General features: G+C 46.1%; 1 protein-coding gene and 1 long non-coding RNA gene across 3 annotated transcripts; one reads left to right on the forward strand and one right to left on the reverse strand.

Moving 5' to 3' along the window:
- Nucleotides 1–27957: 27957 nt before the first annotated feature.
- Nucleotides 27958–75787, reverse strand: DIPK2B (divergent protein kinase domain 2B). The gene is made up of 5 exons (XM_027054012.2): nt 75337–75787; nt 68096–68360; nt 36341–36514; nt 33052–33340; nt 27958–31630 (listed from the first exon to the last, which is right to left on the reverse strand). Exons 1-5 carry the CDS (start codon nt 75567–75569, stop codon nt 31290–31292), a joined length of 1302 nt encoding a protein of 433 aa, XP_026909813.1. The 5' UTR covers nt 75570–75787; the 3' UTR covers nt 27958–31289.
- A 1465-nt stretch (nt 75788–77252) lies between these two features.
- Nucleotides 77253–99328, forward strand: LOC128311590 (uncharacterized). Of its 2 annotated transcripts, XR_008290094.1 has the most exons (5): nt 77253–77633; nt 86276–86422; nt 86574–86715; nt 88060–88187; nt 96908–99328. It is a non-coding gene; the product is annotated as an uncharacterized LOC128311590 (long non-coding RNA). The 2 variants fall into 2 exon arrangements; XR_008290093.1 differs by having other exon boundaries at nt 86574–88187.
- Nucleotides 99329–144179: the final 44851 nt, after the last annotated feature.

Here is a 144179-nt window from a genome sequence, read left to right on the forward strand (position 1 = left end):
TCATTGTTGCTAGTTTTCAAAAGTTCAGCTGCTCTAGTTGGCGTGTGGTATCTGATTGCAGTTATAATTTGCATTTCTGTGATGACCAATGTTGAGTGTCTTTGCATGTGTATAGTGACCATCCGTATCTCTGTTATGAAGAGATAAGATTTTGCTCTTTTTAATTGGGGTTGTCTTTTCGTTATTGATTCGTGGAGGTTTCCTTGTGTGATCTGCTTACAAGGCATTGGTCAGATATTCGTACTACAAATATTTTTCCCAACCTGTGATTTGCCTTTTCAATTTTCTTAACGGTGTCTTGATGAGTAGACGTTCTGAATTTTGATAGAGTCCGAGTGTACCAATTTTTGTATGTTTAGTGTTTTCTGTGTGCTGTCTGGGAAATCTTTGCCCAACCTTGGTCTCAAAGACACTCCTATGTTTTCTACTAGGCATAGGGGCCTTGTAGTTTTACATTTAGGTCTGTAAATCGTCTCGACTTAGTGTTTGTGTTCTCTGAAGTCTTTCAGTCAGGGAGTGTACATTTTCCAATTTTGTTATTCTTTCTCCAAGTGGATTTGGCTATTCTAGATCTTTGGCATTTCTAGATGAATTGTAGAATTAGCTTGCCATTTGCTACCAGAAAGCCCTGTTGGAATTTTGACTGAGATTACCTTGAATCCGGAGATCAATTTGTGGAGAGTTGACATCTTGGTAGTACTGAGCTTTCTGGCCCATGAGAAAGGCCTATTTCGCCATTGATTCAGATCTGTATTTTCTCTCACTGTTTTGTAGTTTTTGGTAAACAGGCCTTCACAGCCCTAAGTATTTGATATGTTTGATGCTATTGTGCATTGTATATTTTAAAAATTTTAAGGTCTAAATTTTTTGTGTGGCTAGCATGGTTGTGTCCTGCCTAACTTGCTAGGCTCATTTATTAGTTCTAGTAGCTTTGTGTAGATTCCTTGGGATTTTCCGCGTAAATAATTTATGTGATCTGTGAATAAAGACAGTTTTACTGCTTCCTTCCCAACGGCTACCCATGCCTTGTTTTTTTTCTTTTTCTATCCTTTTTGCACTGGCTTGAACCTCCAGTACAATTGAAGTGGTCAGAACAGATGCCTGTTCCCAGTTTTAGGAGAAAGTCGGTATGATGTTAACTGAAGGTTTTTCATAGATGGATGGATGTTCCTGTCCCTTTCTGTTACTAGTTTGCTGAAATTTTCAAAATCAGGGATGTATGTTGAATCTTACACTCCTGAGATAAAGCCCACTGGTTCATGAGGTTGGATTACCTTATGTATGGTGGGATTATACGTTGTTGCCAAAAGGTTGCCGAGAATTTTTGCATCTGTGTTCATGAGGTCTTATTATCAGAGTAATATTGGCCTCAGAGAATGGGTTGGGAAGTATTCTCTGTCTTCAGTTTTCTCAAAGAGTTTGTGTCGAATTGGTATTATTTCTTCCTAAAAATGTGTGATGGAATTCATCAATAAGGCCACGTGGGCCTGGAAGTTTTGGGGTTTTTTGGGGAAAGTTTTTAGCTACACAATCAATTTCTTTAATATATATAGGCTGCTCAGATGATCTATTTTGTCTGGAGCGAGCTTTGGTAGTTTGTATCTTTCAAGTCATTTATCCTTTTAGCATTTGTGAAACCTGTAGTTCTGTGTTATTCCTGATATTAGTGAATTGGGTCTCCCCACCCTTATCGCTCTGGCTAAAGGTTTACAAATATTTTTGATCTTCTCAAATAGCCAGTTTGTGATTTCATTGATGTTCCCTATTGTATTTCTGGTTTTTGCCATTGATTTTCTCTCTCATCTTTATTATTTTTCTTCCTTCTGCTTCCTTCGGGCTTCTTTAGCTGCTTTCCTTCTCGTTTCTTTAGGTGGAAGCCGAGGTCATTGATTTGAGACATTTTCTAGTATAGGCATTTAGTCCTATAAATTTCCATCCAGTGGATGCTTTTGCTATGTGTGTAGGCCCGCCCCCCCCCCCCCCCCCCAAAGACCAGCCTCAGGCTTGCTGATTCACTATCAAGAGTCACAGGGCTTAGAAACTGTTTTATGCATGGTTACAGTTTATTATAGTGAAAGGTACAGATGAAAATCAGCAAAGAGAAAAGGCACATAGGGAGAAGTATAGGGGGAAACCAGGCTCAAGCTTCCAGGTGTCCCCTCCCAGTGGAGTTTCACGAGACATGCTGAATTCTTTGGGCAACAATACGTGACGGCGAAGTATTGCCAACCAGGTCGGCTCCAGGATTTTTATTGGGAGTTAGCACCTGCATGAGCAACCTCAGCTAGTCAAGACTCCAGACCTCTCAGAGCAAATGCAGGTGTTCACTATAAATCACATCAGCAGCATAAACTATCTGGTCAAAGTGGAACAGAATGGCCAAAGAACTCAGACATACAAAAATACTCGTAACAAGACAGAACATTCCAAGGCGCAGTTTTTAATTCCCAGGAAGTAGCCAAGAGGTTTTTCTTGGTAATGTGCGGGATTTGATCAACCCAGGCCTACTGACTTAACCTTTTCCTGTATAAGGTGCCTTCGATACACTTGGATAGAATATATTTTCATCTTCATTCATTTCAAAATACTTTCCGATTTCCCCTTTGGTTTCTTCTTTCATACAGGGTTTTGTTTTTGTTTTTTTTTGTTTTTTTTGGTTTTTTTAAGTGTATTCTTCCCACTGTTTGGAGCTTTTCAAGATATTTTTCTTGTTAGTTTCTAATTTAATTCCATTGTAACCAGAGACTATATTGTGTGTGTCTTGAATCCTTTTAACCTTACTGAGTCTGTTTTAGGGTCAGGACTGTGGCCCTTGGTAAATGAGTTACGTGTGCTTGAAGAGAATGTGTACTCTGCCATCGAATGGAATGTTCTGTGACAGGACAAGTGTTATTCGAGTCTATTTCTATACTGACTTTCTCTCTGGTGGTTCTATCCATTACCGAGAGAGTGGTGCTCATCTCTACAACCAAAATTGTGGATCTGTCTGTTTTTCCGTGTATTTCTCTCGGATTTTACTTCACGTGTTCTGATGAATTGACCCCTTTATTATAATGAGATGACTTTCTTCATTCCTGGTAATATTCTTTGTTCGGCAATCTATTTTGATATTAATGTAACCACTCCAGCTTTTTTTTTTTTTTTGAGAGAGAGAAAGCATGAATGGAGGAGGGGCAGAGAGGGAGGGGGAGAGAGAATCCCAAGCAGGCTCCCCACTCTTAGCATGGAGCCCAGTGCAGGGCTCAAACTCACCAACCATGAGATCATGACCTGAGCCGAAGTCGGCAGCTCAACCCACTGAGCCAGCTTTTGTTCGCTAGTGTTAGAATGCTGTAATTTTTTATTCTTTCACTTTTAACCTTTGTATAAGGTTTCAGTAACATACTGTTTAATCTTGCCTTTTCATCAGTTTGATAATCTCTGTCCTTTACCTGGAGTAGGTATTACTTTCCTATTGCTGCTATCACAAAGTAGGACAGATGTACTGGCTTAAAACAACACACATTTATTATCTTATGCCTCTGTAGGTCAGGAGTCTGGTATGAGTTCCCCAGATTAAATCAAAGTGTCGGCAGACTGCATTCCTTTCTGGAGGCCCTAGGGGGAAAATCCTTTTCCTGCTCGTTTGGGTAGTTGACAAAATTCAGTTCCTTGTGGTTGTAGGACCGAGGTTCCCATTTTCTTGCTGGCTGTAAACCTGAAAGCTGTTTCCAGCTTCTAGAATTTGCTGCATTCCTTGCCTCATGGCCCCCTTCCTCCGTCTTCAGAGCTGGCAATGACAGGTTGAGTCCTTATGTCACATTTCTCTTGTCACATTTCTTTTTCTTTCTCATCTCGCTGACGCAGCCAGGAAAGCTTCTCTGCTTTTAAGGACTCTGACATTGGGCTCATCTGGATAGTCCAGGATAATGTTCTGTCTCAAATCCATGCCCTTAATCACCTCTGCAAAGTCCCTTTTACCAAGTAAGATAATATATTCAAAGAGTCTAGGGTGGGGGTATCTTGGGTGGGGAGAGCCATTCTTCTGCTTACCAAGGGTTGTCTGGACCATTTTATTTAGTTATGCTCCGTGGGATGGTATGGTTCGGTTTAAATCTACCTTGCTCTTTATTTTTCATTTGTACCAGCTGTGTTCTGTTCTCTTTTTCTGTCTTTAGACTGAATGTTTTTTATGATTCTATTTTATCCTTTGTTGGTTTATTATAGCTCTTTGTTGTGTGTGTGTGTGTGTGTGTGTGCTGTTTTTTTTTTTTTTTCTAGAGAGACAGAGACAGAGGGAGGAAGAGAATCTCAAACAGGCTCCACGCTTAGCACAGAGCCCAGCGTGAGGTGCAGTCCCACAACCCCGAGATCATGACCTGAGCTGAAATCACGCGTCCAATGCTCAACTCACTGAGCCACCTAGGCGCCCCTTTGTTGTTTTTAATAGTTGCTTTAGGGTTTGTGTTCTATATCTTATCATGGTCTACCTTCACATGACATCACACTAGTTTACATATATTGTAGTTTTAATGACCTACTATTTTTGTCATATATTTTCGATCTACATACATTGTAAACATCATATACAGATACACCAGAGAAAACTTATAACAATGTATATGATGTTTAGAATATCTTGGTATAATTTTCTTTTTGTATCTTTGGCTTGGCGTTCTTTGAGGATCCGAAATCTGTGGAATTACAGTTTTCATCAAATTTGGAAAATTTTGGCCATTATTTCTTCAAGTATTGTTTTTTGAATCCTCCGATTGTGAATATGTTAGGCTGCTTGAAATTGTCCCATAGTTCACTGATCATCTGTTGAATTAAAAAAAATTTTTTTAATGTGTATTTATTTTTGAGAGAGAGAGAACGAGTGGGTGAAGGGCAGAGAGAGAGACAGAAGCAGGCCCTGCGCTGACAGCAGAGAACCCAATGTGGGGCTTGAACTCAACAAACCACGAGATCATGACCCGAACCAAAGTTGGATGGTTAGCCGACTGAGCCACCCAGGCACCGCTAAAATTTCTTTATTTCTGGGTTTCGTATTCGATTGATTTTATTGTTCTGTCTTTGATTTCAGTAAACTTCAGTTCCACAGTGTCTAATTTGCTCTTAATCGCCTCTGATATTTTTGTTTTCATCTCAGACATTGTAATTCTTATCTCTAGAAGTTTGATATGGATCTCGTTGGTATCCTCCTGCTTTCCTCTCCCTGCTTGAACATAGGAAATACAGTTTAATAACTCTTTCAATGTCTTTGTCTACTCATTCTGTTACCTGTATCACTTCTAGGTTTATTCTGATCGATTTTTCTTTTAATTGTGGGTCATGTTTTCCTGTTTCTTTGCATGCCTGATAATGGAAAATGGAGTTTTCCGTTAGTTTTCCATAGTTGAAAATGGAGTTTTCTCTTCCACTGCATTTTAGAAGCAATACTGTTTGACATGTAAAGGCTATTGATTTTTGTTGTTGTTTTTGTATTGTTACCATGCTAAACTTAATATCTGTATTACTTTTAGCATTGATTCTCTAGAGTTTTTCAGTATCTTATCAACGATATAGTTTTACCTCCTCCCTTCCTATTTTTATGCCTCTAATCATTTTATTTGATTGTACTGGTTAATACCTCCATACCCTGCTAAATATTCACACTCTTCTTTCAAACCTCATATAGACAGCTAACCTCAACTTGCACGAGCTAGGTTTATTTTTAAGGCCTCAGAATGATGTTAAATTAGGGGACTGTCTGGTGGCCAACCAAGTGTCTTCAAAGTGGGGTTAAATTGAGAGAATCCAGAATCTAAAAGTGGATTGTCCTCCGACTGTCTACCGATGCATTCTGAAAATTCAAGTGGTGCGATTCAACATGTATGGGTAAATGCGTGTTCTGACCCACTTTGTTCTAAGCCTCTTAGTTTCCCATTAAGATCTTTCTGAGGCCTATTCTGCAGTTACTGGGTGGAGTTGTCTGTAAATACCGACTAGGTTGGGTTGGTTGTTAGTATTATTCAGATCTTCCACAACTTTGGAGATTCTGTCTACTTGCTCTATTGATTACAGAGAGCGGGATGTTCATGTTTCCAAGTATAACTGAATTTTCTCCATTTTTCCTTTAAGTTCTATTGTGTTTTGTTTCAGGCCTTTTGGGGCTCTATATTTAGGTACACAAATGTTGAGGATGCTTAATTGGAGAATTGGTCTTGTATCATTATGTAATGTTCCTTTTAGTTGCTGATAATGTTCCTTGTTCTGAAATCTACTCTGCATGATATTAACATGGCTACTCCAATTTTTTTTTCATCATTGCTGTCCTTGTGTGTGTGTGTGTGTGTGTGTGTGTGTGTGTGTAGCAGGTATTCATTTCTCAGGCCAGGAAAGGCATGCACAAGAAATACAGCTTTTTTCCTGTAATTTCTATCTAGAGTCCCCATTCACTGACTGACAGAGACGATGAGAGTCAATTCAAGATTTGAACCCCTCCACAGTGTGACATCTGAGTTCTGCATGGGGCTTATGTGGCATCAAGTCTTAGGGGAAGGGGAGTCTCTCTAAGTGTAAGCATCTGCCAATATGTCTCATTTTCTCCCTTGTCTCCTGTCCTTGGACTTGTTCTTCATCCCGGACACCAGACCTCTGTTGCCAGCTCCCAGGGGCCCATCCACACAGCTCTCAGCTCCATGAAGACAACTTCTGGGACTCTCTGTGCTGTGTTGGCATGTGGGAAGACTGGAGGGCTGCCTTGGGCATGTCTTCCTTGAGTCCCCCACGCCTCTCCCCTGCCCTATCTCCTTCCCTCCTCTAGCACGGCCACAATGCAGTCAGATTTGAGGTGGGAGAAATCCTCATTTTTAGTAACTTTTTATTTCAATGTTACATAATATTATTTTGATATTATTTTCAACGTATAGAAAAGTTGGAGGATTAGAACAAAGTTCTTTATTCAGATTCACTAATTGCTTGTACTTTGCCACGGTTTCTTTCTCATTTTCTCTCTCGGCGGGTACGTGTGTGGGAGGTGTAGTATTTATTGTGTATATGTGAATCATTTGAAACTAAGCCAAAAAAAAAAAAAAACCAGAATAAACCAACGAAATAAAAAAAAAATAGGTTCTTTAAAACGTCAACAAAGTTGACGAGCCTTTAGACTGATCAAGAAAAAAGAGAGAAGACACAAATGATCAAAATCAGGGATAAAAGAGAGAGCATTCCACTGACCTTACAAAAATTAAAAGGATCGTCAGAGAATGTTATTAACAACTTTATGCCAACAAATTAAACAACTTAGGTTTCCTAGGTACAAATCACCAGAATGAACTCAAGAAGAGGTAGAATCCAATCCTAGGAATGTACTCAAAAGAAATTAAAATATAGGTCTACACAAAGACTTGTACACAAATATTTATAGCAGCATTATTCATGATAGCCAAAAAGTGCAAGCAACCAAAAGTCCACCAACTAATGAACGGATAAATCAAAGTAGTAGATCTATACAATCGAATCGTATTTGACCGTAAAAAGGTATGAGAATGTACCTTGGAAACATTATACTAAGTATAAGAAGCCAGTCACAAAAGATCTCATATTGTATGAGTCCATTTATATAAAATGCCCCAAATAGGCAACTACATAGAGACAGAAAGTAGATTAGTGATAGCCTAGATCAGGGGGAGGATTGGGAGGGAGGGTAAAGGCTACAAGGTTCAGGGTTTCTTTTGGAGGTGATGCAGACATTCTAAAATGGATCATGGTAATGGTTGCACACCTCTGTGAATATACTAAATTGTCCACTTCAGACTGGTTAATTTTATGGCTTGTGAATTATATCTCAATAAAGCTCTTACCGAAGAGAAAGAATAGAAAAGCTAAATAGACCTATAACAAGAGATTAAATAGTCATTAAAATACTGCCCACAAAGGAAAGTATTGTTCCAGATGGCTTCACTGGTGAGTTTTCTCAAATATTTAAAGAAGAAATAATGTCATTCTTTCACAAACTCTTTCATGCAATTAAAAAAAAAAAAAAAAAAAAAAGGAGTGGGACACTTGTCAACTAATTCTATGAGAACAGTATTACCCGAACACTGGGGCCCCTGGGTGGCTCAGTTGCTTAAGTGACTGACTCTTGATGTCAGCTCAGGTCATGATCTCCTCATGATCATGAGATCAAGCCCTGTGTCAGGCTCTGTGTTGGGTGTGGAACCTGCTTATGATTCTCTCTCTCCCTCTCCCTCTGTCCCTTCCTCGCTCTCACTCTTTACCTCCCTCTCTCTCACTCTGTCAAAAAAAAATTGTTTTTTACCCTAACACCAAAGCCAAACAAAGAGATCACAAAAAAGGAAGATCAGAGACCAATATCCCATGAATATAGATGCAATTTTTTTTTTACTTTTTAAAAGTTTATTTATTTATTTTGAGAGAGAGAGAGCACGCAAGTGGGGAAGGGGCAGAGAGAGAGAGAGAGTGAGAGAGAGAATCCCAAGCAGGCTCCGCTCCACCAATGCAGAGTCCAATGCAGGGCTCAAACTCAGGAACCTTGAAACTCATGACCTGAGCTCAGGTCGGATGCTTGACCAACTGAACCACCCAGGCACCCCACATGCAAAAATTTTAAAGAAAATACTAGCAAACCGAATCCAACAACGTACAAAAAGGAGTATGTATGCATTATGGCCAAGTGAGATTTATCCCAGGAATGCAAAGTTGGTTTAGCCTCCAAAAATCTAATGTAATATATCTTATTAATAGAAGTAAAAAAAAAAAAAAAACAAACAAAAACAAACCACAGGATCATCTCAATAGAGTTAGCATCTGACAAACGACCATACACGAAAAAAAGTATCTCAACAAACTTGGATAGAAGGAAAAATTCCTCAACCTGATAAAAGGCATCTATGAAAAACCCACAGCAACCATCACACTTAATGATGAAAGAGTGAATGGTTTCCCCAAATCAGGAAAAAGACAAGTACGTCCACTGTCATCGCTTTTATTCCATAATTATAGTTAAGATTTGGGTCACTTCAGTAAGGCAAGAAAATCACCCAGTAGGCATCAAAAAAATTTTTTTTTAATTAAAAAAAAGTATTTATTTTTGAAAGAGAGAGAGAGAGAGAGAGGGAGAGAGCAGGGGCGGGGGCAGAAAAAAGAGAGGGACAGAGGACCCGGAGCGGGCTCTGCACTGACAGCAGCGAGCCCAGTGTCAGGCTCGAACCCATGAACTGTGAGATCATGACCTGAGCCAAAGTTGGACACTCAACTGACTGAGCCACTTAGGCGCCCCCAGCAGGCTTTTTTTTTTTTTTTAAGTGTTGGTTTATTTTTCAGAGAGAGAGTGCGTGTGTGTGTGCATGCATGCAACCTGGGGAGGGGCAGAGAGAGAGAGGATCTGAAATAGGCTCTGCACTGTCCATGGTGGAGAGCCGGATGCAGGGCTTGAACTCACGAACCAAGAGATCATGACCTGAGCCAAGGTTGGACGCAACCCAGGCACCACCAGGCTTTTTTAAGAGTGAGAGTGTAAGGTTTTTTTGTCTGTGCCCATTGCCATTTCTGGGTTTCCAGCCTCTACGTTACGTAGTCTAGGATACCTGAGGCAAAAACAAAACCCAGGGAACTCATGGCCGTGTCATTATGTCCCTAGGCTTCTAGCTGATCAGCTAGCTACCTTTTCTCTACCTTTTCAAGTCATCTAATGTTTGTTTTTCTACACAACATTCGCAGTTTCTGTCTTTACTCAGCGGGAGGAAATAGAAAGGAGTGCATTTTTCCATCTTGGTCTGTAACCGCAAGACTGGACTGTTTATCTTTTATTAAAATCTTTATTTTGGAATAATTTTAGATTTTTCAGAAAAGTTGCAGAAGTACAGATGGTTCTTTTATACCCTTCACCCAGTTTTCCCTAATGTTAACATCTTACATAACCGTGGTACCTTTTTAAAACTGAGAAATCCAAGATACTACGTTATATTTAGTCATCATGTCTCTTTAGTCTCTTCCGACCTGCGACAATTTTCCAGTCTTTCCTTTGTTTTTGTTTTTTTTTTTTTTTTTTTTTTTTTTTTTTTTTATGACCTTAAACCTTTGGAACCTGTCGTGAGGCTCTAAACAGATAAGAAGCTGGCTACATAAAGAGCCACCAGGGAAAGCAAACTAGGTAGTTTGGGGCCAGCCTTTTGAATTCTGTATTCTCAATAACCATGAAGATGCTGTTTGTGTTACCAAAATCGTTGATAAAAATATGGAGGCTTGGCAACTCTTAAATCTGCAGGCCAGCAGGCGAGACACCCAGGAAGAGTTGTAATTTGTGCACTTGGCTGGCAGAATTCCTTCTTGCTTGGGGAGGTCAATCTTTGTTCTCCTAAGACCTTCCACTAATCAGCTGAGCTTTACTCGCATTATGGAGGTCTACTCACATTCATCTACTCACAGTCCGTCAACTTAAATGTTAATCTCATCCAAGAAACAGCCTCACAGAAAACGTCCGGGGACGCCCGGGTGGCTCAGTTGGTGAAGCATCTGATTTTGGCCCAGGTCATGATCTCATGGTTCATGAGTTTGAGCCCTGCGTTGGGTGAGCTGGAGCCCCGCTTAGGGCAAGCCCTGCTTCTCTCTCATTCTCTCTCTCTCTCTCTCTCAAGAAAGAAAGAAGAAAAGAAAAGAACTCATCGGGAACTATGTTTGACCAAATATCTGGACACCGTGGCCCAGCCAAGGTGACGCATAAAATTAACCACCACACTGCTTATTTAAAAAAATTTACATTACTTATTAAAATATACTTTTGAAGAGTACTGGTCAGGTATTTTATAGACTCTCTCAATTTGAACTTACGTGATGTTTTCTCATAATTAGATTTGAATAATAGGCCTTGGGGAAGAACAACACTACAGAGGTAAAATGTCCTTTTCACCATGTCATGGTGGGGGCCATGATATCGCATAACTTGCTCACTGGCAATTTTGACCTTAATCATTTGGTTAAGGCGGTGTCCACTTGTGTTTTCTACTGTAAAGTTACTGTTTTCTAACTTTACATTCTAACTATTACATTCTAACTACATTCTAACTATTCATTCCGGGTGAGTCACTGAGTCCAGACCATACTCAAGAGGAGGGAATTAATCCCCGCTTCCTAGAGGAGATAGTACCGATTTGGTATATCACTTGGAATTCTTCTGTAAGGAATATTTCGTCCCTTCTCCCCCATTTATTTATTTATCTAGTCATTTATAGTGCTATTAACCCATGAGTATTTATCTTACTTTTGGAGTTATAAATGAACACCATTGTTATTTAATTTTTAAAAATTTTTTTAATGTTTATTTTTGAGAGAGAGACAGAGCACGAGTGGGGGAGGGGCAGAGAGAGAAAGAGGGAGACAGAATCTAAAGCAGGCTCCAAGCCCTGAGCTGTCAGCACAGAGCCCGACGCGGGGCTCGAACCCGTGAACAGCGAGATCAGGACCTGAGCTGAAGTCCGAGGCTTAACCCACTAAGCCACCCCGGGGCGGGGAGGGGCCCATTGTTATTTAATTTTTGATCAAGTTGTTCCAGCTTTGGCTGTTGGGAGCCCATTCAAGTTGACTCTTGTGTACTTTGGACAAGCCCTCTTGCATTTTTCTCAGCACTTCTGAATTTTTCGGCCCCACAAAATGCTCCAGGTTCAACTTGTATTTCCTCTGCCCTACACTCCTAAGAGCCCTTATTCCTTTTACTGAAGAATGGTGTTAGAAACCAAGATCTGGGTGATGGGTGTGCTCACTGCTACTGGGATGTCACTATTTCTAGGCCCTCTAAAAGGTCAGAACTAGAAAATATACGTATGTGTGCGAATACTTGTATACGCATATATCCATAATTCTCTATCTGCATCATATATTAAAGCAAACATGAGCTCACTCACATAAAAAGATACGAGGAAATTGATACGAAAAATTAAAATCATGCCTTGCCATCCCAGTCTTCTAGAAGCTTTTCATCTGCAACAAAAATAAATCCGACGTAATTACATGCCTACACACACACGAGTTCATTCTGGTATCCGCGACTTGAATCCAACACCACAGAGTTCAATTTCGCTCCCTGCCCTCCCTCTCTGTTTGTTTGTAACTACTTACTCTGATATCACTGGCTCCTGTTATCTACAATTTATTTGTTTGTTCGGTGCCATAATCCATGCAAAATAGTTTCAGAATTACTATCCTATAGCCCTATGAGAAAACAAACAAACAAACTTCACAAACTAGACTACAGTATTATGTATCGTTCTTTTTGTAGCCTTTGAGTGTCTAATTAAAACACTGTTCTCCAAAGTTGCTTTGGTCAGCTCCTTTATTTTATTTTTCTGGTGTTATTGAGAAACAAGTGACACCCACCAGGGTTTGATTCACATATTGTGGAAAAGATTGCCATAATAGGTTCAGCTAACATCCGTCTTCCCACATAGATGCAATAAAAAGAAAAGAAAGAAGAAAACAAACGTTCTCCTTGTGATGAGAACTCTTGCGCCTTTTATCCCGACCCCTCGGTGACATTTTGTCACACATTTTAATACAGTTTGATGCACTGGTTACAGCCTGCCTTGCGTCCATTCCGGGCCCCCCTGACACCTTTGTTGATTAAAAAAAGAAAAAAAAAAGCGTGTATACGGTCAAGTTAACTCTGTATGGGTAGAGTCATGTATCCACCACCTTGGGACAGTTCAATCGCCCTAAAATTTTTCCTTTCTTTTCTCCCCACTCCGCCATTCCACTCGCAGGCCAGGGCCATTTTGAAGGGCTGGTTTCCAGGTCCGAGGAAACCGTAACACTCACCCCCTGAAACTGCTGCAACAACTGGGGTGCAAGAGAACAGAAAAATGTAATTTCTTCTTTCTGGCTGCCCTCTAGAGTCTGAAGAAGAAGCCTGCAACAACTCCCAGAAGAAAAGAAAAGAAGGTCTATAACCTTCAGTTGGACCTTTATCTTTTTTATATACTATATTACACTTGTTTACGTAGCAAATAGCTCGAGGGGCTCCTGGGGGGCTCAGTCAGTTGGACATCCGACTCTTGATTTCAGCTCAGGTCGTGATCTTACAGTTCGTGAGTTCGAGCCCTGCATCAGGCTCTGTGCTGAACAGATTGCTTGAGATTCTCTCTCCTTCTCTCCCTCTCTCTCTGCCCCTCCTACATGCTCTCTGTCTTTCTCTCTCAAAAAAAGTAGCAAATGGCTTGAATGACAGTTTTTCTTCTGAAAAACCATAAAGATGAGAGGTCTACTCATGCTGTCTGGTGGGGAAGAAATCTTAAAAAAATTTTTTAAAAATATTTATTTATTTTTGAGAGAGAGAGAGAGAGAGAGAGAGAGTGGGAGAGGGCAGAGAGAGAAGGAGACACAGAATCCGAAGCAGGCTCCAGGCTCTGAGCCGTCAGCACAGAGCCCGACGCGGGGCTCGAACCTATGTACCGCAAGATCATGACCTGAGCTGAACTCGGATGCTCAACCGACTGAGCCACCCAGAAGCCCCGGGGAAGAAATCTCTTAATATTAAGAACATGGCGTCATGACTTAATCTCCAAGAAGCCCTGTGAGAGACCAGAGAGGCCATCTATACTTCTGAATATAGACTTTGCAACTAGCAATCAAATAAGTATATCATTTTTCTTTCTTTTTTCTTGTCTTTCTTTTTTTCCTTTTGAGAGAGGGAGAGAGGGTGCAAGTGAGCGAGGGGCAGAGAGAGAGAGAAAAAGAGAGAGAGAGAGAAACAGGGCTCACCCTGGGGCTCGTGTTCACCAAAAGTGGAGCTCAAGCACCTGATGTGGGACTTAAACTCCCAAATTGTGAGACCATGACCTGAGCCAAAGTCAGATGCTTAACGACTGAGCCACCCAGGCGCCCCGGTATATCAGTTTCTTATAGGCCACCGAATTCGGCCAAGAACATTTCATTTGGTATTTGTGCGTTTCTAGTTATTGGTGAGATTCGTCTTTCTTTCTTTCTTTCTTTCTTTCTTTCTTTCTTTCTTTCTTTTTCCCCTTTTGCTATCTTTGAGCAGGTTTAGGTGTCGGGAGTTTGCTCCTTTTGAGACCCATATTGACATTCGAATTCTGTAAAGGTGACAAACTGGATGTGGGTAGCAACCCCAATTTGGTCTGCTCCTGGAGCTGATAGCTGGGGGTAAGTGAGGTGGTGATCTTCGCGGGAGTCGTAGCAGGGAGAAGTTGGATGGAACTTTCCCCTAGGTGGACGGGTTACGCCTCGGAACCCAGAGTGGGAGAGCCCCAGGGAAGGCATTCGAATGAGGTAGTTACTGGAAAACTTTCAGGCCACTGAGCCAGGGGACTCAAGGCTGGGGGTAGGGGGGACTGATATTGGATCCCCTCAGATGAGTTTGATGATCTGGGCTTGCAAGAGACCACCGGGAGCTAAAAGGGGGGGTGGGGGCGGGGACTGTGACTATTCCCATGCCTGAGTTTGGGGAGGTGTGGGGAGGCCTGAGAGCAGGAAGGTTTTTCTCCTGGGGCTTCAGTGGGGGAACTGGTAAACTGCCTGTTGCTATGGGGAGCTCCTGAAGGGCGAGACCACTTTGTCTTCCAACCCTTTGGGGCCTACTTCCCTTGTACTTTCATAACTGCACCCCAGCCCTAAGTTGAATGAACTCCTCTGAGGGGGGTCCAAGAAAGTAACGAAGGATCAATCACAACAAGGCTGACACACGTCCCTTAAAATTTGTTCCAGATAACCGCTCGAGTCAAAAACTATGAACACGGGAAGGGTCTCGTGTAGTGCGAAATAGCTTCCGAGTCCGTGTGTTTGCTTATTTGCTCCATTCAGTAGCTAATCGGAAGAAAAGAATGGCCATTATTGAGATACAGGCTGATGGCCCACGAACTCAAGCAGAAGAAATACTTCAAAGCATAGAGCTCGACCCAGGGATGGAAACCACCAGGAGCTTGTCACAAGTCGGAGGGAATGAATGTATGCGTGAGTTTCTTTAGTGTTTACGCAAGAGGAGAACTAGTGGATCGTCAGGTAGGTGTATCACCATCTTCATCAGAATATGCTAAGCCATCTTCCAAAGAGTTGGTATGAGTTTGCATATCCATCATCAGTCACGAGTTACCTTTAGCTGTGCATCCTCCCCGATATTTGATATTTTCAGACTTATACACGTTTGCCAATATGAGATGTGTGTAGCGGTATATCATCATGGGATTCATTTGTATTCCCTCTTTAACAATGAGGTTGACCAATTTAAAAAGTTTTTTAATGTTTTTATTTTTGAGAGAGAGAGAGAGAGACAGAGCGTGAGCAGGGAAGGGCAGAGACAGAGAGGGAGACACAGAATCCGAAGCAGGCTCCAGGTTCTGAGCCGTCAGCACAGAGCCCGACGCAGGGCTCGAACCCACGGACCGTGAGATCATGACCTGAGCCGAAGTCGGACGCCCAACCGACTGAGCCACCCAGGTGCCCCTCCCCTTTTTTGAAATGGCTATTTCAATGTCTTGCCCATGTTTATACTGGGTTGTCTTTTTTCTCTTCATTTTTTATGTAAGGATTCTGTGCATATTGTGAGTGTGAGTCCTTTGTCAGTGAATGTGTTGCACATACCTTCTCCCACTCTGTGGCTTGTGTCCTTAGGGAGTCTTCTGATGAATAAAATTTCCTAATTTTAATGTAGTCGAATGCATCAAATCTTTGCTTTATGGTTACTGCTTTTTGTGTCATGTTTAAGAAAACTTTCCTTGCGGGGGGGGGGGGGGGCGCCTGGGTGGCTCAGTGGGTTAAGCATCCAACTTTGGCTCGGGTCATGGTTCGTGAGTTCGAGCCCTGCATCGGGCTCTGTGCTGGTGGTGTAGAGCCTGCTTGGGATTCTCTCCGTCTCTCCCTCTCTCTCTCTCTCTCTCTCTGCCTTTCCCCATGTGTGTTCTCTCTCTCTCTCAAAATAAATAAACTTTTTTTTTAAAAAGAGAAAACTTTCCTTGGCCTCACGTCATGACGATATTCTCCTATATTCTATTCTTAAAGGCTTCAAACTTTTCTCCACATTCAGTTTTATAATCCACCAGAGTGTTTATCTAAGGTGTGAGGTAGGGATCCAGGTTATTAGCCTCTTTCAAGCTGCCAAGTGTCCTCTCACGGGCAGAGATCTTTTAGTATCTCCTCCGTGTTCTAATCAAAGCCCTCAGCTGAGCACTCTCTGGCCCTTCTCCGCCCCCCCCCCCCCCCCAGCCCCCGCATTCTCATTAAATCAACATAGTTCAGATGTTCCCTTCCTCTGACTTGGAGCGGAGACTTCCCTGCCTCACTCTAACACCCCTCACACATAATAACACCACTCACCTCGTGCTAAAATTCTGAATCTATTATAGGATCCCTGTTTCCAATTCTACTTACATTTCCCATGGCCGTGCTCCTTCCGAATTTCTTGCCTTATCTTCCCCTCTTGCCCTTCACAAACTCCCATCTTTCTAGCCTACCCAATGACTGACTTTGCTTCTCTCATATTCGTCTTTGAATTCCTGGTACTTAACCCTTAGTAGGTACTCAACAAATGTCTGTTAAAATACAATGAAACCCAACCCATACAAAGTACATGTTCTGGTCAGTGGCCCATCATCAGTTACTAATAAATGTTGGCATGATGAATGAATGACCATCTCTGCACTTGTCATCTCTATTATTCATTTTGGTGTCTAACATACTAAAGCAAGCTTTACCATAGTAAAGTTACTGGGAATTGCCTACCTCATGGAGTTATGGGATCCAGCCCTTGGATCCCTTGGAGATCCGAGGAGATCCAGCCCTTGGAGATCCAAGGGATCCAGCCCTTGGAGAAATAGAACAGCAAGTTAATGACAGTCCTATACGACATAGCAAAATATTTTGTAGGGAGTGTGAATAAGACGGTGAACGTGAGGCTGATTGGACAATCTGGATAATAAAGACAAGAAGTGCTTACTAAGTGTGGGACTACGGAGGGGCAAGGTCAACACGAAAAGGAGGAGGTAGGCCCCAGCTGAATTTCGAAGGCCTAAGGAATCCCAACCAGGGGGAAAAGCAAATGCAAGGGTGGGCCTGAGCTTGGAGCCCGGTGGGACATTTGGGTTGGTGGTTACGGCCCCTGCAATCTGACCTTATGGCCTGGCACACGAGATCTGCCTGGCTGGAGCCCATCCTGAGGGTTGGTCCCGGAACATGAAAACGAGCTTAACTAGGGCATGTCTACAGACAAGTTACTACTATGCCCTGATTTGTGTCCTCCCCACCACCACCCCCCCCGCCGCCGCCCCGCCACCAGATTCAAACGTCAGAGCCCTAACCTCCAATATGATGTTATTTGGAGGTGGGGCCTTCGGGAGGTAGATGGATTTAGACGAGGTCGCGAGGGTTGGACCCTCATGACGGAATCAGTTCCCTTATAAGAAGAGACGCCAGAGAGCAAAGAACACTTTCACCAGAACCCAACTGTGCTCGCCCCCCATCTCTGACTGCCCAGCCTCCAGGACTGCGACAAGGACATTTCTGTTGTCTAAGCCACCTGGTCTGTGGCACTTTGTGACACCAGCTCGAGCTGGCCATGACGCCCGTCTTCTCCACACCATGGTCTCCTCACCCATGAAAAGAATGACATCCCAGACCTTATTGAGGCGTAAATGCAAGCAAAACCAAAACCGAACGAACCAACCAAACCAAAAAACCCAAAAAACCAAAAATTCAGAATCGTTCCTGGTGCATAATAAACACTCAGCAAATCTGCCCCAGGAGGCGAGGTGGCGTTACCCCCAGGAACTGGAAATGGGGGCAGGGCAACCACCCAGGCAGGGAGCCCTCCTTAGCATCACAGATTCTCCAAGGGAGCCCACATCAGTTAGCTCCGTCTCCGTGGGGGTGAAATCAGTAGCCTTTGTTCTAGACCCATCATTCATAACCCCTCCCGAATGCCACAGGACAGCTAAGGGATAAATGAACACGACAGAGTCATTCATGACAGGGTTGGTTCAAACCACACAGATGGTGTCCGAGCCATTTACGTGAGATTTGTCAGGCCAGAGTCTGAGGAAACTCGGCCAAGCATGAAATTTTAATTAAAAATAAAAACTCGAGCCCAGTCATGGCTTCCATTGCGGTTACATTTCGTTGCCATTGGACACAGCTGCTTTTGGACTGTGCAAAGAAGCATTGGACAGCTTCTCTGATGCCAGGCCTGTGAAGATGAGGCCATCCCTCCACATTCCTGTTGCTTCTCTGGGGAAGGACCCAGAGACATGGTCTCTGGTCTCTCCCCAGAGAAATGGATTCTTCGCTAAAACAGCAGGTCGCGTGAAGACACGTCCAAGAACATTTATAACAGCTTTATTTATAGTAGCTCCAAACTAGCAGCGGCCCAAGGTCCCTGGACGGATGAGTGGATGAAAACAAGACACCTCCACACGATGAAAGTCTACTTGGTGATAAAAAGGAACCGAGTGCGGATACCCACAGCACGGACACATCTCAGAAACGTGTTGGGCCACAGAAGCTGGGGGCAAGGGAGTAAAACGCTGTGTGGTTTTGATGCGAAGTTCAAAACCAGGCAAAACAACTCTGCGGTGACAGAATCCAGAATTACGGCTCCCTTCCTTGCAGGGGGGAGGGCGCTCGGTACTGAATGGGATGTTTCTTGGGGAATGGAAATGTTCTGTATCTCGATGGCGCTCACAGGAGCGGATGTAGCGCAGAAACTCCTCCAACCGTGCCCTGGAGATGCGTGCCTTTTTGGTGTGTAAGTTACACCCCGGTTCAAACGGGAAGGAGAACAGCAAGAGGAGAGACGAGACTTCTGGAAATGAAGTCATCAGCAAAGCCAGCAAAGCACAAAATGAGACTCGCAGGAAGTGCCTTGGGGACGTGTCCTCCAACGAGGGGGAGGCCTGTGAATGGAGCCAGTGTTCTGGGCTGCTTCCCAGGGGTGCCTGCTGTGAAGCCGGCCCAAGGGGCGAGGCACGATTTGACCTCGGGGCCAGAGATCTGGCTCCACCGGGCCCGCGCTCCCCAGCCTCCAGAAACGGTTATCGCGTGCTCTTTCTGGGAAGACAGATAATTCTGTAAAACTTACAGGAGCTTTGGGCCAACTCCATTCAGCCTCCTAACCTTCTGGCAGCTGCTTCGAGGGACGTCACAGAGCCAGTTGAGACAGTTTCCAGAGTGCAACAGAGTGGGCATTAATCCCACGGTTTTGCTGCCAAACAGGAAGAGAAATGGCAACTTACAAAAAAAAAAAAAAAAGCCAAGAAATAGTGAAACAGTTGGAGGCCAAGACTGCTTTCCTGGAGGGCCAGAGTGCATCCCAAACTCCCAGCGGAGTTCTGTGCTGGGCTCAGCCTTCCCCTTGACTCAGAGGGCTGGTTCACGTGACACCCAGCCTGTCGCTTGCACGCCCCCATCCGCCAAAAGCTCTATTACAGGCACTTGGGTGGACAATTATTCTTCATACAAGCGTAGCCGAAAATTACACGTGTGCAACCTAGACAAAAATTTATGTATTAATACCCCCTTTTTCTCCGAGCCCACGAAGCTGCCCCGCACGACCCGGGCCTCTGAGGCCAGTGCACAGCTCGAATGGAAACCGAGAGAAAGAAGGCCACGGATTTAGGACGGTAGCAAAGGAAACCAAAGGAATGATAAAGGTGAAAGTGATTTTTTTCCGACGTTCACCGTCGGTCGCCAGGTTTCGGGAATGCTTCTGAAACTTTATGTTGGTTTGTTTGTAATTCCTGGGACTTAACTTGGAAATAATCAGTAAGCCTGGTTCAGATTGTTTTTTTCTTTTTTCAATAAGTTTTTATCTCAGTTAAAAAAAAAATAGCCATTTTGGTGCCTCAGATGAAGGCTGTCTCCAAGTTAAGGCCAAGGCTCGGAAGCTTGGTCAAGTCACAGTTGGCCGGCCAGACTGTGGAAGGTGAGAAAAATCCCTGTTCTTTAAAAATGTCTGTGGGGCGCCTGGGTGGCTCGGTCGGTTAAGCGTCCGACTTCGGCTCAGGTCATGATCTCAAGGTTCGTGAGTTCGAGCCCCGCGTCGGGCTTTGTGCTGACAGCTCAGAGCCTGGAGCCTGTTTTGGATTCTGTGTCTCCCTCTCTCTCTGCCCCTCCCCTGTTCATGCTCTGTCTCTCTCCATCTCAAAAATAAATAAACGTTAAAAAAAAATTAAAAATAAAATAAAAATGTCTGCATTTTTTCGTAATGAAAACAATACACCTAGATGATTTCTATTTTCTTCTTGGTCCCCGTTAATATTTTCAATGTTTCTATAATGGGCACATATGTAGTATTGTTATTAAAATTTAAAAAAAAAATTTTTTTATTTTTTTAATGTTTATTTATGTTTGAAAAAGAGAGAGAGACCGACAGTGAAGAGGAGGGGCAGAAAGGGAGGGAGAGAAAGAATCCCATGCAGGTTCCACACTGTAAGTGCAGAGCCCGATGTGGAGCTCAAACTCATGAACTGTGAGATCATGACCTGAGCCGAAATCAAGAGTTGGACGCTTAACTGGCTAAGCCACCCAGGTGCCCCTAAGATATTTTTTTTAAGTTCCCAAAGCATATTTGTTAAACACAGAAAAGTAGAAATGATTTTTAAACAGTCCAAAGCCCCATGATCTTAAAGCTAATCAACCATGGCTAATATTTTGGTATCTTTACTTCCAGTCTTATTTCTATGCAAAGCTTTATTTTAAAAAAAAGGGAAAAAAATACACACAAAACCAGAATGCGCTCAACACATACAGAGCTTTTGGTGATCTGTTAGTTTCACTGAGCATTGGTTCATAGGCATTTTCTCCTGGCATTATAAAGTCTACATAAACAGTATTTCAATTTAGTTACATATATAATTGTGTGGGTCCAACCCCAAATACTTAGCCATTTCTCGGCTCTTGGGGGGCGCCTGGGTGGCTCCGTCGATTAAGTGTCCAACTTCGGCTCAGGTCATGATCTCACTTTTCGTGGGTTCGAGCCCCGCGTCGGGCTCTGTGCTGACAGCTCAGAGCCTGGAGCCTGCTTCGGTTCCCGTGTCTCCCTCTCTCTCTGCCCCTCCCCCACTCACCCTCTGTCTCTGTCTGTCTCTCTCAAAAACAAATAATAAGCATTAAGAAAAAAATCTCTGCTCTTGGGAATTTAAATTATAGACAACTCTCTGCTATTTAAAGTAATGATGTGATTATAATTTCAGTGCATAAGTCTTCTGTTTCTTTTATTTAACATTTTTTGGTGTTGCATTAAGAAAAAAAACAACTTTGGAGAAGTTATAGATTTATGTAGTTTGGAGAGTCATATAGTGCTGCGGGGTTTGTTACAAAACCCAGCTGCTCCCACCCCCACCTTTCTATTTGTCTTGGCCCACAGGCGACAACATCTTTTAGCTAATTCTTTTGCCTACTATCGCCTCTCTAGATAAACAGGTTTGAATGGATGCTCTCGACTCTTCTGTTGTAAGCATCATTGAATCTCCACTGTGGAAGATGAGGATTTTTTTCTTGGCTTTAGTTTTCTTCTCCGTCGTCCCATGCACGCTTTTCCCCTGTAGAGATACGTCATCATTCTGGTTAAGTTGGTATTTCGTGTTGTTAAAAGAAAATTTCCCACAGACAGTTCACTGATCTGGTCGGCTTTTATTCAGCGATTCATGACTTGGGCAGCATCCAGTCTAGCTGACAGAAGGGACTCCAAAGAGCGGTACAAGGCAAGAGATTGTCATATAGACCAAAGTGAGCAGGAACAACGGGGTTGTAACTGGGCGTTTGCTACTCGGTTATATGCAAAGAGGGAAGGTCTAGAAGCTTGTGCTGAGCAGGCTAAGTGCTGATTGGTTGATCTAGGCCTTCGTTTTCTGGGAGAGCTGAGCATAAAAACTGAGTTAAGTTTTGGTTTGCTGTCATGGGGCTTAGCATGAGTGACTCCATCTTGGGTGACATTAACAGTGTTTAGATAACGATGCCTATGTAAATGCCATTCAAAGCTGCTCCACATAGTATACAATGCTCACTTTTCCTTTCCTGGATAACTTAATTTTCTCAGAAAAAAAATTTTTTTTAATGTTTATTTATTTTTGAGAGAGTGTGAGCAGGGGAGGGGCAGAGAGAGAAAAAGAGAGAGAATCTCAAGCAGGCTCTGCACTGTCAGCACAGAGCCCGATGTGGGGCTTGAACTCACAAACCACAAGATCATGACCTGAGCTTAAATCAAGGGTCAGACACCTAACCAACTGAGCCACCCAGGCACCCCTCTATGTATTTATTGTTAATTCAAATCCAAAGTCTTCACCAATGGTCTAAATCTTCTCTCAAAATATTCAGATGCACCAGGTTGGCATGAGTTGCATCTTCCTGACAGAATGATTGAAGAAGCCTTCCGACCTGCTCCCCTGTGGACTGGGTGGCCCCATGCCTCATGCACAGCTGTCTCCTGGGACCACCTTTTGCCATTTTCTGGGGACTCCTTTCCCCTTTCTCCCATGCTGGATCTCTTCTGTCCTACACCTTGGGTCTCCTTTATCTTGGTCTACCGCAGTCTTTGGTCGAACACATCCTCCAACAGCTTCCTAAAATACACTGTTTAGAAATGGAAACTTCTAGAATTCGGATGTCTACAATTGGTAGTTTGGACATAGGAGTGATCGATAGTGTTGTGGGTAGAGAATCGAAGGAGGAAATAATTTTCTTTCAGAATTTTGAAGTTGCTCTCTTCTGGCTTCTAGTGTTGGGGAGAAGTTTGAGACCATTCTAACTTCTGACTCTGTCTACGTGACCATTTGCCCCAGCCCCAGCCTCTTGAAACTTGCAGCGTCTTTCTTTTGTTCCCAGGGCTCTAAACATTCATGCATTGTAAGGGGCACTCCACGAGTCCTTACAATGTAAACACGAATGACCTTTTCCTTCTGGGAAATTTAATTTTCTTGTTGATGATTTCCTCCCCTGTGTGTGTGTGTGTGTGTGTGTGTCTATTTGTCTCTGTTTCTGTTGGTATATCTGTGTGTGATTGTGTACATATGTGTGTCTCCACATCTATGTCAGTATCTGTGTTTGGGTATATGTGTCTGTGTGTCCGTGTGTGTCTTTGTGTATGTGTTTGTGTCACTGTGTGAGGTCTATGTTTACGCACGTATCTGTGTGTGTGTGTGTGTGTGTGTGTGTGTGTGTTCTCTTTGGGACTCCTGTTATTGGATATTGGACCTCCTGGACTAATTCTGTAATTAATTTTTTTCTCATTTTTAGTCTGACTTTTTGCTCTACCCCCTGGGAATTTTCCTACTGTTCAACCCCGGGAAAATTCGGAGCACCAAAATAAATGATAATCATACATTATAACCTATTGAATAAAATAAGAATCCTCCCCTTGTTACTTGGGACATAAAAGAGATATGAAAGCAAAAAGAAAACAAGAATCCACAAGTCCATATTTATACAAAGTATTAATTTTTATTAATTTTATTTAATTAATTGTATTAATTAATACAAAGCATTAATAAGTAAGTAGGGAAGGGGGGCGCCTGGGTGGCTCCGTCGGTTAAGCACCTGACTTCCACTCAGGTCATGATCTCGCGGCTCATGAGCCAGATCCCCCAATCGGGCTCTGTGCTGACAGCTTGGAGCCTGGAACCTGCTTCAGACTCTGTCTCCCTTTCCCTCCGCCCCTCCCCCGCTCATGCTCTGTCTCTGTCTCTCTCAAAAATAAATACACATGAAAAAAATTAAAAAAAACCCGAGTCAGTAGGGAGGAAGAAAAGTTCTTTTGTTTGACAACAGAATGCCGACTCACACGTGCAAAGGGAAGAGTAGAATTTTTACAAAATCGTCATTTGGCAACCACCGTAGTAAGAGTTATTTGGGCAAAATCACCAACGGATGCTAACGCAAGTGGGTGAAAGTTTGACGAATACAGGATATTTGCATAATCTCAGAGGATGTCTTCTCCAATTCCCGTTTAAACTTACAGGGCAGAAACTTGGTAGACGTCATGTCAGCCACGTGAGTGTCACCAGTGATGAGACAAGTTGACCTCACGTGTTTTCTTTTCTTATTTTATTTTATTTTATTTTATTTTATTTTATTTTATTTTTATTTTTGGGACAGAGAGAGACAGAGCATGAACGGGGGAGGGGCAGAGAGAGAGGGAGACACAGAATCGGAAACAGGCTCCAGGCTCTGAGCCATCAGCCCAGAGCCTGACGCGGGGCTCGAACTCACGGACCTCGAGATCGTGACCTGGCTGAAGTCGGACGCTCAACCGACTGCGCCACCCAGGCGCCCCGTCACGTGTTTTCTGATCGGATGTAAAGAAGGGAGCTCAGCCTCACTTCTGAGGCCTCCCTCCCCCAAATGAAAAGGCTAAATTGAATCATTACGGATCAACAGACAAACCCAAATTGAGGGAAATTCTACAACATTCCTTTCCTCTTCAGAGATGTCAAGGTGATTTCTCTCTCTCTCTCTCTCTCTCACACACACACACACACACACACACACGGGCTGAGAAAATGTTCCAGATCAAAGGAAGGCAAGAGACATGCCAACTAAATGCAATCTGTGATCCTGAATTGTATCCTGGACCAGAAAAAAATTTCTATGAAGGACCTTACTGGAGAAATCAGAAACATTTGAATAACGGCCGTGGTTACGAAATAACGTGGCATCAGGGTTAACCTCCTGGTTTTGAGAATTGTACTCTAGTTATGTGAGCCTTTCTTTGTTTTTAGGATATAAACCCTGAAGTATTTAGAGGCACGTCTGTAACCTATCGTAAGATGGTTCAGGAAAAGATGGTTGGGGGGCGCCTGGCTGGCTCAGTTGGTTGAGCATCCGGCTTCGGCTCAGGTCATGATCTCACGGTTCGTGAGTTCAAGCCCCCGAATCGGGGGAAAGGGAGGGGAGAGAAAGAGAGAGAGAGACATGGAGGAGGAGAGACAGGGAAGGAGGGAGAGAGAGAGAAATGAAGAGGGAGAAAATGATAAAGCAAACATGGAAAAAATTAAATAGTTGAGAATACCAGTACAGGGTATACGGCAATGATTTGTACGTTCCTTTCAACTTTTCTGAAAGTCTGAAAATATTTCAAAACAATATTAGAAAAAAGGCAGAAAAAAAATGGAGTGGGGAACGAAAAGGATAACTAGGTGCCCTGGATGACCAGTGGGGTTTGCCAGCTGTGACCTTCCCTTAGAGACCTGAGTGGGATGGTTGAGGGGCTTCCGATGTCGGGAGTTTTTAACCTTTTCCCTGGAGGCTCACTGGTCAGTTCTCCTGCGTGGGGTGGGGATGGGTTTCAGCACACGGGAGGGCACAGAGCATCTACTGTGCACACATGCCCTTGATCCCCTAGTTTTCAGTGTGACTTACTGTTCTCTCCCTGCTGTCCCTGAAGACCCTTTGATTTACTCTTTCCAGGCAAGGAGTTTCCAATATTTTGTTGCGGCTTGGAGGGCCATCACCTGGCAACGAAGGGAGAGGGAGATCGGGTTCCATTTGCTTTTTATTGGTTGATTGATGGATTGATTTACTTTTTAATGTTTATTTGTTTATTTTGAGAGAGACAGAGAGAGAGAGAGAGAGAGAGGACAAGCAGTGGAGGGGCAGAGAGAGAGAGGGAGAGGGAGAATCCCAAGCTGTCATCGCAGAGCCGGATCTCACGAACTGCGGTCTCATGACCTGAGCCGAAATCAAGAGTCGGACGCTTAATGGACTGAGCCACCCAGGTGCCTCCATTTGGGTTTTAAAGTGGCCTTTTAAGACTCATCCTTATTTCAGCCTTCCCTCTTACTTCCTGAAGGATCCAGTGCTGCTGATTCCTCAACTTTTTGAGAGGTTTCGTGGTGTAAGTTGGGAGGGTTCTCAGCATTCTTTGCTGCCAGCTCAGGATTCTGTTCTCTGGGTCCTGCTAAGTTATTTGCTTTCCAGCTTTCAAAATTTTGTTTCTATTTTTCTCCTTTCGTTTCCCCCTGTGTGATAGTCTATGCCTATTAAAAATTCCACTTACTCTCATTTTTGTAGAGGTTACAAGTGTTCAATCCGTGATTTTTAACAGTCAGTCTGTGCATAAATCTCTCTGCATTCTTGATTACTTCCTTTGGATAGCATCCCAGAAGTGAAATTATTGGGTAGAGTGTGCAATCTTTTTTGAGGTTCTTGATGAACTTTGCCAAATTACTTTTCAATAGGATTATATTTTCACCAAATTTCCATGACGTGCCTCTTTTCCTGAATTGTTGCCTGCCTTGGGTAGGATCATTAAAAAAAATAAAATACAAAAATGTGTTTTGACAAGGGGAATATCAGCTCACTTTTGACACAATTCCCCCTCAAGAAGGATTTTTCAGAGAGAAGCTCCAGGTAGGGGTAAGAGGGGTGTGAAGGGAGATCTTCATTTGTGCTACATGCTCTCTGTACATGAGGCACCATGGTTTGTGGGTAGAAGGGAAGGAATCAGGAGTGAGTATGCGAGCCCTGAGTCTCTATTGCTTTCCAGTGTGGTAAGGACAATGAGCATCATTCTAGAGTAAGCCCCAAATGGGAAACTGGAGTCTTCCTTTTTTTTTTAAGTTCTATTTTCTTTATTTGAGAGAGAAAGAGACAGTGTGAGTTGCGGGGGCAGGTGGGGGGAGGGGGGGTTGGCGCAGAGAGGCTCTACACTGTCGGCAAGGAGCCCAACACAGGGCTCGATCTCAGGAACCGTGAGATCATGACCTGAGCCGAATTTAAGAGTCAGACACTTAACCAACTGAGCCACCCAGGCGCCCCGAGTCTTCTTTTTAACTCGACTCAGTCTCCATGTGTTTTTCAGAGTCAGGACCATCTTATCACACAGGTAATGCCTTCACGTTTTGGGATATGTCTTCCGTTTCATACAGTACAACTCCACTGTGCAAGCCAACTTCCTCACCTGGTGGCCAACCAATTTCTGCCTCATTCACCGAGTTGCTTTTCCCCTTTTTATTTTGGGGGGAATATTTGAGACTTTAGACTAGAAATATTTTAGACTTATTTTAGACTTACAACAAAGTTCCAAACTGGTAGACAGAATTCCCACCCAACATCCCCCAAGCAATGAACACTGATGAGATACTACACGCTAATCCAAGAGACCTTCTTGGAATTTCACCGACTGTCCCACTGAAAAGCAGCCAAGCAGCCCACAGTAGCTGGGCACTGGCCTGGCATCGTGAAGCCTTCCCCTTGGTGGTGCTCAGAGCCGGCCTGGCCCTCACAGCTGGGCTTCCGTGTTTTCTTTGAACATAAACAATTTCTCACATCGCTAACATCAAACAAGGCCACTCGGTGACCACAATGAGTCAAGACAAACAACAGGATCATTGTTCAACCAAAAAGAACCCAACATGTCCCCTACCCTGCCTACTATGAGTGACTGCTGCTTTGATAACTACAGGGTTAGCCTCCTTCATTCCTCCTACCCTATAGACGGGATTTATGGAGATGGGCAATCATGGATTTACCCCCACTTCTTGACAGCATCCAATCCAGAGCAAAGCCCCCCTTCCTTGAACCATGCCCAAACTCACCCAACAAGCTCTAATCCTCTAAGAAGTCCTTTCTGACCCCCCTCTTATTGGGACACCTTATGTTGCTCCTCGGGGTGCATTTTCTCCTTGTTCCAAGGAACAATAGACCCTACTTGTTCAACTTGTGGGTGGGTTCCTGGTAAGTCTTGGCTGGTGGCCATTGACACCACCGATGTCCTTCTTCTGGATCAGGATCCAGACGAGGATCCCACGTTGCTTGTAGTTCTCAGGTCCCATTAGTGTCCCCCTCCCCACCCCCACCCCCCAATCTGTGACAATTCTCTAGTCCTTCCTTGCCTTTCATGGCCAATCGTAGGACGTCCCTCAACTTGGTAGATGTTATCTCATGAATTCGATTGAGGTTTTGCATTTGGGGGCAAGAATACCACGGAAGTGATGCTGTGCCCTTCACGGGGCAGCCGGTGGAGTCCTTTCTCGTAGATCAGTTCCTTGGCCATGGTGGTGATGAAGTGTTCTGTATATCACCTCTGATCCCACACCTAGTCCCCTTGGTTGTGGAGGTCAAGTGAGACCCCAGTGAATCCCAGGAGCCCTCTACACCAAGGTTAACAATTAGTATTCTCAAGCACCCAGGACCAGCTTCACGGGCCATGCAAACTGTACAGTCTCACAGGGCTTGCACTTAATTTAATGCTCTGTGGTCTCGCAAATCTCAATACTGGGAGGCCCCCCCGTTTCGTTTTCTACTAGTCCCCCCCCCAAATTATGTAGCTGGTCCTGCTATAAAATGGCGGTGGCTAGCAAAACTCAGCAATACACTCTGAGGCCTCCAGTAGGATTCCCGAGGACTGAGAATGTACCACAATGATAATCTTTGTGACCCAAGTCTCCTGAGTGCTGACTCAACCCGTCTCCCGGCCGTTGAGGGGAAAGAGCCGTTCTCAAGGAAGCCCCTCTGTCCTGTCTATGGCCAGCATAATGTCGTAGTCTGTTCGGGCTGCTGTAACCAAATACCACAGACTGGGGGAGGCGGGGTGGGCTTGTGAGCAATCGAGAGTCGGTTCTCACAGTTCTCACAGTTCTGGAGGCTGTGAAGTCTGAGATCAAGGCGCCGGCAGATCTGGTGTCTGTTGAGGACCCACTGTGGTTCGTGGGCGGCCATCTTCTCACTGCGTCCTCATTTGGCACAAGAGACAAGGGGGCTCTCTGGGGTCTCCTTTACAAGGGGACTAATCCCACCCACGAGGGTCCCACCCTCAGGAGCTAACCACCTCCCAAAGGCCCAGTACCAAGCAGCATCACACGGGGGGGGGGGGGGGGGTAGGATTTCAACGTAGGAATTCTGGGGCAATGCAAACATTTCGTCTAGAGCACACGGTCTGTGACAAACACCACGCCAGAAGGGCTGGAGAATGCAGTCGTTGTCCTCAGCAAGAGCATTTTCCAAGCACCCGCTCTGTGCCCAGCCCGGTTGCCGTGGGGAACACAAAAGGACCCCATGTCACCGCCATGCTGAGGGAGCTCCCAGCTGGATGGCGGGCTGGGACACAGATCTGGAACCATCTGAACCTCAGCCCTGGGTACAGGTGCATACAGTGGGCAGGTCCGGCTTTGGAACCTGTCACTATAGACTGGCGTTGGGGAATACTGCAGGTCGGGTTCTTGAGGAGCAGACGCTAAGACAGAGTGTGGGGCGCATGTCAGTTTCCTGTGGCCGCTAGAACCAATTACTACAAAATGGGTAGCTTTCAGCTGCTAGAAATGTATTGTCTCGTAGTGCTGAAGGCCAGAAGTCTAGAATCAGTTTTGCTGGGTTGAAAGCAAGGTGTTGGGAAAGGTGGTCAATCCTTGCCCTTCCAGACCAAGCCAAAAGGCAACGGTCTCAAAGACTCTCAGGCAGCCCAACCCTGCCCTTCCAGAAGCTTGGCCCGTCATCCTCACTATTGTCATTGCCCTGGGGATGGGGGGTGGGGTAGTGCCTGGAACAGTCGAAGGGCAAACCCCAAAGACAACCAATCTGGTGGACCACAAATATGGCTTTTCTGGGCCCATCTTTAAATGTGAGTGAAGGGACCCAAAGTGGTTAGGACAGGGTGAAAATCAGCAGGTGACGGGGAAGGTAGGAGGGGCGTGGACTGGTAGCAGTTCTGGAACTATCTCAGCGAGTCGCTCTTCCTCCTTGGGCCTCAGTTTCCCCGTCTGCCGTGTGAAGCTTGTTAAGTCAGGCATTCTGACCTAAAGGTGGTGATTCAGAGGGAAGAAAGAGGAGGCCGACCGGGAGGTCCCTGAGAGGAGAGGGCTGACAGGGAGGCTGGACAAAGGTCCAAAGAGCCCCCCACTGAGGTTTGAGGTGCTGGGGCAAGACTACACACAGGGGCCCACATAGTATGTGGCTAAATATTTCAAAGGTATAAAGCAAACTAACAGACTGTCGAATAGAGTATGTTTTGTTGGCTGACCTTGAAAAACTATTTTTTAAATGTTTATTTTTGGGAGAGAGAGAGAGAGAGAGAGAGCACGCGAGCAGGGGGAGGGGCACAGAGGGAGAGGGAAACAGAGCAGGCTCTGTGCTGTCAGCACATTCCCCGACGCGGGGCTCGATCTCACGAACTGTGAGATCATGACCTGAGCCGAAGTCAAGAGTCAGACGCTTAATGGACTGAGCCACTCAGGCGCCCACTCCCCCCCCCTCCCCCCCCCCCCCCCCCCCCCCCCGCCAACCACCAAAATTTTTATCATGACCTGTAAGGTCAAGTTGGAATGCACATTCTCAGACTCCTTAGCCTCCTGCACTGGAGGCTGTTGGTGACGACAGAGCTGGCCTGGGGCCCTGGCTGTGGCTGCAGTGTCCTCACAGACCTCCCGCTCCAGGGAGAAATCCATCTTGGCGGTTAGGCCAAGGCCACGCTCGCGGCAGGCTGTTTTCCTGCCAGCGACCGAGTGCAGCCGGGATATAAGGGCCGTCTGGCCTGGGGAGACTCGGGGCTCCTCTGACGGCTGGCTTGTCCTCCAGGAAACCCCAGCAGCCCTGCCGAACCTTCCTTTAGATTGTGCAGCTGACCGTCTCTCCCTCACTTGGGCTCAGACTTGAGTAGCTCCTTCTTGCCTTCCACGCGGGCATCTTCTTGAATCTGATTCTCGCCCCTCTCACCCCTGTCCTGACACCTGCTTCTCGGAGCTCCTGGACCGACACATCGGCCCCCCCCAGCCCACCCGTCATCGCTTCTCACCCTTGGCTCACCCGGAGTGTGGCCCTGTCCATGTGTCTCCTCCCCCTGACCCATGGCAGTGTGGGGAGCACGGCAGGAGGGCCAGTGGGAGCACACGGAGAGCAAGAAGGGGGCCCCTCTCGTTGGAGTCTAACAGGGTCTTGGCCAGAGGGCCTCCCCCTCCCCCTGCCTTCCTTCCCAACGGCCCCCACCTCCACGGCTCTGTCTCATTTGCCCTGCCTGCACACACTTCTGGAACACTCTGTAACCACCGGCCGGTGTCTGTGACCCTTCACATCCCCCTGTCTTCTTTCATGAACTCATGAGTCTGATGGAGAACAGGGGACACTGAGGCTCCGAGAGGTCCAGGGAGTGTCCACACCCGAGTCTGCCACCGCCCGGCCCTGGGACAATCACATCGTGTGACACAAGCCCCCTCTGGCTGTCAGCAGGTTCCTCGGGGCCTGGGAAATGAACGTGCATTTCTCCTAATGTCTGGGGACACAGCCGCCTCTTTGCACCCTGCAGCCATGCGACTGGGTGGGGGGAGGGGGGGAGGAGCCAAGGATGTGGTCCCCCACCGGGCCACCAAAGGCCCCGGGGCCCCTCAGAACTTCTCATTATACTTGCAATCCGGGTAGCGGTAGGCGAATCTGGGGTCGCAGGTTCTCAGGGGCCTCAAGAGGTCCTTCAGGCGGCTGGCGGCCCCGAGGACTTCGGGGTCTGGGCTGGCGTCCTCCCCACATCGAGCAAGGGCGGCGTCTATCTCGTCCTGCACGGGGGAGGGGAACTTGCCCTGGAGAAGCTGAGGCAGCACCCGCCGACACACCAGCACCAGGCTTTGCTTCTCGGGGACAGCGTCGCAGGGGGGCAGCGGGGCCCGGCAGCCGGAAACCAGGCAGCTGAAGACGTCTGGACTCTCTTCTGCCCCGGCGGCTGCCTGGCTGCCTGGAAGAGAGATGGGAGATGTTAGACGCCCTGCAACCGGCGGGGGGCGCCACTGGTTAGACTTTCGGGGTGAATGGTGCGGCCAGCGCCCCAGCGTGTCCCGTCACCAGATGCAGAGCGTCGGGGACACAATGGTCCCGGCTGGGAACAACAGTGGGACGGGCTCTCTGTGCTGCGGTAGGATGAAGCCTGGGCACGGAGCGTGCGCTTGTCCCTGCCACAGGCTGGGTTCGAATCAGAGGGCTCGCATCCACACTGCGATGTTCCCATTATAAGGACTCAATAGGCGAGCCCCAGAAATCGCTAGAACGGGATCCACTGGTCCTTTCTGAGTCCAGAGTTGGGAGAAACAACAGGTGATTCAGAATATGCATTCAGTGCGACAGACAGGCGCAATAGTTTTCGTATCCCCAGTATTATGGAACCAGACTCATTTCTTCTAATTTGATTCTTTTTTTTTTTTTTAATGTTTATTTATTTATTATTCTTGAGAGAGAGAGAGAGAGCACAAGTGGGGAAGGGGCAGAGAGAGAGAGGGAGACAGAATCCGAAGCAGGCTCCAGGCTCTGAGCGGTCAACACAGAGCCCGACGCGGGGCTCGCGTTCATGAACCGTGAGATCACCACCTGAGCCGAAGTCTGACATACAACTGACTGAGCCACCCCGGCGCCCCCTGACTTGATTCTTCTTAAAGGCAAATCAGGAAGCAAGTGTGGCTTAACCAGCCTGTCTTCGTAGGCCTTCTCGTATAAGCAAAATCGGAGATCAGAGAAGAAAATCCTCTGTCCTCTGATTGGGTTCGGAAAATCCGGTCACCACTAAAAACTGGGATCTTCCAAGAGTTCTAGAACCCTGGATGAGCCGGGGCCCATGGGGAGAAACATGATTCACTCATACACCTCAATTGATGCTGTGGTTTTTAGTCTGAACATCTTTACAAAGCGAAAAGTGCCGAAATGGATGGCAACGTGTACCAGTGAATCAGCCAGATATGTAAGTTTCAGATAAGGGCTAGAAGCATCTGATGTGCAAGGCTCTGAGAAAATGGATCCGGTGGTGGTGTGTGTGCGAAGAGGGGGCAGGGCGAGTCCCAGTGTGCCCAGACCGAATTGGGTCAACAGCAGCGCCCTGAGGGTGCAGTCGGGGCCGGGCCACGATGCAAAATGCCTCCATGGCCAAGGTCCAGTTCCCCTTTAGAGATAGAGTCGGAGCACAGACTCAAACGGGGGAGAAGGACATTTTATGTGACAGCTGACACCCCCCCGCCCCCCCGCCGACCGTGGGCTGCTCTCACTGTGACACCCAGAGACTGGAAAGACCCGGGGGTGTGACCTCCCCCTCCCCACTCAGTCACCCCTCCCTGCCTCCTGTCACCCTGACTTCCCCTCTGACAGCTGCTCAGCCAGGCCCACGCTGGGTACCTTCCTGCTTGTCGATGATGCCCAAGGCGCTGGCATCCCGGATGAACAGATGCCCGTTGTTAAAGATGCCAAACGTGCCCGCATCGACGTGGGTGAAGTAGAAAAAGTAGTTCAGATCGTTGCTCCTCAGGGACTCCAGGACCCCGAGGAGCTGGTAGGCCAGGTCGGCCGCCTGGTCCGGGGCCGCGCCGTAGAATTCCCGCAGAGGGCTGGTGCTGGTGCTGACCAGGAATCTGCCGCAGGAGCCCAGGTACTTGGGCAGCGGCCAGCCCTCGGCGCCGGGGAAGATCTGGAAGCGGGAAGGAGGACGCATTAGAGGATGAGAGAGAAAAACTTGCCGGGACACCTGTTCCCCTGCCTCTCACCAGCAGCACCCAGAGGGATCAGCCTTACCCGGCACCCTCCGTCTCCAAACGCATCCGCCACGGGGCCTTCAACCCCCTTTTTTTTTTAAGAGTTGAAGAGTCGAGAAAATATGACCAGTATTTGGGATTTCACAGACACCAGTGCCTAGGAAGAGGCCATGGGCTTTAAAAAAAAAAAAGAGGCTGATTTAAAGAGAAAAATATTTTTTAAATGTTTATTTATTGAGAGAGAGAGAGAGAGAGAGAGAGTGGAGAGGGGCAGAGAGAAAAAGAGAGAGAGAGAATCCCAAGCAGGCTCCTCGCTGCCAATGCAGAGCTGACTCGGGGCTTGAACTCATGAACCGTGAGATCATGACCTGAGCTGAAAGCAAGAGTGGGATGCTTACCCAACGGAGCCGCCCAGGGGCCCCAGAGAAAAATATTTTTTAAAATGACAGAGCAGGCACCAGGTTCTGGGATAGAGCAAAAATCACGAAAGTGGCCCCTGGTGGCACAAGTTTTGGGAACCATGGCACTGACTCTGGGTGAATCTGCCTGGTTTGGGTAACTACCTAATCACAAATGCCCCCCCCACTCCCAAAACTGACTGGAACCTTCCAACAGCCTGACACTGATCTAGGGAAGCATACAGCCCCCAGCGGATGTCCTTTGTGTCCTCACAAGAGCACCACTTGTGGATTTGGGAGATGACAGAGGGAGGCGGGAATCCTGGCTGGTCTTTTCTTGACTATTTATTGAAGCAGCTGTATCTAGAATAGTTCCTTCCTTCCTTCCTTCCTTCCTTCCTTCCTTCCTTCCTTTTTATTTATTTTGAGAGAGAGAGTATGAGCCGGGAAGAGTGTGAGGGAGAGAGAGAGAGTTCCAAGCAGGCTCCGCACTGTAAGCACAGAGCCCGACGTGAAGCTCAATCCCACGAACCGTGAGATCGTGACCTGAGCCGAAATCAAGAGGCGGACGCTTAAACGAGCCACCCAGGTGCCCCTAGAATGGTATTTCTTTAAACCAGGGGGAAACGGCAGAAAGGATAAATACCACTTTTTGTTTCTTATTTTCCTTCTTTAAGAAAAAGAACTGATTCCCCTCTCTGATGATTTTCTGTGGCCTTCTGCCCCTTTTAGCCCATCCGCATGTTGTGAGGCTCTCCCACTATTGCCGTAGAGGGAGGTCTTGCCCTCCCCTCCCCCAGCCCTGCTTGGATGGAGGGTCCCAGCCCAGGCCTCTTGGGAGTTGGCTGCCACCACTGAGGTTGGGACAACGGGAAAGAAGACCCTCGGGGGTCACTAGGCAGGTTTTAGCAGAAAGAGTCTGGACCCAGCACTGGATTTGGGTCCCAGACGGCTCTGGGTTTGGGTCCCATTGCTGACCTTAGCTAAGTGACTTGTGGTCAGGTCACCTCATATCTCGGAGCCCCACCCACCTCATCTGGAAAGGGGGACAATGATAATATTTCCGTGCAGTTGTCGAGTGGTCGTGATGTAAAGCATTCAACACAATATCCAGTACCTGGCAGGTGCTCAGGAAGTGAGAGCAGCTCATTATATTTCAAAATAGTAATCATGTATGTATTAATAAATATACATTCACGACACAGTAACTTATACATTAATATATTAATGGTTATATAGCAAATCATATTATGATTATTAATATATTATTATATATGTTATCATAGAATTATAACTCATTTTATATATTTTATATTATATTCTATTATATTTTACAAATTATATTACACATGATGATTAATTTTATATTATAGTCTATTATTATATTTTATAAATTATATTATGCATAGTGATTAATTTCATATTCTATTATTATATTTTACAAATTATATTATGCATGATGATTAATTTTATATTCTATTCTATTATTATATCTTACAAATTATATTATGCATGATGATTAATATATATTAATATATGATATATAATAAATAATTATATATCAAATAATTATAGATGAGAAATATATTAATATATCAATTAGTTACTAATATATGACAGAATATGCAATCTAATTAATATAACGATAATTATTAATTATGCACAATTAACAACAGCATATGATTATATTTAAAGTTACATTAACATGATGAAATTAATAATTATAGAATTAATTGTGATCATAAATATCAAGTGTCTTTGCTGGGGCGTCTTCTTCCTCCACTTGTACCTTCTCCCTTTCCTTCTCTTTTCGTTCTTTTGTTTTTTTAATTGCTTTTTCATGTTCATTTATGTATTTTGAAAGAGAGAGAGCATGAGCGGGAAAGGGGCAGAGGGAAGGGGAGACAGAGAATCGCAAGCAGGCTCCACACTGTCAGTGCAGAGCCCGACAGCAGGGCTCGAACTCACAACCCACGAGATCATGACCTGAGCCGAAATCAAGAGTCAAGAGTCGGATGCTTAACCGACTGAGCCACCCAGGCGCCCTTCCATGTCTTTTCTGTCCCCCTCCCTCCTCTTTCTCCCTCCTCCTCTCTGTAGCCCTCCTCCTTTTCCTGCTCCTTCCCCTCACTTCCTAGTTTCCTTTGTGCCCATGGTGTGAGCATCCTGATTCTTGGCATTTGGGGGAAATGGGTGCGACTGGGCTCCCCATGTTCTGTGGATGCTTGTTGACTTGCTCGGTGGCTGCCTCCAGCACTGGATTGGAAGCTACAAGAAAACGGGGAGCCACCATGACTGCCTTACTGATCAGTGTATCCCCAAGTTCAAGTGCACCCTCATTTATTTGCCCATTCCCCTATTGGTAGACATCTAGGGTACTTCCAAGGTTGTGTCCTTTCTAAGCATCGCTGCGGGGTTCATCTCCAGGAGGTGTGGCCCCAAGGCTTGCTGTAAAGGGGAAGAGAGCTAAGCCCGGGGCTGGCCCCCTTGGAGCCCGACCTGAACCCCCTCTCCAGGGTGGGGGGGGTCCCCGCGTACCTGCAGGAGGATGGGATGCGCGTTGACAGCCAGCGTGTAGAGCAGACGTAGCTTGTCGCGATCCGTGAAGTGGTCCATGAAGATGCTGCCAGCATCGGCCACCTCGGCGTAGCGTCGGACCACACGGTCCAGGAGTCGCTGTGACGGGCAGCGCAGGAAGGGACTGGGCAGGCCCTGTGGGAGGTGGGTGGGAGAGACCCCAGCAGGGGGAAAGGCTGCTGAGGTCTTGTGGGGAGCCGTCAGGACGGGACACAGGCAGGCCCTGATGGTGGGAGGAGACACTAGATTTGGAGGATGGAGAGAGTAAGGGGCTGCACGGGCTCGGGCTGGGAGGGGGGGCTGGGGGGGAGACCCCGAGGGCCAGGGAGAAAGGATGAGCTGTCCTAGGGGCAGGGTAAGCGGGCGCTGGGCAGGTGGCACAGCCCAGCAGGCAGTGAACGTGTTAGAGATCCTGCATTTGGCCACCGTCACACCCCCACTGTGCCCCTCCACGGAGAGCCAATCTCACACCGAATTAACCAGAGCGGCCCTCACTGACCTTTCCGATTCCTTCCACCGCCTCGTGACACCTACCACGATTGTGGTGTTACACGTGAGCATCTTCTCGGGATCAAATTGGGAGGTCCGGACCTATGCTTACCTTCCGTGACCTTCCACCCCGCCGCCATTTTCTCTTCACGCTGAACCAAGAGAATGAACCCAACCGACTGATAAAAGCGAGTTAAAAATAGGGGCCTGGGGCCCAGCTGGCCACAATTCAGCCCCAGCCCCACACCTACCGGCTAGCTGTGTGACCTTGGACGAGTTACTTCGTCTCTCTGTACTTTGGGTTAAGGTCTAAAGCGAGGGTGCCAGTAATAAGAGATCGTGAGGATGAAATAAACCAATAGCTGTAAAATACTAGAAGAGTGTCTGGCCAGCAGTAAGCGCTCAGTAAACGCTATCGGCTCTTATTACATGAAAGAAGTTTAAACTCCCAGCACAGAGGATAGGGGTGATAGCCAATGATAGTAGTGGGAACAGGAGTCAGGCTTTGTGGCTGAGAACAGGATTTTCAAGCTCTAAGAGCCTGGCTTTGAAGATTGCAAACCAAAGCCTGAAAGGTCCAGGGCCAAAAGTGTCCCACAGGTGTCTGTCGACCGTGTTTCCGGGCTGCCCGCCTAGCGGAGGCTCTGGCTGAGTGAGCCGTTGGGGTAGGTGGTGAGTTGGGGGGGGGGTTCTCCAGAGCCCCCGGACATCCTAGCACGGGGCCAAGGTGGCAGCCTGGAGCCTGCCATCTCCACAACCAGAACCCAGGAGGATGGAAGGATCACTGGGAGCCTTGAGATGCCTTGAGCGTCTTGGAGGTTGAAGAGGGCACAGATAGACTCAACCATCCCTGTTTGCTTGGGACTGAGAGTTTCCTGGGACATGGAGCTTTCAGAGCTGAAACTGGGAACCCGAGACAGTTGGTCACATTCCCACATGGCTAGACCACGGCCGAGGGCACGGCATGCCTCTGCCCCCTGACGACGTCCAGAACTGACTGGTAGAAGCCAGTGTGGATGGTTGTTGAACTACCATGGACAGTACCATGGTACCATGTTGAACTACCCAGTGAGCCCTTGGACTCCCCAGGGAGGGAGGGGGCTGGTCCAAATTCTGAAGTGACTGGGCATGATGGAATGTGACTGGGGTCATCTGATGGTGTTCAGATGCCCCGGCTTACTCCCCAGGGGGGTGACAGCGCAGGAGTTGAGCTCAGAGAGAGAAGATTAAAGACCATTCCATTTTTGCACCTCTGGGTCTGTGAGGGTCCAGTTCATGTGTGTTCCATCCTTCAGGAATGTTGATAGATGGGAGGAGTGGGGACTAACCCACCACCTGCCAGGCAGTGGGCTGGGTATTCCCCGTGTAGTAGTTCATTTCATGCTCCCAGGCACCCACGAGGTAGGTGTCATTATGCATCTTGTTTTGCAACCGAGGAATTGGAAGTCTTCAGAGTGTGGGCAAGGGTTGGATTCAGGATTTGAACCGGGTAGGGACTGCATGTTTGTCCCCCTGCCCCCCCCCCATTCATATGTTGAAACCTTCATCCCCAGCGGGATGGTATCAGATGGTGGGGCCTTTGGGAAGTAACTAGGCCACGAGGGTGGAGCCTTCATAAAGGGATTAGATAAGAAGAGACACGTTGGGGCACCTGGGAGGCTCAGTCTTGATTTTCGACTCTTGATTTTGGCTCTCATGATCTCATGGTCATGAGATCGAGCCCCGATTTGGGCTCTGCATTGGGCATGGAGCCCGCTTAAGATTCTCTCTCTCTCTCTCTCTGCCTCTCTCGCTCTCTCTCAAAAAAAGAAGAGACACGGGAGCATCACACGAAGAGAGAGCTTTCCCTAGGAGCCGATGGACCGGCACCTTGACCTGGAACTTCCCAGCCTCCAGAAGTGTGAGAAATAACCTTCTGTTGTTTAACCCCCCCTAGTCTATGCTACTCTGTTACAGTAGTCCGAGCTAAGACAGGACCTGATCCATTAGATCTGCGCCATTTCCCCTGAATAGGTCCTGCCCCACTTCTGTCCCCATAAGCTACCCAGGTGGAGTCCACAGAAGATGATTTGAAGCTACAAGAACATCTCTTTGCTTCTGATCTCTGTCCCGGGCAGCCTGAAATTCCACCTTTACAGATAATCATTGGGGACAGGGGGAGATAAGTAATCTCTTCTCTTCTGTGAGCCCAACGCCTGGGAAAATACCTCTGGAAGAGGTAGGACACGATTTGGCCATAACAACCACAATAATAATAGGTGATAATTATTGAGCGCTTCCTGTACAACAGGAGCCATTCTAAGCCCCTCACAGGTAGTGACTTCTTTTATTTACGCCTTCCAAGAGCCGAGGGAGGCATGTAGTATGAATATTGAGAAACGCGAACATTTTCTTGAACCCAAAAGCTCAGTTTTTCTGCGCGATTCTAAAAGAAACGAAAACACATCTATCGGCTCATCAAATCTTGGAGGACAGAGACGTCTCGGCTGAGGCCGGAAGCAGGGGTAGAGTGACCCCACAGAGAGGGTGGGAGAGGATTCTTTGCAGACAGAACACCTTGAATAAACCTTGAGATGAGAAAGAATACACTAGTGACAGTGGGAAGAGAGGAGGCCAGATGGCAGGAACCTTGGGGTCATTTTAAGGAATGTTAATTTTATCCCGAAGGGCTGGGAACCACTGAAGGCCTTGAGCAGGGAAGTGATATACTCACATACGCACTTGAGGAAAATGATTCTGGGTGCAGTGTGGATAGATTCAGAGAACTGTGTCTTCTAGTTATGGGCTCTTGGATGCTAGTGAGGCATATGGCTGCCTAAAGATTGCATTCTCTCAGCTTCTTTTGCAGCCAGGTGTGGTGATGTGACTGGGTACTGGTCAATGAAATATACGGAGAAAGTTCTGGGAAGGACCCTTAAAGGGACAGGGTGTATCCTTCTTCATTCTTTCCCCACCCCCCACCCCCGCTGGAATGCGGAAGTGATGGCTGGTGATTAGGCAGCCATTTTGGACCAGGGCATGCTGAGTGTTGTAGAGCAGCAAAATGAAAATAGCCTGGGTCCTCGAGAATCACAGAGTCACTGTATCATCCCTGGACATTCAGGTATCAGTTTCTTTTCTTTTTTTAAAAAAAAAATTTTAATGTGTATTTATTTTTGAGAGAGAGAGACAGGGAGAGAGAGAGAAACAGAGCATGAGTGGGGGAGGGGCAGAGAGAGAGGGAGACACAGAATCCGAAACAGGCTCCAGGCTCCAAGCTGTCGGCACAGAGCCCGACTCGGGGCTCGAACTCACCGACCGCGAGATCATGACCTGGGCCGAAGTCGGTCGCTTAACTGACTGAGCCTCCCAGACACCCCTGGATCTGTTTCTTTTACGTAAAAGGGAAATATATTTTGATCTTGTGTAAGCCACTGTGATTTGAACTTCTTGTCATATGCGACTGAACTTAATCCCAAGTGTCACAGGAAGAAAGAGTGGACGCAGGGAAATCAGGAAGATGCAGTGGTCCAGGTGTGAGAGGGGAGGATGAAAAGCTTTGATTTGAAGATATTCGTCGGTAGTAGAATCCGTAAGTCTGGGCGATTGGCTGGATGGGGGAGGAGGGGCAAGAAAAAGGGACATGTTGGAGATAACACCCAACATGAGGGTGGATGCCATTTGCTGAGTTTTTTTTTTTTTAATTTTAGAAAGAGAGAGAGTTGGGGGGGGCAAATGGAGGAGAGGGGCAGAAGGAGAGAGAGAGAGACAGACGGGGGTGGGAATCTTAAGCAGGCTCCCTGCTTAGCACAGAGCCTGACACGGGGCTTGATCCCACAACCCCGGGACCCTGGACACGTGCTGAAATTGAGTCAGGCGCCTAATGGCCTGAGCCACACAGGCACGCCAGCTGTGGTCATTTTAAAACATGTTCGCAAACTCTTCGACTCTCCTCCCCTCAAGGGGTGGAGTCTAATTCCCCTCCCCTGGAACATGGACTGGCCTGGGTGACTCACTTTTAGTGACTGGCATGCTTAGGGGAGTGATGACACATGACTGCCGAGCCTTGGCCATGAAAGGTGATTCAGCTTCTCCTTGGCTGTCTCTTGCACCCAGCTACCATGCCGTAAGAAAATCCTGGCCGCAGGGAGAGGAAGCAGCCCTCAGTGGAGTGCCTCGCTGACACCAGCCCCAACGTGCCACCGCGTGACTGAGCCATTTTGGAAATGGCTCCTGGTGGCTGTATTGAGCCACCCCAGCAGATGCCATGTGGAGCTGGGTGAGCTCGCTCCTCTAAGCCCTGCCCAAGTTGCCTATTTTTGGACAAAATCGATGGTTGTCGTTGTTTGAGGCCACTAGGGTTTGTTACACAGCAATATGTAACTGATACATTTGCCGAGAAGGTTCTGAGCCCCGCCCCCCCACCTCTAGAACGATGGCCAGAAAAGGCTCTGAAGCCATCTCGTACCCCAACTCCCTTTATGGTGGAGGCAGCTGCTTCTCGGGGTCCCACCCGCAGAGTGGAGCTCCAACTAGTTCCGTCTGGGGTGTATTCTGGCCAAGTGCAAGCCCGCGATTATCTTGGCTCACGGTGAACAGAATTGGGAAACGAAACATTTTCACTAAAACCATGATTCATCCCCAGGCCAAAGGCACCCTCTTTGGGGATCGCCCACTGCTTTGGAATTTCTAAGCCACCACTCCCATCTCAACAGGGCTAACGCAGCACCTGCCAGTGAGAGGTTAAAGGAAACGCAAAGCCTGGTCCTCTGTTGCCCCGCTCCTCCCAAGCGCACCTGGATTCCTTATCTTTGCATTTCCTGCCTCATACCATCTCCTGGGGCACCCGGGCAGCCGGTCAAAGTCTTCATGCTGTGCTGCTAGTGACTGGGCTTCTGCTCTGCCACACGGCCACTTACCAGGGGCCATCTGTGCTGGGTGGTACTGACAGCGATGGTCACACGTCTCCTCCGCAATCCCTAACAGTCTGTACATCGGCCAATACAATCTAACGGGTATGTCACCGTGATGGCGTTTTACGTGTCAACTTGGCTGGGCTATGGAGCCCGGTTTTCAATCAAACGCTGATCTAGGTGTCGCGGTGAAGAGATTTTGGAGATGTGGTTACCATCTACGGCCAGCTGACTTAAAGGAGAAGGGATTATCCTCCATAGAGTGGGTGGGCCCGATCTAACCAGCTGAAAGGCCTTAAGAGCAAAACTAAGATTTCCCCGGGGAGGAAGAAATTCTGTCCTGTGGATGTGGGATTTGCCAGCCCCCCATCATTGGGTTCTGCTCCTGAAGCCAAGACTAGTCTGTCTGTTAAGTAACTTGAATTTAAATTAAGAAAGACAAAACAAAACAAAACAGAAAAAGCTATGCATGGGTTCGCCTGGGTGGCTCGGTCGGTTAAGTGTCTGACTCTTGATTTCGGCTCAGGTCATGATCTCACAGTTTGTGGGCTCGAGCCCCGTGTCGGACTCAGCCCCCCATCATTGCATAAGCCAATTCCTTGAACTACATCTCATATGTATGTATATATATGTACACACACGTGTATTTGTATATATACATGCATATAAAATGTTAGATATTCTGCAAAATATTTGTATTATAGTAATAATTTACACCATGTGAACTAATATTGATTAATAAATGATTAATATTGCACTGAATATAACCTATTAACACGATACACAAGATACGTTACACCCAGATTACACACCGGTGCTAAAGGAAAAGCGTTTGTTCATTGTGGACATGACAGTAACTGAGACCAAAATCTGGAGGTGCTTCCACTTTTGAAGCCTCTCGGGAAATCTGAGTACACGAGGCCTAACTTCCCCGATGAGTTCTTTGATGTTTGGTTGGCTTTTATCCACATTCTTGCGCGTGTTTGCTCAAAAAACATCACCAGCCGCCAACAGGGTCCTCATTGCAAGGGTTCTTAGGACAACAGAAACATCAGTGTCGAATTGTCTAGACAAATGATCCCATGACTCTGTTGGAGGTACTTAAACAGTGAAGGGTTCATGTCCAAAATCTATAAAGAACTTCCCAAACTCAGCACCCCAAATCAAATCATCCCGTGAAGAAACGGGCAGAAGACACGAATAGACGCTTCTCCAAAGAAGACATCCAGATGGCCGACAGACACATGAAAAGATGCTCCGCGTCACTCCTCATCACGGAAACGCAAATCAAAACCACAATGAGACACCACCTCACACCTGTCGGGATGGCTAACGTTACCCCTCAGGCAACAGCAGACGTTGGCGAGGATGGCAGGAGAAAGCGGAACCCTTGTGCGCTGCTGGTGGGAATGCCAACTGGTGCAGCCACTCTGGAAAACAGTATGGAGGTTCCTCAAAAAATTAAAAATAGAACCACCCTACGACCCAGCAATCGCACTACTAGGAATTTGTCCAGAGGATACAAAAATGCTGATTCAAAGGGGCACATGCCCCCCAATGTTTATAGCAGCCCTATCAACAATAGCCGAACTATGGAAAGAGCCCAAATGTCTATGGATGAATGGACAAGGATGTGGTATATATAATATATATATATATATATATATATAATACATATATATTGTATATATATGGTATATACACACACAATGGAATATTACTTGGAGATGAAAAAGAATGAAATGTTGCCATTTGCAACAACATGGATGGAACTAGAGGGTATTATGCTAAGCAAAATAAGTCAGCCAGAGAAAGACGGGTATCATATAATTTCACTCATATGTGGAATTTGAGAAACACAACAGATAAACATAGGGGAAGGGAAGGAAAAATAAAGATAAAAACAGAGATAGGCAGCCCGTAAGAGACTGTTAAACACCAAGTATAAACTGAGGGCTGCTGGAGGGGAGGTAGGTGGGGGGGATGGGCTAAATGGGTGACAGGCATTAAGGAAGGCACTTTTTGGGATGAGCACCGGGCGTTATATGTAAGTGATGAATCATTGGGTTCTGCTCCTGAAGCCAAGACTAGTCTGTCTGTTAACTAACTGGAATTTAAATTAAGAAAAAAAAAACCAAAACAAAACAGAAAAAGCTATGCATGGGTTCGCCTGGGTGGCTCGGTTGGTTAAGTGTCTGACTCTTGATTTCGGCTCAGGTCATGATCTCGCGGTCCGTGAGTTCGAGCCCCGCGTCGGGCTCTGTGCTGACAGCTCGGAGCCTGGAGCCTGCTTCAGATTCTGTGTCTCCTTCACTCTCTCTGACCCTCCCCCGTTTATGCTCTGTCCCTCTCTGTCTCAAAAATAAATGTTAAAAAAAAAAAAAGAGCTATGCATGTTGTTCCTTTCTAGAAGCTAGAGATAAGAGAGTTCATCCATAGGTGGAACAAGACGGGACTTTCCCTCGGAGCAGATCACCACTTCAAGTTATGTGGATCTTCAGTAATTGTGCGAAAATTGCCCCAGCTTCTTCTCAAGTTCCATCCCATGGGTGAGATCTGCCCAACCTGAGGGTTTCCACTGGAAGTGAAAGATGGCAGCCAAGGGACCGCATCTGGTGATTATCACGGGAGCTGCTTGTGCCGAGAGGCCTCAGCAGCGATCACTGTTTGACAAACAGGGCTGGCATGACACCATTGGGGTAAGGAAAGTAACACCTTCTACAAGTTATAAGCGTCAGGCTCTATGGCCAGCCTTGTCGCAGACATTACCTCAGCGTTTGCAGGGACTTTGAACCTTTAGTTCTCTCTTGCCCTGGTGACAACCCTGGACATTTAGTGATTGCTTCACAAAGGGATTCCAAAAGTTGTGGAAAATTCCATGACGTTAATTTTCACAGCCCATGCTGCCAAATGCAAATGGTAGGCTGTATCATCAGGGCAGCTAGTAAAATGCACCCATTTTCCAGAGAAGTGTACTAAGGTAAGAACCAGGAAACAGAAGTGACTTGTTAAAGATCATGCTGCTTACTGGTACCCAAGCCTGCTTTCATACCCAGATCTCAGTAGGGGATTTAAAATGATTGCATGGAGAGAGAGAGACAGACAGACAGACGCTGGGAGAAACTGGTGATTTCAGAGTAGGGTAGCATGTCCCAAACTTGACCGACAACTGAAGCCTTCAAAGTGCGATAAAAATACAGATCCCTGGGGCACCTGGGTGGTTCAGTCGGTTAAGCATCTGACTTCGGCTCTGGTCATGATCTCATGGTTCGTGAGTTCAAGCCCCGCATCGGGCTCGCTGCTCTCAGTGCGGAGCCTGCTTCGAAACCTCTGTCTCCCTCTCTCTCTGCCCCTCCCCTGCTCACTCTCTCAAAACTAAAATAGACACTAAAAAAAAAAAAAAAAATACAGATTCCCTCGGCCCCATCTGAATAGGTAGGTCCAGTGGGGGCCTAGGACTCTGCATTTTTTGACAGGTGTCCTGGGTCATTCTTGTTATCAGGCAGGTGGAAGATGCGGGGTGTGTGGGGGGGTGGCGAGCTTTATTTTGGATGCAAACACCGTTGTGCACTTTGGATGGCAGAGTGTGGACACCTGGTGGAGAAACACTTCCCAGACACTCCTCAGACCGTTTGAGACCTTCTTCCAGAAGAGCAACCCTCTGAAGGGGCTGCTGTGCATGCCGTAAAAGGGATGCTGGGACCACCTTCAAAACCCAACTGGATGAATCTCTCAGGAGGGAATCAGATGCCTGGAGGAGGGATAGGTGGCTGACCCCTGCCGTCCCGTCTCAGACCTGCTCTGTTTTCTCAGGAGGCTGGAACATCTTTTGCAAACAACGTCTCTTCCTCGGGGGGGGGGGGCGGTGAGCTACAGCTGGAAAGGCCTCGAGTGTCCAAGGGCCGCGTACTGACCCAGACTGCCCATTGGTCTCAAGCCACAACCCAGGGGGACAGGACCGGAAGGGGGGGCTGGACTCCTAGATGCCTCCATTTTTATGCTTCCTGTGTTGGGTCAGGGATGGGTGAAGACTCTAGGATTGCCCCTTCGGTTATTTTGGCCAGGAGATGGCTCCAGAAGTCACACAGCTGAGTTGTCCATTTTCACATGGTAGATAGGCTGGAGAAGTTGTTCATATTCGCCACCATGGCCTGTCCTGCTATCTCTCTGAGGACTGGGCACAGACCCAGTTTACAAGCCCCGCAGAACACGCGTGCAAAAAGCTTGGTGTGGCGGGAGGTGCGTGTTCTGTATTCAGTAAATGGTACAGATCATTGTCGCCCTCGTTGTCATCAGCGCCAGCGTCATCACTGCCACAGTATAGACGCGCCTTCTAACCAGCCATGGAACTCTCCATGCACTATGTCCCCGTTTAGCTGAGGCTTCCCTTCCCCGGGCTACACGCCGGGGGGAGGCCATCTTTGATGGGATCGGGGTGCCTGGTGTGAACGGGGTACAAGTGAAAGAGGGAATGGGGCCGAGCTGTGGAAAGAAGGGGTGCCATGAGCCGGGGTGATTGGGCGCCCACGAGAGACTGGCTGATGTGCTAGACGCATGGTAGCTGGATGTCAGAGTTGCCTCGGGTCCTGGAAGCTTCCAGGCCCAGTTTTAGGCCGGGATGAGCCTTATCACAAACTCCTTTTCCAGAGAGTGGGTTCACTGACTCTTTGCTCCCAAGCAGCCTGATTAACCCAGAGAAGGTGGCCTCGTTGAAGCACGAGGGAAAGTCAGTGGGTCCGGATCAGAATCTTGGCCCCACTGAGACTCAGTTTCCTTCCCTGCAAAAGGAGATGATGGTGCCTCTTCTGCTTCACAGGATGGCAGGAGGGCTCGGGAAGATAATGCGGGTGAGTGTGAGCGCATTATCGGAAGATAATGCGAATACTCTGTAAAGTATTCGACGCGAAAGGGGAACCCTCTTGCCGTGCTGGTGGGAATGCAAACTGGTGCAGCCGCTCTGGAAAACAGTGTGGAGGTTCCTGAAAAAATTAAAAATAGAACTACCCTACAACTCAGAAATTGCGCTACTAGGGATTTATCCAAAGGATACAAAAATGCTGATCCGAAGGGGCGTGTGCACCCCCATGTCTCTAGCAGCACTAGCAACAACAGCCAAAGGATGGAAAGGGCCCCAATGTCCGTCGGTGGATGAATGGATGAAGAAGATGCGGTTTATATAGACAATGGGATACTACTTGGCAGTGAGAAAGAATGAAATGTGGCCATTTGCAACAACATGCATGGAGCTAGAGTGTATTATGCTCAGCGAAAGAAGTCAGTCAGAGAAACATAAATCTATGATTTCACTCATATAGAGAATTTAAGAAACACAACAGACGAACGTAGGGGAAGGGATGGAACAATGAGATAAGAGAGAGGGAGGCAACCCATAAGAGACTCTTCATCATAGAGAACAAACTGAGGTTTGCTGGAGGGAGGGGGTAGGCGGGCTGGGCTAAATGGGTGATGGGCACAGCATCAATTGAGGTGTATGAGTGAATCATGTTTCTCCCCATGTGCCCCGGCTCATCCAGGGTTCTAGAACCCTTTGAACAAACATCCCAGTCTCTAGCGGTGACCAGATTTTCAGAACCCAATCAGAGGACAGAGGATTTTCTAAAATTAAAACACTAAAAAAACAAACAAACAAAAAAATTAAGTACTCAACACCTTGGGCCGCTTACAGCCGTACTAACCCCAAACTCGTTTCCCAGATTAATCGTCCCACTTGGTTCTGGATAACTTTTGGCTGTTTCCCAAATGCAAATATGACTCAGAAGACAAAAGATTTACCACCACCGGACATATTTGAACACTTGCTCCGATGGAAATAAATGTGTCGAAGAAAGAGCGCTAACTGCTCTCGGAAAGAAAATCTACGATGAGAAGGGTGGCTTTCCTTTTCAGGATTGGAGGTCCGCCATCTGAGGTCATAGAGATGGCTGAAGGCGCAGTTTCATTCCAAGGTCGCTTTTCAAGGACATCGTCAACGGACCAGTGGAGAGCTTCATGTTGAAATGAGAATTAGTTTTCACTTGTCAGATAGAACCTGTTCTTTTAAGGTTTTACGGAACATAAAAATAAGGCAAATAAATACGATTTTTCTTCTTATTGTTTAAATTATTTCTTTTTTGTATGCTTATTTATTTTTGAGAGAGGGAGAGAGAGCATGGGCGGGGGAAGGACAGAGAGAGAGGGAGACAGAGGATCCGCAGCTGGCTCTGCGCTGACAGCAGAGAGCCTGATGCAGGGCTCGAACTCACAAACCACGAGATCGTGACCTGAGCCAAAGTCGGATGCTTAACCAACGGAGCCACCCAGGTGCCCCCAAATAAATATTATTCTATGTGCATAAATTATGGCACACGTGCTTAAGTCACTTCCCCCCCCCCCCGGCCCCCCTTTTAACCTTCTCCACCTCCTTCGCCAACAGTTAACCAGTGCACTTTTTCTTCCCCATGCACTGGGAGGAAAGAAGTTTCCAAAGTTGGCCATCCCGTGCGCACTCATCGTGGGACATTCAAACCATTTCCAAGCAAGCATCGTTACACGTGGGGATGTAGGAATACACTCATAGTGATACCCGGAAAAAAAAAAATCGGAAGTCAGCTTTTCCAGTAAGAAGGCTGCCCTGCTCTGATTTGGCGGGATTGGGAGGGCTGAGGGAAATCTCGAACACGTTTTTGCTTTCAGTGAATTCACTGTTATCAAGCTCTCCTAGCACCCAGGGAGAAGAGGAGAGCGGTCGGGTGCTAATAAAGCCCTGAGTGGGTTTTCTGGATACACACCCGAACACCTTGTACATGATTTAGTTGTTAAATATGCTCGCGAAGCGGGGTTTAGGTTAATTATGTATCAGAGTTAATCAATGTGTCATAATTAAAACAGCGATGATTCACTGGCTGTACCCGTTGTTCTGGATAATTAAGTCGCAAGTTACTGAACGTTTCTTTGAGCTGCATTGTATTTATTCAAAACCAGGAAAACCCACTCGGCTTTTGTTATCATGAGAAACAGCTCCCAGTTCTCTCCTACTCCAGTAGACGGATCTCTGACCCCCTTTTACTGACATGCTTTCTGATCGTCTTGTGTTTTTTGCTTTTTCATCTAAACTTTTTAAACCATCCAGCACAGCGATTATTTGGGAGAAACCATTTGGATGATTTAAAAAGTTTAGATGTCTAAAAATGTCCTCAGGGGCACCTGGGGCTCAGTTGGTTAAGCGTCCGACTGTTGATTTCGGCTCAGATCACAGTTCATGAGTTCGAGCCCCATGTCATGCAGTTCCTGGCACCAGAGAAGGGAGGGGACTTTGTACGGTAGGTGGTCCCTTCTTTCGATTTGGCTTTGGAACCCATGATAGGGTAGATTTATCACAGATTTATCACTTCCCCATGAGGAAGTTTCTCTCCGCTACAGATTGCCTGGGCTTCTCAGTTCAGGGTCCATACAGGTCAATCACTGATGGAAAGTTGGGGTCAATGAGTAGAAACAGAGACAGGAAACGAGCCAGGAGCAGGTCCCGAAGTTAGAGTTTGCTGTGGATCAACTCAGAGTGGACAACACACCCAGGAAGGTTGTGTAGGTATAAAAACAACATTAATTTAGAAATTGGGGCGCCTGGGTGGCTCGGTCGGTTGGGCGTCCGACTTCGGCTCAGGTCACGATCTTGCGGTCCATGAGTTCGAGCCCTGTGTCGGGCTCTGTGCTGACTGCTCAGAGCCTGGAGCCTGTTTCAGATTCCGTGTCTCCCTCTCTCTCTGACCCTCCCCCGTTCATGCTCTGTCTCTCTCTGTCTCAAAAATAAATAAACGTTAAAAAAGATAAATAAATAAAAAATAAAAAGTAAACAGGGAGGCTGATGGGTAGAAAATGTTTCCCTTGCACAGGAAGGTCCGTCTCTGGCCGAGCTCTGGTTTCCACGGAAAACAGGGCCTCTAACTCTGGGTGACATCCTTTCCTTGCAGAGGGCTTCTGTTTGCTTGGATTCGTGGTACTCTGCAGTTTCTGAGTTGAGCCCTGGTGGAATGTTTGAGAAGTTCTGTTTGAATCGATGGACCAAGTTCAAGGAGAAGAACGATGAAGAGTCCCCCCCCCGCCCCCCCTCCAGAGGGCGCAGTGGGTGGCCTTTTCCTTTCTCATGCCTCTACCGCGGCTCCTCTGCCCGAATGGGCGGACAGCCTTCACCCCAAACTATGAAGGTGAAAAAGTGACACCACGACAAAGTGGTTCAGAGCATGTCCTTTAGAGACAGGCTGCCGGGGTTCACATCTCCGCTGTGTCACTTAACGACCCGGGGGGAGCTCTTGAATTGATCTGTGCCTCAGTTTCCTCATGAGTAACTGAGGGAAAATAATTAAGGAGACCTTATGACCCATCTTCTAAACCAGGATAGTTTTGAGAGGGAAAGGGATGATATGAGTAATTACATCGGCACAACAGGCATACGCTGGGACTGTCTCAGGCAACCCTGAAGGTATGGTTACCCTAATAATTAGGGCACCCACCTTATCCGGGTGCTGGGGGGTTTTAGATCTGTGCGAAAAGTGTCTGGTGTGGGGCAAAGGCTCTATAGGTGTTTGTTGTCGTTTACCCCAAAGACAGCACCTTTCCCGATTTTTCCCACTCCTGTAAGTGAGCCCGTGATTCTCCTTGTCCTCCAAGGTCTGGGCCTGTTTCCTCGTCTCTTTATGTGGGCACAATGATGGCTGCTCAGCTTATACGAAGGACATCACGCCGTTGCTTGGCTCTCATGGGACTCTGGACATTGTAGGCACCTGATACGGCTTTCCCGAATGCGTGATGAACAGAGACTGTGAAGGGCCTTGCAAACACAAGAGACTGTGGTCAGGTCGGGGAGTCGATGGGCTCAGTGGTCATACACCCCCTTCATCAATTTCACAAGCTATCATCAGATCTCTGGGTAGGAAACGAGGTTGCTTTTGGAGGGTCCAACAAATGACCTCCATGCTGTGACTATGACTGACCCCGGACTGTCTTTAAACATGGGAAAACCAGTTGGGAGCCCCGGGAAACCCGAGGCAGAGAGTTCTGGAAGTAATTTCAGGGAGAACAGATGGGAAATGAGTGTTATTGTCTTGTTCCCCATTTGCAAAGGCCAAGCGGACATAAAGGGATGGTCAGGTTGGGCACACGGACAGGAAAATCCGAGGATCAGAAGTCAGCCTTGGGGTCAGCCTCCAGCACTGTGTCCCACGGGCAGGTGGCTGGGCCTCTGACGATCCGTTGGCAGAGCCTTCTCGAATGGGCACCCACCCACCACCTTTCTGACCGCAAGCTGTCTTCTACGGCGCTTGTCTTCATGCACAGAGAAGTACATTCCACTCTGGGTGACGGTAACGCTGTTTTAGTGGCCATTTCACTTGGTGACCAGCGTAAACGCCAGCCTGTGAGGTTCTTTAGGAGCTGGCAGAAAGGATGGCCTTTCCGGCGACACACCCGTGCGTGGCTGTGTTTTACATCCTTTGATGACGATAGCAGCCGCAGCTAACGTCATCGGGGGGCTTGCTCTGTTTCGGGCGTGGCGCTCTGTGCCTCACATGGGTTGCTTTGGTGACAGCCCACGGTGAGGATTCTGTATGCCAGGATGTTTAGGGATACTCAGGGTTTCCTACTAAGTGCTGGAGTTAGGATTCGAACTCAGGCCCGTCTGAGTCCCAGACCAGACCATAGTGGCCTCTTGCGTGGGCCCCTGCAGCCTCCGTATTAGGCCTTCTCTCCCAGGTATTGCCAGGTGGTCATGACCTGGATCCCAGGTGTCCTTGTTCCTCCAGGAACCCTGGGCATCAGCCGGCCGGTAGCAGATGCCATGCATCATGGATGTGCCCTCCCCTCCCCTCCCCCAACTTTCTTCACCCGCAGCTGTTGCATGTGTATGGCCCTGTCTTACTTTTGCTGTCCAGCCGCCCCGACCCCACTCTAGACTCTTGTCCGTCCACCCTGCCTACTCCTTTTTTAAGCCCATTTCTGGAAAGATCCACTGTCCTTAAGCCACGTTCCTCTAGAAATGCAAATGCTGGGGCGCCTGGATGGCTCAGCGGGTTCAGCATTTGACTTCGGCTGCGGTCATGATCTCACGGTTCGTGAGTTCGAGCCCCGCATCGGGTGAGCTCGAGCCCCACTTCAGTAAAAAAAACAAAAAACCCCACGAGCCCCGCTTCTCTCTCTCTCTCTCTCTCTCTCTCCCTCTCTCTCCACCCATGCTCACTTGTGCTCTCTTTCTCTTACAAAAAAAAAAAAAAAAAAAAAAAGAAGAAGAAAAAGAAGGCGGGGTGGGGGGGGGGAAGAAATGCAAGTTCTCAGCCCCTGCCCCAGACCTGCTGAATCAGAACCCCCGGAGCTGGGTCCCAGCGATGCCTGTGTTAACAAGCTGTCTGGAAGGTTCTGCCGCAGGCTCAAGTTTGAGAACAGAATGAACTTCAACACCTCCCTGCCTCTCAGTCCTGCCTTTGCGATGTTACCCACTGCTGTTGACACAGACTGTGATCACGGGGCTTGACACTTTCTACGTCCTTAACAAGCAAATACTGGGTCACGGACTGATTGATGTGCCAGGGCGCGCTTACTTGGGGTGTCTGCTCCAACCCACAGTTCCTGAGAGGCTGAGTCAGGTGGCCGGTGTCTGCCTCCAGGTGCCTTAGAACTTTCTAGTTTCCATGAGGTCCAGAGGGATGTACTTCCAGCACAATAAGTCCCCCTTTTTTTACTTTAATTGTTCTAAGGTCTTTCTTTCTTTCTTTCTTTCTTTCTTTCTTTCTTTCTTTCTTTCTTTTATGTGTGTTTAGTTTTGAGAGAGAGAGAGAGCAAGAGAGAGCAAGTGGGGGAGGGGCAGACAGAGAGGCGGACAGTGAGCCCGGCGTGGGGCTCGAACTCACAAACCATGAGATCAGGACCTGAGCTGAAGTCAGAAGTTCAAGCGACTGAGCCGCCCAGGCGCCCCTCTCAGGAGGTTTCTGATCGCTGCTTAGGTTACAAGCAAATGTTTCCGTTTTGGAAGACGTGTATCATTGTGGTTCCGTAGGTGACTGTCTTAGCTGCACTCCCCACCGTGTGACTCCTGGCATCTGTGTAGCAGAAGCTGTGATCAGGGCTCCTCCTTTCCTTGCCTACCTGGGCTCCTTGCTGTCAAACTTCCGCCCGCCAGAGGCTCACTTGGTGGCAATCGTGGTCCCCTCTTCCGTGGGGGGAGCTAACGTCTTCGATGACCCTGCCTGTGGGGTTGGTGACTAGCTTCGTCCTATTGGAGTCTCTCTCTTTCTTCCCACCTCATGCTCCGTTTTCCCCCATTCTGGGGCCCCAGGCTTTGCCCCTGAGGGATTTGTGAGCTGCTCAAAGCTTCTCACTGTGGCAGATGACGTCATCGCGGCGGCAGGCAATTCAGCTGATAGTTGGGACAGACAGGGCAGCTGATGCAGAGTAAACCACATTATTTCATGGTCTGTCATTCTGATTCAGGTATGCCAAGGTTGGTCATAATTCTCCACGGGGCCGTTCCATTTTATGGGCTGCTGGGTTCCCTGCCACACCCCGCCCCCCACCTTTCTTTTTGAATCAGAAGACAGGACACCAAGTGCTTCTGACAACTCATTTGAGCGTGCAAGCTTGCAGAAACTTCCATAGGAGCTCACTGCCTTCTGCCGTGCAAAGGTCCTGTGGTTCAGGAAGCTCAGACAGAATCCTGATTGTCAGGGAAAGCTTCAAACTAGCCTTGTGCTCGCCTGGGGGCGGGGACGCCAGGCTTCTTCTTTCCGGCCCCTCTCTGTTGAGGTTGTACCACCTGTATCGGCCACGGTTCAGAGAGGCAGAATCACTAGGTTCTTTGTTTTTAAAAGCAGAGATTTGGCCTCCCACAATGACAGGAGCAGGTTAAGCAGTCTCTGTGGGGCTGCTGTCCCCCTATCTGATGCTGCAGCTGAAGTCCACAGGCAGGCAGCCGGGCAGGGAAGATGAAGGACAAGGCTGAACCCACCAGCACAGACTGGAGCTCACGAGGCTGGACTGAAACCTGTGTCAGATCTTAGCTTGATGCTGCGGTGACCTGTGGAAGCCGGGGTCCCGTGGGATGGAGCTAAACCCAGCCGGGGAGTCAGAGAAGCTGAGGCCACCCTGTGTGTGAGCGACAAAACGGTCACTCTTTCCCTTCTGCCGTCCGAAACTCCTAATCAAATCTTGAAACAGACATCGACGGGGAAGGGAATTCTGGGAAATGCAGCTTGGCCCGGCCCAGGAGACACCTGACAAAGCCACCGCCGCGCCTTGACCTTTCTGTGGGTCTCGCCCGGTGACTTTTCTCTTCATTAACGATATAGGAGAATAGTACGAGATGCAATATTAAGTTACAGGGGAACGTGCCACGATCCACGCATTGAATATTTAAAGATTATTCTTGCAAGTTTTCAACTTATTCCACTTACTAAGTATTTGACTTATTTTCATTTATTTAGTTTTTAAAATGTGTTTTACTTATTTTTGAGAAGGAGAGCACAAGTTGGGAAGGGGCCGAGAGAGAGAGAGAGAGAGAGAGAGCAGGGGAGGGGCAGAGAAAGGGAGACACAGAATCTGAAGCGGCTCCAGGCTCCGGGCTGTCAGCACAGAGCCCGACGCGGGGCTCGAACCCACAAGCCGCGCGATCATGACCCGAACCAAAGTCAGACGCTTAACTGACTGAGCCACCCAGGCGCCCCTGGACTCATTTTTAATGAAGTTAATATGACTAGAGGAAAGACTAGAAGAAAGAACTCCAATGGGTTAATGGTGGTTGCCTCTGGGGGGCAGGGGGTGAGTTGTGATTTTTCCCCCCTACGTCCTTATGGGTTTTTCAATCTATATACTTTAGCCGTTTTTATAATGAATATATGTTCCTTTGATGATTAGCAATAACATTTAAACATTGAACATGAAAGGAAAGATCTGGTTTTGGGGGTGACGGGTGACAGGTGGCCGGGGTGAGAATGTGTCCGGAAACGGAGCGGTGGGGAAGAAAGGGACAGGTCACAGGGCTCCCTGCAGCGGGCCGGAAGTGGTGTCCTCCAATCCCACGGCGGGCGGGGAAGGGCTGGCACGTTGTGAAGGGGAAGGGCTGGGTTGGAAGAGCTCTCTGTGCACAGCCAGGGAGTCGGAACAGAGGGGAGGCGATCTGCCCCGGGGACCTCCAGGGGGAAAGTGTGCTCAGGCAATCCGATGCCTCCAGACCCGCGAGCCCTTGAGGAATTCAGCTGAAACCGACAACCGAAAGGGGAGGCCTTACAGAGAGCGCTCGCTACTGGGCCATGGGCAAGATATCTGGGAGGACCGGGGGATCACATGGACCCAGGAACAGATAGACTTCTTTAGACCAGAGCCCTGGGGGAGGACCATAACCTTAGGATGACAAGAAGATGCCAACTTCGAAATGCTAGAAGGCCATTCTGTTTGTTGGCTAATACCCAAAAGTCATCTATGTCGTCGAAACTGCCTGCCCCACGAGAAGCACACAGGTCGTCCACTGTCTTGTCCCCAGGATTGGAAAATGCCAGTCCGAAATGCCACCTGCTGAATCTGAATAAATGATGGTGTGCAGAAGGTCTCCACCACATCCAGTGGTGCCATTTTGGGGGCCCTACATGCACGGTCACCCCGGCCCCCCGACCTTCCCAGAAGCGCTTCGTAGGGAGGCAGTGCTGACCCTAGGAGGAAGAGTGATGGAAGGGGGATTAGTCTTTGCACCTCACCTCTCCTTCTGGTATCTCACCTTCCCTTTGAAGTACAATCCTCGGAAGTGCTCAGTCCAGCTTATCAGGCAACCCCCTGGAAGAACCACCCCTTGTTGTCCCGAGTAAAAGGCATCTACCTCTTCCTCCCCTGCCCGGGGTCAAAACGCCTTCGTGGTCTCTTTTCCGAGGCCACAGTGGAGAGATCAAGCCCTGGAGAAGGTTAACGGATAACCAGATCACCATCCTTCCTCACCTAGATCTGGTATTCGTTTCTGGCAGTGAGAGTCACATTCCAAGGAGTAGGGACCATGATACTTTCGGACGTGTTAACACCTGGGGCAAGCCGGTATAGAGGTTCTTTGGGGGAAAGTCAGGATTTTCAGGCTCTGAAATCTGACGGCTTCTAGAGCTGACCAGGGAATAGGCGCTGGCTTGGACTGAGAGTCACCCTGAAGCCACGAATAGCGAGTGGTGAATGATGCCCCATTCATTCCCTCATTCTATCACTCCTTCATCTCCCAAACTTTTCTGAAGTGTCTACTCCATGTCAGACATGCGTGAGGGAAGACATTGATGAATAAGATGCATCCCTGGGGTGCCTGGATGGCTCAGTCAGTTAAACGTCCAACGGCAGCTCGGGTCATGATCTCACGGTTCGTGAGTTCGAGCCCCGCGTCGGGCTCTGTGCTGACAGCTCGGAGCCCGGAGTCTGCTTCCGGTTCTGTGCCTCCCTCTCTCTCGCCCCCTCCCCCGCCTTGTGCTCTGTCCCTCTCTCTCTCTCTCTCTCTCTCTCAAAAATAAATAAACATTAAAAAAAGCTAAACAACAACAACAAAAAGATGCCGTCCCTGCCGGCAAGCAGCACCCTGTCTGGCTGGAAAGGCAAAACCCGAGAGGCAGAAAACCAATGTCATGTACTCTATAGAAAGTGCCTTCCTGGTCTGCTGTGTGTTAGCAAGTCAGATTCTCCTCTGGCTCCCAGGCCAGGCTTCCTTCCTTTCATTTTTGCTGGGCGGAAAGCCACAGGTATCCCCTGCACTTCCTTCAGCCTTGAAACAGTATCCCAAATGCCAAAGCCTTTGAGAATAAGGTGAGATTTTCAAAAGCAAGAAAGACGGCTTTAATAGCTATATTTAGGATTTGGATAATATGAATGCAATAGCACCAGTTTTTTTTTTCCCCCTCTCCTGGAAAGTAGATCATTCTGAGATTCCTAGCTCTGATCGTGGCAGAATCACTGGTATCAGTAAATAGCTCTAAAACCTGGACGAAATATATAGAACAACAGCTTGTGGGCATTGGATCACGACCAACATAGGGCAATGGTTCTTGAGAAAAACAGTGCCCATGAGCCAAGCCCCATATTCACACTATCTTCTTTCCCTGAGGGCATTTTCCAAGCGGCAGTACAGGGTCTTGCTGGGTAAAGGAAACAGTTTGGGGCTGCCAGAGTAGCTGGGATTGGGTGGGGGGGGGGGCAGGGTCCTGTAAAAGAGAAAGCCACAGAGAAGGACCCCCTCTCCCCTCCTGCCATATATGTAAAAGTGCCGGTCAGGTCTTTGGCCACACACTGCTGGCAGGATGGAGGCTGGACCTTGGGCATCTCAGCACCCTGGGCTTTGAATCGGACCTCAGCAAGTCCTACCGTGTCCGTGGTCCAAGGAACATGTGCTAGCAGCAAAAGCAAAACTGAAAAAGATCTGCATGAACCAAGTCTAACGCCCAGCCTCAACAGGACGAAGGCAGTGGCTCTCAACCGGCGGACAATTTTGGACCCTACGAGATGTTTTGCAACATGGAGAAACGTTCTGAGTTGTCACGGTTGGGGGTTGTGAGGCTACTGGCGTCTAGTGGGCAGGGGTCAAGCACGCTGCTAAACACCTTACAAGGCACATCCTTCCAACAAAGAATAACCGTCCCCAGATGTCAACAGTTCCAAGATTGGGAAACCCCGGATTTGGGTCATCTGCAAGCAACGTCGTTGGCTCCTGGAACAAAACTCAACAATCTTTCGTGGAGGGCGATGTAATTCAGAACCTGTACAAAGCTCCCGAAAATCCGGCATCTAATAAAAAATTACCAAAAAAAAAAAAAAAAATGTGAAGAAGCAAGAAAAACTGACAATCAAGAAAAAGGAAAACAACCCACAGAAGTGGGAGTAGAACCAGAGATCATCCAGAGTTGGCGCGTATGGAATTCAAAGTAACTATGATTAAGATTTTAAGAAAACGGAGGAAAAGGCAGATAAAATTTATGAAGAGGAGAGAATTTCAACAGAGAATTGGGATTTATAAAAAGAAAAAAAACCCAAATGACATTTAGAGATACACAGTGCAATATCTGAAATTAAGAACATATTGGCTGGATTGAACACCAAACTGGGCACAGCAGAGCAGATGATTAGCGAGCTGTATATGACAGATAACTCATGGAAGCTTCTAGAAGTACATAGGGGAATACGTTTATAATCACGGGGTAATCAGGATGCTAACAGCATTAACTTTAAAATACACAGTGAATACATTGGACTACACTCAAATTTAGGATTTCAGTTCATCAAAAGATACCACTGAGAAAGTGAAACGAGGAGAAAACGAGGAGAAAACTAGGAGAAAGTGAACTAGGAGAAGATATTTGCAATACACATACCCAACAAAGGGCTCGTGTCTTAGAATGTAAATGCAACTTTTACGCATCAGCAAGAAAGGCAGGTGACCCGATAAAAAATGGGCAACTAAACCCAGCATTTTACAAGGGACGAAGTCAAAGTGGCCAATACATCTACAAAAAGGGTCTCTATATTATTAGTAGGAGAGAAATACAAATTCAAACCATGCAACAAGATACTGCCAGGTGCCCACCGAGATGACGAAAATGGAAAAGTAACAATATGAGTGTTGAGGGCGACGCAGGACAATGGAACTCACTTCGGTACAACCGCTTTGGAAAACTGGTAGCATCTATTGAATGAGTCCACACGTACATGCTATCATCCAGCACTTTTAGCTCCGTAAGTATACTGATGGTCGCCAGTTGACATACGCAAGAATGTTTGCAGCAGCTGTAATTCACAATCGCCCAAACTAAATACAACCCTAGTGTTCATCAACAGCAGAATGGATAAATAGTGACATCATCACACGGCGGAATACTATACTGCGATGAAAAAAAAACCCCCAGACTACGGATTCATGCAACAACATGGATAAATAGTACAACACCGTGCAGAATATGTACTGTGTGATTTCATTTCAACAAAGTTCAAAACCAGGCAAAACCAATTCATGGTCAGTTAGGTCAGAATAGTAGTTGCCATTGGAGGGGGTGGGGTGATCAATGGTTCTGGTTTGCTTAGGATTGAGAGGTTTCCTGGGATGTGGGTCTTTCAGTGCTAAGCCCAGGATAGCCTCGAGAAAACCGTGCCATTGGTCACCCTGGGAGGGGGGTGTCTTTTTAGGGAGGGGACATAAAAGAGCCTTCTGAGGGGCTGGAAATGTTCACAGTCTTGATGTGGATCGTGGTTACGTGAGTGGATACATGCAAAACTTTAGGTGTTCACTGAAGATTTTTGCATTCAAGTATATAGTTTCTCCTTTGATTTTAAAACTTTGAAAATAGCTATATTTTATAATATAGGATTCATTGAATGAAATCATCCTAGACCAACTTCAGTTTTTTTCTTTGACCTCATTATTTGATTTTTAATCCGAGAAATGCAATAGACTTAGAATATATTGACTTCAGTGAGGCATTCAACAGTAATGAGAATTAACGGATTAATCCTCATCGAGAAAGACTTTCTCTTTCTCCCTGATCTGTTTAACATTTTTATTTATGAGTAGGACCTAGATAAAAATTGCTTTCATCAACATAAGATGATGATACATAGTTGGGGTGATAGTGACAATGATAAGTAACAGAATCAAGTTGACAGGCTCTTAGAGTAATGGATTTAATCTAAGAAGGTCATATATAACAGGATAACTAAAAGGCTGTGTTTTTCAAAACTAAAATCTAGCTGTGGGAGGGGCTTTAGCTGACACAATGTTTAATATGCATCAATTTGAGGGGAATGACCTAGATAGGAAAGGGAATTGGGGATTATCTAGACTGGGAAGCCAGGATTTAGGGAGCAAATATATGGGAGGGGGAAGTGTCATATGTAACTCCAAGGAGTAAAAATAATTTAATAATTTAAATGAGCGAAAGCCACAAGAGGACAGATTTGAGATGAACTTTCTAATTATTTGGTCGGTTCAAAGAAGGAATCGGCTGTCTCTTTCTTTTAATTTATTTATTTTGAGGGAGAGAGAGAGTGCGTGAGAGACAGCAAGCACGACCAGGGGAGGGGCAGAGAGAGAGGAGAGAGAGAATCCCAAGCAGGCTCCAAGCTGTCAGGGCAAAGCCCGACTCGGGGCTCAACCCCATGAACCATGAGATCATGACCTGAGCCGAGATCAAGAGTCAGATGCCTAACTGATTAAACCACTGGGCGCCCCAAAGAATAGGCTGTTTCTGAAGATAGTGAGTTTCCCAATTTGTTTGGCAACATAAAAGATGCAAAGGTGTTGAGAGTTTCAATTGGTAAGATTTCAAGTTTCTTTCAACCCCAAAGGTGTGGTTCAGCGGGTAGAGATCTATCTCCATCTTTAACAGGTTGATACATTGTTCTGCGGTTTGCTCTCTTATATGTAAACCAGGGGTAAATAATCCACTTATTTCATACTTAATCTACCGAAACGGCTTACAACTCAAACCTTCCATAGAATTCTTGGTAATCCTTAAAAGAGAAGGGCTAACAAAACTGGAAAATTTTTTATTGTTAAAAGTGGCCCTAAGTCAGGACCAAATTGACATGTAATTCCTCATTTTTATGTCTTTTTGTATCATTACTCTTCTGCATTAATGGCCAAACTTGTATCGATAGCTGCCTAACACAACAATGGAGCGGTTTCCAGTTTTCCTCTGAGCAGTGATTTGGCAAAGGTTAAATCATAGATTGGGGGTATATAGAGTTTTTATCATTGTTATTTTCTCGATATAATTACAATTTCAGTTATTTGTGGCTCCAAAGATAATGTTTTGAAATTCCGGGGTTGGCAGGGTTCTTTTTTCTCCCCCTTTTTGTTATTGTCAATGTCTGCTGTCATTGGCTTTTAATCAGAGAAAATGGTCTGTGATATTTCGACGTTTTCAAATTTATTGAGAGGTTTTGTGGCCAAATAATAAACAGTTTTCAGAACACCACCAATATATCAATCAGTTTCAGCATCGGTTTTTTCAAGTGAGAACCTTTGTAGATATCTATTATATACTATATAGTTTAACCTCTGTTTACTTAATATTATGTGGACATGTGTAGAGGCACAGCCAATTATCAGGCCTCTGAGCCAAGCAAAAGCATTCATTCCAGCATATGGAAAAATAGGGATATTGAGGGGTGCCTGGGTGGCTCAGTTGGTTGAGCGTCTGACTCTTGGTTTCGGCTCAGGTTATGACCTCACGGTTGTGAGTTCAAGCCCCGAATCGGGCTCCGTGCTGAGTGTGGAGCCTGCTTGGGATTCTTTCTCTCGCTCTCTCTCTCTCTCTTTCTCTCTCTTCCCCTCCCGATCATGCTCTTTCTCTCTCTTTCTCAGAGAAAGCTGAAAGCCTGCTTTGAAAGCACGGCCTGCTTTGGCTGGTCCATCTTGATGATTGTCCAGGCTTCAGTTAGGCCTTGGCTGGGGGCTGCGTCTATTCTGCATCTGAGCCCTTCGGGAGGGAACCCCTGGTGACTCATCTCACACCTCCCTTCCCTGAGTCTTCTCTTGCCTCTTTTTAATTTCCCAACTTGTTTGTGTCAAGGTGGGGAACACCTTTCACCGTCTTCCTTTCACTCATGAGCTCCATCAGGAGTCATTTAGGAGTCATTTGAGCATGACGGGCTGAGTGGTCCGTCAGTCCTTTCTCTATGAGCCTTCCATACAACGGAGGCCTGGAAATTAATAGGTTAGTCTCTACCCCATGCCAGATAACCCGTTTGCCCCAAATGCCAAGGTGATGAGGTCTCGGTGGCTGTAACCCTCAACAAACCCCATGATTCAGTGTCTTAGTTGTTTCAGCTGCCCACAATTCCGTGACTAGAAGGAGAAAGTGGGTGGGGCGGGGTTCAAGCCCAGGCCATCATCTCTCTCCAGTTGACTCCCGACACCCCCACGGGCAACAGGCAAAGCACCAGGAAGACTTCCCAAGGGTCATGGCGAGCAGGTATGTGCTGATGTTCTGGGAATATCGACCTATGTGGGACTGGCGAGGCACTTTTAGTAGCTTAAATTTCCTTTTCTATGAATACTCATTTCATCTTTGATGGCCAGCATCAATCAAGTCATGTCATGTTTAAAAAACAACGAAGGTTGGGGACCCTGGGTGGCTCACTCGGTTACGCGTCTGACTCTTGCTTTTGACTCAGGTCCTGATATCACGGTCGGCGAGTTCAAGCCCCGCCATCGGGCTCCACGCTATCATTGGGGAACCTGCTCTTTTCCTTCTCTCTCTACCCCTCCCCTGCTCTCTCTCTCTCTCCCTTTCTGAAAATAAATAAATAAACTTAAAAAAATAAAAATAAAAACACGACGGTAACTTTTTGGAAAGGTCTTTGACCTGGTAGCCTGTGACACATGAAAATATTTACACTCTGGAAACTAGCTGTGAGCCCAGTATAAAATTTTCATCTTCCTTCAAACACTTTATCATAACCTGTCTTGTATCACAGTGGGTCAGATGGGGCCTGTCCCTCCCCAGTGTCCCTCTCCCAGAGTGCAGGGACCTTGTCTCCACACCTTTATGCCCTCTCCCCGGCCCTAGGGTAGGTCTTGCAATGACCCCTGAAGTGTTTTTGGATTAAGTTTAAGCAAAAATGAATTTTATTTTAGTGTTTATCTCTCAGACCATGTTCTGAGTAGATGGCCAACATGCGTTTTTGCTTAATGTCCTTATTTCCCTTATTCTAGCTATTAAAAAAAATAATTGAGACGGAGGAAGTAACATTGCCGGCCATCCCTGTTTAAACAAAGCTGCCTGGACGCTCTATGCTGCCATCTAGTGGGAGAAAAGGATTCAAGGCCATGGAATCCGGTCCCGCGAGAGGGCAAAACAGGGTCTGTGTTTAGAACAAGGTCAGCGACGCCAGAGTGAAGGGGATGGGAGGGACACACGATGGGGGATATGTGTTTTCCTCCGATTAGCCACACACCGCCGCCGAGGGTGGCTGCCTCTTTGCACCTGGCATAATAGAGGAGGAAGCCTTCTCTGTGGTTTCTCGAACAAGCACATCACGATAAACTGGGTGGTGTCCTTGGCTGTGATTCTATCTGTGGGCTAGTAATTTAGGCTGTGGGACATTCCCATCAGAACAATGCCGTTTTTAGAGGAGAAAAGTCATGGTTTTATTAGCATAAGTGACACACACACACACACGCACACGCACACGCACACGCACGTAGACACAATGCATTGTTTCAGCCTCTGGCTGATTTCTGGTCCTGCGCTATCTCCTTAATCCAAAGCAGCACTTGGCCCTACAGGAGGGAGCCGCGGGGTCCCTGGCTCAGCCTCTGATGATGACTACTGGGGCTTTTCATCCCAGTTGACTTTATTTATTCATAAGCAGAACGCACACTCAAGTTTCTGTGGGCCCTGTCCCGGTCACATCCCCCTTGCCTTCAATTTTCTTTTATTTCTTTGTTTCCCTTCTCTCCCTTGCCGGTCCTCTGAGCAAACCGGTGAGTTCCTCGGGGCCCCTTTTTCTTTCCCCAAACACACACCAGCACGCGTGCGCGCGCACACACACACACACACACACAGAAACACAGTCTGGAGGGCCCTGGCCTAGATCTTTGTTGGAAAGTGGCTTTTGAGAAAATCAGAGAAAACCCACTTAGGTCACGGTCAAGAGAATCCCTGGGGCCAGCAGAGCTGTTCAGCCAAATCTGGGACGAATGATCACTCAGAAAGAGGCTGCTTGGGGGGCGCCTGGGTGGTTCAGGCAGTTAAGTGTCTGACTTCGGCTCAGGTCACAATCTCGCGGTTCGTGGGTTTGAGCCCCGCATCGGGTGCTGGGTTGACAGCTCAGAGCCCGGAGCCTGCTTCGGATTCTGTGTCTCCTTCTCTCTTGGCCCCTCCCCCACTTGCACTCTGTTTCTCTCTCCAAAATAAATAAACATTAAAAAAATAAAAAATAATTAAATAAAAGAGAGAGGAACAGGCTGCTTGCTCGGAACATCATTGAGAAGGATTCTGGGGGCACATCTCGGTCTTGTGGGGGGAAGAACTCAGGGATGTATCAGGAAGGTGTGACGGGTGGACGAGAAGGAGTATTACCCTATGGGCTTAACACAAAAACGGTTTCTTGGGAGGCTAACAGTGAGATGCTGTTAGCTGTTAACATCCTGGCTCGAATCAAATTATTGGATTAGCTGCCCATCAGGGCTCCAAAGGAATACACTCACAGAATTGGTGAAGTTTCTTTGGGGCTGAGTCTCCCTTTTTTTTTTTTTTTTTTTTTTTTTGCTTTGTTTTTAGGTGAGATGCAATTCACATAACATGCAATGTACAACTTTCATTCTAACCATTTTAAGGTATAAAATTCAGCGGCTTTTAGTATCCTCACAAGGTTGTACACCTATCACCACTCTCTAACTCCGGAATTTTTCCATCACCCCCAAAAGAAAACCTGTACCCATTCAGCATTCTCGCCTAATTCTCGAATTCGTGCCCTCTGCTCCTGGCCGCCGCTAATCTGCTTCCTGTCTCCATGGATTTGCCCATCCCGGACATTTCCTATAAATGGGACCCTCCAATATTTGTCCTTTTGCATCTGGCTTCTTTCACTCAGTGTAATGTTTTTAAGGGTCATCCGTGTCATAGCAGGTGTCCGTTCTTCACTCTTTTTTACGGTCAAATAATATTCCATTGTATGGATATAACCTATTTCGTGTTATTCCCCCCTCAGTTGATGGAGGTGTGGATTGCTTCCACTTTTTGGCTACTGTGGAGAGCGCTGCTCTGAAGGTTCACGTACAAGTTTTTGTGTGAACACACATTTTCAACTCTCGGGCAGAGAGGTGAGTTTCTCCCCCCATCTTTGGTGATGACGGATCCATCAGAAACTGTCTGGTAGGTGAGTTTTGTTAAGAAGAAAAGGGCAGGAATTTTGGTGCTGCCCAGATGAGGGAGGTCTGGGAGGAAAAGGACAAAGCATTTCTGGAAAGGAGAATAGGAGAGGGAGGAGACGGTGCCAGACAGGATGCCAATAACTTTGAGCTTTGATGGGTGGAAGAAAAAGGGGGTTTGTTCTGAATTTATAAAATGGCTGCTGATATTTTTCTGTTTTTTTGTTTGGTTTTGTTTTCTTTTACAATGAAAGGAAAGATCTCTGGAGGGGATGATAAGGTGGGTTATCAGAAAAGCAAAAACGGTTATGGCTTCGGCTGTGTCGTAGGGGGAAGTCCTGGGCTTAAATGCGAGATCAACTGGTTAGTGAGCGAAGGACCCAAGTCAACAGTTTGTCCTTCGTTCTCTTCCAGGGTGTCATCAGAACATAACACGCGTTGCTTTGCGGTGGTTGTTGGTGTTTGAATCTGTCCTCGCTAGTGGGCCGTGTGCGCCTGGGGGTGGGGCTTGTGTCGCAGTCATCTCTGTGTCCCCAGGATACAGCGCAGTGTTGAGACTTGTTGACCAGAGGCACCGGAAGCGGAAGCCCTGTGCTCTTCCTGGTTCTCTGCTCCTCATTTTGCGGCAGCTTTTAGCGGCAGAGTCGGGCCTCAAGGCCAGTGTCCAGGCCCCAGAGATCTATTACCAGGCCCTCTACGATAATCCCCACCGTAGTGTTATTATGGAAATCTCTGGAAGCTGAGGGAAAGAGGAAGCTTTCTTCAGTTCAGAGCCTAAGGTCAGTCTGGCTCCATTCCGTTGGGGTCTCAAGTGTATCCTGAACACCGGGATGCCTTCTGGTATGTTGTCCAGGTCCCAAGTGGAGGTCTTCTGGAACCAGGGTCTTGGGGGAACTTTGTCCTTCAGCACGGGACCTGACAATGATGGGGACAGGAAGAGGTGATGGGGTTTTCGAGGGGCTCTGAGACAATTCCTTGTGTATCTTGTTTTGTTCTTCCTGGGGACTTCTGCTTGCTCCTGAGCACATACTCGAGGCAAAGCAGGAAAGGTCTCATTTCGGTTCTCCTGTGCTCAGTACTTGAGGGCAGCCTGCCAATGGCAGATGGCAGGTACCCAGGCCAGCGTGTGGAGGGTCTGTCGGCGAGTGCAGAAAAAGAGGTGCGGGGAGATCGTGCCTAGGGTGTGGACCCTGGCGTGGGCTTTGTTATCTGTCTTCTGTCGCCAGGTTCCACTCAGCGTTCCGCTCCCTGGCCTGGGAACAGCTTGACTTCCTCTGGCTCATCTCTCCTCACTCCGGTGCCAGTGACATTCACAGAGTCTAGAGTGTAGATTGGTAAGCTCAGCGTCAGATGACGGCCATATTGTCAGCCACTCGATTCCTCCTGATTTCGAAGCGGTTTCTGCACAACCTAAGAGCAAAGCCAGATGGCCTTCTCATGCCTCTTCCTTCCCTTCTTTGCTGAAGGGGTGGCATCAATCCTCCTCAAGCCTCTGGGGTGGCATCTTTGGCCCCAAGAGGCCCAGTGGGGGGTGTGTGGAAACACATGGGCATGATGGGGGGACGATAGTGCAGGAGGGGAACAACACGCGATACAACAGCACTGGCAATTTCTGAGGCAGCCTACTCGTGCGAGTGAGTGGGAGCTCTCAAATGGGAAGAGGGAGCTGGATTACCAGAGCCTCCTTCTGTCGTGACTCAGATTGGGTTCTTCTTTATGGTGGGAAATCGATGAGAATCTGATTTTCTTTTTCTTTCTTTTTTTTTTTAAATTTTTGCATTTGATTTAAATCAAGTTAGTTAACACACAGCGTCATCACGATTTCAGGAGTAGAATTTAGTGACCCATCGCTTCCACAAGACAGCCAGTGCTCATCCCAACAAGTGCCCTCCTTCGCGCCCGTCCCCCATCTAGCCCATTCCCCCACGCGGCAACCCTCTGTTCTCTGTACTTAAGAGTCTCTTACGGTTGGGGCCCCCCGGGTGGCTCAGTCAGTTAAGCGTCTGACTCTTGGTTTTGGCTCAGGTCATGGTCTCATGACCACATGGCATTGTGGGTTCGAGCCCTGCATCAGGCTCTGCACGTACAGCGTGGAGTTGCCTTGGGATTCTCTCTCTCTCCCTCTCTCTGCCCCTCCCCAACTCGCGCGGTCTCTGTCTCTCTTAAAATAAATACATACACTTAAGAAATTTTTTAAAGTATTTATTTATTTTTGAGAGAGAGAGACAGAGAGAGACAGAGCGCGAGCAGAGGAGGGGCAGAGGGAGTGGGGGACACAGAATCCGAAGCAGGCTCCAGGCTCTGAGCTGTCAGCACACAGCCCGACGTGGGGCTCGAACTCACGAACTGCGAGATACCCGAGCCGAAGTCGGACGTTTAACCGACTGAGCCATCCATGCACCCCAAATAAATAAACTTAAAAAAAGTCTTGTGGTTTGACTCCCTCTCCGTTTTTATCTTACTTTTCCTTCCTTCCCCCTATGTTCATCTGTTTTGTATCTTAAATCCCACATACGAGCGAAATCATCTGATATTTGTCTTTCTCTGACTGACTTATTTCGCTTAGCGTAATACACTCTGGTTCCAGCCATGCAGTTGCAAATGGCAAGATTTCATTCTTTTTGATTGCTGAGTAATACTCCATTGTATATATGTGTGTGTGTGTGTGTGTGTGTGTGTGTGTGTGTTTTGAGAGAGAGAGACAGAGTGTGAGTAGGGGAGGGGCAGAGAGAGAGGGAGACACAGGATCCAAAGCAGGTTCCAGGCTCCGAGGTGTCAGCACAGAGCCTGAGGCAGGCTCGAACTCACAGACCACGAGATCATGACCCGAGCCAAAGTCGGATGCTTAACCGACTGAGCCACCCAGGCGCCCGTATACCACATCTCCTTTATCCATTCATCTGTCAATGGCCATTTGGGCTCTTTCCATACTTTGGCCATTGTTGCTAGTGCTGTTATACATGTGGGGGTGCGTGTGCTCCTTCGAATTGGTATTTTTCTATCCTTTGGCTAAATACCTAGTAGCGTTATGGCCGGGTCGTAGGGTAGTTCTATTTTTAATTTTTTGAGGAACCGAGGAAGCTGATTTCCAAAGCGGGCTCTCTGGCTGGTGAAACAGGTTGTGTAATGAGAGCTTCCGAGAGAGGGCACAGTCTGGGGGTTGGCCTAGGTCCCCTGAGAAGGTTGTAGGGAGGGTTGGTGAGGGTCATCCCGTCGGATCTTCAGACCAGAGGTAGCAGCCAGAAACCGTTTGCCAAATGGCTGCTGGGGGTCGCATCAGCGAGAATGGAGGATGACAATGGGAAGGGTCCCTACCACTGAACCTGTTTGGTCACTGTCTTCCCACGAGCCACTGTTTTGTGGCCTTGTTTGGTCCCATTTCCGGTAGATCACGACCCCTCTTCCCCCACCCTGAGATGTGAGGTGGGAATAGACACCTCCCCCCCATCTCACCCCTGTGACCAGCACACTCACCTGCACCAGGTCCGGCGTGAGGCGCTTGGCCTGCAGCCATTTCTGGAACCTTCCTGTTTTCCGCAGGATGCGCTCGATGCTGCAGGTCTTTGGGGCTGCCGCAGAGGCACAGATTCTCCTGTCCGAGATGTCACTTTCCTGTTTGCTGACCAGCCTTGAGATCTCCACAGGGCGCCAGGTTTTGGAATCATCTGAGTAATTTGCAGGGTAAGAAGGTAGGGGGTCGGGAGGCAGTCCGAGGCGGGAGGCCAGCCGGCTGTCAAACCTGGAAGAACAGCCCTTTTAGGCTCTGCCTGGAGCCAGAGGGACGGAGGGGGCGCCGAGGAGGGACTAGCTGTTCCTGCCAGAGCCAGCAGAGCCTGGGGACAAGGAGACAGGAGACCACACCCAGTCTGCTCCATTTCTCCTCCTTACACGGGGTCGCTCCAAACTCTGCGAGAACACTACTTTCCTTTCCTCAAACTCAGGAGGTAAATATGTGACGCCAGAAGAGGGGACATAGATGCATGCCAGACGCAACTTTCTCCTCTTCATGCAGCTGGCATGGAAGGACTAACCATGGCTTTCCGAACTTCCTCTCCAGGTAAAGACAGCAGCTTTACACATGCCGGTCCCTTAGGATTCTCCTAATACCCCCTCCCCACTTCACAGATGGGAAAACTGAGGCTTCTCGAGCTCACGTACCTTGCCCAACGTCAGGCAATACGTTGCCAGGCAGACGGGCAAACCCAGGGCCCTCTGTCAGAAAACCCCAGGGTCTTTCCCCTTCCCTACACCAGTTCTAGAAACAACCTACCCTCTGACCAATGCCTGGGTCTTGGAAGCATAGTTCATGGAGAGGCTTCTCGGCCTTCATTCGGACGAGCGCGGCTCTCCATATCCCTCCCCAAGAGGCCCCATCAAATTTGCTCTCAGTTGAAAGATTTAAGTCATCCGTACCAACCAAGTCACAGGGAGCGGCGGCTGCTAAACGGTCACCAAACCCAAAAGCCATCTGGGATCCAGGAAGGGTGTAATTCCAGGGGAGAGGCACTGGCCTACGACCTTGACCCTTTTCTCCAGTCATTCTTCTAGCCGTGTGCCAACATTTCCATTAGGGAAGAATATTAAATCTTCTTCCGATTTATGTATGAAAAATTACCAAGGCGCCATCTACTTTCATGATTAATAACATTTGGCTTGTAAGATCTGCTCTATATTTAATTGAAGGAAGAATCTTTAACTTCTTGCTATCAGACATTATGGGACAACCTCTTTCTCTATCCCTCTCTCTCTGCCCCTTCCCAGTTTGTGCTGTCTCTGGCTCTCTCGAATCACTAAATAAACTTAAAAAAAATAAAAGTATATTAAGAAAAAAGATGAAACCTTGTAAACTAGCAATGAGTCCATTTCACTGGCATTTTCAGGACAGCCACTGGAAATGATCCTCCCTTGTGACAGGATAAGGAAGGGCAGAGGGCACCCAGGCAGGGGGCCGTCTGCGTGTTTCCTGCAGCTGCTTTTGCTCATGGGGTTCAACCCCCTGCAAGGCCTAAGATAGCCATGATAGCAACACACATGTATGAAACAAGCATGCCAGTCGCTGCTAAACGCTTGGTGCGTATTAATTCAGTTAAACCTTGCAGCAAGCCTATGAAGTCGGTACTGTTATTAGCCGTACGGATGAGGAAACTGAGGCACGGAGAAGTCAAGTAATTTGTCCGAAGTCCTACAACCAGAAATTGAAGGAAGCGGCATTCAAGGCTCCAGAGCTCGCAACCTCAACTGCTTTGCCGTTGCTTAGTCCTCTGTCATCCTTTTTATGAGTTAGCTTTGGGGACCAGATCGGGAACATTATTAGGGGGTGTAGCTAGCGGGGTCCTTCATGACAGGTGACCTGTAATGGACACGTGGTACACATTCAAGGGTGGCCCTCAAGGCATCCCGTTAAGAACCAACTGAGAACAAATAAACAGGTTTACAGGCCGCTTTCCCCCCTTCCGAAGTGGTACTAAATTTACGGCATGGAAAGGAAAACATGTATATTCTTACAACTTTGAACCCCTACTTTACCGAGCAGAAGAGTGTCAGTGAGAAAATACGGTCTTCCCCTTCACTAACATGTTAAAAATCCCAGAATTTGGAAACCTGCAAAACAGACGCAGCATCCTTTTTTTTTTTCTTTAAGAGAGAGAGCGTGCGCGCGCATGTGTGAGTGGGGGAGGGGGCAGAGGGAGACAGAGGCACAGAGAGAGACAGAAAGGGGGAGAGAGAATCCGAAGCAGGCTCCATGCTCAGCACGGAGCCCAACACAGGGCTCCATCCCACCACCCCGGGATCATGACCGGAGCCCAAATCAAGAGCCGGATGTTCAACCGACTGAGCCACTCAGGCGCCATCCCCCCCCCCCCCAAAGGCATCCTTTTAATCTTCCTTCTGAACTGAGATCATGAAAGATACACAAGCAGTATCACAGCTTCCACAGCTGGAAGCAAGCAGAAAGGTCGTGTGGTCCAGTCCCCACGAGCCCCTCAACCTGGAGAGCAGGGTGGAGATGCGGAGGAGAGCAACAGTGTTGCAATGAGAATAAAACACTCCCTTCTAGGGCATGACCCTCAGGCTTCCGTCCAGTCGAACGCCACGTGGGTAGACATGCCTTCCTAAATATTTCTTCCCTGTCTTTCCTCATCTCCATTCGCCAGCTCTGCACAGAACCCTCAAAGCATCCGGCGGCTTCCCAAAGCTCAAAGGACGCAGCTTGCATGCCTTAGGTGTATGGATGGATAGATGAGTGGAGGGATACGTGGAGGGCTGGCTGGCTGCAGAGTGGTGGCTGGGTGGAAGAAGGCATGGATGGATGCCCAAATGAATGGGTATATGGAAGGATGGGTGCATGTTCGGACTATTAAATGTGTAGACGCAAGCTTTGGTCATAAGCTCTGGGGCCCTGCAGCTCTCAAGACTCCCGCGGTGAAAGAGACAGGTGAGGGCAGGGGAGAAGAGAAGGCAAGGTCGCGCCTAATGATTTACTGATTTTACCGTGAGCCCTCCGCTACTCAGAAGTATTTAAAACATCCCTTAAGACGTGGGGAGTGGGGGGCAGGGACGTAAGGCCGAGCGAGTACATTAAGGAAGGGCAAAGTAAAGCATCTGTCTTGGTAGGAGCCCAGGAATCCGTAGGAGCGATTCTGATCAGAAATAGTGGTACTAAGTACCCCCCCTTCTCCCCTTCCCCCCCCGACCCCCACCTATTACCTGCACATACACCAATACCGATCAGTCAGTTCCTGGTACATCTTGCCTCTGGCTGTGATATCACTTGGGATTTCACAGGTATGTTTGCAGGAGGAAGAGTGCGTCAATCAGGTTTACTCTTTCTTTTCTTTTTTTTTTTTTTTTTCTGGCTTCCCTTAACTTTTTCGTTTAGGATTTGAAAGTCCACATGGAATGCATGGGAAAACTGGTACCGAAAACATGGAGACGTTCAAAGGTTAATGGGTGAGTATGGGAAGCATCTGATTGATTTATCGTTAGCATTCTTGCCAAAGAGAAGATAAGGGAGAGAAGGAAACATGACCTTCATCTACGAATTACGCATCTTCAGCTTCCCAGGCTCGCTCTCGGCTGCTGAACAAACATTATCCAATTCGTACAGAGGACCTGGCCTGGAATGTTAATGCTTGCCTGGTGAGGGCATTTCAGTCAAACATCTGCGAGTTTGGGAGGGGCTTTTTCCTAAGGTATCATCGTCATAATTTTTATTATTTTTATGATTAAAAAATTTTTTTAATGCTTATTTATTTTTGAGAGAGAGAGAGAGATACAGAGCGTGAGTGGGGAGGGGCAGAGAGAGAGGGAGGCACAGAATCGGAAGCAGGGTCCAGGCTCCGAGCTGTCAGCACAGAGCCCGACGCGGGGCTCGAACCCACAAACTGCGAGATCGTGACCTGAGCCGAAGTCGGATGCTTAACTGAATGAGCCACCCAGGCCCTCCATCATCATAATAATTGTTAAAAGCGGGAAAATATTTGGAGATGAACGAGGCGAATGAACACACCATTTAGAGAGAGAGGCAAACGATGTGAACTTGTAGACGATTTAGCGAACGAGAAATAGAAACAGCCAGTAAGCCCGAAAAAAAAAAAAAGGCTCGACTCAGAAGAAATACATACTAAAAGTACAAATATTAAATATTTGTGAGTGTGCAATCAATGAGCTCCAGAGGCAGAAGTCTCCGTTTGGAGAAATATACATGTATAAAATCTCTTTAAAATGTGCTGTATTTTTTGACCCAGAAATTCCACCCTTGGGAATATGTCATGGGAATTTATCACTGATATGCACAAAAAGCCAGCAACAGCAATGTTCAACATAATGTTTTAGAAGACTGAAAAACAAACAAACAAAAAAACATAGTCGTCTCATAGTATGGGTTGGTTCAATAAATTATGCTTGATTGATGCAAATATCTTCTCCCATTTAGTGGATTGTTTTGTTTTGTTTTGTTGATGGTCTCCTTCGCTGTGCAAAGGCTTTCTATTTTGGTGCAGTCCCAATAGTTTAATTTCACTTTTGTTTTCCTCGCCAAAGGAGACATAGCTAGAAAAATGTCTCTGTGGCTGATGTCAAAGACAAGAGTTAATAATGTGAAAAGGGCGTTCCGGACACATTGCTAAAGAAAAGTTTGTAGAAGGGTGTACACAGGATGATCGCAGTTGTGTGGAAAGAATGTTAAATCCATACTTGGAAAAAAGGTGGCAAGGACACTCACAAGATGTTAACTAAGTGATGATCTCTTGGCGGAGGCATTGTACGTGATTTTCATTTTGTGCTTTCTACTATCAATATTGCCAGAAGATTCTAAAATCAACAGGCACGACTTTTAAAATAAGGAACCAGTTGCTTAAATTGTGAAGAATATAAACGAGACCCACTCGCTGCCTCTCTCTGCTTCTTTGCGCTTGAGGAATGTGCCTTCTCAAGGCGGAGAGCCCTCAACCCCAACCTGCCCGCCCCACCCCCCCACCCCCCCATGCTTTCCTGCGTGTATCTGCACATATCCCTTTCAGGCGCACGTAGAAAATAAATTCCGAGGGAGCTGAAGTGATATCCTGAACTTGAATGGATGAACACAAACCTATTTGGGGAAATGCTTCCTGAATTTGGCTAATACCTGCCCACTGAGAAAAACTTCATTTACTGCCACTTGGTGAAGAGTCAACTGTAAGATTCATATACTCTTGTTTACTTACCTGGGACCCCCCTTTAGTCGAATCCCATAATTTCCCTCCCTCCTCTCTGAAAATATGTCCATATTCTCCCTGCCTCCTTCCTCTAGGGAATCAGCCCCATGTCGCCTTTGTTCTTGGTCCTCTCCATCCTGTCTCTTAGGGGGGAGATCTATCTCTTTTTTTTTTTAATGTTTTATTTACTTTTGAGAGAGAGAGCGCATGAGTGGGGGAAGGGTAGAAAGAGAGGGGGACAGAGGATCCCAAGTGGGTTCTGCGCTGACAGCAGCGAGCCCGAAGCGGGGCACGAACCCACAAACCATGAGATCGTGACTTGAGCTGAAGTCACCAGTTCCCCCTGCGCGCTGCTTTCCATCAGATTCTTCCCTAACACAAGGCACGTCTTGTGCCTACCCCCTAAACTCCTTCACCATCGTCTGCAAGAGCTCCCGCAGTTGGGAAGGTCTTTGAACGTTTCACCATTTAAAATGCCTTTAAAAGGGGCCTGATGGGAAAAGTCCACATCAATACAGTATCTGTCATCTCACAAAAGAAGTTCCCCATTTTTGATCAATGTTTTCTATTTGTTATATCTGTTTGGTACCTTAGTGGAATCATCCAATATGTCTTTGGTTAATACAGATTGGAAATCAAATTGTTGTAAATGAATGCCTTCTGCTAACCCTAAGATAGGTCCTTGGGGGAGGGCTGAGGAGCAAAGGCCTATTACGAAGGGTCTTTAGTATTGAAGGGGCAGGGAAACATTGGCCCACAGGTGAAGGTCCCAATTCCTTGGCATGGCATTCAAGGTCCCTGCCCCATCTGTCTCTTCAAATCTCCTCCTTCTGCCACATATGCCCCATGTTCCAGCCTCTAAGTGCTTCTCACCTCTCCCCACACTCTGGGCCATTGTTTCGCTGGTCCTTCTACCTCAAACCCTTCTCCTGAATCTCAGCTCCTCCTTTAAAGGCCTTGCTCAGAATACTTTCCCCTGGAGAAGCCCTTCCCCCGTCTCCATTTTACAGTTCCCTTCTGGCCTGCATCAGACCAGGTCATATTACTGTTATTTGTAACACGGCTCCCTCGTCCTGCACCCCTGGAGGGCCATGGCCAGAGTTCTAGGGATGTCCCTAGAGTACCTGCTGGCTCTTGGTTGCGGGAAAGACTCACTGACCGTGTGCTGACAGGCTTGAATTCCAGAGTGTGATACGATCCTTGGGTGAGATCCCCGTGCACCACCATTTACTAAGCTTGGCTTTTCCTCTGGATCAGAAAATTGGTTCAGGAACTTGAGAGCAAACTGCCCTGATCTGAATCCCAGATCTGCCACTTACTAGGTGGTGACCTTGGGCGAGTCACTGAATCTTGCTGTGTCTCAGTTCATTATCTGAACAATGAGTTGCAACACAGTAACTTCCAGGATGGTGACGAGGGGTAAATAAAACTAACTTGGTGGCTCCTGGGTGGCTCAGTCGGTTAAGCGTCCGACTCTTGATTTCAGCTCAGGTCGTGATCTCACGGTTCCTGGGATTGAGCCCCGAGTCGGGCTCTGCGCTGACAGTGTTTGGGATTCTCTCTCCCATTCTCTCTGCCCCTCCCCTGCTCACACGCGCACCGGCTCTCTCTCTCTCTGTCTCTGTCTCTGTCTCTCTGTCTCTCAAATAAATAAACATAAAAAATAGCTTTAAAATGTCTATCACGTAGTACGCCTTCTAGCAATTTTATTTCCCTCTTTTTATGAGAAACGAACTTGGTAAACTCCATAATCCCAGGCTACTCTATCCGTGGCAAGGAACACTTTAAGCTCCCACCTCAAAAGAAAACTTGGAAGTCAGCATCTAGGGTTAGAATTCAGCTTCATACCTTCTCCCCCTCTGCACCCCAACTTCAGCCGATCACCACTATGATTCAATGGCTGTGCCTCGGGTCCCACCCATCAATTACATCCTGACTCCTTTTCAGTAAACCCCTGGATATCATCACATGAAGGGAACAGAATTTTGCCCCTCCGCGTTAGCTAATGGAGATTCTGACCTTATTTCTTCTTTAAAGAACTTCTTGCAAATGGATGTCCCGATGCAGGCATTGCATTTATCAAGACCGAGGAAAGTCCTTCCAAAATTGTAGCTGGTTCTGATTCGGGGCACCAGAGAAGGAGAGGGAGAAGCCAGCGAGGAAACGCAACAGCTCAGGGCTGAGACCCACAGCAGCAGGTGCGGCCGGCCCGGGCAGAGGCTGGCAGCCGTAGGCCCCAGCTGGGGTTCCATCTCAGGCTCAGGATTCCGGCCACAGCCTTCAGCTGCCCACTCAAGGCTGCGCAGGGTCTTGGCAAAAGACAGGGGGCTGGCTTCAGGGCGCTGAGCCCATCCCAGGTTCCCCGGTTCCTGTTGGAGGATGCTAAGAAGCTTGGGGCGAACGGGGCTGGGGAGGAGGTGAGGAAGTCCATGGAGGATGCTGATAACACAGTTTCCAGAGTTACTCTTCCTTTGTCTGGGGCGGCTGCCGCAGGCTGGGGAAGGGCTGACTGGCAGATTTCGGGAAGGACAATGGTCAGGGCTTTCCCTGTGCGGTCCTTTTGACAAACACAGGATATCCTGGCTGGGCAGGAAAGGTCCATGCAGGATGTGTGTCCCACCTGGGTTCCACCTGGGAGTTTCAAAGGATCCTGAAGGCCTCCGCCCTCCACTGTTTCAGTTCTGAGTACATCTGTCCCTATGGATCATACACGCACACACACACACACACACACACACACACACATCCCAATTACATCTGTCCCAATGGATCACACACACACACACACACACACACACACACCAATTACATCTGTCCCAATGGATCACACACACACACACCCCAATTACATCTGTCCCAATGGATCTCACACACACACACACACACACACACACACACATACCCCAATTACATCTGTCCCAATGGATCTCACATACACACACACACACACACACACCAATTACATCTGTCCTTATGGATCACACACACACACACACACCCCAATTACATCTGTCCCAATGGGTCTCACACACACACACACACACACACACACCCCAATTACATCTGTCCCTATGGATCACACACACACACACACACACACCCAAATACATCTGTCCCTATGGATCATACACACACACACACCCCAATTACATCTGTCCCAATGGATCTCACACACACACACACACACACAGACACACCCCAATTACATCTGTCCCAATGGATCTCACACACACACACACACACACACACCCCAATTACATCTGTCCCAATGGATCTCACACACACATACACACACACACACACATCCCAATTACATCTGTCCCAATGGATCACACACACACACACACACACACACACATCCCAATTACATCTGTCCCTATGGATCATACACACACGCACACACACACACACACACACACACACCAATCACATCTGTCCCAATGGATCTCACACACACACACACACACACACACACCCCAATTACATCTGTCGCTATGGATCATACACACACGCACACACACACACACACACACACACACCAATTACATCTGTCCCAATGGATCTCACACACACACACACACACACACACCCCAATTACATCTGTCCCTATGGATCACACACACACACACACACACACCCTAATTACATCTGTCCCAATGGATCACACACACACACACACACACCAATTACATCTATCCCAATGGGTCTCACACACACACACACACACACCCCCCAATTACATCTGTCCCTATGGATCATACACGCACACACACACACACACACACACACACACCAATTACATCTGTCCCAATGGATCTCACACACACACACACACACGCATACAACTTCCCCTGTCTGCAGCGGATACTTTGGCCTACCCCTTGACTAGCCAGACCAGCCCCACTTTGACTCTATTTGGCCGTGAACTAACCTGAGGTCAGTTTGCTGGCCCTTACGTGGCACATTTAACACTGATTCAAACGGCAAAAACTTTTGGCTGCTTAGGGAATAAAAACACTCAAGTAAGCCCGTGTTTCAGCTCCTCCCCCAGGTCTAAGAAGGGAGGGGAAAGAATCTGATGGCCTCTGATGTGATGAGGCAGCATCAGAGAGATTCTTCCACCTGCCCCCAGATGTGTCTGTCCCTCTCCCCCGCTGCTGACGGGTCCCACTTCCCTTCACCATCCTGCCTCGCTTCTCCGCGGCCGGCCTGACTTGGTGGCATTTCCTGTCCCGCGATTGACAGCAAGATAAGGTCCACAGCATGGACCAAATCAGGGAAGGCAGGCTTGGGTTAGGAGAGGGGAGAAAAGGCAGGTAAGACTGGGCCGAGGATGGTCTCAGGAGAATTGAGGAGTTGCGCCAAAAATTGGCAGGAAGAGCAGGTTAATGGCACTTCTCTGATGGTTAAACATGGGCTTATTAGCGAACTGTCTATTCTCAGTGAAATGCCTGGTTGTGTGTCTGTTTTTTTCAAGTAGTACAAACTTCAAGTTTGTTTGTTTGTTTGTTTGTTTAGAGAGCATGAGCAGAGGAGGGGGCAGAGAGAGGGGGAGAAAGAATCCCAAGCAGGCTCTGGGAGCCTGACGAGGGGCTCGAAATCACGAGCCTCGAGATCATGACCTGAGCGGAGACCAAGAGTCAGATGCTTCACCGGCCGAGCCACCCAGGCGCCCCTTGTGTTTGTTTCTAATTCTGGAGTCGTGAGAATTCTTTATGTATTCTAGATACTAGTTCTGTGCTGGATATGTGGCTTACAAATATTTTCTCCCAGGTAGCAACTTGTCTTTCGTCTTCTTAAGAGGGCCTTTCGCAGAATCAACGGTTTGTAAAATTTTTATTTATGTATTTTTTAATGCTTACTTATTTTTGAGAGAGAAAGAGAGAGACAGAAACAGAGACAGACATAGAGCACGAGAGGCGGAGGGGCAGAGAGAGAGAGAGAGAGGGAGACAGAATCCGAAGCAGGCTCCAAGCTGTGGGCACAGAACCGGACGCAGGGCTCGAACTCACAAACTGCAAGATCATGACCTGAGTCGAAGTCGGACACTTAACCGACTGAGCCCCGCAGGGGCCCCAAAAGTTTTAAGGTTTTGTATTTTACACTTAAGTCTATGATCTGTTTTGAATTCGTTTTTGTGTAGGATGTGGTTAGGTCAGACAAGGCTCATATTTTTTGCGGGTGAATTGCTTTTGCACCTTTGTCAAAAATCAGTTGTCTGTAATCGTAGGTGGCTGTGTCCGGATTCTCAATTCTGTTCCATTGACCTATGCGTCTGTTCCTCTGTCAATATCACACAGTCTTGATTATTGTAGCTATAGACTGTGTTTTGAAATCGGGTAGGCTGATTCCTCCAACTTGCTTCTTTTTCAAAGTTATTTTAGCCATTCTAGTTCACTTGCTTTTCCATATACATTTTAGAATAATCTTGTCTATATCTACAAAAAATCTTGCTGGAAGTTTGATAGGGATTGAGTTAAATCTGTATATCAATTTGCGGAGAATTGACTTCTTTTTTTAAAAATTTTTAATGTTTATTTATTTTTGACAGAGAGAGAGAGAGAGAGAGAGAGAGAGAGAGACAGAGCATGAGCGGGGGAGGGGCAGAGAGAGAGGGAGACACAGAATCTGAAGCAGGCTCCAGGCTCCGAGCTGTCAGCACAGAGCCTGACACGGGGCTCGAACTCACGGACCGCGAGATCGTGACCTGGCTGAAGTCAGACGCTTAACCGACTGCGCCACCCAGGCGCCCTGAGGATTGACTTCTTTATTATGTTGAGTCTTTAATTGCATAAACATGTTATGTCTATTTATTTAGATTTTTATTTCTTTCATCAGGATTTTGTAGTTTTCAGCATCTAAGTCCTGTACATTCTTTTTTTTTTTAATGTTTATTTTTGAGACAGAAAGAGACAGAGCATGAGCAGGGCAGGAGCAGAGAGAGAGGGAGACACAGAATCCAAAGCAGGCTCCAGGCTCTGAGCTGTCAGCACAGAGCCTGACTCGGGGCTCCAACTCATGAACCGTGAGATCACGACCTGAGCTGAAGTCAGACACTTAACCGACTGAGCCACCCAGGCACCCCTAAGTCCTGTACATTCTTTTCTTTTTTCTTTTCTTTTCTTTTTTTTTTTTCAGAAAGAGAGAGAGAGAGAGAGAGAGAGTGCAAGCAGGAGGGAGGAGCAGAGGGAGAGAGAGAGAATCTTAAGCAGTCTCTATGCTCATCTTGGAGCCAGATTCGGGGCTTGATCTCACGACCCTGGGATATGACCTGAGTCAAAATCAAGAGTCAGATGCTCAACTGACTAAGTCACCCAGGTGCCCCCTGTACGTTTTTTTTTTTTTTTTGATCTACACTTATGTATTTTATTTTGGGGAGAATATTTGTAGTTAGTGTTGTGTTTTATTGATTTTTTATTTTTTAAAAATTCTTTATTTTTTAAATGTTTTTCTTTATTTTGAGAGAGAGAGAGAGAGAGAGTCCCAAGCAGTTTTCATGCTGTCATTGCAGAGCCTGACATGGGGCTCGATCAAAAAATCAAGCGCATTTGAGACAACTCAAGAGGAAAAGGAAACTATATTGTATTCACCTGGGTTGCTACTCTTTCATTGTTCTTTTTTTAAATGTTTATTTATTTTGAGAGAGACAGAGAGAGACAGAGTGCAAGCGGCCAAGGGGCAGAGAGAGAGGGAAACACAGAATCTGAAGCAAGTTCCAGGCTCTGAGCTGTCAGCACAGAGCCCGATGAGGGGCTCGAACTCACAAACTGAGACCATGACTGGACCTGAAGTCAGACGCTTAACCGACAGAGCCACCCGGGTGCCCCGATCCATTGTTCTTTCTTCCTTCTTGATGATACAAGATTTCTTCTTTTGTCATTTCCTTTCTGCTCAGAGAATTTCCTTCAGTTATTCTTTTAGAGCAAGTCTGTTAGTGACAAATTCTCTTAGTTTTCCTTCATATGAAAATGTTTTATTTGCCCTTTGTTCTTGAAGGATATTTTCTGTGGATACAGAATTCTGTGCTGACAATTCTTTTCTTTTAGCACTTTAAAAATGTTCTGTTGGGGCGCCTGGGTGGCTCAGTCGGCTGAGCGTCCGACTTCAGCTCAGGTCACGATCTCGCGGTCCGTGGGTTCGAGCCCCGCGTCGGGCTCTGTGCTGACAGCTCAGAGCCTGGAGCCTGTTTCGGATTCTGTGTCTCCCTTTCTCTCTGACCCTCCCCCGTTCATGCTCTATCTCTCTCTGTCTCAAAAATAAATAAGCGTTAAAAAAAATTTAAAAATGTTCTGTTTTCTTTTGGCTCATATGGTTCCTAACGAGAAATGCACTTTCACTCAAATTGTTCTTTGCCTACAGGGCAGTCTCTGGCTGCTTTCAGTATTTTTTCCTTGTGTTTAGTTTTCAGAACTTTTGTCTGTTAGAGTGGATTTCTTTGGGTTTATTCTGTTTGCAATTCACTCAACTTCTTGAATAAGTAGGTTTATGCCTTTTGTGAAATTTGAAAACTTTTCAGCCATTATTTATTCAAATACTTTTTCAACCCCTCCCTCTTTCTCTTTTCTTATCCACACTCCGATGGCATGTATGTTAGATCTTTTATTGTATTTCCATAGGTCACAAAAGCCATGTTTAATTTTTTCCAGTATATTTTCTCTGTTGTCAGATTGGGTAATTTTTATTGATGTATCTTCAAGTTTACCAATTAGTTTCTTTGTTCTCTCCATTCCATTAAGTCTTTCCAGTAAGTCTTAATTTCAGTTAGCGGATTTTTCAGTTCTAAAATTTCTATTTTGTTCTTTGTATCTTATTTCTTTTCTGGGACTTTCTCTTTGTTTACTCAGTCTTCCTGTTGTTTTTTTTTTTAAGTTTATTTATTTATTTTGAGAGAGAGAGCATGCAGGAAAGGGAGGGGCAGAGAGAGGGGGAGAGGAAGAATCTCAAGCAGCCTTCGTGTGGTCAGCATGGAGCCAGATGCGGGGCTTGAGCTCATGAACTGTGAGATCATGACCAGAGCCACAGTTGGCCGCTTAACTGACTGAGCCACCCAGGCACCCCTACCGAATGGTGTAAGTTTTTAATATATTTTAGGTATCGACCCTTTATCAGATAAATGATTTACAAATATTTTCTCCCATTCCGTAGGTTGGCTTTTTGTTAGTGGTTTCCTTTGCTGTGCTGAAGCTTTTTAGTTTGATGTAGTCCCACTGGTTGATCTTTGCCTTTTTTTTTTTTCCTTTGCCTTTGCTTTTGGTGTCAGTCCAACAAATCATTGCCAACTGATGTAAAGGAGCTTACCACCCATGGCTTTTTCTAGGAGTCTTACGGTTTCAGTCTTATGTTCATGACTTTAATCCATTTTGAAGTGAGTGGTGTGTATGGTCTAGGAGAATGGCATACCTTCATGCTTTGGCAGAAGCTGTCCGGTTTTCTCAGCACTATATATTGAATAGACTGTCCTTTTCTCATGTATATCCTTGGCTCTTGGTTGTAAATTAATTGACCTTATATGCACGGGTTTTTTTCTGAGCTCTCGATTCTGTCCTATCAGTCTATGTGTCTATCTTTATGCCAGAACCATACTGTTTTGATTACTAGAGCTTTGCAGTGTAGTTGGAAATCAGGAAGTGCGATGCCTCCAACTTCGTTCTTTCTCGGGATTGCTTTGGGCTATTTGTTTTTTGTTTGTTTGTTTTGTTTTGTTTTGTTATTATTAGTTTTTTGGTTCCATGCCAATGGTAGGATTTTCTTTTAATTTTTGATGAAAAATGTCATTAGAATTTTGATAGGGATTGCACTGAATCCGTAGATGGCTTTGGGTAGCCTTGACGTTTTAACACTATTAACCCTTGCAGTCCATAAACAGGGGATATCCTGCACTTATTTGTGTGTTCTTCAGTATTTTTCAGAGAAAGTCATAGTTTTCAGCATACAGATCTATCACTTCCTCGGGTAAATTGATTCCTAAGTATTTTATTTTTGGTACCGTTGTGAATGGTGCTGTTTTCTTTATTTCTTTTTCAGACATTTCATCGTTGGTGTGCAGAAATGCAACTGATTTTTGTATATTGATTTTGGCTTTTTAAAAAATTTTTTAAATGGTATTTAAGTAATCTCAACATCCAATGTGGGGCTTGAACTCACCACTCGGAGATGATGATTTGCATGGTCTTCTGACTGAGCCAGTCGGGCACCCCTGTGTGTTGATTTTGAATCCGGTAACTCTACTGAATTTTTTGATTAGTTCCAATGTTTTTTGTTGTTGCTGCTGTTGTTATTGAAGTCTTTAGAATGTTCTATATATGAGATTGTATCATCTGCAAACAAAGGTAATTTTGCTTTTTTTCCCCACTTAGGATACCTTTTATTTCTTTTTCTTGCCGGATTGCCCTGACTTTCTTGTACTATGTTGAATAGGAGTGGTGAGAGTCGGTATCCTTGTGTTATTCTTTTTTAAAAAATTTATTTATTTTTGAGAGAGAGTGTGAGAGCATGAGTTGGGAGGGGCAGAGAGAGAGAGAGGGAGAGAGAAAATCCCAAGCAGACTCCACACTGTCAGTGCAGAGCCTGATGCGGGGCCTGAACCCACAACTGTGAGATCCATGACCTGAGCTGAAATCCAGAGTTGAACGCTCCACTGACTGAGCCCTCCAGGCGCCCCCCCCACCCCCCATGTGTTTTCTTTTTTTGTTGTTTTTTGTTGTTGTGAGAGAGTATTTGAGTATTTGAGTCTTCTCTCTTCTTTTAACTTAATCTAGCTAAAGGTTGGTAAATTTTATCTCTTCGAAAACGCAGCTCTTAGTTTCACTGATCTCGTCTATTGTTTTTTCTAGTGTCTATTTCATTTATTTCCGCTCTGATCTTTGTGGTTTCCTTTCTTCTGCTAAATTTGGGCCTAGTTTGTTCTTCTTTTTTCTAGTACCTTGAGGTGCCAAGTTATGGCTGTAAAATTCCCCCTTATAACTGCTTTTGCTGTATCCCATAGGTTTTGCTGTGTTGTGTTTCCATTATTGCTTATTTTGAAATATTTTTTGATTTCCCTTTTGGTTTCTTCTTTGGCCCACTAGTTTTTCAGGCGTGTGTTGTTTAGGTTCTACACGCTTCTAACATTTCCAGCTTTCCTTTGTTGTTGTTTTCTAGTTTTACACCACGTGGTTAGAGAAGATTGCTATATCTTCTTGATGGATGGATCCCTCTTCTTGATGGATGAATCATTATATAATGACCCTTATTCTTGGTATCATTTTTAACTTAGTGTCTTTTTCTGTCTGATGTAGGTATAGAGCTACCCGGCTGTCTGTTTTCCTCGTGCGTGGAATTTATTTGTCCAGCCCTTTGCTTTGAAACTATGTGTGTCCTTAAAGCTTAAGAGTCTTCGGTTGGCCATCAGATAGTTGATTCTTGTCCCCCACCCCCGTCCAGCTAGTCTATTTCTTTTGATTGGAGAATTGAATCCCTTTATATTTGGAGTAATTATTCACAGGTTAGGAGTTACGAATGCTGTTTTATTCATATTTTGGGGGATACTTTGCAGTTTTCTTGTTCCTTTCTTCCCTTCTTGGTGCCATCCCTTGTGAATTTATGATTTTCCACGGTGCTATGTTTCGATTCCCTCTCTTTGTCTGTTGTGAACCTACTGCAGGTTTTGCCTTGTGGTTATCATGAGGTTTGCATAAAACATCTTACTGAGGTAACAGTCTGTTTTATGCCAATAACAATTTAACTTTGATCACATTCAAAAGCTCTACCTTTTTACTCCCTCCTTTTATGTTTTTGATGTTGCAATTTATCTCTTTTTACATGACATATCCATTAGCAATTATGGTGGCTATAGTTATTTATTTATCTATTTTAGATTTTGGACTGGTCTATCCCTACATGGCCCAGACTCAGGACTGATCCAAAGGAGCCTGGAGGTCAAGTCATGTAACACTCAGGGGCATAACTCACCCCTGCCCTCAGGCATCAAACCCTCCCAGCCTACTGAACAGGGCCCATCCTTTCCCAGCAGGCCATCATCCTGAGGCCAGCAACCTTCTGCATACTGCCACTGGCCAGGAGGCCTGAATTATTGTCACCATGAGACCCCACACAGCCCTGAGGTCCCGGAGGGTCCTTCGGGCCTAAGGTCCCACCTTGCCTTAAGTTATTTTTAGTATTCTATCCTTCAACATTTATACTAAAGTCAAGTGGTTAATACACCACCATATTATAACACTAGAGTATTCTGAATTTGTTGTTGTTTTTTTTTTAATTTTTTACATTTATTTTTTGAGAGACATAGAGAGACAGAGCACAAGTTGGGGAGGGGCAGAGAGAGAAGGAGACACAGAATCCGAACCAGGCTCCAGGCTCCGAGCTGTCAGCACAGAGCCCAACGCCGGGCCCGAACTCACAAACTGTGAGATCATGACCTGAGCCGAAGCCGGATGCTCAACCGACTGAGCCACCCAGGCGCCCCTAGAGTATTCTGAATTTGTATACTTACCTTTACCAGTGTTTGTATTCTTTCTTCCTGCAAAACCTACCAACAGCCTTTTGGGAGTTTCCTTTTAGGTTACAAGCTTATTTTCTCTTTCTGGTTTAAAACATTGTTTTTTTTTTTTTTTTGATTTTTGAAAATACTATTTTTTTTTAATTTTTTTAACGTTTATTTTATTTTTGAGACAGAGAGAGACAGAGCATGAACGGGGGAGGGTCAGAGAGAGGGAGACACAGAATCTGAAACAGGCTCCAGGCTCTGAGCCATCAGCACAGAGCCCGACGCGGGGCTCGAACTCATGGACTGCGAGATCGTGACCTGAGCCAAAGTCGGCCACCCAACCGACTGAGCCACCCAGGTGCCCCTGAAAATACTATTTTAATGTCTTGGAGAGGATCTCTTTGAGTTTGTTTGGTGACCCATGAGCTTGATTAACTTCCCCTGATTTGGGAAGTTCTTGGCCATTATTCCTTTAAATAATCTTTCCTCCCCCTCTCCCTCTCTTCTTCTCCAGAACTGCAATCATTTGCAACTGGTTCCTTCGATGGTATCCCATAGATCCTGTTTTTCATCCTTTTTTTCTTTGTCCTTCTCTGACTGGATAATTTCAAGGTTCCTGTCTTCTAACTCAAAGATTTTTTTTTTTCTGCTTGATTCATTCTGTTGCTGATGCACTCTAGGGCATCCCCTCCTCCATTCCATTCATTATATTTTTCAGCTCTAGAATTTGTTTTCTTTAAAAAAAATTTTTTTTTAACATGTATTTATTTTTTAGAGACAAAGAGAGACAGACCATGAGCAGGGGAGGGGCAGAGACACAGAATCCGAAGCAGGCTCCAAGGCATCAGCACAGAGCCTGACGTGGGGCTCGAACTCACGATCTGCGAGATCATGACCTGAGCCGAAGTCAGACGCTCAACCAACGGAGCCACCCAGGCACCCCTAGAATTTGTTTTCTGAAATGATTTCTATCACTTTGTTAAGCTTCTCGTTTTGTTCATGTATTGTTTCTCCTATTTCTTTGAGCTGCTTTTCTGTGTCTTCTTGTACCTTAGTGAGTTTCCTTAACATAGCTATTTTGAATTCTCTAGCGGGTAAATTGCAGATCTCCGTGCTTTGGGGATGAGTCACCAGATTTTGTGATCCTTTGTTGGTGTCATGTTTCCTTGATTTTTCATAGCCCTTGGAGTTTTGCATCCCTGCCTTCACATCTGAAGGAGCGGTCACCTTCTCCGGTCTTTACTAACTGCTCTTGGGAGAGAAATATCCTCTGTCAGCTCTGCTAGAGATTCTGAAGCTTGGATTACCTTCTCCACACCCCTCACTCCCCCTTGCGGCAGAATTCTTAAGCTTGTGCGCCTTCTCTCCATCTTGCAAAAGACCAGAGAGAGTGCTGACAGCCTCACTACCCCCCCCCCCCCCCCCCCCCGCCAAGGTAGCACTAACGCTCCAGTCTGTGGTCGCTTCCTGGGTCAGTTTTCTGCAGGTGCTCCCTAGTCACCCGCCGAAGCTTGCCCTTGACCCCATCAGGAGCATGCACAGCCAGCCAGCCGCAGAGATGTGAGACTGAGGTGCTCCTAGTGGCTCATAGACAGGCTTCTTCTCGGAAGAGGGATGATGCAGGTAAGGTCAAGCTGTTCCTCTAACTGCCTTCAGTGCATCCAAACTTGTATGTATGTGTGTATATATATATATATATATATATATATATATATATATATATTATATATATATATATATTTTTTTGCCCCAACAACATGCTGGAACTTCTCAGCCAGAGACCTGGAGTTACACAAAGGCCCTGTGATCTGTGGGTGATTGTCCAAGACGGTGTTTTCCAGGGGATCTTGGAATGTGACCAAAAAGGGGCTGGAGCCAGTCTGTAGGTCACCGCAGGGTCCGCAGCCAGGATTGAGGTCTATATGCCTCTTGCCCGTTCCGTGGGTGGGCGATACTTCTCCTGAATCCGTGGCTCCCACAAAGGCACTTTTGTCTGTGAGCGGACACCAAATTGTCACTGAAGAGGGGGACAGGAATAAGAAACCTCTCACTCCGGCATGATGTGGATGTCGCTCACCGCGTCTTGGCCCTTGGCTTTAGTTTCAGCCACGGAGATAGTTTGGATTTGAGAGTTCGTGACTACCAATTTCTGTCTCCCGCAACATGGGCAGACACCGTGTGGACAAAAGGGACAGGGAGGCTGAAAGAGGTACGGGGCTCGCAACAGAGCCCTGGGCAAAGCGTTGGGAATGGTGAGCCAGGGTCAGTGTGATTTGGCTAAATGTTTGTGGTGTTCACCATTACCTCAAAGCCTTACTTTGGGTCCTGCAGGTGGGGTCTACAGTAGGGGAGTCAAGAGCCCAGGGAAATCGCTCACGGCCAGTATAGCACTGGGCTGTGGCAGGGAGGACTTGACTCAGCTCCCGAGACATCGGAAACGGCTCTCCTTAGGGTTACCGACTGTCTCAATACGCCCAGGACTGTCCCTTCATCTTGGGAAAACTTGGACAGGTGCGCCATTTAGCCATGAGATTAGAGCACAACCTTTGGGGTTGGAGGGCTTGAGAGACCCCTTAAGGCAGACCTGTAGATTATACCACACACACACACACACACACACACACTCGCGTGCGCGCGTTTTCTTTGTTTTCAAAAAACTTAACTTTAACATTTTCTCATGTCATTAAATATTATTCTGTGAGACCATTTATAAGTACTGCATTCCAGGGGCGCCTGGGTGGCTCAGTCGGTTAAGCGTCTGGCTTCGGCTCAGGTCATGATCTCACGGTTCGTGGGTTCGAGCCCCGCGCGGGGCTCGGTGCTGAGAGCTCAGAGCCTGGAGCCTGCTTTGGATTCTGTGTCTCCCTCTCTCTCTGCTCCTGCCCTGCTCACACTCTGTCTCTGTCTCTCAAAAAAGTGAATAAACATTAAAAAAATACTGCACTCCATCATATAGATGTAGCACAAGTTATTTAACAAAGCCCTTATTTTTGACATTTTGGTTGCTGATGGATAGGATTTTGACAGCTGAAAAATCCTAAAAATGATGAAAAACAGTTTTTCTCTCATTTCCAAAATGCCATGAATTGTAAGAGCCACCATCAATTTAAATAGCAGCTTTTAAAGGAAAAAAAAAAACCCAGAAGAAACACGACATCGAGCATCCATTAAAAAATGATCTAAATTACCCCTGTAATTTTTAATATCTGCTACTTCCCTTTTTAGAATCATTACCCAATTTGAATGTTTCTCACATTCAGGGCCTAAAGATTTTCCTGAGTGGTTCTTCTCCACAAGCATTCCAAGCGACTCACTGCTTTTCATAACGTCCTCAAGGTTCTCGGTCTCTTTGGTACCGTTAATTTCACGACCTGGCAAGTATCGTAGGGTAAGACTCTCAGTCTGGACATTTACATGTGTAAGGCCTGTCGCTTTACATTTTGTGACTTACCTTCTATTTTGAGCCCTCCATGCCGGATTGGTGGGAAATCGTAGCACGGTTGTTTCCTGAGTTCTTCTTTTCTCTTCTGGAATTTCCTTCTGGGAGATTTCCTTGAGATGCAGCCATCAGATGGGGATGCTTGAGGACTCTGTTTCTTTTCCATGTGGCCTATCGTGACCAGTTCCAGCTGCTTCCTGATGCTTTCAGGCTCCACTTGGGACACACGCGTCAGCCTCCAAAGCTGCTCACCATGTACCTTTAGAGGTACCTCAATTGCCATTTCCTTCTTTGGCGTTTCGCTGCTCCCTTTCTCCTATTGCTACCAACGGAGCTTAGATCCCCTCTCTCTCGGGCCATATTTCTTTTTTCTTTTCTTTTCTTTCCTTTTTTTTTTTTTAACTTTATAATTAAAAAAAAAAATGATTTCAGGAGTAGAATTTAGTGATTCATCCCTGAGGGGCCATATTTATTTTCGAACCTGCCACACCCTCCCCCCTGAGGAAATAAGAGAGAAACGAACTCTTGGCTTGAACTGGGGGGGGGGGGGCAAAGGGCAGAATGAGGAAAAAAACAGGGGTGACAGAGCACAGGTCACTGTCTCTGAGTGTTTTGTTTTCTTTTTCTTTCTGTCACACGAGGTATAACAGGTTTTATCTTCTTTGGCTGAAACCATAATTTCACTTTGCCCCCCAAATTGAGTTATTTGTCACCAGAAGTGAAAGAGCTTCTCTTAGAAGTCAAGCAGACCCAGTGACAGATTTTTCACATGTATGCTCCACCAGGGTAGAGATGCGTATCTGTTTTGCCTCAAGCACCCAGAGCGGTTCCGAGCATACACTGCCTCATTTTGAGTAAAGATTAAGGACCCTACGTTAATGTACAATTGCAGTGACCATTAGACGAACGGATCCCTTCGACGCTTTGCAAAATTCTCCGTCGGCCTTTCTTAACCTCTTCTTCAGCTCTGAGGCTGACACTTTCTTCCGCTCTTGAATACAAGGTGCTTCCTAATTTCAGAAACCCCGGAAGGCTTTAAACATGTGTAGCTCAGCATTGAAGAAGTCTGCAAGGCAGCTCATACCCAGGATGAGGCACAGTATGGGCAGTACTTTGATTTGTGTGAGTTCAGGGGTGGGACCCATGGGCAAATGGACATAGATGGGAAGGGCATAGATGAAGGGGCCTTGGTTAGTAAGCCAATGGTTTGGGGCCGCGGGGAAGGTCAACGTGGATGGCGAGGGATGTATTTGCAGGACACAGCATGGGGTCGGAAGAAATGGTGCCCAGGGCCGGGGACGTAGCAGTAGGAAAGAAAACAAAGGGATGAGTGTAAGAGGCAATGAGAAGCGTAGTCTGCCTGACTTGGAAACTGAGTCAGTGAAAAGAATAAGGGAGCAGCAAGCATCCATGTTAACTCAAAGCTTTCAAATCTGGATGTCTAAGAAAATAGAATACTACTGACAGAAACTGGGAACGAGGGAGAGGAGCTAGTGTGGAAGAAGACAAAAATCCTAGCTTTGGACGCTTGAATTTAAAATATTAGCTGCTGGGGCGCCTGGGTGGCTCGGTCGGTTCAGCGCCCGACTTCGGCTCAGGTCGTGATCTCACAGTTCGTGGGTTCGAGCCCCGCGTCGGGCTCGGTGCTGACAGCTCGGAGCCTGGAGCCTGTTTCAGACTCTGTGTCTCCCTCTCTCTCTGCCCCTCCCCTCTTCACCCTCTGTCTCTGTCTCAAGAATAAATAAACATTAAAAAATTTTAAAATATTAGCTGCTAACACAGGTCCTATTAATTGATCCCTGGTGGATCTGATTGCTTTAGAATACCAGAATTTGCCCAACTAAACTGTTACCCATGCTTCTATCTCAATGATAAGGCCAGAAAACTTTTTGATAAATATCTTACTGAAATCCAATTATGCTATATCATCAGCATTCTCCTGGTGTGCCAGGTTAGTAATGCTAAAAATACGAAGCGAGATGAGCTCTCATGGCATTTTCTTGGCAAACCTCTACCGGCCCCTGGTGACCTCCACTGCCACGCTCAATAGCCCAGTCTGAACTCTCCAGAGGCCGCCTTTAAAAACCCACAGTATGTCTGAGCATCTTCAGTCTCCTGGCAGCTCCATTATTCAAGACATTGCTCCAACTCCCTTGGTGAAAAAAAGTGCAGATCAACTACGAGGATCGCAGTTAGCTGATGGTTTCCAAAATGTTTGTATTTCGGGATCCATCTTGGTTTTTGGGCTGAAGCCACGCTCTTCCTGGGCAGCCCCAGCCAACAGCTGGAGCCAATGGCAGAGGCAGGAAGGTCTGGCCATGTCTGCTCATCAAGGGATACCTTTAATGGGGAATCTTGGCTCTAGAGCTCCCTGTTGGGTTGACTAAGGCTTGTCAGATGTGCATCATGGTTTGAAGTTCTCCCTGCCCCAAGCTGCTTCCTCTCCCCTTACCTTTCCCGAGCATCTCCTACCAATAAATCTTTTGCACTCCAAACTGCACCTCTGACTCTGCCTCCTGGAGGACCCCACTGACACCCACATGATTGTTCTATGCTCTCCTGACATTGGTCCTGGGATCAAACGTCTAAGTTTTAGAGGCAGGCAGTTGGAAATAATTTGTTTAGCCTGAAGTCCCAAGGAAAAGGTCCCCTGATTCCTTTAGGTGGCTTGGTCTTTGGTTCTTTCTCAACAATGTTAGCCCTACTCTTTCCTATTTGGAAATTATTCCCCTTGATATAAAAGATGGCAACCCAACAGAGTTCAACTTTCTCTCTGTCAGCACCTTCTGCCCCAAGAGGTAGCTCTGTTCTCTTGTGGTTCTTCTTTAGATGATCATGGTTAAAAAATTGCCCCTGAACATATTTATAATACCTAGTTATCCACCTTTTAATTTTTCTGACCAGGACTTCAAAATCACTAATGATACTTTGGATTGTGGAGACTTCTAGAGTCTTATAAAGCACTTTCACATTGATTATTCCACTCCATTCTTCTAATCACCCTCATGATGCTGGTTTTAGTTTCTTGCTGCTTTCTTATTCCGGTTTCCCTTTGGGATTCTTTTCTTCCATCCTGCAAAAGACCCCTACTTCCTCTCCAGTAAGTTAGCTCATAGAAGATGTTACTCAAGCCCTGTCTCCTCTTCTGAAGCCAGGAGATCGGTTTGTACCTACCTCGTTCCCACTGGTGAGTGACTCGGACAGGAGGGCAAACCTGGTGATGCCCGTCAAGCTGGGGGAAGCCTTCTCACATTGTCCATAACCCTTGCGTAGCAAGAGAAAGGGCTACCTTTTAGGGCTTCCTTGATAACTCTGCCCCATACAGCTCATGAGGCTGACTTTTTGAAACATAGGTTACTGCAGACTCCTGGCCACTTTCCGCCCCTCGGTAGGTCCTCTGATGCTGGACATGTGGTCTTTTCCCTGAGTTGAAGAAACAGAAGAAAGAATCCATGAAGGCCCCTTAGTTATTAGTTTCAAATACCATCTTTAAATTTTTTTTAATGTTTGTTTATTTTTGAGAGAGGGACAGAGCATGAGCGGGGGAGGGGGAGAGAGAGAAGGAGACCCAGAATCCGAAGCAGGCTCCGGGCTCCGAGCTGTCAGCACAGAGCCCTACACGGGGCTCGAACTCAGGAGCCGCGAGATCATGACCTGAGCCGAAGTCGGACGCTTAACCGACTGAGCTACCCAGGCGCCCCTCAAATTAGTTTAAAAAACTAATACAGGGGCACCTGGGTGGCTCAGTCAGTTGAGCGTCTGACTCTTGCTTTCCGCTCAGGTCATGATCTCACGGGTCATGAGTTCGAGCCCTGCGTCGGGCTCTGTGCTGACCCTGCGGAGCCTGCTTGGGATTCTGTCTACTCTCCGCCCCTCCCCTGCTTGCCCTCTGCATCTTTCTCAAAAATAAATAAACACTTAAAAAAAACAAATATAAAAACAATGCATCTTCTTAATAGAAAACTTGGAGGATGCCAAAGAAAAATGAAGTAAATGTTAACGGTTCTGAGTATTAGCCTTTATTTTTTTTTTCCTTTATTTTTTTCAGTGTGTTTATGCCATACTTGTTTTTTTCACTTAAAAATACACTGAAATAATTTTCGGTGTCATTAAACAATTTTCTTAAGGGAGGATTTTCCATGGATGTATAGTATGTGCCATGATCTATTGAACCAGTCCCTGTTATTAAGACATCTGCTAAAAAGTATGCATGCTTTGGTTTGCAAAGGGCGAGGTTTCAAAACAAAACATTTTATTTTGGTTCCTGAGAGCTTTGGAAAGGTATATCAGATCGGATTATCTTTAACTGCAAGTTACAGAATATTCCTACTGACACTGGTCTAAATATTACAAAGTCTATTATCTCATGTAAGAATTTTCAGAGATTCATTGGGCTCTGGCTGCTCAAATAGGTCATCGAGGAAACTGGATCTTGCCGTCTCTCCACTTGGTAGATGAGGTGAGTCAGTTTTCCCTGCAGGCTGGTTTCCTGGTCCTGAATTGGCGGCTGCAGTCCTGGGCATCACACTCTGACACGTCAACTTCCAGTGGAAGAATAGGGGAGGTCTCTTGTTTTCTTTTTGGAGCAGAGAACTATTTCCCAGAGTTCTCCCTTCAGATTTCCCAGAAGTCTCCCTTCTCGTCGGCTAGGACTGGATCAAATCCTACCCCGTCACTGGGAAGAGGACTGAGATCACCATGGTTGGCTTGGCTCTATCTTTAGAGCTGTGGATAGGAATATATTTTCTTGCGTGCTCTATTGGGGCACCTGGGTGGCTCAGCCGGTTAAGCGTCCGACTTCAGCTCAGGTCATGATCTGGCGGTTCGTGGGTTCGAGCCCTGCTTTGGGCTCTGCGCTTACAGCTCGGAGCCTGGAGCCTGCTTCAGATTCTGTGTCTTCTCTCTCTTTTTGCCCTTCCCCTGCTTGTGCTCTCTCTCTCTCTCAAAAATAAACAAACATTAAAAAAAAAAGTGCCTTATCAAGCCAGCTACTACTATGGACAACTTCAGAGTTATTTCAGCTGAAGGGCAAGGAGCTGGGGGTGTTTCCAGACCCACACTCTTAGCAGTGACTGATTGAGGGCCGCTCTGGGGGCCCTATGAGCTCCATGGTCCTTCTAGCCTCCCCCCCCCCCCCCCCCCCCCGCCGAGTGAACTGTGATGGTCCAAAAAGGCCTCAGGCAAAGCACTGCAGTGTTTGAAGTTGGAAGGCATCGGTTAAGTGGCAAGTAAGGGACTGAAGGAAGCGCCAAGGGTGCGTGTCCACAGCATCCGTCAAGGTGAGAAGGCAACAGCGTGTACCACAGGAGGCACCTAGGGAACTGCTGAAGGAAAGGTTGAAATCCTCCAGTGCAGGCTGAAGACCAAGGCTAGTCCATACAGCAGAAGGGATCACAGAGCTGTAGAGCAGGAAACAATCTTGGCAATGATCCAGACTAGTTTCGTCTCCTACGCCCTTTTCCTGAGGCCAGAACAGGTGCATCGACGCAGATCTTGGGATGGGGCCGCCGGCAGGACTAGCGACCTAACCGAATGTGTGTTTAGGGCGCCGGCCAAACAGGAGCATCAGTTCGGTGGGCAAGAGTTTGGTATTTCAAGTACCGAGGTTGTCGTTATGGAACCATTCGGAATTCTGTTAAGCTTTCTTGCACTTACTTTACAATGTGAGTTAGGTTTATTGTGAATCACAGTATATATGGGGTGTGGCATCTACTGTTCTTGAGCCTTTGGGCTTCTTCTGAAGTTTCTGATCGAGACCTGAAGCCCGGGGCTCCGGGCTCAGCCTAGTGAGCGCCGCCTGGCCCCAGGCTCCTCTTCCAAGGGAAGCACTGTCACTGCTCTGCCCTGGGGCTGCCGTCAACAGGGGGCTCCGATGAATGGGCCTGAGGCCACTTTGCTTTTCTGAGAGTATCGTCCTCCAGATTGACTCAGCATTGAGAGGTGAACTGTTGGGTTGGAAGATACATAGGGATGTGGTTCAATGTTTCCTCTTTCTGTAATGTTTACTTATTTTTGAGAGACACACAGAGAGAGAGAGAGAGAGACAGAGACAGAGCATGAACGGGGGAGGGGCAGAGAGAGAGAAGGAGACGCAGAACCCGAAGCAGGCTCCAGGCTCCGAGCTGTCCGCCCAGAGCCCGACGCGGGGCTGGAACTCACCAACTGCGAGATCATGACCTGAGCCGGGCTTGGCGCTTAACCGACTGGACCACCGGGATGCCCCTGTGGTTCAGTGTTTCTTGAAGTATGTTTTTGGGGAAAACAAACCTGCGAGAATGCTCATAGGTTTTACAAGCATAGTATGACATAGGGAATAAAAGTTACAGCATAGAGAATACAGCCAATGAGAACGTAATAGCGTTGCATGGTGACACTTGTGATGAACAAAACGTGGAGATGGTGACCCTCTATGTTGTATACCTGAAACTGATGTAACACTGTGTGTCAACTATACTCCAATAAAAATTTGAAAAAAAAAAAAAACAACAACCCAGAATAAATGCATTTATGGTCGCATAAGTGTGGTTTTTGTTTCTGTTGTGTTTAACTGCGAGGCTTGTTAGAGCTCTTGAAATGTCAAATTGCTCTACGAAATTCCAAGAGAAAAAAATAGCGTGAAGTGTCTCCTATAATTTAAAAAGTTTAAAAATTCTCAGTTGCTTTGCACTAAGAAAAAAACCCCAAGGAACCAAAAAACCATGGGATGCCGGGGTGGCTCAGTCAGTTAGGCGTCCAACTCCATTTCAGCTTAGGTCCCGATCTCACGGTTCGTGAGTTCGAGCCTCTCGTCGGGCTCTGCACTGGTAGCGTGGAACCTGCTTGGGATTCTCTCCCTCTCCCTCTCTCTCTGTTCCTCCCCCCCTTCTGCTCTGTCTCTCTCTCTCTCTCTCTCTCTCTCTCAAAATAAATAAATAAACTTAAAAAAATTTTTAAACTAAAAAACCCTCCAGTTTATCCATTTCTCCCACTTACCATCCCCCACCTCTTACAACCACCAATCTGTTCTTTGTATTATTAACTTGGTTTCTTGTTTTTTTGTTTTTCGTTTTGGTTTTATTTGTTTGTTTTTTAAGATTCCATATATAAGAGAGATCATACAGTATTTGTCTTTCTTGGTTTGACTTATTTCACTTAGCGCGATGCCCTCGAGGTCCATCCATGCTGTTATGACTGGTACGATTTCATTCTTTATTGTGGCTGAAGAATATTCATATATATATATATATATATATATATATATATATGGTGATTGTATACATATCACAATTTCTTAACCCATTCATCCATCAGTGGAGACTGTTTCCATGTCTTGGCTATTATAAATTATGCTGCAGTGAACAAGGAAATGCTGATATCTTTTAGGGACAGTGATTTCATTTCTTCCAGATATGTACCCGATAGCAAAATTGCTGGGTCGTAGGGTAGTTCTATTTTTAATTTTTTGAGGAACCTCCGTACTGCTTTCCACAGTGGCGGCACCGATTTATATCCCCACTGACAGTGCACGAGTGGTCCCTTTTCTCCACATCCTCGGCAACAGTTGTGATTTATTGTCTGATACTAGCCGTTTGGGCTGGTGTGAGGTGATAGCTCATTGCAGTACTCTGATATTCATGATGTTAAGCATCCTTTCAGGTACCTGTTGGCCATCTGGATGCCTTCTTTGGGAAAATGTCTGTTCAGATCCTTCTGCCCATTTTTAATTGAATTGTTTGATGTTTTGCTATAGAGTCAGAAGAGTTCTTTACATATTTTGGATATCAGCCCCTTATCAGATGTATATTTTGCAATTCTTTTCTCCCTTTCAGTAGGTTGCTTTTACATTTTGTTGACCTTCCTTCCTTCCTTCCTTCCTTCTTTTCTTTCTTCTTTCTTTCTTTCTTTCTTTCTTTCTTTCTTTTTTGCTGTACAGACTTTTTACTTTGATCGAGTCACATTTGTTTATTTTTCCTTTTGGTGTCATATTAAAAAGAATCATCACCAAGACCTATGTCAAAGGGCTTACTGCTTATGTTTTCTTGGAGTTTTATGGTTTCAAGTCTTTTTGTTTTTCTTTTCTTTTTTAATGTTTTTTAAATGTTTTTATTTATTTTTTTTGAGACAGAGAGAGACAGATTATGAACAGGGGAGGGGCAGAGAGAGAGAGGGAGACACAGAATCTGAAGCAGGCTCCAGGCTCTGAGCCGTCAGCCCAGAGCCCGACGCGGGGCTCAAAGTCACGGACCGCAAGATCATGACCTGAGCCGAAGTCGGACGCTTAACTGACGGAGCCACCCAGGCGCCCTGGTTTCAGGTCTTATGTTCAAATATTTGATCCAATTTGAGGTTATGTTTGTGTATGATGTAAGAACCTAGTCCAGTTCCATTCTTTTGCATGTGGCTGTCCAGTTTTCCCAGCCCCATGTATTGAAGAGACTGTCCTTTCCCCATTGTGGATTCTTGGCTCTTTTGTTGTCAATTAATTGATCATATATGCATGGGTTTACTTGTGAGCTCTCATTTCTGTTCGCTTGTTTCCTAGAGTTTTTTTGAACACACACCCTCCTTGGAAATGCTAACATGGTCTCTACCTAACCATTTTAGAGGTCCAGTCTTCTTGTGAACGTCTTGGGTTGCCTGATTCATCCTGAATGGGGAATTGAGGCCTGGTCTATGTTTTCCTTTCCCAGGACAATCCTTCCGGCTTCTTTCAAACTGTGTTTCCTAGCTGCCTTCTCTTGGAAGAGGCTTCAGTGGTTTGTCTTAGATCAATCAGTGTCATCTATTTGCAAGGGCCTTTGCTCGACAAAGAGACGAGAGCCAACAGGTAAACTCCCCGCAAAGTTGCCAAGGTTGGTGGGAATGTGGGACCCTTACTGGCAGACCGTCGGGCTCCGAGGGGCCCCTCGGTGCTTTTCTTCAGAAATCTTTTCATTCCCCAAACATTTTCAAATTGCTGTTTCCTTTCCTTTATTGTGACACAGTCAAAAGAGGCAGGCTTTTTTTTTTTTTTTTCCTGTGGAAAAACAACGCTGGGTTCTGGTTTCTCTTTGTTGGAAGAGAAAGACTTGAAGTGGGCCTCACAGGCCTGAACTATCAGATACACAAACTATGTGGGGATCCCCGGGGTACTGGCTACAAGTATGGGCTCCCAACATGGCTTAGTATCATCTGTAGGTTTGGCCCAACTGTAATTTGTAATTGGAAAGGGCTTTGTCCTCTGTGGCCCTTCCATCAGTCATGGGCCATAAACTTGGCACAAAGATTCCACAATATGAGAGAAGGGAGATGTGACATTTCAGAAGGCGGCTGTTGGTTCTTGATGTAAACCGTCAGATCCGATTGGTGATAAGGCCAAGTTCAGACATCGTAAGCTCCTTAAACCAGTGAGTGATGGAGCAGGGGAGCTAAGTGGCTGTCTGGAACGGGTGCTCCTTTCCAAGTCAGGAAAGAAGAGGCTTTTAAAATATTTCCCAAAGCAGTTGTGGTCAAAGAGAGGGGAATATGTGTCTTGGAGGGGAAAGGAGATGATTTTCACGCGTCCCTAAACCCCCAACTGGGATAAAAACGCAGGTAGGTTTCATCAAGGCATAGTAATTTTGTAAAGGTCCAGAGATTTGCCGACTTGACCAATGAGGCCTTGGTTTTTAGAAGGATGGAAAACAGTGACGTCGATGGCGTCCGGAGATGGTTTGTTTTCTGTCCCTTTACTTTCTCTACCCGCCTTCTAGGTGTTTATGAGACAAGATGAGTCCTAAGCAACTGCCAGTCATCATTTGAAAACGTGCTTTTAACTTAGCTGGTGGGTTTTAAAATCTGACTCCTTCTCTGGGGGTGGGGGGCCTGTTCGTAGCCCCTCCTCCCCCTGAAGACATCTAACGGTACTTTCCATAATCGGGTAACACATTTCCCTGTTTCTGCGTTCCCCTCCACTCCACGATCCAGTGAAGTCAGATTCTCCTTGCGAAGGTTTTAGGCCTCTCTTGGGGGTCCTCGTGGGCAAGATTTAAATAGTTCCAGATCAGCTGTCTTTCCAATGCCATTCTCAGGCTCCCCAAACTCTGAGAGTGTGGGCTACCCCCAACACAGCAAACTCCTCCCAGCTGCCAGATCTCTCCCCTGTGAGAACTTTTTGTCGTGAGCTGGACGCCAAGCCATTGTGTTTCCCCCAAGTTCTGGGGACGCCTTTCAGACACTCTAGGTGATCCTGTTGCAACCTTACATTGGCTTGAGGTGAGCTCGATAACTCCAGAAAAATTCTATCTAAAATCCTTCTTCCCTTAGGAGGCACCTGTGAGGCTCAGTTGGTTGAGCATCCAACTCTTGGTTTCGGCTCAGGTCACGATCTCGCAGTTCGTGAGTTCGAGCCCCGCATCGGAGACTCCCTTGGATTCTGTTCCTCCCCCACTCGCAATCTGCTTCTCTCTCTCTCTCAAAAATAAAGATTTAAGAAAAAAAAAGAGTGCAGATGTTCTAATGGGGAGTAGCACCTGTGCCAGGGAAAGGAGGAAACAGGATTGGGCAGGGGAAACCATCAGACTGTGATGAGACCCCCTCCTCACCCCAGGAGAGAGGTCTGGAGACACGGATGACCAGCTCCAGGAGTCTTGCGTTGCATGGAGATGGCAAGGCCTGTTGCCACCGCCTTGCGCAGTCGGTTGCCCCGGGGGGGCTGCCCAGGAAGCAAGTGCCCTCAGCTATCACCTCTTTACTCCGTCATTCACTGGGAGCAATGATCGCCGTACCCTGAGAAAGGAATGACCTTATTTTGAAGGCCCAGGCGAACCTTGATGAAGCAAACGGGTGGAAGCTGTAAGTTAACCACACTTTCCAGAACTGGACAGCAAGTTCTTCCTTGAAGGGGGTCTGACACAAAACTTAGTCCGTATGCTCTGATACCAAGTACAAATCTTTTGGCTATCTTTCCCTGTCTTCCTGTCTCTCTCTGAGAAGCCTGTGTGGCTCCCTCTGTCACTTCATTCAGGCCTCTCCCAAAGTGGCCTTCTCAGAGAGGCTTCCTGTCATCACCGTGTCTTCATCCCAATTGGGGCAGAGATCTTGTCTCTTTGGTTCCTTAAATATCCCAGACCTGGTACGCCGTCTTACATGTATTTTTGAACGACTAAATGAATCTGGGTCGCTTGCTCCCCTTCCTTTCTGGTCTCCTTGCTCTGGCACAGAGTGGTGCCAGCAAAGACGTGAATGTGAAAAAGATCACACTTTCTTTTGTTTGTCTCCACACGACTAAACAATGTTGGTCAGACTTTTCTGAAGGCCCAGGGCTAAAGAGGAACAATAAAAATTGGAATATTTCGGATGTCTGTCCCTGTGGCCCAAGGGAAAATATGTTAAGCCTTTATTATGGGCTGAACTGGGTTCCCCCATAACTTGTGTTTAAGTCCCAAGCCCCAGTCCCTGAAAATGTGACTGGATTTATACATCGGGCCTTGAAAGAGGTAATTAAGGTTAAATGAGGTCAGTAGAGAGGGCTCTCATCCAATATGCTTGGTGTCCTCGTGAAAAAGAGGAGATTAGGACACAGGCACGGAGGAATGAAGACGAGATGACACATGGAGACACTGGCTATCTACAAGCCCAGTGGAGAGGTCTCAGAAGACAGAAGACACAATCCTGCCAACACCTTGATCTTAGACTAGAGCCTAGAGACTAGATCTTAGGCTAGAAGCCTCCAGAACCATGAGAAAATAAATTTCTGGCTCATGAGTTCGAGCCCTGTGTTGGAAGCCTGCTTCGGATCCTCTGTCCCCTTCTCTCTCTGCCCCTCCCCTGCTTGCACACACACACACACTCTCTCTCTCAAAAATAAATAAACATAAAAAAGATTAAAGTAAGGAGATACCTTGATTCCCGGCCTTGTGCCCTCAGGCACATAGTCCAATTCCTAGCCAGGGCTGCTTTCCTGAAGGAAAAGTTTCTTCCAGAAGAGAAATCAAGGAATTGATCCCATTTGCAATTGCACCCAAACCCATGAGATACCTAGGAATAAACCCAACCAAAGAGGTAAAAGATCCGTACTCTGAAAACTATAGAACACTTACGAAAGAAATTGAAGACGGCACAAAGAAATGGAAGGACCTTCCATGCTCAGGGACTGGAAGAAGAAACATTGTTAAAATGTCTCCACTCCCCAAAGCAACCTACACGATTAATGCAATCCCTATCAAAATACCAACAGCTTTTTTCACAGAGCTAGAACAAACAAGGCTAAAATTTGTATGGAGCCACAAAAGACCCCAAATAGCCAATCTGGAAAAAGAAAAACCAAAGCTGAAGGCATCGCAATTCCAGACTTCAACTGGTATTACAAAGCCGTAGTGATCAAGATATCAAGACGGTACGGCACTGGCACAAAAACAGACACAAACATCAATGGAACAGAATGGAAAACACAGAAATGAACCCACAACGATATGGTCAGCTAACCTTCACCAAAGCAGGAAAGAATATTCAATGGAAACAAATCTCTTCCACAAATGGTGTTGGGAAAACTGGGGAGCAACACGCAAAAGAATTGAACTGGACCGCTTTCTTACACCATACACAGAAATAAATCCAAAATGGAGGAAAGGCCTAAATGTGAGACAGGAAACCATCAAAATCCTAGGGGAGAATACAGGCAGCAACCTCTTTGACCTTGACCAGAGCAACTTCTTACTAGACACATCGCTGGAGGCAAGGGGAACAAAACTAAAAATGAACTATTGGGACCTCGTCAAGACAAAAGCTTCTGCACAGCGAAGGAAACAATAAACACAATTGAAAGGCAACCTTGGGAATGAGAGAAGATATTTGCAAATGACATATCCGATGAAGGGTTAGTATCCAAATTATATAAAGAACTTATAAAACTCAACACCCAGAAGACAAAGGATCCGGTTAAAAATTGAGCAGAGGACACGAATAGACATTTTCCCAAAGAAGACATCCAGATGGCCAACAGACACAAGGGGAGATGGTCAACATCACTCATCGTCAGGGAAATGCAAGTCAAAAGCACAATGAGATCAGAACTCACACCTGTCAGAATGGCTAAAATTAATAACACAGGAACCAACAGGTGTTGGTGAGGGTGTGGATATAGGGGAAGCCTCTTGCACTGTTGGGGGGAAAGCAAATTGGTATGGCCACTTTGGAGAACAGCATGGAGGTATCTCAAAAAAATGAAAAATAGAACTACCCTAGGATCCAGCAATTCACTACTAGGTATTTACCCAAAGGCTACAAAACTACAGATTCAGAGGAGCACAGGCAACCCGATGTTTGTATCCACTATCCACAATAGCCAAATTATGGAAAGAGCCCAAATGTCCATCGATTGATGAGTGGATAAAGAAGATGTGGTGGGGGGCGCCTGGGTGGCGTCGGTTGAGTGTCCGACTTCGGCTCAGGTCATGATCTCACGGTCTGTGAGTTCGAGCCCCGCGTCGGGCTCTGGGCTGACAGCTCGGAGCCCGGAGCCTGTTTCGGATTCTCTGTCTCCTTCTCTCTCGGACCCTCCCCTGTTCATGCTCTGTCTCTCTCTGTCTCAAAAAAATAAAAGAACGTTAAAAAAAATTAAAAAAAAAATAAAAGAAGATGTGGTGTATGTTTACAATGGAATATTATTCGGCAACCGAAAAGAATGAAATCTTGTTACTTGCAACAACATGGATGGAATTAGAGTGTGTCATGCTAAGTGCAATAAGTCAGCCAGAGAAAGACAAGTACCATACGATTTCACTCCCATGTGAAATTTTAAGAAACGAAACAGATGAACATGGGGGAAAAAAGAGAGGCAAACCAGAAAACAGACTCTCAACTATGGACAACAAATTGAGGGTTGCTGGCAGGGTGTTGGGTGGGGAGACGGGCTAAATGGGTGAGGCGCGTTAGAGGGGACACTTGTGGGGATGAGCCCTGGGTGTTGTACGTAAGTGATGAATCAGTGAAGTCTGAGCCTGAAACCAATATTACACTGTATGTTAACTACCTGGAGTTTAAATGAAAACTTCAAAGAAAACAGGAAAGAAAAGTTTCTTTAATACTGCACGGTGTGAATTTCCATCCCCTGCCCAGAGGCCATGCCTGGGGTGTAATCGTGACTCTGCGTGGGGGGCTACCAGGGAGTTAACAGCGGTCGGCGGAGTTTGGATCTTTTGTACGAAATGTGGAAAAGTCCTAGGTCCTCCCTGGCTGCCGAAAGCCTGCGTTTCTGAACTCACTTTGCTTGCCAGAGGAGGGCGGACTGTGGGAGGGCTAGAAGAGGAATTAGGAGACAGGAAGGAAGTAGTCACGGCAGTTCAGATAAGAGGGGATTGTGGCTTGGGTCACGGCTCAACGAGGAGCGAGAAGGAAAGAACGATGGCCAGGATGTGTGTGAGAGACGACTCAAGTTTGACTGCAAGGTTTTATCCTGAGCAGCTGGGTGAATGGCGGTGTCATTTACTAAGACGGGAAAGCCTGGGGGAAGATTGGAGGTTGAAGGGAAATTATGACTCTGGTTCTGGACATGATAACATGCTGCACTGTGAATTTGATAGCCCATTCGTGATGTCAGTGAGATGTCCAGGTCAAGGTCAGAGGAGAGGTCCAGGCTGGTGATTGGTGATTGTGTCTAAAAGCCCAAATTATCTATGAGATCAACTGGGGAACAGGTGTAAAATAACCCCTAGGACACTCCAAACTGTAGAGATCGGGAGGAGGAGAAGGATCCAGCAATGCAAAGGAGCAGCTCGTGAGATACTAGGAAAGCCAAGAGATGGGTCATTTGGAAGTCAAATGACAGAAATGTCTCTAGAAAGAGGGAATGATGGATTGTGTCAAACGCTACTAACACGGCTCGCTTCGGCAGCACATATACAAATGCTACTAACAGATGGTTTTCATTTCTCATGGCTTCAAGCACTGCGGCAAAGAACATTCTCATTATCGGGTCTCTTCACGGGCATGAGTTTCTCGAGGGTTGGCACCCGGAAGTGGAACTCTCAGGTCACGAGGTGTGAACATCTTCCGTTTTTTTTTTTCTTTTAAGTTTCTTTATTTATTTTGAGAGAGACAGAAAGAGCACAAGCAGGGAAGGGGCAGAGAGAGAGGGACACAGAGGATCCAGAGAGCTTCTGGAAGGATCCAGAGAGCCGCATGCGGGGCTCGAACTCATGAACCGTGAGATCATGACCTGAGCCGAAGTCAGACGCTTAACCGAATGAGCCACCCAGGCACCCCTTCAGTTGTTTTTTTTTTTTTTTTTTTTTAGTGTTTATTTTGAGAGAGACGGAGTGTGCGCACGCGCGAGTGGGGGAGGGGCAGAGAGGGGGGAGAGAGAGAATCCCAAGCAGGTTCCACACCGTCAATGGAAAGCATCTTCAGTTTTAATAGGCAGCTCATCCTCACAGCCCTTGATGTTATCACACATTATTCTTTTTTACGATCTGATGGGTATGAACTGCTGTCCCCTTCTTTGTCACTTTCATTGTCCTCGGTACTCTTGTCTTGAAGCCTCTTGTCATATGTTTGCTGGTCATTTTGGCTTCTTCCTGTTTGAATGATCTATTTATATCCTGTGCCCATTTTTTCTATTTGACTGGCTGGTTGGTTTACGAGTTCTTTAAAAAAACATTTTTCTCCCCTCTAGCTTACTTTATCGTGAGAGTAAAGTATGTATTACATGTCACACACAAAATATGTATGAATCGGGTGCTTGTGTTATCGGTAAGCCTTCTGGTCAGCAGTAGGCTGCAAGTAGTTAAGATTTGGGGGAGTCGAAAGTGAAACGCAGATTTTACAACTGCATGGGGGGCTGGTGCCCCGAACCCCCGTGTTATTCAAGGGTCCACTGTATTCTGGGTGTTGATCCTTTGTAAACTTCGTGTTTTTCTTTCTTGTTTCTCTCTTTTTTGATGTCATTATCAAGGACTTCTTCCTTGCCCCAAATGTATAAATAAATTCTCCTACATCATCTTCTAAAAGTTAAAAGATTTACTTAGGTATCTAATCCATCAGGAATGACTTTCTGTGTTGGGATCTATTTTTATCTTTTTATAAGAATCACAGATTATCTCGGTATCATTTATTGAATTCTTGTTTTATATAGGTACACCCGTGAAACCCAAACCCTTATCATGAGACAGAACATGAGTATTGTAATTCCAGAAAGCTGCTTCATGCCCCTTTCCAGTGGGCTCTCTGCCCCCAAACACCGCTGTTCTGAGTTTTTTTCACCACAGATTAGTTTTTCTTGTTCTGGAATTTCATTTACAGGGAATCAAGCAAAATACATTCCTTTGTGTAGTGAATTTCACTCAGTTATACCACACCGTTTACTGGTTTCTATGCGCTTTTTTTTTTTTTTCCTTTTTGAGAATCTTTTTATTTCGGGTTAATTCTCAATTCGCTCAAGGTTGCAAAGACGGTATAGAGAGACCTCGCGCCCCCTTCCCCCAGTTTCCTCCGGGAGTTGCATGTTATGTAACTACAGTACAACATCAAAACCAGGAAATTGGCATTGGCACGACGTATGTGTGTGCATCTGTAATTTTATCACCAGTGTAGATTCGTGTAACCGCCACTGTAATCAAGATACAGAACTAGTCGATCCCCACCAAGCTCTCCCTCCTGCTACACTTTTATAGTCGTATCTCCGTCCCTGACCCCTGGCAACTACAATTCTGTTTACCCACAATTTTGTCATTTTGAGGATGTTACATAAGTGGCATCGTATCGCATGAGACCTCTTGAGATTGGCCTTCTTCACTCTGCATGACACTGCTTCGTCCTATCGATAGTTTGCTCCTTTTTGTTACTGAGTAGTATTCTATGGTATGAAGGTGCCACAGTTTAACCAGTCCCCTCTGAAGGATATTTGGGTTGTTTCCAGTTTTTGCTTATTATTGGTAAAGCTGCCATAGACATTTGTGTACAGGTTTTTGGGTGAATATAAATTCCCAGTCCTCTGGGATCAATGTTCTCCAGAGTGGCTGCGCTCTTTTATATTCCTATCAGCAACATGTGAGAGACATCGTTTGTCTCCATCCGTGCCAACATTTGGCGTTTTACTATTTTTTCTTTAGGTGTCGAGTAGGTTTGTAGTGCTATCTCATCGTGGTCTTAATTGGCATTTCCCGAACGGCTAGGAAAGAATATCATTCCGAGTGTCTATTCAACATCTGTATAACCTCTTTGATGAAATGTCCCTTCATGTCTTTGTCCCCCTTTTAAAAACAAGGTCCATTTATTTATTTTGAGAAAGAGAGAGAGCTCAAGCAGGGGAGGGGCAGAGAGGCGGGGGAGAGAGAGAATCTCAAGCAGGCTCCACGCTGTCAGCGCAGAGCCCAACATGGGGCTCGATCCCACAAACCATGAGACCGTGACCTGAGCCGAAATCAAGAGTTGGAGGCTTAACTGACTGAGTCACCCAGGCGTCCTTCTTCTTCCTCTTTTCAGTAAATTTTTTTAGCTGTGGGGTTTTGAGAGTTCTTTATCTATTCGAGATATGAAGGATCGCTCAGGTAAACCTGAGTGAAGGATGCACAAGGCATCTCTACTTGTATGTGGCTAGATTCTCTTTTGTTCCATGGATCCACATGTCTATCCCTCTGCCAGTAACACACAGTCTTGACTACTCTGGCTACATAATGTCTTGCTTTTGCCTAGAGTGATCCCTCCCATTTTATTCTTCCTTTTCCAAATTGCTTTAGCAATTCTAGGTCTTTGTATTTCCATATACATTTTAGACCATGCTTGTCACTATCTATCAAAAGATCTGGCTGGATTTTTGATGGACATGGCTTTACGATATAAATTGTCGACCATGCTTGTCAATATCTATAAAAAAACCTTGCTGGATTTTTTACGGGAATTGCTTTAAACCTGCATACCAGTTTGGGGGAGAATTGATCTCTTTATAATGCTGAGTCTGCCAAATCACAAACACAGTGTGTCTTCCCATATATTTAGATCAGAGATCTCTGATCTAAATAAGTTTTGTAGTTTTCGGCATCCAAGTCCTGTACCTATTTATTTATATTTACACCTAAGCATTTCATTTTGGGGGCAATTGTGAATGGTGTTGTGTTTTAAATTTTGTGTCTATGTGTTCATGGCTAACATATGGAAATACGATTGAGTTTTTTAAAAAAATTTTTTAACGTTTATTTATTATTAAGGGACAGAGCACGAACAGGGGAGGGGCAGAGAGAGAGGGAGACGCAGAATCCGAAGCAGGCTCCAGGCTCTGAGCTGTCAGCACAGAGCCCGACGCGGGGCTCGAACTCACAAACCGCAAGATCATGACCTGACCCGAAGTCAGATGCTTAACCGACTGAACCACCCAGGCGCCCCTGGAAATACAATTGAGTTTTATATGTTGATCGCGTATCCTGTGATCTTGTTAAACTGACTTATTATAAGATTTTTTTTGTAGATTTCTTATTATTTTCTATGTAGATTATCATGTCATCTGCAAATAGGGAGTTTTATTTCTTCCTTTCCAATCTGTATGCGTTTTATTTCCTTTTCTTGCCTTATTGTACTGGCTTGGATTTCGAGCCCTAGGTTGGGTAAGAGTAGTGAGAGCAGACATCCTCGCCCTGTGTATTAGTTTCTTGTGAACGTTGTGAAAACTTACCACAAACTTGGTGGCTTAGAACAACAAAAATCTATTCTCCCGCAGGCCTGAATGCCAGAAGTACGAGATCAGTTTCACTGAGCTGAAATCAAGATGCTGGTAAGGCCGTGCTCTCTCTGGAGGCCCTAGGGGGAGACTTCTCTCTCGGCTTTATCATCACATTACCTTCTTCTCTGTGTCTTGTGAAATCTCTTTGTCTCCCTTTTATAAGGATACATGTCCTTGCATTTAATCCGGATAATCTAGGATAATGACCCCATCTCAGGATTCTTAATCACATTTGCAGTCTTTGTTTTATATAAGGCAACATTGATCAGCTCTGAGGATTAACATTTATAAGATCTTTGGGAACCACCATTCAACCCACTACAGTCTGCCCTCTACCCCTCAAAGGTTTATATTCATCCCACATGCAAAATACACCCCATACCAACATTCCTAAAAGCCTCATCCTATTATAGCGTTAACTTGAAATTCAAAATGTCGAGTAAGTGTCATTAGCTCAAAAGATCCCAGACTCATGATCTAAATAATCTTATTTTAAATGTTTATTTCGTTTTGAGAGATAGAGACAGGGCGCGAGTTGGGGAGGGGCAGGGAGAGAGGGAGACACGGAATCTGAAACAGGCTTCTGGCTCTGAGCTGTCAGCCCAGAGTCCGACGCAGGACTCGAACTCACGAACTGGGAGATCATGACCTAGGCCAAAGTTGGACGCTTAACCGACTAAGCCACCCAGGCGCCCCTCATGATCTAAATAATCTTAATCAGGTGTAGGTGAGATTCTGGATACGACTCACCCCAGGGCAAAATTCCTCTCCATCTGTTAGCCTGTACAACTAAAGAACAATTTGTCTGATCCCCAAATACAATGGCGGGGCAGGTATAGTATGACCGTTATAGATAGTCCCATTCCAAAAGAGAAATGGAAGGAAGAAAGGGGTCCCTGGCCCCAAGGAATTTCAAAATTGACCCGTGCAAATTTCATTAAGCTTTAAGATAGTACATTTTGCAGCTGAGTAGTTTTGTCAACCTGTTTTTTTGGCCTGTAGAGTTTTGAGAGTCCAATGGCCTTCTTTCATTCTGTCCTGTCTCTACCACATTCGCCCTAAGCTAATGGTGTTTCTGCTGCAGCCACATTCTGAAAAAGCTTGTGAATCACCTGGGCATGTCACAGGAATTCACACGGTTGGAGAAGAAATGCCTCCACAGATATTTCCTGGCTTCCTCTGAGATGGCGGAGGGGACCCATGAGTCATACCCCCAATCTCTTAAGTACTAGCAAGAGGCCATCCAGCCACCCCCTCGGCCTTCTCTACAGAGCATGCTTTCCTGACAGTGAATCTCCTTTTTTGAAAAAATGTTTATTTATTTTTGAGGGAGAGCGCGCGCGAGAGAGTGAGAGAGAGCGCACAAGCAGGGGAGGGGCAGAGAGAGGGGGACCGAGGATCCAAAGCAGGCTCTCCGCTGACGATCCCGACGTGGACCGCAAGATCATGACCCAAGCTGAAGTCAGACGCTCAACGGACTCGGCCAGCCCGGCGCCCCGACGATGACTCTCCTCATTTTAACATCCTTTGCAATCTGGTTAGCCTGAGAATTTCCCAGATCAGGTACTGGTTCCTTTTCGCTTCGTAGTTCTTTCTTCAGTCGATCTCTGTCCTCTTCCACTTGGCTGTAAACAAAGGAAGAAACCAGGCTACACCTTCACACTTTTGTGTGGAAATCTCGGCGAAATATCCAAGTCCTGCCGTCACTTCCAAGGGCTTGTAACATCACTCACAGGTTCCCCTTTCCGCACAGCTGTCGGACACAACCCGGCTAAAGTGTCCCGCTACCGTAGAAACGAGGATCATCTTTTCTCCAGTTTCCTGTGACATTGTCCTCCTTTCCTTCTTAGTCCTCACCAGCAGCACCTTTAATATTCCGCTCACGCGGTGGGGAAAGTTCTGACCCCCTACCAGGTTTCCTCTGATGCTACTCGCAGTAAGAGTTGAGGTATGTCATTATAATCTAGTGGGGGTGGCGGTCTGGACTCGCCACTGGGCTTTTTTTTTTTTTTTTTTTTTTACTGGGTCGGGGGTGGAGTTGCGTTTTTTCTCCGCATAGTGTTTGCCTGGAGTGGATCAGTTATTGCCTAAAAGTTGTCTGTCCTGCTTGGTTCTTCCTTTCCTAGTTCTTTGGGTGGAGAAAGCAGGCTTTTTTTTTTTTTTTTGGTCCGAATAACGTCCAGGGTCTACAGTTATACTTAGGTACTTAGCAGGGGAATAGGGAAAAGTGCGTCTACTCCATTTTCCTGGAAATGGAAATGCCTCTATACTTTGAAAAGACATAAAACTCTTCCATATATATGAAATGCATTTGGCCTGGCCTTGGAGTCAGGCCAACCTGGATTTGAAATGCTGCTTGACTTTTTTTTTCTTTTTAATGTTTATTTATTTCGAGAGGGAGAGGAAGTGAGAGAATCCCAAGCAGGCTATGCACTGTCGGCACAGAGCCCGATGTGGGGCTCCATCCCACAAACTGTGAGATCATGACCTGAGCCGAAATCAAAAGTCGGACCCTTAACCGACGGAGCCACCCAGGTGCCCCCAAATTTTGCTTGACTCTTAACCAAAGGTATAACTTAGTCTGATAACCGTCCTGTACCCCAATTCCCTTGACTATGCAACGAGAATAGGAATATCTGTTTGATGAGGGGTTTTTTTGAGGGTGAAGTCAGAAATGTGTGCAAAATACTTACCATAGTACCTAGCATGATCTAAGTATTCAATATGTGGTAACAGACATTGCTACGTTTCAAAATAATGAGATAATTTGTCAGATTCTTCAATAAATAGTTCCTTCCTCATTGCTGTGCGATCCTTCATTATGGATCTTATATTAGGAAGTTTCTGGATTAGTTATTTATTTTTGGTGATGAATGTATCTGTATGTTTTAGTATCTGAAAAGGTAAATAACCCATCGTTACTCTTCTTTGTGTTTTTATATTTTTTCCCTGTTATTATGTTAGACGTTCTTTGAAAATCTTTTTCGGAATATCCAAAACCAAATCCCATGGGGACTTTGACTGCAAGTTTGTCTGGCCTTGAAATTAATCGGGGGAAGAATTGATATCTGTATATTCCCGAGGTATTGTCATCTAGGAAAAGCGTATATTTTTCTGGCCATTAAAATGTTATCTGAACAATGGTTTGGAATTTTTCACAGAACTTCTTAGATTCAGCAATTATTACGTTGGAACGCTCAATTCTATTATCAAATTGATAACTAGATATTTTTGTTATGATGATCCACCTTTTACAATTTGTGGGCTAGTTGGCCAGTAGTTTTTAACTGACTTTCTTAAGGTTTCCAGGTATCCCACCATACAGTGATAAACTGATACCCTCCTTTCCAGTAGTTAACAACTTGGTCAGAGCTCCTAGAGTCATGTTAAAATTAACACGAGATAGTGAACATCATTACTTGGTTTCTGCTGTTTAGAGAAGTGTCTCTCACTATTTCAGCTGAGGGTAAAGTTAATTGGGTTGATATAAAAAGTATCCTATAAAGTAATTGTTGTTAGTGCTTTGGGGTCATAGAACCCTTTGAGGGACTGATGACAGTTTTATGAATTTTATTTCTTTTTTTTCATGTTTTATTTATTTTTGAGAGAGAGAGCATGAGTGAGGTAGGGGCAGAGGGGGAGGGGGACGGAGGATCGAACTTACGAACCCACGTGACCTGAGCTGAAGTCACACGCTCAGCCGACTGAGCCACTCAGGTGCCCCATGAATTTTATTTCTAAAAAAATACTTGCAGAGGGGCACCTGGGTGGCTCAGTCGGTTAAGTGGCCGACGCTTGATTTCGGCTCAGATCACCATCTCAGGGTTTGTGAGTGCAAGTCCCCCGTTGGGCTCGGCACTGATGCCTGCTTGGGATTCTCCTTTTCTCTCTGCCCCTCCCCTGCTTGTGCTCTCTCTCTGTCTCTCTCTCAAAATACATAAATAAACTTAAAAAAAAATAAAAAAATACTTGCAGATACACACGTACAATTTTGGATACAATTTCAGGGGATCACAGCCCTCCTGAACTATTATTAATGGACCCCCTAGAATCCTAAGTTAAGAACTTCTGATATCAAGGAAATATCCTTTGATTCTTAATTTTAAAGGTTTTTTTTTTTTTTAAAGTTTACTTATTTATTTTGAGGGACAGAGAGAGAGACAGCGTGCAAACAAGGGAGGGGCAGAGAGACAGGAAAAGAGAATCCCAAGCAGGTTCCATGCTGTCAGCTCGGAGCCCTCCACTCAGCTCCCATCCCGGGAACCGTGAGATCAAGACCTGAGCCAAAATCAAGAGTCAGATGCTTAACCAACTGAGCTACCCTGGTGCCCCAATTTTGAAAGGTTTTGATATTTAAAATCGTGAGTTGGATTTGAACTTATTTAAAATCCCTTTAAAAACATCCTTAGACGGGGTGACTGGGTGGCTCAGTTGGTTGAGCAATCGACTTTGGCTCAGGTCATGATCTCATGGTTTGTGAGTTTGAGCCCCGTGTCGGACTCTGTGCTGACAGCTCAGAGTCTGGAGCCTGCTTCTGATTCTGTGTCTCCCTCTCTCTCTGTCCCTCCCCCACTCATGCTCTGTCTCTTTCTCAAAAATAAATATTAAAAAAAAAATTAAAAAAATACAAAATAAAAACATCCTTAGGGATGAGCTTCCTTATTTAACCTATTGATGGAATGTATGCTATTTATAGACTTTCCACTATAAATTAAATCCTATAGAGTTGGAACAAACTGTAATTAAGTACAGATATGATAGGTTACTGTTTCAAAATTCTGTTGCATTCGATTTTATATGTGCTAGAAAAACAAAATTCAACTGAGAAAGTTTAGAGATTTAATTAGCTTGGGGCGCCCGGGTCGCTCGGTCGGTTAACTGTCCAACTTCGGCTCAGGTCATGTTCGGCTCAGGTCATGACCTCACGGTTTGTGAGTTCCAGCCCCATATGGGACTCTGTGTTGACAGCTCAGAGCCTGGAGCCTGCTTCGGATTGGGTGCCTCCCTCTCTCTCTGCTCCTCCCCTGCTCACGCTCTCTCTCTCTCGAAAAACAAACAAACATTAAAAAAAATTTTTTAAAAACAAATAAAGATTTAATCAGCTTTATTAAGCTATTCAGGCATCTAGCATCCCACCTAGCAAGTAGAGAGATGCTCTGAGGAGTTGCACAAAATGGAAGTTTTTTCTAGCCCAGAAGGGTGGGGCAAGGAAGTTATTAGCAAAAGCAAAGGAAGGATTGTTTCAGGCCAGGACAGCTTATTTTGGGGGGAAGGAACAGAAAGGTTTTTATCATACAGATGACCTCACTAGTGCTAATCAGGAAATTTCAGATTGACTGTTACAAGGTCACATTCCTGGGAGAGACTGAAACTGTTGTAAACGTTAATTGCTGTCATGAGGGGCGAATGACTCCATTTGGGGCTTGGTTTTTCTTTACCAAGTTATTTACGCATTTTGGCTCTTTTACGAAGTGCTAGTGGTGTATCTCTATAGCATTTTAGCTGTATCTATCAGGTTTACTGTTAACAGAAGTTAAACTGAGTAGTTCCTGCCTGGATTTTTGTTGTTGTTGTTGTTTTATTTTAATTGCTGGAGTGGTTTATGGAGCATTAGAAATGAGCTAACTGAAAGTTCAAAAGGACTCACTGGTAAGGTCCTCTAGCCTTCCTTTGAAGGTGCTTCCTTGCAAACTTCTCTCCTTTGCAGTAACTGGTCCGTTTGCATTTTCTGCTCCTTTATGATTTTCCAGAAAAATTCTCCATGCCGTCAAGATTGCCAAAATGACACATCTGTGTTCCTTTTTGTCCACAATATTTCTATATATTTGTATTTTTCTCTCTTTTTAAAGTTGCATTTTGCAAAGTTTTGTCTAATTTTTTGGAAAACGCTTCTGTTTTCCTTATTTTTAATTAATGGAGTTGTGGTTTTCTATTATGCTTATCCGCTTGATCTCTCTAGGATTGTTTCTGCTATCTTGTGCCAAATGTCTTGAATTACACTTTTAATATTTTTAAATCCGTTTTTATTTTTAAAATTTTTTAATGTTTATTTATTTTTGAAGGAGAGAGAGTGTGCACACAAACAAGGGAGGGACAGGGAGAGAGAGAAGGAGACGCAGATTCCAAAGCAGGCTCCAGGCTCCGAGCTGTCAGCACAGAGCCCCACGCAGGGCTCGAACCCACGACCCGTGAGATCATGACCTGAGCTGATATCGGACCCTCAAACGACTGAGCCACCTGGGCACCCCTAAAATCCATTTTTGAACAACAGAATCTATTAAGGCTATGAGTTTACATCTGGGGATGATTTTGGCCACATTCTATAAAATCTGAGATATAGTGTCATTTTCACTCTTTAAATAGCCACATACTATGGTTTTCTTTTCTCTGACCCAATAACTACATAGGAAGGATTATATGCTACTGGTTGATAAAGACTGGATAAAAAAATCCCATATACTTCTTCAGTATATGGGGATTTCTTCAGACCATCATATGGTAACATGCATTGTGAATTTCTGGAAGGTACCGAATAGGCAGCATTTCCTACATTCATTGCCCATGGAACCCTTTCACCGTGGAACACTTAATACCATTTTGTATGACATTAGGGTCAGGGATAGGAAAGTATTGCTCTGGAACAGGGTTTTTCAAATCGCAGAAAGTGCCCCATTAATTATGCTGTGAGTCAGTGTAGGTTGTGATTAGCTTAAAGAAGAAGGGAGTTTAGAAACTGGCTCAGCAGTGCTCTTGACACACATGTATCCTTGTCCCCTTAGGATCTGGGCCATCAAGCTTCATTAACATTTTCCCCCATGTTTCGTTTTTTATACTATTTATTTGCATTCGTGTGGGAGAGCATTTCGTGATACTAACTTTATGTTTTTATGTTAAAGTTAGTATGTGATACTGACTTTATGTCTTTACTTTATCATTTGTAGTAACAGTCACCATTATTTAGTGAAACATTCAATTCATTGACATGCGTGGGTCATGATGTAAAACATGCCCCTTACTCTGAGTCGTGGTTGAAAAAGTGGAAAAACAGTTCTAGAATATCAGTCCAGAAGCATAAGAGACACTTGGGAGGATGAAAAGTGTTGCAGGATTTTTTGGCTCAATACCCGGGATTCGTTGTCTCGACGCTTCGAAGAATGAAGAGGTGGGCACAGAGAGAGCAGCGGAGAAAAGTCTATTCGAATAGAAGATTAGAAAGGAAGCAGAGTAGGAAAGCTGTCTTGGCAGAGAGGGGTCATTCGGAAGTGAATGCCCTCGATCATAGGCAAGGGTCCTTGTGGTAGAAGGTTCTGGTCAGCCTTCCCCCTTCCCTCTAGCTCCTTCTCGGGTCCCACCCTTATTGGTTGGACAGCTCTAGGTGCTGGATTGTCCATTCCCGATTGGCTCATTTCTGTTGTGCGAGGGGTGGCCTATGTCCACAGTTAGGTCTTTGGTCAAATTCCTGAGGGGAACCTGAGGGGCAGTAAGTGGGGTCTGTGACATTCTTAAGAGGGACCTTATGCCTGAGGGGGTTTGCTGTGGTCAAAGGCTCCCAGCATTGTTTCAAAATACGTGTTTTTGCCCACCCAGAGACCTCAGGTCCGAACCTTTCCTTCTCTGCCTACTGAATTCTGTCTTTTCTTATCATAAAAGGAGATGATTCGGGACGCCTGGGTGGCTCAGTTGCTTGAGCGTCTGACTTCAGCTCAGGTCATGATCTCACAGTTCGAGAGTTCAAGCCCCGTAAGGGGCTCAGTGCTGACAGCTCAGGGCCTGACGCCTGCTTCCGATTCTGTGTCTCCCTCTCTCTCTGCTCCTGCCCTGCTGACACTCTGTCTCTCTCTCTCCAAAATAAATAAAGATTTTTTAAAAATTTTATAAAAGGGGATGATTCTGATAAAGTGAATTCGTGGGGCCCAGTGTAAATTGAAAATGTGAGGCACCTTGTTCAAAAAGCAGGAAAAATTCATTTGTTTTTTTTTAGATTCCACATATGAGTGAGATCATATGGTATTTGTCTTTCTCTGCCTGACTTATTTCACTTAACCTAATACCCTCTAGGTCCATCCATGTCACAAATGGCAGGATTTTATTCTTTTTTATGGTTGTGTAATATTCCATTATATATAACATACATATATACACATAATCTACACATATATACATATAATATACACATATACACATATAAACATATAATACACATATATACGTATAATACACATATATACATATAATATACATATAATCTACACATATATACATATAATATACACATATAATACACATATATACATGTAATACACATATACACATATAATACACATATATACATATAATGTACCTATATACATATAATATACATATATACATATAATATACACATATACACATATAATACACATATATACATATAATATACATATGATATACACATATATACATATAATATACACATATAATACTCATATATACATATAATACACATATACACACATAATACACATATATACATATAATGTACCTATATACATATAATATACACATATACACATATAAACATATAATACACATATATACATACAATATACATATATATGTATAATATACATATATATATAATATACATATATACATATAATATACGCATATACATATAATATACACAGACATAATATACACATATACACATATAATACACATATATACATATAATACACATATACACATATAATACACATATATACATATAATGTGCCTATATACATATAATATACATATATACATATAATATACACATATACATATAATATACACATATATACATATATATGTATATATGTATCTGTATATACACACACACACACCACATATTCCTTACCCATTTGTCTACCGACAGACACTTAGGTTGCTTTCCTATCTTGACTATTGTAAATAATGCTGCAATGAACATAGAAGCACAGATACTTTTCAAATTAATATTCATCAGACCTAGAAACACAGAAATCAAACTGGTGGTTGCCAGAGGGGAGGGGGTGGGAGATGGGCAAAACGGTGCAGGGGAGAGGAAGATCTAGGCTTCCAGTTATGGAACGAATGAGTCATGGGAATAAAAAGACACAGCCTAGAGAATATCGCCAATGACAATGTAATAGCGTTGCATGGTGACAGATGGTAGCCACGTTTGTGATGAGATGTTGAATCACACGTCATACGCCTGAAACTCACGTAACATTGTGTCTATTACATTAACATGACATGAGCGAAGGTAGCCTGTTATATACTTTTTTTTTTTTTAAAAAGCAGGAAAAAGTGCCGTTGAAGAAACCAAAAGATAAGGCTTTTTCTTTGCTTCCATAGCCTCTCTCCACCCGTCATGCTGATTTTATTTGCTATTTAAAGTCGTGCTCCCCAGGGCGCATGTCCTGTGGTGCCTCCTCCCTTCAGCGGCGGAACAGGCATGTAGCATGGCCAGGTGGGGAAGTCCATCCAGGTGGTTCCCCAGCCAAAGGACCCACTGCTGCCATCCAGAGCCGATAAAAAGTGATCCCCAAAGGATAGCAAACTCTTCGCCTGACCTGGCTCGGTATCTGGATTGGGAGCGAGCCAGAGAATTGTCCCCCTCTGAGTCACCACGAAACGCTCAGAGGAGCTGCTACGCCGGGCAAGGACCACAGCCACTCTGCCCTGCCGAGAGAGCCAAGGGAACCTGTGCCCTACCTGGTACCTAAGTCCTTGTGAGGCAGAGTGCCACATGGATCGTGGAGGTGGGATGGATCGTGGAACCATCCCAGGGAGGTGGGAGGCCTCCAGGCTCTGGAACATGTCCCGTCGGCCCATCTGACTTCGCTTAGGAAACACAAATGTAAAGGTGCAGTTTTCCAAGAATCTTCTCCCAATGGAGTCACACATGAATTATGACAACACGTGTGAAATGTTCCCAACCTTGGAAGCCTATTAATGAGATTCAGTGCCCAGGGTTTTTACCAGGGGCTCGTCACGTCGGCACCCCTTGCTTGGCACCTGTCCAACTCCCAGCCTCCCAGAAGGAAAGCAGTGCAGAAGCCACACTGCTTGTACAGTTGAGGCCCAGTGGGCCACCCCTCTCTGTTCTGGGAATGATGGGAACTCTCCCCAAATCTAAGTGCCCAGATACTGGCCGAGGGCCTGTCAAGATAGCACGCCTTTCCCAGGATAAGCGGTCAGGCCTATTGTGTTCATTCTTTTCTGCGCAAGAGCCTTCTGGAATGTGGGGCCCAGCGTGTATGTGGGGAAGGAGGCTACAGATTTTTCTGCTCTCAGCATCCGTGGCCCTGGCTGCTGTCTCTCTCTTGCCATAACAAAGCCTTTCCCTGTGAAATGGCACAAGAAAGCCGAAATCAGGATGATCCCGAGTAAAGTCTGCCTTGCCATTCTTTCCCAAGTGTGAATCATTTTTTCTGTAGTACCATCAGTGACACCCTTCCGTTGACCTAACTGCTACCGGCTCACAGAGCCATCCTGGGAAGACACGAGAGGAAAGTACGTGTTAAAAATCGAAAGTAATGGCAGTTACGCATATCGTGAGATTAAGCGGGCGCTGATGCGACTTGATACGCGTGCCCTTTGTTACTTCTCTTCCTACCAAAAACTTGAGGGTCTGTGTGTGTTAGTTAACCACTGCCTCATAACAAACCAGTCAAAAACACAGCGGCTTAACACGCCGACCGTTGATTTTGCCCACAAGTCTGTGGGTTGGCGACGTGGGCTGGGCTCAGACGGTTCCTCCGCTGGTCTCCATTGGGTTCACTCGTACATCTGCAGCTGGCTTCCCATTAGCTAGTGGCCCTGCTTCTAGGGGTTGGATGGCGGTGGCTGTGACAACCGGGTAGCTGGGTCATGTGTCTCTCAGGCCCGGGCTTCGTCACACAGAGTTAGGTAGGTTGTCAAGAGAAGCACGCTCTGATGCACAAAGGCTCCTGAAATCGCTCCTCGCGCTGCCTACGCTAATGTCCCGTTGACCAAAATATGTCATGGTGTCCAGCCCGGATTCCACAGGTGGCAATGGAACCCACCTCTGGGCACAAGGATCTTCAGTGCACCTTTCAAGGTCTGGTTGGGGAGAGGATTCAGAAGAGCCTGCCCGACTGAAGTTTGCTCAAGGGGAGACGCTGTCGGTGGTTAAGGAAAAGAACATGAAAATGGGCCCTTTCAGCCTCTGTTTTCCAGCCGACACCGGAGGGCACAGCAGCCAAGTGGCCGAAGCTCCCTGTCCTCACGGCCGTTGACCCTGAAGGCTTCTGTCTGTGTCCACCATCCTGTTGAGTTACCGCCCGCCCTTTCGGCCTTCTTGTGCCATCTCGCAGAGCGAGGCTTTTTACGGCAGCAGAAAGACAGCAGCCAGGGTCATGGACGCGGAGAGCAGAGAAACCTGTAGCCTCCTTCCCCACATACACACTACGCTACTGAGTCACTGGAACCCCATAATTGGAAACAGAGAACTCAACAGCAACTTGTATCATCTTTAAATGGAATTCCAATCCACCGTAGGGATGGCGCGTTCACTCACTCTTTTGTGAAAATCGAGTCCTTTTAAGGGAGCCTGAATCTAATATAATCAGAACAAACAGTTCCTTTGTGGGGGGGGGGGGGTCTGACACACCCATTGGTTGACTTTCCTGTAGAGGGAAAAACACAAAAATACATATTTTGTCCGAAAATTGGTAGACGTGCCAGCCGATCACATTGGGACTCTTAACTCTTTCTGATAAGCCCAGTTTGTAGAAACCATTAACAAAGCCTCTTCCCCTGTTTCCCATTCTCTTCTTTTAGTTGGCTATTATTAGACCATATTGTGGGTTGTTCTTTCTCCACACTATCCAGACTTGAAGTGTAGCTCAAAAACGTTTCTTCTTCTCCTCCCCTTCCTCCTCCCCCTCCTCCTCCCCCTCCCCTCCCCCTCCCCCTCCCCTCCTCCCCCTCCTCCCCCTCCTCCCTCTCCTCCCCCTCCTCCCCCTCCTCCCCCTTCTCCTCTTTCTCCCTCCTTCTCCTTCTCCTTCTCCTTCTTCTTCTTCCTCTTCCTCTTCTTCTCCTCCTCCTTCTTCTTCTTCTCTTTGTTTTCAGCTTTCACAGAAGAATTAAAGTCATGCAGGATATGTGCTCTCCCCTGAGTATTTGTTTTCAAAGAAGCAGAAATTTGCATGTCTAAAATTGCCCTTGAGGACAATCTCCATTTGGCCTTGAAAACACCCACACAGTAGGGTTTTGATACTTTTACTGTCAATGAACTTTATAAACACATGGCTTCCAGTTCCAGGAAGGCCTCCGATTGCTTTTCCTTCTTCCTGCAAATTATGTGTATTCAAAAGCATGTGATCTAGTTCCTAGAAACATTTAGTCACCAGGCGCTGACTAGACCTTGTCACAGACGGCCACAGAGAACACTGTGGGGAGCGAGGACCCCTAGATTCTGCCCCCTCCAGGCAGAAAGCACCCTAGGAGGGACCTCTTCACCCAGGGTCATGGACAACCAGGCCTGGAGTTCCCGTGGCCAGTACCTGGTGGCTCTGGGGTCCTTCCCAGGGGTTGGTGGCTACGTTGAACTAGACGTCAGAAGGAGGGCGCCACTGGCTGGTGCACACACCTCTGTTGGCACTTTGGGAGGGACTCACACATGCGTTCACCTCACTCCCATGAGCATGAGCTCTGTGGGACAAGTTGTTTCATAAATTTTTTTTTAACGTTTATTTATTTTTGAGACAGAGAGAGACAGAGCATGAACAGGGGAGGGGCAGAGAGAGAGGGAGACACAGAATCTGAAACAGGCTCCAGGCTCTGAGCTGTCAGCACAGAGCCCGACGCGGGGCTCGAACTCACGGACCGTGAAATCATCACCTGAGCTGAAGTCGGATGCTTAACTGACCAAGCCACCCAGGCGCCCCTGGAACAAGTTGTTTAAATCAGCTATGGCCGCCATAGCAAAATACCACAGACTGGGTGGCTGCAACGATAAGCATTTATTTTCTCACACTTCTGGAGGCTGGAAGTCCAAGATCAGGGTGCTGACAGGGTCCAGTTCTGGTGAGGACCCTCTTCCTGGCTTGCAGAGGCCACTTTTTCAATATGCAGTCAATGGGCCTTCCTGGTGCCTGCATGTATGTGGAAAGAGAGCATTTTCGTCTCTCCTCCCCTTCCTATGTAGGTACTAATTCCATCATGGGGGCTCCGTCCCCATGACCTCATCTAAACCTAATCATCTCCCAAAGGCCCACGTCCAAGTACCATCACATTGGGAGTTAAGACTTCAGCATTGGAATTTGTGGGTGGGGGGACACAATTCAGTCAGTAACAGAAGTGTGGATCTGGGGATGGGGTTCCTCACACCAGAGAGCAATATTCTCCCAGTCCCCACTTCCCAGCCATTGTTCGGGTGCCCAGGAGCAGCCTGTGGGCCATCAGGACTGTCCAGAATTTCTATTCCTGGGCCCCTTCCCACCTCCATGGGATGGTCACCCAGGAGCCTTGGGGAGGCTGGAGGTCACGCTGAGCACAGGAGGCTCTCCTTTCATATTCCTTCTCGCTTCCTACAGAGCACCCTGTTACTCATGTGACTGCGGCCGACTGCGTTTCCCAAAGATGGCTGAGGTCGTAACTTCCATCGCAACATTCTTCCACACCCGTGTGACTCCCCCCATTAAGAGGTGGGGTCTCCGTCCCTCCCCAGTCCTCTTCTAGAGAAGTTGCATTACAAGCAGCGTGGGGAACCAGGACTTGGGACTTTGAGCATTAAATCCCAGGATGTCCCGGGCAGCCCAGTATGACGACGGGATTTCCCAGGGCCTGGAGGATTTCTTTGCACCTTTATTGAGATCTATGTAACATAAAACACTGTGTACGTTTAAGGTGTGCATGTGGTGATGTGATAGGTGTTTCCCACAGTAGAGTTATATCTTTCACCTGACATAATTATCATTTTGCTGTCCTTGTTGTTATGGTGAGAATAGTTAAGACTTGAGCTGAAGTTGGCACTTAACCTACTGAACCACCCAGGTGCCCCAAGATACATAGTATTTTAATGCAATAATATAAGAAATCAAATTGGCAAACTGGAGCCCACGGGCCAGCCGCCTGTAATTGTAGTTAAAGACCCAGAGCCTTGGGGCGCCTGGGTGGCTCAGTCGATTGAGCATCCGACTTGGGCTCAGGTCATGATCTCATGGTTTGTGGGTTCAAGCCCCGCGTCGGGCTCTGTGCTGACAGCTCGGAGCCTGGAGCCTGCTTCGGATCCTGTGTCTCCCTCTCTCCCTGCTCCTCCCCTGCTCACACGCTGTCTCTCTCTCTCTCTCTCAAAAATAAAGATTAAAAAAAAAAAAAAAAGGCCCAGAGCCTGGATTACACTGAGGCAGCGAGCCTGAGTTGGATCCTGTCTTTATGCAAAATGATGACGCCGTTTTGTCATCACGGATTTTTTTTTTTTTTTGCACTGACTTTGACTTTTAGAGATATTACATTGAGGTAGTATTTATCTTTGTGGCTGAGATTTTGGCACACCCTGAAAGTTTGTGCCTTAGGCAAATGCCTCACTTCCCCTGTTTCTCCCCACCTTGTTTTCATGTTGTTTCACAACTAGCTTGGACACTGGTAACCGGCCTCCGGAAGGCCCCAGACACTTCCATTGGTGCGAAGTGTCTCTCCCCACCTTCGGTGGGCTTGGCTGCTGACGGTTGGTGCCTGCCACCTTCTACAGAGGTCTCCTCTTGGTTCCTGGGGCCACAAGTGCCAGAAGACGCCCGTCCCTGGAGTGATCCGTGGCCAGAGTCCGACAGAGGCAAGAATCCAGCTCGCTCGCCCCCAGACCAACCAAACTTTGAAGAGCCCTTTGGCCTCAGAGCTTCCTGTGGGATCGGCTGAGGTTGGGTATTACTCAATTCATGGCCTTGTTCGCCAACTTTCCCATCCCCTTAGCGCTTTCTCCTGGGAACATCTGCGTGAATCACTTCTGTCTGAGTCCTTATCCCAGAGGCTGCTTCTGGAAGAACACTACCACTCAGTAAAACTTAAGATCCCAAACTTAAGAGCCCTGTAGAACTCTTTTTTTTGGTTGTTTTTCAGGTTCTGCCTATAAAATTAGGTTTCCTTAGCAACTGGACTCATCACTATGGCAACTATGAGTCACGGTTACCAAGGCAAACTAGACTTTCTGAAAAAAGAGAACGAGGCACTCATCACTTATCTTGTGTGTGTGTGTGTGTGTGTGTGTGTGTGTGTGTGTGTTTTCTTCCTCCAGTCTACTTTTTCTCTTTATGGCAGTTGCGTGTGGGCTGTAGGGTCCTTCACTTCTCTTAAAATGGGTTTCCTTCCCTGAAACTTGCATGAAGCGAATCAGGCATGTGAGCGGAGAGGTCGGTGCTTGGCTGCCCCTGGGGTGGGTCAGGGGGGAGTTCCATGAGCCCAGCTAGATGCCAAGGGACGGAACGCCCACAGAGGTGGTTGGTCTCTAGAGTGAGGTCAAGGTGTGAAACAGAACCCAGCACCCCATGGCCAGTCTGCTCTCCCAGCCTCTCCCCCAAAGGGCCCGAGAAAAGAATGTTGCAGAAGACGGGTAGAATTGTAGCACCTCAAACTATGAGACCTTGGATGATAACTGGCAATTATTATCATAATTTCAAAACGATGTGTCAATGAAGGGTGTTGTTTTTCCTCTAAGGCACATATATAATCATTTTTTGTTAAGTTGAAAGGACCTGTACAAAGCAGCTATTTCTTTGCATAAGGCTTTGTTTTCCTGGGGGGGGGGGGGGCGGGTAACTGTTTTTGTTTTTCCCTGAACATCTCTGCCTCTTCAGGGCTGACATTGTGTGGTCTCCTGCCAGCTCCAGGCGCCTTGCTGGTGGGAGGCCCGTCGAGTGGCCAGGTGCCCTCTTGGCATTCTGTCCCGCTGTCTTCTGGCTTCTCCGGAGAACAATGCAGGGGTCAGCGCTGAGAGAATGGAGGTACCTTGCTGGTTTTATTTTAAAAAAAGCAACTCACAACACAAAACCTTCTATTATTCTAAAAAGTCTTTCTTTTTCCCCCGTTCTGCTCTCTGTTTCCATGGAAATGGAGCTACTCACCAGCCCGTGAGTCCATGGCTGCTGTGGTTGTACATTATGCATCGTCCTCTTCTTCACGGAAGAAAAAACACCTTGATATCTATTTGTCCTCTTTGTCAAGGGGCCAGGGACTGTTATTGTGTAGCCCTGCATCGGACACTGAGTTGTGATGGGGGCCAAGAAGAGGGGAAGGCACAGGCTTTCAGAAGACTCCTTTCTTCCTCCTGGCCATCAAGTCCTGGAATAAATGCAACCAGAGGAGCAGATCGGGGTCAGGGACAGAGTTGATCTAGTCCCCCTAACCACTGAGTTCCTACTGGAGACTCAGTAATACTGGAGACTCAGTAATGGAGGTGCTCCCGGGCTTGACAAGGAGCCTTAGCTGATTTGGGTAGCTGTTCTCTCAGGGAAGAAATAGCTCCGGAGGGGCCCACGTGGAAGCTCGGTGGATTTGTGCTGGTAGAGTGACCACTGCTGGTGTCCCGCCCCCCCCCCTCCATTCCTTCTCCAATTCTGCGCACCCATCCCCCAGCATCTGCAGGCCTTGCTGCTAATGACTGGCACCCGTCACCTTCAGGGGATCCTCCCCGAACGCAAGCGTCACCTCATCTCTGCAGAGTTGGTAAGTGTTTAACAACAAACAAACCAACAAAGACCCTAAAAATCCGAAGTCCCGGCTTGTATCATTTAATCATCTCCTATGGGGCCAATACTCCCGCAATGGCTGGTTTCAAGCTACTGACATGATGTTACTGAATTTGGAGTTGGGAACAATCGCCTCTCGGGAGCCAGTAGAAACTCGCTCCAGCCCAGGACTGCTTGAAAGGGCCTGGGGTGGCTCAGTCGGCTAAGCGGCTGCCATCGGCTCAGGTCACGATCTTGCAGTCCGTGGGTTCGAGCCCCGCGTCGGGCTCTGTGCGGACAGCTCGGAGCCTGGAGCCTGCTTCGGATTCCGTGTCCCCCCCTCTCTCTCTCTCTGCCCCTCCCCTGCTCGAACCCCGTCTGTCTGTCTCTCTCTTTCAAAAATAAATAAACATTAAAAAAATCGTTTTGCTTAAAAGGTAGACGGTGACCAAAAGTGACAGTGACAGAATATTATGGTTACTTTCGGGACTTGTAGTTGTTGGATTTTAGGGTTGTGTGGACTAGAGTTAGAGATACAAGGCAATAAAGAAAATAATTGTGATCGTTCCTTGAAAGTTCTCTGAGTCCCACCGTCTTGAGGAAGGCATAGTGGAGGCAATCCAAGGACTGGCAGCTGGTAGGTTGGGGAGCTGTACGTGAAGAAGAAGATTTATTTGAGGGAAAAGGCCTTAGTGGGAATAATGAAAGCAACAATAATAGTCATTATCATTTACTGAGAACTGGCTGTGTGCCAAGCACACGCTTAGGGCTCTACTGACATTCTTCTGTAATGTGTTCACACAACAAGTCTTTATTGAGCACTTACTATCTACTAGGCACTGTTCTAAGCACCAGCAGTCACAGTAGTAAACAAAACGAAGTCCTTGCTCTCCTGGAGCATACACTCTAGTTTGCTGGAGATTGACAATAAACAAACGTGGTTATAATATGTTAAATGATGCAAAGAAAACTAAAACATAAAGAAATGCAGTGACCGGGGCGAGGGTGTATCTGCTTTTCCGGGGGTGTAATAATAGACGACCATAAACTGGGTGGCTTACAACAATGAGAATCGATGCTCTTGTAGTTCTGGAGGCTGGACGTCTGAAATCAAAGTATTGGCAGGGCCGTGTGCTGTCTGAAGGCTCTAGAGGAAAATCTGTTCCACACGTTTCTTTTAGCTTCTGGTGTTGCTGGCAACCCTTAGTGTTCTTTGGCTTGTAGACACATCATTCGAGTCTCTGCCTCTGTTATCTCATGGTGTTCTCCCCTGCGTGTCTCCAGCTCTCTTTGCTTCTTCTAAGAACACCCAGCCATACTGGATTAAGGCCCGCAGTGAGGGGACATGACCTCATCTTGATTGGATTACATCTGTAAGATCTTATGTCCAAAAAAGGTCCCACTCACAGGTACTGATGGTTGGGGCTTCAACACACCTTTCGGAAAGCCACAACTCAGCTCACCACAGGCTGCCATTTCTATAGAAGTAGATGGCCTCTCTGATAATGTGACATTTGAGCAGAGACCTGGATAGAGCGAAAGAGTGAGCCAGCATGAGCTATGTGGCTCTGAAGAGAAACAGCGAGTGCAGAGGGCCTGAGGCAGGGGCAGACTTGGTAGAATCCAGGTGCATCGAGGAGGCTAGTGTTTCTAGAGTATGCAGGGGAGTGGGGTGACAAGAGGCCAGGCCAGAAGTGTAGCAAAGGGCTAGGTTATACAAAGTCTGATGCCAACCATGGAGAGGGGGACTCTGAGCAAAGGAGGGGTGTGATTTTTTTTTTTTTTAAAGATCCCTCTGGCTGCTATGCGGGGAATAGATGGAAGGGAAGGGACAGAGGAAACAGGGAGGCCAGTAAGGAGGCTGTGGCAGATACCTGGGTGACATGTGATACTGACTTGGAACCCAGTGGTAGCTGGGAAGGTGATGAGAAGTGGCTGAATCCTGGGCACATTCGGAAGGTGGCACCCAACATAGAATCTTCTCCTCTAACGCTTTCAGCAACACAGTGAGGTAAGTACTTATTATCCCCATTTTTAAAAAAAAATTTTTTTAACGTCTTTTATTTATTTTTGAGACAGAGAGAGACAGAGCATGAACGGGGGAGGGGCAGAGAGAGAGGGAGACACAGAATCGGAAGCAGGCTCCAGGCTCCGAGCCGTCAGCCCAGAGCCCGACGCGGGGCTCGGACTCACGGACCGCGAGATGGTGACCTGAGATGAAGTCGGACGTTTAACCGACTGAGCCACCCAGGCGCCCCTATCCCCATTTTACCAACGAGGAAACTAAGGCTCGGGGAGGTTCGTAAGCTTGCACCAGTGACCTCAACCAGTGACCTTTAGCCATGCTAAAGGTTGGACGTCCCTTTTGCTTTCACCCTGCCTGGCTGTGGGCTGTGCGTGGGAAAGAGTCTGCAGTGGACTGAATGGTGGCCCCCCAAAAGGTATGTCCATATCCCACCCCCAGAATCTCTGGTGTGACCTGATGTGGAAGAGGGGTCTTCGCAGGGGTAATTAAGTCAAGGATCTTAACATGGGGAGGGTATCCTGGATTCTACAGGTGGGCCCTAAATCCAACGCCAAGTTTCCCGACAAGAGGCAGAGAAGGAGAAGACGCAGCCGCCAAGGAGAAGACGACGTGAGGACAGAGGCAGAGACGAGAGCAATGCGGCCACAAGCCAAGGAACACCCGTAGCCACCAGAAGCTGGAAAAGATGAGGAAGGAACCCCCGCTGGAGACTTCAGAGGGAGCGCGGCCCTGCCGACACCTTGGTTTCAGACTTCTGGCTTCCAGGGCTGTGAGACAACACCTTTCTGTTGTTTTAAGCCACCAAGTTCATGGTCATTTGTCACAGCAGCCCTGGGACATGAACAGAGTCAGACGGAAATGAGCTTTTCTTCGGCTCAGCCCGTTATGAGCGGGGGAAACTGGAGATTGTCTCAAGTCTCTGAACTTCGTTTTCCTCATCTCTACACTGCAGGCAAATACCTTCCTTGCCGGCCTCTGGGGAGGATTAAAGGAAAAAATGTTTGGAAGTACTTAGAAGGTTAAAGAACAGAGCACGCCGGCCACAGGCTTGGGACGCTGGCCTGTCAGGATGAGGCTGACAGAGCAGATGTCCTCTGAAGGAAGCAAAAGTCAAGCTGAATTAACATCAAACGAAGTTATTCTTGGAGGCCATTTCTGTCTTAGACGGTTCCGCGCTCACTTCGAAACCCACTCTTGTTGAAATACACGTTGAGTGGGACGCCTGCGTGGCTGGGTGGGTTGAATGTCCGATCTCGGCTCAGGTCATGGTCTCGCAGTTTCGTGGGTTCGAGCCCCGCGTCGTGGGTTCGAGCCCTGCTTTGGGCTCACTGTCGTCGGTGGGGAGCCCACTTCAGATCCTCTGCGCCACCCCCCCCCCCGCCCCTCACCCACTCACACTTTCTTTTTCGAAAATAAATAAACATTAAAATATATATATATATATATATATATATATACACACATTGAGGATATGTGGTAGTACAATGACTCCTTCTTAGCTGAAGCAAATTAGCGTGCATTTACATGACAAACAAGAAAGAAGTAAGCGTTTTGTCTGCAAGATAGCTGAGCCCCAGTAACGTGTGCCCGGAGGTGATGGGGAAGAGTGCGTGGACATCCCGTTCCTTCAAAGCTTTCCGAAGACTGTAGTACGTCCATTTGGCCGAACGGTTACAGGGAGTGAAGGTTGCCAACTACGACGCCATCAGGAGCTAAGATGCTGTCAGGAGTCACATGACTTGACTGGCCACCTGTCGGGGCACGAGGTCTCCAGGAGACTGAGCCAAGGGATGGGCTGGTGGTTTGAAACCTGTCCACAGATTTAACGACTCTCTCCTGCCATCAAGAGGTGGGGTCTAACTGCCTTCCCTTTGAATACGGGCTGGCTTTAATGACTTGCCTCTAATAAGACTCTATTGTTTTCCACTGCGCAAAGATCCAAGGGTGTGTGTCCTGAAAGAGAGCCACAGAGAAGCCGTATCGAGTTATGTGACTTAGACCTTGGATCTCTGAGCCATCACCCAAGAAGCCCGGTTACCCTGGAGCCGCCACGGCTGGAGACACCACGTGGAGGTAGGGAATGAGGGTTGGGGAGTTCCCAGCTGTTCCGGGGCCCCAGCTGCTGGGATGTTTGCAGGCCAGATAAGGACCTGTGAGTGAAGAGGCCTTTGAGGTGCTCTCATCTCCAGCCGCCATCTGGCTGCGATTACCTCTGAGACTCTGGCCGAGAAACCACCAGGCTAAGCTCGGTCAACCCCCAGGCTAAGAGAGATGAGAACCAATGACTGTTTGCTGTTCCACCCTAAGTTTGGGGTAGTTTGTTATGCAGTCTTATCTTTGGTAACTTCTGCCTGCTGAATAGGGGCATAGAGCTGTCCCTTACCTATGGGTCAACACTGGTCAGTTGGGAATTTGTATGTGGGAATCAGGAAAGGCAGAGGCAGCCGTGTCTGGAGGTGATAACCTACGGGAGTCTCCTTGAGCACAGAGGATCGTCTGTTGGCTTGAAGTCATGTCAGTGAGGGAGACTCGGCAGCGGGTGGAGACACATGGGAGAAAACAGCAAAACATAATTAAAATAACCAGAAGAAAAAGAAGTCCAAATCAGAGTCCTTTGGTGGTTGACAAAAATCTTCCTCTAGTCCGGGAGCTGAACCCATCATTAAAGGAAAGAGACGGATCGTTGAAAGAGCCAATTTGGGGGCACCTGGGTGGCTCAGTCGGTTGAGCATCTCACTTCGGCTCAGGTCACGATCTCACGGTTCGTAAGTTCAAGCCCTGCTTCGGGCTCACTGCTGTCAGCACAGAGCCTGTCTCAGATCCTCTGTTCCACTCTCTCTGCCCCTCCCCTGCTTGAGGTCCCTCAAAAGTAAATAAACATTAAAAAAAAAATAAATAAATCCAGTGCCAATTTGAGTATTCATGTCTTCTTGTCACATTTCTGGGGTAACCCGGAGTATATACTTAACATTCTGTTTTAATAAAGCATAAGTTCCTCTTTCTTTTTTTTTTTTCTTTTTTAAAAAATGTTTATTTATTTTTGAGAGAGAGACACAGAGCGTGAGCAGAGGAGGGGCAGAGATAGAGGGAGAGACACAGAACTTGAATTGGGCTCCAGGCTCCATGCTGTCAGCACAGAGCCCGACGCAGGGCTCGAACTCATGAACCGTGAGATCATGACCTGAACTGAAGTCGGACGCTTAACCGGCTGAGCCACCCAGGTGCCCCGTCTAGGTTCCCTTTTCAGTTGCGGTCAGGATGTCAAGAGCCATTCGGTTTTGAAGGGCCACCTTTTGAATTTATGGGTGACTGCGAGTTGGGTTTGGTTAAAGGCGGCCACGGTATGCTTGGCTAAAGCCTCTATTTACAATTCTACATCGATAAGGACAGCTCCTAGGACGAAGGTGGCCAGGCGATAAAACCATCAAGAAGCCCTCTTTGATATCTAGCCTTAACACTATCCTAATTACAAAGAATCATTGGCAAGTGGAAGACTTGTCTGGGATATGGGCATCCCCAAGTGTCGCATCCAATCCAATCATAAGTGGGTCCACCCATTACTTCCGCAAGTTCATAGTTAACCCCATGGAATGGGGTGCTTTCAGGCTTTTAAGGAGCGACTTTGTCACCCCAGCCACACAGAATTGGTCAAGGTGCTAGCTGAGTTACACAATTGCTGGGGGGTCCATCCCATTTCCCAGATGTTCAAATAACCATATGCCCCAGGGGCCTGTTATTATCCCCACAGAGTAACTAGCAGGAAGACTGTCTATACATGAGCTATCGTGGCAAGTTTTCTGAAGTTTACCTCAAGTTCTCTAGCTTAGCCAAACGACAAACATTCAAAGGCCATCAGAGCTAGAATTTAACATCCACAAAGGTGTGGTGCTGAAACATAACGGTTCATTCTAAATCACCCTTATTTCCAGAGGTAGTCAAATCAAGACTAACTCATTCGAAAGACAAGTCCGTGTTCAACAAATTTGGCCTAATTATTTACATAAGCTCAGCAAGAACAGTGATCGATCGTACAGATCTTTTAAAATCTGCTTTGCTGGAACGTTTCGATTGAACTTTTAGTAGACTCTCAAGGCCAGAAGCCAAGCCAAATACTGGCCATCAGACGTGGTTGCACTGTCTGTAGATTTGGGTGACTTCTTTTTTGCGAGGCCCCCAAGATATCCTGATGTTCCTGCACCTGCCAGGAAGTGGCCTTTACTCTCCTGATAAGGCTGCTGGGAGCTCTGTAAGCAATCTATCAGGCCAACATTTCCAAGGGGCTTTATTGGCTCCATAAAGTCAACCTTAGTTCCTTTTAAATTTTTTTAATGTTTATTTTTTATTTTTGAAAGGGAGAGAGAGAGAGTGTGTGTGTGTGCGTGCAAGTGGGGGAGGGACAGAGTGAGAGGGAGACAGAGAATCCGAAGCAGGCTCCAGGCTCCGAGCTGTCAGCACAGAGCCCGACGCGGGGCTCGAGCTCACGAACCACGAGATCATGACCTGAGCCGAAGTTGGACGCTTCACCAACTGAGCCACCCAGGGGCCCCAGTCAACCTTAGTTCCTTAAAACTGTCAGGTCATATCTGAGTCTATGCATGTCTCTTTCAAATATGACGTTGCAGGCAAAGCCTTGGTAAAATAAACAGTATTTCCCATGGGTGTCCCATTACAAGGAGAAGGGATTCTTATGGAACTTATGTAAATAACTGTGATTGCCATGGAAGAAAGGACACTCACTGAGACTTTTTGAATTTCAGAGGGTTCAGGTATAGAAAAAAGTTAAATGCTTTAATTTGTTCACAAATGAATACTTTATCACGTTTCTGCAAGTCATAGAAAACTTAAGAGAAAATTTCCTTAATCTGGAAGAGCAAACAGAAAACCAGCGGTGTTTCAAACAAGAATCACAAAAACTGTAATCATCTTCCTCGGTTCATTTAGCCCCATGTTACTAATTCTTATTCAGTTTGAACGGAGCCTTTTAGTTAGTTCTGGAAATTCTTACCCGTTTCAGTTTTATGATTTTAAAGATATTAACAACCTGTATTTGTTAAAGGTCCCTTTTCATGAATCTCCTCGAAGATGAAACTTGTTTCCCAAAAGCATCAGAACAATAACAGTAAGTGACAAAAGACCCCAAAATGGACATGGTTAAAGATCTGCTATGAGAGTTCATCATAATGCAATTGGCAAGGTCACTCAGTTATCTATGCGACCCATAACACTTTAGTCATCAGAATATCAAGTGATGACCTTATACCGCACCAACATAACAAGCCTGATTAGTCAAACATAACACACCAACGAAACAAGCCTGATTAGTCAAAGAGCCTTCGTTCACAATTCAAATCTCAGGGAAGTTTGTTAAAAACATTAGAAAGTTCTGGGACACCTGAGTGGCTCCGTTGGTTAGGCATCCGAGTCTTGATTTTGGCTCAGGTCATGATCTCACGGTTCATGGGTGGGAGCCCTGGGTCGGGCTCTGTGCTGACAGTGTGGAGCCTGCTTGGGATGTTCTCTGTCTGTCTGTCTCTCTCAAAACAAACAAACAAACAAACAAACAAACATTAAAAAACCCCAAACCTTAGAAGGTCTTAAAGCACATGCCTAAATAGGATTATGGATCATCAAAGACCCGATAAAGACAAAACATAGAAACTGGTTTTTCTGAGCAGGAAAAAAAGAGGAAAAAAGAAAACCTTCATTTACATTTTTCTATCAAGAGCAGACCAACAATCCAAGAAACCTTGATCTCTGTTTCACAGAGAGAAAAGTAGACTTTCAACCATTCGTTTCAATCTTAGTCTGTCCTGACCACACATAAAATCCCTTTCCAAAGATTTCCCTTCACGAACCTTCTACAACTTTCTTTTTTCACATTCATATTTTATTCCAGGCCATTTCTCTCCAAACAACCAGTCACCTTTTAGGACAACATTACCTTCTTTTTCCTCCAACAAAAATGTATTCTCATTCCTTATATCTTTTTTACACATCTCTTGCTTTCCTACATATGGAGTTATTTCCCTTATTTCCATCAGTCTTAACTATATTTAGCAGAATTTCAACTCTTAGAGACCTTAGTTAGTCTCCAGGGAAAACTAAGTAGGACCCAATTGTGAATGGTCGGTTACGCCAGAATTCTTTAGATGGCAAATCGATGAATACGTTTTATCAATAAGGCACAAAGCATGTTTTCCAACAGACCCAAGTATCTTTAGCTTCTCTGCAATAAGAAGCCAGAAGCACAAACCTATGTTCAGTAATCAATGCTTCAGTATTTTATCTCACTTGGAAAAGACTTATACGTCCAATGAATTCAATCCAGTTTGTCATCCAAGCAAAACTTTGAAGTTTCAAGTTACCAAAGGGTTTGAAAGTTATCTGAACAATTACCCATAAAAACTTTGAGACAGATACAATTAACCATCATTTTAGGTCTTTTTGCTAACCAATCACAGCAGAGATAATACAAGCTTATTTGACGTTCAGTAATACTTGGTAGAATGAAAGTTTCATATTTCATGCTGTTAACTCTGCAAAGACATGTCTGTCTTAATTAAACCAACAAACTTAAGTTAGTTTACATACCGAATATGTCCCACCTGGGTCCACTTAAAAGTCAAGCAAGGGGCGCCTGGGTAGTTCAGTCAGTTACGCATCTGACTCTTGATCTTAGCTGGGGTCTTGATCTCAGGGTCATGAGCCCAGCATTGGGCTCCACACTGGGTGTTAAGCCTACTTTAAAAGGCCAATCAATTTGTTCCCCATTGTCAGTTTTTGCCTGGGGCACTGGTGGGGAAATCTCAAGTGGGTGGTGTAAGTCCAGCAGGGTGCTCTTTTCTCATTGACAGCGAGGGTAGGAGCAGGGGCCAATGGTGCTGGAGGCACCAAGGACGGTAAAGGAGCCAGTCGTGCAGACTGCACCCAAGGTGGTGCAGAAACAGGAGGAGGGGGAAGGGAAAGCAGAAGATGTGCAGTGCCTCAAAGCCCAGAGGGAAGAGAAAGAGTGTTCCTGGTTTCAAAGCTCATCAGCTGGATGTCTCCAGAGGGAAGGGAAACAAAAGCAAAATGAACTATTGGGACCTCGTCAAGATGAAAAGCTTCTGCACAGTGAAGAAAAACAATCAGCAAAACTAAAAGGCAACCCATGGAATGGGAGAAGATATTTGCAAAGGACATATCAGATAAAGGGTTAGTATCCGAAACCTATAAAGAACTTACCAAACTCAACACCCCAAAACAAATAATCCAGGGAAGAAAAGACATGAATAGACACTTTTCCAAAGAAGACGTCCAGATGTCCAACAAGCACATGAAAAGATGCTCAACAACACTCATCATTGGGGAGATACAAATCAAAATCACATTGAGATACCACCTCACACTGGTCAGAGTGGCTAACATGAACAACTCAGGCCACAACAGATGTCAGCAAGGATGTGGATGAAGAGGAAACTTCTTGCACTGTTTTGGGAATGAAAACTGGTGTCGCCACTCTGGAAAACAGTATGGAGGTTCCTCAAAAAATTAAAAATAAACCTACCCTATGACCAGCAATTGCACTACGAGGTATTTATCCAAAGGCTACAGGGGTGCTGATTCAAAGAGGCACGTGCACCCCAATGTTTAGAGCAGCGCTCTCGACAATAGCCAAATTATGGAAAGAGCCCCAATGTCCATTGACTTATGAGTGGATAAAGAAGACGTGGTATTTATATACAATGGAATATTACTTGGCTATCAAAAAGAATGAAATATTGCCATTGGCAACAACGTGGTTGGAATTAGAGTGCATTATGCTAAGTGAAATAAGTCAGTCAGAGGAAAAAATATCATGATTTCACTCATGTGGAATTTCAGATACAAAACAGATGAACACAGGGGAAGAGAAGCAAAAATAATATGAAAACAGAGAGGGAGACAAACCATAAGAGACTCGTAAATACAGAGAACACACCGAGGGTTGCTGGCAGGGTGTTGCATGGGGGGGATGGGCATTAAAGGAGGACACTTGTTGGAATGAGCTCTAGGTGTTCTATGTAAGTGATGAATCACTAAATTCTATTCCTGAAATCATTTTTGCCCTACACGTTAACTAACTTGGGACTTAAATTAAAAAAAAAACCAAAGCTCATGAGCTGGGACAGATGAGCAGGTGCCATGTTTTTGCACAAATAAGTAAAAATAGGCAGTCCGTGTTGGGCTGGAGAAGACAGGGAACTTCCTTGAAACAAAAGGAATTTGAGCAGCTGGTTGAGAATATTCCTTAAAGTCTCTGGTCTGAGGTAGCCTAACCAGAGGTAGTTGGCTCCAATTTTCATAGCCATTAGCCCAGAAAATGAGTGAGGGAGAAGCCCTCACATACAGCTAGAGGAACCTGGGTCTATTAGGAGGAGCTGTGAGAGAAGGTCAGTGTCCCCTTGGTCAGGGATGGCCTGTGTTTCCTCCAGCAACCTGGGTTTATTAGAAAGAGGCCTATTTAGATACTCCTCGTCTAGTAGGTCGGAAAGGGGGGTTATTGGCCTGGTTAGTGGCCAAACACATCCGGCAAGAGGCCCTGAGTTCGGGGTCCTGATTTAGGGCCATGAAACCGTGTAAGACATGTCCTACAGTTTTTGCGAAGGTCGGAGTTTTGGGACAATGTCATGAAGGCTTGCATATATGGGACTTCCACCATTTGGAGGGGTGCTGGCAAAGGACGTTGAGTTCAGTTGTCTGGGAAGAGAAAAGAGAAAGGAGAGGGAGGGAAGAATGCTTCTGAAGGGCAAAAGGGGAAATCCCCACCCTTTTGGGCAAGGGCCTTGGGTTGGTTCCCCCTGGGGCTGCGGATCCTCACTGAGAAGTAACCTCAGCCACAGGCCGTCAGTTCCCCAAGGAAAACTAGACTCGCTCCACAAAGGGAAAGTCTCAAGAAATTCCCAGAGAATTCCGGGGGGAGCCCCGGAGGGGCAAAGGCCCCTCATGCAGGGTTCCCCCAAATGTGTGTGTGGGGGGGTGCATAGTCTCCCTGCATGGGCCACCAAATATGGCGTCTCAATCGGATGGCGGTCCCCAAATGTGGGGTGATGATGGGGCAGAAGCCCAGGGCGTAGGGGGTGATTCACCTGAGGGAGAACAAAGGAGATCGAAGTTTACTGAACCCACACAAAGGAGTGGCGAGCAGGACAGTACAGGGGAGACAGCAACAAGGCAGCAAGCGGGAGCGGTTTTCAACAGGGGACGGTGAGGAGGTATGGGGATGAACAGAATTTTCCCTTTTTTGGTAACTGTGCCTGGTTGTAAGTAGCCGGTTGGTTAGTTTAGGGCCTGTGGATATTTTGAGGCAGGAGGGAGGGGGGATTCGCCTGATGGGCTTGTCTGTATTCAGCCAGGGGGTTGCTGTGGCCTTTTTACTTTGGTCAAGTTTTCACTGCTCAAGGCTATTGTCTAAAAGTGGCCGCAGGGCGCCTGGGTGGCTCAGTCAGTGAAGCATAAGACTCTTCATTTCCGCTCAGGTCACGGGTCTCCCAGTTTGTGAGAGATCGAGGCCCGCAGAGGGCTCTGGGCTTACAGTGCACAGCCTGCTTGGGATTCTCTCTCTCTCTCTCTCTCTCTCTCTCTCAGCCCCTCGCCCGCTCTCTCTCTCAAAAAATAACTAAACTTAAAACATAACTAAATGAAAGGAGCCTCACATACATGATACAGAAGCAGCATGGGAAGTGAACGATCATTTTTATCTGGGAGGGGAAAAGGGACAGCCGAGGGTCAGGGAAAGCTTCTTTGCGGGTCAGAGTTTAGTTCTGAAGCCTGAATAGAAATAAAGGGAGATTTCCTGTAAAGCCCTTCACATGCATGGCCTTTCTCAGGCCCTAGGATGGGCCTTAGTAATATACTCATACGGTCCCATATTTTTGTAAAATTTGAAAACGATGTTTTAACTGTAATCGGTTAAAACCTTGTATTTGTCAAGGTTCTCCAGAGAAATGGAATATTTATTTATGTATTTATTTATTTATTATGTTTTTTAAGGTTTATTTATTTTTGAGAGAGAGAGAGAGAGACAGGGCGAGCAGAGGAGGGGCAGAGGGAGAGGGAGACACAGAATCCGAAGCGGGCTCCAGGCTCTGAGCTGTCAGCACAGAGCCCCACGCGGGACTCAAACCCGCGAACGGCGAGATCATGACCTGAGCCGAAGTCGGAGGCTCACCCGACTGAGCCACGCAGGCGCCCCTAAGTTTATTTATTTATTTTGAGGGACAGAGAGTGCAAGCAGAGAGGGGGTAAAGAGAGAATCCCGAGCAGGCTCCGCCCTGTCAACATAGAGCCCAATGCGGGGCTCGAACTCAGGAACTGCGAGATCGTGACCTGAACTGAAACCAAGAGTCGGACGCTTAAACCGACTGAGCCACCCAGGCGCCCCGCAAAACGATTCTTGTCTAAACACATGCAAGTTCTGTGCTGTCTGGGAGAGGTTCAACTGACTTCCTTAAGCCCTGGAGAAAAACTGGATTATAAGGTCTCTTAAAGGACCCCCGTTCTGATTGGCTTGTAGAAATAAATAAGCACTTCCGTACATTGAATATTCCCCAAATTACCAGAAAATAAGAAAATTGAAGTTCCAATTTTTAAATGTGCTAGAATTATATATATATAAAAAACCCCTACAGAAACTAACTCAAAAACATTTAAAAATCCAATATCTTAATTTAGGTAAATCTTCAGTAAATAAGACTAGCTTGCTATTGGGGGTTTAATAAAAACAGATGCATTTTCTCTGATTTATTCCATGTGTTTATGTTCTTCCTAACTTGCAGAGATTTACCGACCAAATAAACTAGTGTTTCTTTGGTTTAATTTTTAAGCTTATAGAAATATAAATTTGTGTTTAATCAGATGGAATCATTATGCTCACAAATTTTATGACGACAGAAATTGCACTTTGTAGTCTGCCCATTTGAAGAGAATTTCCAAGATTTTCAGGGTGCTCAGAAATTGGATTGCTATTAAATTGAAATAGTGGCTATTCATTGGATGCCTGGATCATTCCTAAATAAGTTAGAATGCTAAAACACTGATTATGAAGTATAGCTTCAGATTTACACACTTTCGCTTCTTTTTTTTTATACGCTTGTAGAGAGGCTATATCTTTGAGTCTGTGAAGGAATGTGTTCATTTTTGCCACACTGAGAGTTTGTGTAAAGAATATGTGTGCTTGTAGGAAGTTGTGTTATGAGTATTGAGTATTCACGAGCTCTACAAATGCATCAAATCCTGGTGTGTGACAGACAGTTCTCAATCCTTCTTCCTCCCCCCACAGTCCTCTCTGTGCAATAGAAATTATTTTGGTTAATAGTTATGGAGGGGAGGAAAAACATTTCCTCTACTCCCTTAGATTCTGCGACTGGGGACTGCAAATTAAACTGACAAAAGACAGATTAACAGAAGAAAAAACCCCAAAGTTTATGTGTTCATGCAATGCACATGCATGTGGGAGAACTCAGTGATGAGTAACTCAAAGGGGTGGTTAGAACTTGGGGCTTATATGCCATGTTGATAGGCGAAGGGAAGGGAGACAAAGGCATTAATGAGAAAACAAATGATGTTTGGAGAAGTGGGTTTTCAGGAGAACACACAGGAGATAAAGAGTTTCTAGTGATGTTTCTCCATATAGGTATGAGTACTCTCCTTCTTGGGCCATAAAACTCCCCTGGAGGAGGAATTTGGGGGTAGGTTTTATCGGCATTCTCCCTTCTGGGAGTAGATCTAACCTAAAGAGGAATTGCTTTTAGTCAGGTAAGGGAACCTCTGAGAAGAGTTTTTGTTTTTCCTTTTTTATTTTTATTTTCCTGCATCTGTTGAATCTCAAATGTCTTCAGCTTAAAATAAACTTTATACCAGCTCTGGGTTTCCAAGTGGGTCCCCATAGTTATCATGAGAATAGATGATTAAAACAATACTTAGGAGGAACACTTTCAGGAAGATACACTTGTGTGTGTGGTTTTGTGTTTCCATCAAAATAGTAGTTTTGTCTCAGAATTGGCAGTTCTAAAAGTTTTTCTTTTTTGCTTGTTTTTTTTTTGGGGGGGGGGAGCGGGTAGAAGGGGAATCTCCAAAAGGACGCCCAAAAGGTAGTTTGTTGTTCCTGTTTTTCTGGGTTGTTGCTAATGATATTTACCATATTGGAAATTGAGAGTGAGAAATTGTTTAAATGTATAAGTACTCAGTGACTAAAGACGGTAATGATGAACACGTTACATGTTAACAGCATCTTAGTATTGTTACTAAATGAGTTCTGACTTATAAACCCTCTGAGGTCTGCCCTAAAGTGAAGTGTCAGTTTATTCCAGAATATGAACAAGCTTAACAAAAAGCCAAACTTGGAGAGTGGATTTTATTTGCCTTAGTTTGTAATCCTTGAGGCTAAAAGGCTATGAAATGGGTTAAACTCTGAGCAAAGTTTGCCCAGCTTTGATGGCTTGTTTCTTTGGTTTACTTTTTGCCTTTATGTATAGTATGAATACTTTTTCTCTGTACTTTGCCTAGATGACAATTTTCTATGCTGTATGTTGACTTTACTGTGCTATTGGTCACTTCAACAAAAGTTCTCACTTGCTAAAGAGCTAAAATTCATTATAGGCATGTTAAAATCTATACATGTTAAAAACGTTTTCTGTCACTTTGGTTAAACGGGTAACTACGTATGGTTTCTTTGTTACCCATGGTCCCATCACGATCAAGTGATAACTTTTTTTGATAACTTTTTTTTTTTAAATTTTTGCCCTGTCTACAGCAAATCCTAAGTAAAACCTAAAACAAAATAAAACCCTCGGGGATATCTTTTTCTACCTAAAACTATCTTTCAGGTATTTCGAAGAGCCCCTGGACAATTACAAAGATTTGTTCTTTTGTCTTGTGAAAAAGATGTGTTAGAAATAAATTGAGTTTCTTTGATGAATTGTTATTGATGAGTTGTATGGAACTATGCACTTGGTATATTCATGATATATTATGCCTCAGGATTATTATATTATATTATATGACTTATGTTGGCATTTTATTTTACATTATGCCTCAATATTTTTCTCTAAAAACATGTTTATCCAATTTTATAAATCAGATGCAGTGTTCATTACCTTCCTTCATAACAGTCTTAATCATAATGCTTATAGACATGATGTCTAAAACTTTTCAGCGTGGCCTTATTCGTCTGTTTTTCATGCCACAGACATAAACACATTTCCTTATCAGTTGCATTATTCTTCTTATGAACTTTTGTCAGATCTTTCACTTTTCTTTAAATGTCTTATTTTCTTTTTTGAGAGAGAGAGAAGAGAGAGAGGGAGCGGGGGAGGGGCAGAGAGAGAGGGGGGACAGAGGATCCAAACCCAGCTCACCGACTGCAAGATCATGACTTGAGCTGAAGTCGGGCACTCAACCGACTGAGCCACCCAGGGGCCCCAGATCTTTCCCTTTTGGAAACTTATCAGTAGTAAATTAAATGCAGCCCTTTCAAGTCTGTGTCATCTACAGATCTTTTTTGGGGGGGGGTGTTCTTGATTTGTTCTGATGCTTCCCTGAAGGCTCCTGTAATGAGCACAGGCCAAGGTTCTTGTCTTTAACATGGAAAGCCTGTCTCAGAACCCCACGGACAAGGACGGTACTGGGTACTTCAAAGAACAGGCTCTTCGGCACAGGCTTCCCACGGCATCAGTTAGAAAACTTTGAGACCGAATCAGTGGGCTGAATTAGGAGGTAGGGTCTAACCCAAGATGCAGAGGACCGAGAATTAATTACATACGACCGAACGCATTGCTGAAGGACGGTGGTAGTTTTGTTTCGAATATTACCGAGGCTAGTTTAATGTTTGCTATAGTCTGAATGCTTGCGTCCCCTCAAAATTCGTGTGTTGAAACTGAATCCCCAACGTTGGTGGTATGACGGGGTGGGGCCTTTGGGAGGTGGTTTGGGATCAATGCGCTTTATAGAAGAGACCTCAGAGAGTTAGCTTGCGCCTTCCGCCCTGTGAAGACACAGAGAGAAGATGGCCGTCTAGAAGCAAGTGGGTTTTCACCAGACTCTGAATCTGGTGGCGCCTTGATCTTGGACTTCCCAGCCTCCAGTACTGTGAGCAATAAACGTCTATTGTTTTGTAAGCCCCCAGTCTACGGCATTTTGTTATAACAACCCAAAGAGATTAAGGCAACGTCCTATTTTCTATTTGTAAGGAAGCCCCCTTTTTTTCTTCTTCAGAAAAAAAAAAAACCTATTGAAAACAAGACAACAGGGCCCAAATGGAGTCGCTTACGTTAAACACCATGCCACCAAACTGAAATAATCCTTAATGACAGTTCTGGTTCTCCCGGAAATGGAATCTTCCACTGGTCAGTCAGGAGCTACCTGATAGGCCCTTGTGATCCCCTAAAGGAAAGTGACCTTGCCAAAAGCAATCCACTTCATGTTAGTATAACTTCCTTGTCCCTGCTCCCTCCTGCCTATAAAAGCCTCTCATTTTGGGGGTGCCTGTGTGGCTCAGTTGGTTGAGCGTCCAACTCGGCTCAGGTCATGATCTTGTGGTCTGTGAGTTTGAGCCCCGCGTCGGGCCCTGTGCTGACAGCTTGGAGCCTGGAGCCTGCTTTGGATTCCGTGTCCCCCTGTCTCTCTGCCACACCCCTGCTGTGCTGTGTCTCTCTCTCTCTGTCTTTCAAGAATCAATAAACATTAAAAAATTTTTTTTAAAAAAAGAACTAAATTTTGGCTCTATGGAGAACTGGTCTGGTAACTGGATTGGGGGACCTCAACACAAAAGGCATTTACTCAAATTTATTTATAGGTACTGCAGGTAAATCCTGGTGGTGAGAGTTTCTTGGCCTGGCTTCCTAGCTTCAGCAAGGCAAATAAGAAAAGGCTTTTAAAAGCCAATCTGAGATTCCTTATGAAAATTTCCAGCAAACGTAAGAAGGCCTCTTATGTGGGACATTAACCCTCTTCCTGCACCTATCTAAACACTCAGGCCAGACCTAGGGAGACCAACACTATTTTGTCATCATGAATAATCTTTCTTTAAGGTTGTTTTTGATTACAAGTGGGAAAACTTGTAGTGGAAAAGCATGCCTCAGTGGAAAACTACCCACCATCTAAAGGGCAGGTTCTGGGTTATGAGGTTGGGGTTCTACCGGAGCCATTTTCCAAATCTTGAAGTTGTAAATAACAAATTCCAATACAAAACAATTCTTGGGCATAGATGTGTGAAATCCGTTCTGTCCTGTTCAACCGATCTCCCTCCTCTGTTGTAGAAAAACCAGTTCTGCCTTTGTTTGCATATTCATGTCAATATCCTTTTTTTAATATTTTTTTTTAACATTTATTTATTTTTCAGAGTGAGAGAGACAGAGCGTGAGCAGGGGAGGGGCAGAGAGAGAAGGAGACACAGAATCCAAAGCGGGCTCCAGGCTCCGAGCTGTCAGCACAGAGCTCAATACGGGGCCTGAACCCACAAATGGCGAGATCATGACCTGAGCTGAAGTCGGACGCTCAACCGACTGAGCCACCCAGGTGCCCCCATGTCAATATTCTTTTACTCTGTATTATATTTGTGCTTTTGTTGACTTTACCTTTGAGGTGGCTGTCATGTCTTCCTGAATCATTATCTGACTGAGTTAAAGAAATCTTTCACGCATGTTCATTTTTATGGCAGTGTAAAAGTCATGATTTGGGGATTTTTCGAGAACTATCTTTGAACGGTAGTGAGGAAAGCAAGGTTTGAAATGCACAAAAGCAGAAGCCAATCATATGTGTAAAATTCTGCGTGGAAGATTTGGTTCTCAGTGATGGCTAGTCAGAGCAGCTTTCTCCTACTAGGAAATACTTTACGATGCCACAGACACAACAAAACAACTAACGCGCTTTGGAAGTGGGTTGGTCTATTAATTAATAAAATTTGTGTATCTTTTTCAGGAAGCGTTGTCATATTTGTGTTACATGCTTTAAAACTTGCATGACATGTGTTTTTACGCTTGTAATTTGATGGGATATACTTCCTAGTTCTAAATAAATATTGACTTTCAAATTGAATTTTGTATTTGCAATTTGTATTCTATTTCTTTGTGTTAAATTTTGTTTATTTATTTTTGAGAGAGGGAGAGAGACAGAGAGCACGAGCAGGGGAAGGGCAGAGAGAGAGAGAGAATCCCAAGCAGGCTCCGCACTGTCAGTGCAGAGACTGACGTGAGGCTGGGACTCACGACCATGAGATCATGACTGGAGCGGAAATCAAGAGTCAGCCACTTAACCTACTGAGCCACCCAGGTGCCCCATATTGTGTTCTATTTCTTTTTTTTTTTTTTTTTTACTTTTTTAAATGTTTATTTTTGAGAGAGAGAGAGAGAGACAGAGTGCAAGCAGGGAAAGGGGAGGGAAAGAGGGAGACACAGAATCCGAAGCAGGCTCCAGGCTCCTAGCTGTCAGTACAGAGCCTGACTCAGGGCTCGAACTCATGAAGCACGAGATCGTGACCTGAGCTGAAGGTGGACGCCCAACCAACCGAGCCACCCAGGCGCCCCACATGTTGTGTTTTTTTTAATGCAGGCTTTTAAAATTTGAGTTGGTTATGATTGCCATCCCTTTTCTGCTCTCACTCCCTTCTACTTCTCCTTGTGTTCAGTAGCATTGGATTAGCAAGCAGCAAGTGTCAAAGGAAAACCAGAGGCAGATAGGAATTAAAGTGATGAAACCAGAGTTTATCGAGGGCTCTTACAATAGGTGAAAAGAAACTTCGGTAAAGAACCAGGCTCAATTCTGAATAGAGCACAAGCAAGTGGAAATTTATAGCCTAGGAGCAGGGAGGGGGGGGGGTGTATCTGCGGATGGAAAATGGCTAAGAAGAGATGTCAGGGGTCAGAGGAATTCTGGGTAAACCAAGCTATCAGGATTCTTGCTGAGGGCAGGCTAGGGTAATGAGACATCGCTGGGGGAGGGGTGGTGGAGGATCCGGAACCGGGCCATATATGGAGGGTGACCAGCTATGGAAGGTGAGGGATGCTGGCTTAACCGACGTTAGCGGGATTCTTGCTAAAACTAGACAATGCCAAGATGAATACGGAAATCCAAAAGCTGACACCCGGCTGAAAAGTTCAGGGGAGCCTGAGTAGAGTTTGGTCAAAGAGGGAATCTTTGTCAGAGGTTAACGGTAGGAATTCAGCAAGTGTTGGTTGCACTGGGGACACATCTAATTTAGGCTTAATGGGCTCTAATTATGTGCTCATCGGTCATTTTGGTCAAACAAAAAGCGAATCCAGACTTGGTGCTGATGTCGATCTGCGAGGCTGTCAGAGGCTCAGCAGACAGGCCTTTCTCTGAGAGCAGGACTAAACAAGGCAAAATAGAATGGGGTGTGGGCAAGAGCGATGAAGATAACACACAGTTCCCAACACAACACACAATAAGACGGTGCGGACATATTGGACAACCAGTGTGGTCAATCCAAAGAATATTACAGAATATTAAAGATCCACCAACGGAACAAGAAAACTTGGCAAGTCCTGAAGGAAACTTGATAGAGCTTTGCCCAAATTTGATGACTCCCCTAAAAATGTCCATATTGCATGAGTTGTGAAGCTGAAAGGAACATTTCTAAACCACCAATTATAAAAAATATTTTTTATTATAATACATATATATATATTTTTTTTCTTTTGAGAGCGGGAGAGAGTGAGAGAGTGTGCACGCACAACAGGGGGAGAGGGATAGAGGGGGAGAGACAGAGAGAGAGAGAGAATCCCGAGCAGGTTCCATGCTCAGCACAGAGCCCAATGTGGGGTTTGATCCCATGACCCTGCGATCATGATCTGAGCTGAAATCAAGAGTCAGACACTCAACTGACTGAGCCACCCAGGTGCCCCTATACGAAATAAATTTTGATCGCTTGGACCAGAAGGAAGGCAATTATCTTTTCCTTCTTTCTACTGGGAAATTATATGACAAAGTCTGTGTTGTCTTGGCAAAGTGAGCAAAGGCATTGTGGTTGAGTTTTAGAAAACGGCCCCAAAGCAGCATATCTCTTAGCAAAGTGACTTTGCAGCTCCTCCGTGGGAATCTGCACTGGCCTCGTGACTTAATTTCACCAGTAGAATGTCGCGAGGGTGACATGGCGCCCTCTGCTTTGCAGCTTCTGTTCGCCCCCTCGGGGCGCTCCTGTAATAAGGTGGAGAAGACCAGGCTACATGATGAGAAACCATGAGGAGAAAGAAGGTCAGCCGACCACGGGCATCAGGACCGCAGACATGCGGGTGAGGCCATCTGGGACCGTCCAGCCTTCCTTGATGGCGATTGCATGAGTCAGTCTGGAGGAGACCCACCCACAGAATTGTGAGAAATAAGAGATCATTGTTTCGAGCCACTAAGTTTTAGGGCATTTTTTAAATCATAGGTAACTGATGTAAGTATATAGCCCGAACTGTATAAAAATAAATAAATAAGCAAGCAAATAGTATGGAGGTACGGCAGGTGATTAGTTAATAAAAATGCAAGGGCATCTTTTTTGGATTTTATGGTATTGACGTTGTGGTACTTACCGGCCTTTTACATTTTGTCGTCCA

Source organism: Acinonyx jubatus, chromosome X, assembly GCF_027475565.1.
Source record: "Acinonyx jubatus isolate Ajub_Pintada_27869175 chromosome X, VMU_Ajub_asm_v1.0, whole genome shotgun sequence".
NCBI classification, from domain to species: Eukaryota; Metazoa; Chordata; class Mammalia; order Carnivora; family Felidae; genus Acinonyx; species Acinonyx jubatus.

Excerpts from the sequence above, each read along its gene's own strand:
- DIPK2B (XM_027054012.2), bottom strand. The coding sequence starts at position 75,569 with ATGGAACCCCAGCTGGGGCCTACGGCTGCCAGCCTCTGCCCGGGCCGG. Across the intron at positions 33,341-36,340 it reads CGCATCCCATCCTCCTGCAG|ATCTTCCCCGGCGCCGAGGG; the intron begins GTACGCGGGGAC and ends TCCCGCTTCCAG. Across the intron at positions 31,631-33,051 it reads CATCATCGACAAGCAGGAAG|GCAGCCAGGCAGCCGCCGGG; the intron begins GTACCCAGCGTG and ends TCTCTCTTCCAG.